Source organism: Sorex fumeus, unplaced genomic scaffold (assembly GCF_029834395.1).
Source record: "Sorex fumeus unplaced genomic scaffold, SorFum_2.1 ptg000001l, whole genome shotgun sequence".
NCBI classification, from domain to species: domain Eukaryota; kingdom Metazoa; phylum Chordata; class Mammalia; order Eulipotyphla; family Soricidae; genus Sorex; species Sorex fumeus.
In genome coordinates, this window is record NW_026606058.1 from 4,872,208 (window position 1) to 5,016,386 (window position 144,179).

Genomic DNA, 144,179 nt, shown 5'->3' on the forward strand with positions numbered 1-144,179 from the left:
ACAAAAATCTGGGGGCAAAGCTATAATAGATTTTAGAAAGAATTTCATAATCTTAAATTTCTATATTTCACAATAAGAACTTTAGTATACATTAAAAAAAAGTTCATAGAAGAAATGAGAACCTAAAGATAGGATTAAAATTAAGCAAACCAAGTGCCAAACAGGTAGTACAGTGGGAAAGGCACTTGCCTTGCATGTGACCAGTCCAGGTTTGATCCCTTTGTTTGAACCTTTGTTAAATTATTATAGAAAGCTTTTCAGTATGTAAGCCTTGGTTTAAGCATTGCAAAGCCTGCTGGGCAAAGAGTGGGCATAAGACCCAAGAGAGGCCAATCTTAGCCTATTCATTGAAACCTGAATCTTCAAAGGATGCTGAGGACTCCGCACAGAGAGCGGCTAAAATGCAGCCTCTCTAATATTCAGGCCTTGGAGAAACCTTTGTTGAGATCTTAGTTCCTCAATCCTTGGATCTGTGTTGTCCTTTCCAAAATCTGATTAAAAGTCTTCCTTTGGAAAAAAAATCTTCCTTTGTTTCCATTCAATTTACAATATTCATTTCTGCTGCAATTGCCTGAGATGAATAATTTCTGTTGTTTGTGTCACCATTATGCTGAATGGACAGAACTCCCAAAATCAAATGACGCAGTAACTTTGTATTTGTTTAATATCTCATTATCTCTCTCTCTCTCTCTCTCTCTCTCTCTCTCTCTCTCTCTCTGTCTGTCTCTCTCTCTCTTTAAAGTTATTTATTGACTCATCGTGAGAGCAGTTACAAAGCTTTTGGGTTTAAGTCTTGGTAATACAATGATGAAACACCCGTCCCTTCCCAGTGCACATTTACCACCACCAAAACCCCCACTATACCCCCCAGCCCACATCCTCCCCCTACCTGTGTGGCAGATGGTTTCTACATTACTCTCTCTCTCTCTACTTTGATTACATTCAATATTTCGACATCAGACCCACCACTATTATTTGGAATTTTACCCCAACACTCATATCTGCTGAAAAAGCAACATTAGGCAATTTGTTTTCTACTGCTGATCATGAACAACGATTTTGGATTTCTGAAATCTTAACAATTAGATCTGGAGGGATTTCTGCCAAAAGCCGCTGGGTTCCAAGATTTGTTTTTGAGTCTCTGGGATCATGGCAGAAGCAGTTTGTTGAGTAGTCAGAGGGCCCATTTGTGGGCGGTGACTGGGGTCTCTTTGGGCTGTGGGAGGGAAGAGCCAGCCCCACCCCATTCCATCTCATTATCTCTTTATAGCTACTCATGAGCCTTTCTCTTCGCTGTCTCCTATAGAGGTACTATAGAATTTGAGAGAGATGGCTCTGGACTCAAGTTTTTGGGCTCCATTCCTAGTTCTGTCTCCTCTAAACTATGTGAGTTGAGGCACCCCAGCCTCAGTTTCCTCCCCTGCCAGATGGAGAAGAGCAATACCTACATTTTTAAGTCATTATAAAACGCATATGAATTTCCAAAGGTAAACTGCAAGGGCTCTTGGCACACAGTTCAGTCCTGAGAAATGCTTATGGAGATGATGGCAGTGGTAGTGAAGCGAAGTTCTCTGGCTTAGGAGGCCATGATTGCTCTCAAGGATCTTTTCTCTCCTTATCTAAATCCATGGAAAGAGTTCAAGCACCACCATTTCCACAAGATTCACACAGGTCTGCCAAGTGCACATTCAACTAACAGTTGACTTGCAGAAATTATAATCTATAGCAGACCCATAAGTCATGATTATGGGTCTTCCTTCCTTCCTTCCTTCCTTCCTTCCTTCCTTCCTTCCTTCCTTTCTTTCTTTCCTTCTTTCTTTATTGTCCAAAGTGTGTAAACCATCACTACCCCAATGACAAAATCCTTCCTTGAAGGTAAGAATGTAATCGTACATATTGAGAGGTTGGGGGTGGAGAAGCCTCCCAAGCAATGCTCAGGGGACACTCCTGATAATATGAATCAACTGGATAGTACAGTAGACTCGGACTACTGTAATCAACTTGGACTCAGGAATACAGCTCTGTTCACGCCTCGCAGTACTCACAGTCAGCCTTAAAATTTAACACTTTATTTTCTCTCTCTAACCCCTGCCCAAGAGCCAAAGCAATCCTGGGGGTAAAAGAAGGTGGGAGGCATTGTAAAACTTCAAAATGCACAACAAAGCGGCAGCAATTAAAACAGCATGGTACTGGAATAAAGACAGACCCCTAAATCAATGAGATAGGATTGAAAATTCAGAAACAGACCCTTGAGTATATATATATGGTCAGTTAATCTTTGATAAAATGGTGCTGAGAAAACTGGTCAACCACGTATAAAAAAATAAACTCTGACCTCTTTCGAATGTCATGCACAAAAATCAAATCAAAATGGATTAAAGATCTTGATATCAGACTTGACCCTATGAGACAAAGAAAAGGAAACCTAGACAGAAACTCTCCACGACATTGAAGCTAGAGGCAACTTAAAGGAGGAAATACCACTGACCAAGCAAGTGAAACAAAATATAAACAAATGGTGGCACTGTAGCACTGTCCTCCTGTTGTTCATTGATTTGCTGGGGTGAGCACTGGTCTCCATTGTGAGACTTGTTATTACTGTTTTTGGCATATCGAATATGATATGCCGTGCGGGCGGGATACTCTCAGGAGAATGTTGGGCTCTCCGAGAGGGATAGCCACGTGCAAGGCAAACGCCCAACCCACTGTGCTTTTGCAACAAACGTACTATATAAAATTAGTACCTAAAAGTAGCTTCGGCACTTCACAGGAAACAATGACCAGATTAAGAAATTATTTGCCCATCACTCATCTGATAAAAGATTAACATCCAGGACATATAAAGCATTAGCAGTATTCTACAAGAAAAAATGTATCCGATACTATCAAAAAATGAGAAAAAGAAATAAACAGAAGTTCCTCAAAGAAGAAATACATATGGCCAAAATGCATGTTTTAAAAAATACACTACATCATCAATCATCAGGGAAATGCAAATCAAAACAATGAGCTATCACACCTACAGCAGCAAGACTGACACTCAATAAACAAACAAACAAACAAACAAAAAATGTAGTATTGAAGAGGTTGTGGGGAAAAGCAGCCTTCATTCACTGCCGGTGGGAATGTCCATAGGACCAGACTTTTGGGAAGACAATAAAGACATTCCTCAAAAGACTACCAATTGAAGGTTTATATGACTCAGCAATTCCACTCCCTGGAAGACATCCCAAGGGTCCAAAGCACAATGCAAGACAGACATCTGCACCCCTGCGTTCACTGTAGCACTATTCATAATAGCCAAAATCTGAAAACAACCCAAGTGTCCAAGAACAGATGACTGGATAGAGAAGCTGTGGCACATACACAGAACACAACGGAATACTACGCAACCATCAGAAAAAGATGAATCAGGCAATTTGCTAAGTGGATGGATCGGAGTGGTATCATGTTGAGTGATGTTAGTAAGAGGGAGAGGGACAACTCAGAATGGCCTCTCATACGTGGGATATAAAGAAACTTCATAGGAGTAACAAATGCCCAAAGGCAAGAGAAACAAAGAGCAGGAGAAGTGGTCTTCAGCAGGAAGCTTACTGTGGAGCAGGGGTGAGGGGGATAAGTTGGGGAAGGGAACACTAGAATAATGGTGGAGGGGAAAGTGCCTGCCACAGAGGCAGACTGACAAGTGGGAAGGACACTGGGGACTCTGGAGGAGGGACGAAGAACCTGGAGAAGGGACTGGTGTTGGAAATGGAAAATTGTTAACCTGAGACTTAATACTGAATAACTTTGTAACTATAATTCATAGTGATTGAATAAAAAAATAATAATTAACACTTTAAGGGATCACCAATGAGCAAAAAATATTTCCAATCTCAGCTATTTCTCGGATTACACTTTCTGAGGTGTATGTTTTGGAATAAGTGCCGCCACAGTGAGCACATGGCCGGTGCTCTTTATCATGTGCACAAAGGTGCCAGGGATGTGACCCAGTGGCAAAACACTTAGCTGGTATGTGCGTGTCAAGCTCAAGTTGCAGTACGACCAAATTTATATATATATACACACATATATATGTATGTATATATATTATACATAAAAACAAAAAAAAAAAGACTGGCGACAGATGTTTGTCTTTTTCCCCACATACCTGGTATTCAATAAACATCTCTCTCCCCACAAAACACAAACACAAAACAACAACAATCAAAAGAAAACTACCTTGTAGATTTCAAGAGTTGAAAATTCTGTTTTCCTGAGTTTTGGAAATAAGTTTTAAAATACAAACACAAAGTTAAGAGGAAAAAACTAATTCCAGTCATCTTAGGAAATTCCCACTGCATCTGTTACTGTGAAGCACTGACACGACCACGCCAGAGGTCTTGTCTTGTTCAAAAATTAAAAAAAAATGGAGATGAGAAACAGATATTCGGAGATATATTTTTCCCCTTCCAATTAATTTTTCCCCTTCCTAGGAATTGCCGAAGAACAAAGTGGAGACGATCAGTACTATAACCTTTCATTGTCAACCTTGCCGAGAAATGTTCTTTTATGTTGGAAACTGCGTGACAGAAAGCACACCATCATCTTGCTGTGATTTGTCTAACCATGAGAAGAAATACACACAGAGATCAAAACTTGGCCACTGCTGCCCCAGAGCGTATCACGTCCAGGTAAGTGATGGCAGCATCTCACAGCTGCGTAGGCTGTTGTTTGGCCGGGTAGGAACGTCCACTGGGGAAAGGGAAGCCTATCCTCAGTCCCATACGAAACTGTCTATGAAATGGAGACTTACAAACTGACTAACTTGACTCACCTGGGAACAAGCTTCTATTACATCTAAATGATACCGCTGCAAAACCCCGTGCTTTGTGGCTCAGTGTTGGCTAAAGAATATGGTTATTTCAAAGTTACGAAAAAGTGACTTTTTTTTTCCAACATGAAATCCATCAAATTTCTCCAGCAGGCTGATGTTTCATTTCTAGAGGAAAGCTCAGCCTCGGAGAGAAAAAGAAAAGGAACAGTGAGGAGGATGAGGGGAAGATAACTCACTGGGATTGTGCCAGACAGCCTGGTGCGACCACGTTCTGCTTCTCGTCTTCAGCCTGGAGGGCCGTAAGCCCGGCCATGCTGACCATCCCATCACTCGTGTGGCCGGGAAACTGCGGGAGCACTGATAGAATCTTTTCTACCAAGTTGTCTCCATGAGGTCCCACTGCTCCTATTTAAGCAGACAAGAAGACAAAAATTTACAATGACGACCTGGGGGAAGACCCCTTGCACTCTGGGTCAGTAACTGTGATCTGTAGAGAAACAAAACCCGGGATCAGACAATATCAAGTGATAACAAATCTTTGGCTTTCGATTTCTAAAGTAAGAATGGCAAGCAGCAGGGGGAGGGGGTCGTAAGGCAGAAACGGAGCCAAAGTAGAAGTGACAGAAGGACCCAAAGGCACGCAAGGTCAGTGATGGAGTCTTTTTGGCACTTTGGGGGTAGTCAAGGTGCAGTAACCTTGTTCAGAATTAAAAAGCGCAAACACTATGGTAACCACGTTACACAAGTTATCGTTTTTAGAAGAAAAGGAGGAAAAGAAATTTGGCTTCATGTTTATAAAGGTCCTTTAATCTAAACTAACATGCAGGTGGGGATGGAAAGAGCAGGAGTTTAGAAACTTGCCTTGCACATGGGTTCAACCCCAGGACACCATACTAAATTTTTAGGATAGCGATATTTTTCCTTTTTGTGCTAATGACAATAGAAGGTCCAGAAGAGTGTAGAAATCTGATGAGTAGATCTCCCCTCTTCTGGAATCTTCTCTTCACGTGGTAAATATTATTGGGTACACCCTGTACCCAAGAGGTCGACGACACTGAACTTACAGTTACAGACTCCCTGAAGTTCTTCCCCGATGAAAGAATGAATAAATTGAGAAATGGTAACAGTTAACAATAACAGAAGAAGTTAAAGAGTGTGTTCTATGTACTGGTGACTACTGAGATATTTTACATCTATGTATTAACACTTTTACAACAAATGAGGGTCAGAGAGACATTGTATATGTTTCCTCTGCTCAAGCATGAGGTAACTCTGGATTCAATCCCCAGTACTGCAACCCTCTGATTATCACCAGGAGTGAAACCTAAAGTAATGGGCTGGGAGTAGGTCCTGAGCTTCGGAGACTGCCCCAAAAAACACATTAAGAAATAATAAACAAGTTCATTAAATGAACTCAACCCAAAATTCAAGACAAATAACAGTGTTCAGTGCTTTTTAAAGAATGGACCTAAGTTCTCACTCCCAAATTCATCATTGAGGTTTTTTACAATTACTTTTCAGTTATTATTATTATTTTGACTTTTGAGGTCACACCTGGTGCTTTTCAGGAGCTACTCCTGGCTCTGCACTCGGAATTATTCCTGGTGGTGCTCAGGGGACCATAGGAGATGCTGTGGATTGAACTTGGGTTGGCCATGTGCGAGGCAAACACCCTTCCTGCTATACTATTGCTCTAGCCCTAACTTGATCATTGTTTGGAAGATTATCATTCCACCAGTGAACAGAACTACCCACAACACAACTTTCCCTTGGACAATTCAGAAAACAAAACCTGGGAGACTTAGGGGCTGGAGCGATAGTACATCAAGTAGGGCAAATGCTTGCCCGTGGCTCACCCAGGTTTGATCCCTGGCACCCTTGATGGACACCTCAGCTTGTCAGCAGTGAACCCTGAGTGCATAGCCAGTTATGGCCCCAAACAAAAAGCAGACAAAAAAGATGGTGGACTTAGACATTGATAGAAATATTGATACAATTCTGGCCCAGCTGGTCTTCTCCTCAATGCTCATGCTTTCCCCCTTTTCAGTAAGTAAAGAACAACTTCTGAACCTGCAAATCTATTTCCTTCCAAGGATGAATACAATACTCAACTAATATGTTTGGATCTATAAGTTGAAATGATTTTTATTCACAAAGCAGCCCTGCAAATAGGATTAACAAATATCACTATTGCCGTGCTCGATAGCACAGCGGGTAGGGCATTTGCCTTGCACATGGCCAACACGGCCGACATGAGTTCAATTCCTCCGCCCCTCTCGGAAAGCCTGGCAAGCTACTGAGAGTACACACAAGGGCCCGGAGGATTGGTCCATCATTGGGAGCCTGCAACAAGTGCTCTGGGAGAAGGCAGCTGGAATAGAGAAGGGATCACCAAGCCAGTGATGGTTGGAGGATCGCTTGGGATAGGCGATGTGAGCCGAAAGTTGACCAAGGACCAAACATAATGGCCTCTCAGGATTTGTATTGTAAACCATCATATCCCAAAGGAGAGAGAGAAAGTAAGAAGGAAACTACCTGCCATAGAGGCAGGGGTGTAGTGGAGTGGGGGTGGCAGGAGACATATTGGCGACACTGGTGGTGGAAAAGCTACACTGCTGTAGGAATTGGTTTTCGATCATTGTGTGACTGAAGCTCAAACCTTAAAGCTGTCACTATCTCGTGGCGATTTAATACATAAATTAGAAACCTAAAACCTCTCAACAAGTCAGTCATAAAGGAACAGACCTCAGGTTCATCACCTATAAGTAACCCATGTCTAACATTATGTTCAATGACAAATTAAAAAATAATAAAAGTAATCACTTTATTCATCTGAACTCAGAGCCACCACAGAACATAAAAACAATGGCCATGTCATGTCTCCTAATGTGTTGCCTATTGTCATAGAGAGCACTGTGAACTTGGTTGCATACCTACATAACAAACCTACAGGTCGAGTTTTCACTTTTTTTCACTTTTGTCATCTTCCTAACCATTTAAACATTATTGATTTCAATGACATCTCCCATGTGAGAATTTTCTAACTCAGCACCATCATTCCATTACCCTATCCTCCCGCTGATCCCCTTAACAGACAACAATCAGTTGGTATATCTGCTAATAGTTGGAATATCTTTGACTAAATTTGAACACACCTGTTTTCTTTAACATATTTGTTTTAGAGGGTTGGAGTGACAGTACAGTGAGGAGGGCTTTTGGTTTTCACGCAACCGACCCAGGTTCTATCTCTCACCCCATACGGACTCCTGAGCACGCCAGGAGTAATTCCTGAGCACAGAGTTACGAGTAACCCCTGAGCACTGCCAAGTATGACCCCAAACCAAAAAGTAATAAAATAATATATTTGTTCTAGTGTGCCAGAGAGCTGGGATCCCCAACACTAAGATGTAACAGGTGCTCAGTAACTGTGTTAAATATTCAATCCATATCATTCCAATGCAATATATAATAAATTATGTATTCAACCAAATTTTAATCAATATGTAAAACATTTCAGGTTCTATACTGGACAAAAGTACAAAGAAAAATAAAGGTACAAAGAAAAATAAGCCACAGCCTTAGCTTCAAGAGAATCTAAAATAACCAGAGAAATAGTGTAGAGGTTAAGCCAGTCACCTTCAACAATGCTGATCCCTGTTCTTTTCCGAGGTACTTGATTTTCTGAGGTACTTGATTTTCTGAGGTACTATTGTGAATGGGATTGTAATGTCTGCCATGAAGGCCGGGGGAGGGTGCAAAAGGGGAGGTATACCAGGAGTATTGGTGGTGGGGAATATGCACTGGTGGAGGGATGGGTGTTTGATCATCTGTGATTGTAACCCAAACATGAAAGCTTGCATCTATCTCACGGTGTTCAATAAAATTAAAAATAAAGAAATAAATAAAAAATAAACAAAATATAAAATGATCACAATAATGCCCAAAATGAGTGTGTGTGTATGTGTGTGTGTGTGTGTGTGAGAGAGAGAGAGAGAGAGAGAGAGAGAGAGAGGGAGAGAGAGAGAGAGAAAAAGGGAGGGAGAGAGAGGGAGAGAGAAGAAAAGTGCTTGTCATAGGGACAGGCCAGGGGAAGGTGGCGGGGGGGAACCCTGGGACACTGGCAGTGAGAAATATACGATGGTGGAGGCACAGGTGTTGGAAAATTGTATGACTGAAAACCAACCATAAACAGCTTTATGACCCTGTATTGTATGGTGATAAATTTTTTTTAATTAATAAAATGAAATATGAATTTTTTAAATTAAAAAAAGACAAATAATTTAATCTATTCTGGATTCCACCAAAATTTTCCTAAGGATTTTAAGTTGTAAAGGCAATTGCCATTATAACAAGATGACAGTGATATGGAGCTCGAGAGACAGTACAGTGGATAGAGCATTTGCCTTGAAGGTAGCAGACCCAAGTTTGATTTCATATGGTCCCCTGAGCATCACCAGGAGCAATTCCTGACTGAGGCGTCAGGAGTAACTCCTGCGCATCTCTGAGAGTGCCTCTACCCCCAAATGACAATGACAGTAGCTGAATTAACTGCATGGTTCTTGAAATAACTTAAGGAAAAGGTTCTACTGAAGAAATAATTCTAAAGCATTTATGATATATAAGATACAAAGTCTGCTAGATAAAGGATGGCACATTTAATAAGATATTTTACCTTCCCAGTACAGCATATGTCAAATTTGAAAATCAGAAAACACTGACTTCCATTCAACCATCATAACAAAAGCATTATCTGTACTTTATTCATTTCAGAATCTTTCTATTAAGACTCCAAATGTTGTCAGGGAGGTAATACATGAGGGAAGGCATTTGCCTCACATGTAGCCAACCTCAGTTCAAATCCCTAGCACCACATGTGGTCTCTCGACCACCAGATGGAACTCCTAAGCTGAACCAGGAATAGTCTCAGAGCACTGTTGGGTGAGGTTCAAATCTCCACATCACCCCACAAGTAAAGATAATTGGATGGACAAACAAATGACAGCTCATTCATCTGATCCAGTTTACAAAACATAAAACTTAGCTAACACAACTAAAAAACAAAAAGGAATAATTAACAACTTAAAAAAGAAGCTAAAGGGGCTAGAACTTTAGCACAGTGGGTAGGGTGCCCGCCTTGCATGTGGTCAACCTGGGCTCAACCCTAGAGATCCCATATGGATTCCAGAGTAACACCTGAATATCACTGGGTGTCCCCCCACTCCCCAAAACTAAAGGAACATAAGCCATACAGAGTTTAAAAACAAAAGCCTTCTGATTTTTTAAAAATCAATTAAAAACTGAATTAAAAATATTAAAATCCTGGAGCTAAGAAAATAGCTCAAATAAAAGCACATGCCTAACATGTCAGATCCTGTACCATGAATATCACTGAAAGTATCCCCAACACCAGCAGTTACTGGCCTTATTTTAAAATTATTACATATACAAAATACAGAAAAAAACCAAAGCTCAAGATTGGAAGAATGCAAGCTGAAATTTAATAGTTTCTAAATCTAAAAATTTGCAGCACTCATTTTACAAAAATACTTTCAATTCTAGAATTACAAATTACTGATTCCATGCAACTTTTATAATTCAATTCACCATTAGGGAGGAAATCTTTTCCATGGCTAAGTATTTTTTGAGATATAAATAACAAAGTATTTGTTTTAGGTGTTCAACATGACTTGATATACATATACATATATACATATAAACTGCAAAATGCTGATCACAGCAATTTAACATTCATCATCACAGTTTTCATTGTTTCCTTATAAGAATGTTTAAGATGTACAAGTTTTAGCAACTGAAAGTAAAACTTAAATAAGAATGCTTTCATATCATGATATGATAAAAAATGTAAAACCAACAGAATCTACCACTAAAGTCTTAATAATGGCACCCAGTTTTTGATACAGAACTGTTCAAGGAGTAAAGGATGTATTTCAATGGAAGAGTACATGCTTCACATGTATGTGGTCCTGGGATCAATTCCCTGCACCACAAGACTTGAAATTGAAAATTTAAAAACTTACCCATACTGTAGTGCTCCCGTTTTAATGTCTCCGATAGTGACATGAACATCATCCTCATCATCATCACTGTCACGATCATATCCAGTTTCAGTCGCTTTCTATACCAACATAAATAGTAGTAAAATAGATTCAATAATCCACCTTCAATATCTACTAACTGAAAAAGTAACCAATTTGTTTCATCTATGGGTTTAGAGTTATGAAACCAATGTTTCCACTTCTTCTTTGTAACTTTAATGCTTTATAGCCTAAAAAAAAGTGATAGAAATGTGAAAAAAGCTTTCAAAAAGTTTTTGTAAGACTACCTAATGTATCTTTATATGTAAAGCTTTCTCTCTTGCAAAAAGGATCTAAGGGAATGTGCTAAGATATCCAGCAGATAGAACCATAAAAAGTAGGCATTGGAAGAACTTTTGGCAAAAGGAATGTGAAGATAAGAGTGAAAAATTAATTATGGAGCTGGAGCCATAGCATTGCAGGGAGGGCATTTGCCTTGCGCACGGCTGACCCTGGACTCGATTACCAGCATCCCATATGGTCCCTGAGCACTGCCAGGAATAATTCCTGAGTGCAGAGCCAGTGCATCAGCAGGTGTGCCCCGAAAAGAAAAAAAAAATTAATCATACTAGGCACAGTGTTAGGTTGAAAAGCAACAAAATGTTACCAAAGAGCTCACCAGTCATGGCATTCATTTATATCTTAGAAGAGGTCTTGCCACAAAATGACCGGGAATATATTTTATCTGAAAAACGAAAAAACATCAGCATACTTAGGAAATCTCTTAGGAAAGTGTTATTCTGGCTCTAAACAGCTCTTTTGTCCATAGTATCCTTTTGGTTAACTTTAAAAAAAAGGACCATTTAAACCAGTATTTATCAATAAGAGACGGTATGAGACCAGGATGTTCCAAGGGGCAACGGCAGAATTCCCATGGGTGGGAGAAAGCAGGAGACTAGAGGACCATTAGCAGGAGAGGGCAGGCCACCAGGCCACACGTGGAAAAAAAGGCTGGAAGGGGCCAGAGTCTGAAAAAGACGGAAAAACATGAACCTGGGAACAACATTTTTACCAGGACAAGTTTAATCCTGCAGAGTACCAATCTCTTTCTTTCACAGAAATAATTGAATATATTAAAATCTTCAAAAGACCATGGTAAATTAATCCTGCAAAACATCACTTTGAAGGTGAATGAGGTCAGAGACCAACATACAAAATAGCACCTTGCTTAAAAACAAAACCAAAAAAGCCAATTATTTCTTAAAAGAACTGTGATCATCTAACAGGTTCAGAACTCAAATGAAAGCAATAAACCTCTGCACACACTCTATTTCATCTGAACACCTTCCCACTATTTCTTTTCACTGTGCATCAAATAAAAATACCTGACAGCGAGATTGTGCAGGATACTCCAAAGTCTAGCTGAATGTAGACTTTCTTCTTAGCTAGAAATCTACAGATTTTGAATACGGAAGCGACTGAATTCCAAAGCCTTATGTTACCGGTTTAGGAACACCATTTTCAGCAGCTTCCTCCTCAATCCCAGATGGAGGACTGGCACTACAAATAAAAACAAGTACACGTGTCTGTGTTACTTTCGGGCAAGTGCCCGACTGTCGGGCAAGAGGCGCCCTTTTCCGCAGGTGCGTCCACGCGCACTGGCCCCCGGGAAAGGAGCCGTTGGCGGGGCGGGGGCGGCGCCGTCCCCGGGGCGATGGGCGAAGCGCTGAGGACGGGAGGGCGGTGCGGGCAGCTCGGAGGCCGGGGAGGGCGTCCCGGCCGGGGGCCGCGAGGACAGAGCGAGGCGCCGCGGGAGGGGCGCCGGGCAGCACCGGGCGGCAGGCACCGGCGGCGGCAGCGGGGGCGGCGGCGGGGGCGGTGGCAGGCACGTGGTTAGGCGCGCGCGGCGCGGCTTGTGCGCACGCGCAGCGGCGACCCAGCGGTGCGGCGGCGGCGACCTGAGCCTGACTGCGCCTGCGCGCGACCGAGGCCCCGCCCCCAAGAGATACCGCCCCGCCTCGCAGCGAGGCTTTCTCGCCCGCTGAAAAGGAAAGAAAGAAAAGGTCAAAAGGAAGCCCCCATGGGCAAAGCAAGAGGGATTTGCAGAGGGCGGGTGGGGGGGGAGGCGCAGCGGACGCGGGCGAGAAAGCCTCGCTGCGAGGCGGGGCGGGATGTCTTGGGGGCGGGGCCTGGGCCGCGCGCAGGCGCAGTCAGGCTCAGGTCGCCGCCACCGCGCCGCTGGGTCGCCGCTGCGCGTGCGCACAAGCCGCGCCGCGCGCGCCTAACCACGTGCCTGCTGCCGCCCCCGCTGCCGCCCCCGCCGCCGCCCCCGCTGCCGCCGCCGGTACCTGCCGCCCGGTGCTCCCCGGCGCCCCTCCCGCGGCGCCTCGCTCTGTCCTCGCGGCCCCCGGCCGGGACGCCCTCCCCGGCCTCCGAGCTGCCCGCACGCCCTCCCGTCCTCAGCGCTTCGCCCCGCGCCCCGGGGACGGCGCCGCCCCCGCCCCGCCAACGGCTCCTTTCCCGAGGGCCAGTGCGCGTGGACGCACCTGCGGAAAAGGGCGCCTCTTGCCCGACAGTCGGGCACTTGCCCGAAAGTAACACAGACACGTGTACTTGTTTTTATTTGTAGTGCCAGTCCTCCATCTGGGATTGAGGAGGAAGCTGCTGAAAATGGTGTTCCTAAACCAGTAACATAAGGCTTTGGAATTCAGTCGCTTCCGTATTTAAAATCTGTAGATTTCTAGCTAAGAAGAAAGTCTACATTTAGCTAGACTTTGGAGTATCCTGCACAATCTCGCTGTCAGGTATTTTTATTTGATGCACAGTGAAAAGAAATAGTGGGAAGGTGTTCAGATGAAATAGAGTGTGTGCAGAGGTTTATTGCTTTCATTTGAGTTCTGAACCTGTTAGATGATCACAGTTCTTTTAAGAAATATTTGGCTTTTTTGGTTTTGTTTTTAAGCAAGGTGCTATTTTGTATGTTGGTCTCTGACCTCATTCACCTTCAAAGTGATGTTTTGCAGGATTATTTTACCATGGTCTTTTGAAGATTTTAATATATTCAATTATTTCTATGAAAGAAAGAGATTGGTACTCTGCAGGATTAAACTTGTCCTGGTAAAAATGTTTTTCCCAGGTTCATGGTTTTCCGTCTTTTTCAGACTCTGGCCCCTTCCAGCCTTTTTTTCCACATGTGGCCTGGTGGCCTGCCCTCTCCTGCTAATGGTCCTCTAGTCTCCTGCTTTCTCCCACCCATGGGAATTCTGCCGTTGCCCCTTGGAACATCCTGGTCTCATACCGTCTCTTATTGATAAATACTGGTTTAAATGGTCCTTTTTTTTAAAGTTAACCAAAAGGATACTATGGACAAAAGAGCTGTTTAGAGCCAGAATAACACTTTCCTAAGAGATTTCCTAAGTATGCTGATGTTTTTTCGTTTTTCAGATAAAATATATTCCCGGTCATTTTGTGGCAAGACCTCTTCTAAGATATAAATGAATGCCATGACTGGTGAGCTCTTTGGTAACATTTTGTTGCTTTTTAACCTAACACTGTGCCTAGTATGATTAATTTTTTTTTCTTTTCGGGGCACACCTGCTGATGCACTGGCTTTGCACTCAGGAATTATTCCTGGCAGTGCTCTGGGACCATATGGGATGCTGGTAATCGAGTCCAGGGTCAGCCGTGCGCAAGGCAAATGCCCTCCCTGCAATGCTATGGCTCCAGCTCCATAATTAATTTTTCACTCTTATCTTCACATTCCTTTTGCCAAAAGTTCTTCCAATGCCTACTTTTTATGGTTCTATCTGCTGGATATCTTAGCACATTCCCTTAGATCCTTTTTGCAAGAGAGAAAGCTTTAAGCATAAAGATACATTAGTTTGTCATACAAAAACTTCTTGACAGCCTCTTTTCACATTTCTATCACTTTTTTTTAGTTTTTAAAACATTAAATTTACAAAGAAGAAATGGAAACATTGGTTTCATAACTCTAAACCCATAGATGAAACAAATTGGTTACTGTTTCAGTTATTCATGTTGAAGGTGCATTATTGAATCTATTTTATTACTGTTTATGTTGGTACAGAAAGTGACTGAAACTGAATATGATAGTGACAGTGATGATGATGAGGATGATGTTCATGTCACTATCGGAGACATTATAACGGGAGCACCACAATATGGGTAAGTTTTTAAATTTTCAATTTCTAGTCTTATGGTGCAGGGAATTGATCCCAGGACCACATACATGTGAAGCATGTGCTCTCCCACTGAAATACATCCTTTACTTCTTTAACTAGCAGTCCTGTATCAAAAACTGGGTGCCATTATTAAGACGTTAGTGATAGATTCTGTTGGTTTTACATTTTTTATCATATCATGATATGAAAGCATTCTTATTTAAGTCTTACTTTCAGTTACTAAAAGTTGTACATCTTAAACATTCTTATAAGAAGAAAATGAAAACTGTGACGATGAATGTTAAATTGCTGTGATCAGCATTTTGCAGTTTATATACATACATATATGTATATGTATGTATATGTATGTCAAGTCATGTTGAACACCTAAAACAAATTCTTTGTTATTTATGTCTCAAAAAATACTTACCCATGGAAAACATTTCCTTCCTAATGGTGAATTGAATTATAAAAGTTGCATGGAGTCAGTAATTTGTAATTCTAGGACTGAAAGTGTTTTTGTAAAATGAGTGCTACAAATTTTTAGATTTAGAAACTATTAAATTGCAGCTTGTATTCTTCCAATCTTGAGCTTTGTTTTTTTATGTATGTTATATATGTATATATTTTAATATAAGGCCCAAAACTGGTAGTGTTGGGGATACTTTCAGTGGTATTCATGGTACAGGATCTGACATGTTAGGCATGTGCTTTTATTTGAGCTATTTTCTTAGCTCTAGGATTTTAATATTTTTAATTCAGTTTTTTTAATTGATTTTTAAAAAATCAGAAGGCTTTTATTTTTAAACTCTCTATGGCTTGTTTCTTTAGTTTTGGGGAGTAGGAGCACACCCAGAGATATTCAGGTGTTACTCTGGAACCGATCCTTTAAAAAATACATTTTTAGCAGGGGTGAGGGTTGGAGCCACACCCAGCTGTGCTCAGGGCTTGCTCCTATCTCTGTGCTCAAGGATCCTTCCTGTTGGGTTTTAGGGACCATATGGGGTGTCAGGGATCCAACCCTAATCAACTGTGTGCAAGGCAAGTGCCTAACCTGCTGTGCTATCTATCTGGCCCCGAAGTTTTAAAATATTTTAAAATGTATTTTAAAACTATATTTCAGAGTTCGTTCCAGATTTTTCTGTAGCTTTGAATTGCTGTCTGCGTGAGATGCTGAATCCAGAGTAAGCCAACAGCTTCCCTGCTGAAGAAGATAATTTATGAAAATTCACTTAAAAAAAGACTAAATCTCCTATCTTGAATCTCTGCATACAGTGTAACTTGATAGTATATTTTTTTTAAAAAATAATTTAAAATGATTTTTAGGGGCTGGAGAGATAGCACAGCAGTAAGACGTTTGCCTTGCAAGCGGCCAATATGGCCAACCCGAGTTCGATTCCTCCGCCCCTCTCGGAGAGCCCGGCAAGCTACCGAGAGTATCTCGCCCGCACGGCAGAGCCTGGCAAGCTCCCCGTGACGTATTCGATATGCCAGACACAGTAACAACAAAGTCTCCGATGGAGACGCTACTGGGCCCGCTCGAGCAAAGCGATGAATAGCGGGAGGACCGAGGACCGTGACTAAATCCTTAATCCGTGATTTTTAGGGGCTGCAGAGATAACACAGCGGGCAGGGCGTTTGCCTTGCATGGGGCCGACCCAGGTTCGATTCCCAGCATCCCATATGGTCCGCTGAGCACCGCCAGGAGTAACTCCTGAGTGCAGAGCCAGGAGTAACCCCTGTGCCTCGCCGGGTGTGACCCAAAAAGCAAAATAAAAAAAAAACAGATTTTTAGTCATTAGTTACAGACATTTAATATTCCAACACCAGTCCACCACCATTGCACCTTCTCACCACCATTATTTCCAATTTTCCCAACTACCACTTGAACGTGCCCCCATAGCAGACCCACTATCATTTATTTTACATTGCTCGTTTTAAATAATTTGATAAAAGGATGATCAAAAACTGTTTCCTTAGAAGAAAGATTGTGAATTTTTTCTTTGTTTGCTTTTTTGCTCCAGCCCCGGTAGTGAAGATTCTTCTATCTCACCATGGAGCCCTTAAACCTTGTGTAAGAGATTACTAAGACGTTACAGGTAAAGCCTTCTGTGTATAGATTTTGTCAATTGAAATTGGTTGCCTTTCATATTACATACCATCCAGTCCTGTGTGCTACTTCTGGCTTAACAGTGTTACAGAGTTAGAGATGTTGCGTAGCCAGAATTGCATCCACACACTCCAGGGTGTCCAAAAGTGTTGACGGAGTAACAGATGGAGTGAAATTCTTAACTGGTGGCTTTGGGGCATAGGCCTGACGGCTGGGCTTCCAGAAGCACAGAGGGTAGTCTGTGCCCGATCTCCGAAAGCTGATTGTGGAATGTGGAGGTTTTTGGCTGCTGGCACTCTGTTTGGGTGGACGTGGGGATTCACCCGTTCCTCTCTGGGTTGCCTCTGGATGACTCAGCCTTGTGCAGGATCCGAGAGAAATTCTTGATCTCTTTCAAGATTTATTTCTAAGTTTGTTATTCTAATTTATTCTGGATCATGGCCTGTGAGAGAGCTCACATGGCGCTGGAGGTGTTCCTGCCGGGCTTCCAGAAGAACAGGGATACATGGAGGGAGGGAACCCTCCCTGACCTCATGAAAGCTGGAGATTTCAATCACAAAACCTGCATGCTGGAGTTTTTCAAAATTAATTTCTGGATGAGACTTATCCGGATAGTGGAATTCGGCCAGGAGCAAACTGATGATTGTGAAACATCCAAAAAATTTTAAAAAGAATTATCAGGAGGGGATGAGTGAAAATGACCATGAAAAAGAGCTGTGGAGAGACAGTTTTTGTGGATGAAAGTTGCAGAGTTGGGCTGTAGAGGGTGGAGAGGTAAGTGGAAAGTGAGGGAGGGGTCCATTAGCACAGACCTCTCTAGAAGGCTGACTGTGAATCCATGTTATATTCTTTGATCTAAGTTAAAATGGGGGGATAAAGAAGATACTTTTGAGTACTAAACAGAATTATGGGTAACTTGGAGAACTCAATGGCTTCACGGCTTGTCGAGACGTTAATTGAAAATATAACTGATCTGGTCAGTGTGGGAGATTCATGTTAAAATGAAATACTTTCACATACTTGCTTGAAATTCCTTTGGACTCCCAGGTATGTGGGATCTAGCACTTCGTGGCTATCTAAATTACTGTTAAGGAAAATGTATACAGGTCTTAGGCCAAAATCACATAAGTAATATTGGCTAAACCTTGAATGTGAATGGGGTTCTGGCTCCAAATTTTAGCTTTTCCCTCTGTTTTCAGGTATATTTTACTACGTTAAATGAAATTGAGTTCATCTTTACAAGTGTTTCGTTTTCATGTAACTTCCACCCAGATCAGGATATGGAATGGTACTCGCATTCTAGAAACCTGTTCCCTATTGTTTTCTCTCCGTCATTAACCACTTACACCAAGAACCACATTCTGGTTTTGGTTTAGATTGATTTCATTTTATGAATTTATTTTATGGACAAAAGTAGTCCATGTATTTGAAAGACGATCTACTAACAGTATTGAATGCAGTGAGAGCCTAAAGGAGATCACTGGATTATAAAACAAGGACTATTTCTTATTACTTCTTTCTTACAGGATTGCTGACTACTGAATTCAGTAGGAGGCAAGGAAATGAGGACAAGATGTATATATAAATGTGTTACTTACGCTTTAGGGCTGGAGTGACAGCACAGTGGGTAAGGCGTTTGCCTTGCATGTGGCCAACATGGCGACCTGGGTTCGATTCCTCCGCCCGAGAGTATCTCGCCCCCAGGGTAAAGTCTGGCAAGCTACCTGTGATGTATTTAATATGCCAAAAACAGTAAGAACAAGTCTCCCAATTTGTTGTGAGACGTTACTGGTGCCCGCTCGAGCAAATCGATAAACAACGGGAGGACGGTGCTACAGTGCTACTTTCCCTTGACCAGCTTAGTTTCTTGGGAAGTGTGTAACAGTGGGACATGTACTGGCAGGTAGGTTTTTGAAGAAAAAAACATTCAACTTTTAAGACCCCCTTTTGGGGGGGGCATGGGAGAATTGGGGAGTGGGGCGGCTTTCTAAGTGGTGTTCAGTGCTAATGGCCTGGAATGAATTTTTTTAGGGATTGGCCTGCCAGGTGTTGCTCCGGGGCCCCTTTGCCTTTGGGGATTTCCTCCTGTTGATTCTCGGCTGTTTGAGCAGCAGTTCTGTGCTGTGAGGTGCTGGTGCCACCAGGATTGTCGTGACAGTGCTTGGGACCCCTGGATAATAATCTGGCAGTGTGCGAGGGGTCAGATTGTGTTGGGGATGATGCCCAGGTCATGCTCATATTATGTATGTGCCCTAACCCAAACATATAAGATGTAATTGTTTCTTTTGTGGAAGAGTCCTCCCTTTGTTCAGGTGGCCCAGGCCTCACTGCGAGTGATTCTCAGCCCAATGGTAGGTGGTTTAATTTGAGGGCCAATGTATGTGGTCGTATTGTTCCAGTCGTGCTCAGGTGCTTCCAAGGACACATCTGGGGGTACTTTTGAAGGCCTTCAGCACTATCTTTCTTGATCCCAGAATATCTGTTTTTTTTTAAATTTTTTGTTTAATAAGTGACAAAAAATTAAGACTTTTTTCCCCCTAGGGGTCAGAGAAATAGTACAGCGAGTTAAGTCACTTGATTTGCCTGTAACCAGTTTAGTTTGATCCCCAACACCACCTGGTCCCCCGAGCATTGCTGAATTGGCTCTGAAGGTCTCTGAGCACAACTGGGGTACTCTAGATAATCCTTGGTACTGCAGTGCTTGAAGAACATTGCATTCTCAGACCCAGGCATTGAACTGCCGACCACAGTAATGGCAGGAAGGGGCCCTTAGGTCCCCTAATCAGCACTTCGGAACCCTCCCCCACACCCACTTTTTTAAAACATGTTAGTCAATGTCAGTCTATATATGTATAACTTGTATACATGGAGTATATTGCTATTTTTGTTTAGTTCAGGATTATCAGAATAATTTTTGTTGTTCTTAGGAGTTACGGAAAAGCACCAGTGAATCTTAATATCAAGACAGGAGGAAGAGTTCATGGAACTACAGGTAAAATTTGTATTTGCCAGTGCATCAGTAGGAAAGTAATGACTATGCCTGAATAACGTACAGACTATAGTAGCTATCACAGGTGATCTGAAGAGTGCTTCAGTTCAATTCAAGAGAGTCGTTTAAACTTGTGTCTCAAGGATGGGGAAACTTTTCTCTGTGAAAGGCTTTGTAAGAGAATACGTATTTGTAGAGTTTGTGGGTCACGAGGTTTCTTTCCCTCTTTTGATTTTAACTTGTTTGTACAACCCTGTAAGACCTGTTATAGTTCACAGCATATAAAAAGGGATTTAACACCTGGAAGTTATTGGTACATATTGGTACAGGAATTTATTTGAATGCGTTAACAAGTTCCTAATCCGTACACTTTATCTTAGAGTTTCTTCCCTAAAGTTTAAACTTACTGTTATTGATAACGTGCTTATTCCTATAGTATGCCTGACTCTAATGTTCTCATTGAAGCCTTTGTTTTATTGAGAGCTATCACTAGTAAAATGGTGTTTTCTGTTTTTCTCTCAGTATCTTGCTCATGCCATTCTTTCTCTATTTTGTATTTGTTAAAAAAGGAACAAAAGTCAAAGGGGTAGAGCTCGATGCACCTAGAAGTATTAATGGAGTTCCACTCTTGGAGGTAGATTTGGATTCTTTTGAAGATAAACCATGGTGTGAACCTGGTAAGATGATAAATGACTCCATACCCCTCCCTGGGACCAGCCTCAGTGACCCTCAAGGTCCTGGGGCACTCAGTGTGTGTGATGCTCAGTCTTCTGGGATGAACATTGTGGTACCAGGGCGTGTGCTCCAGGCCACTGAGCATGTGCTCTAATACTCGAGCTGTTTCCCCAGCAGAAGAGGACTGGATTTTTCTTGGGAACACCTGATGGTGCTTGAGGTCTGCTGGCAATGACTGGTTACCTTGTGTGCTTGTGATCAAACCTGGGCATCTATATTCAAAGCATTCATTCTAGCTCTTTGACTTATCTCTCTGGATTGCAGATTTTTAAAAGATGTTTCATATTACAGTCATTAGAAAAATATCTAACTTTCAGTATCAATAGTATTCATAGGATTTTTGTAAATGTCATTATAAATGTCCTAAGCATAATTAGCAGTAATGACCTGTGTTGCTAAATTGTAACAGTAGCTTAGCATTATATTAGTCTTGCATAGCATAGTATTTTCTTATAATGCCATTTATAAAGGAAATTTCATTAAAAACATAGTTTTGTGGTGCTAGAGTAATAATCGGAAGAACTAGTAAAATTTGAAGAAGTATTTATACTTATAGAACTTATCATTTACATTTTTATATTTTATTTGCTGCATAAAAATAGGATTGAAATACTTGCATACAAAAGTTGTGTCTTCTTTTTAGGCGCTGACCTTTCTGATTATTTAATTATGGGTTTAACGAAGATACCTGGAACGCTTACTGTGAAAAACAAAAAAGGATACGAATGGGGCTTGAAGTTATAGCAGTTACCTCAATTACAAATATATTTATGGTAATTAGTAAACATTTCAAAATACTCCTGTCTTTTCTATTTTCTATTCACTTTTTTTCCCTAATCACTTTTTCCCCATAAAGGTGATTAAATACTGTGTGATAGTTTAAAATTCCGTTCTTTTTATCGTGTTTTTTCCCCTTCCCTTTCAGAGTTCTATGTTAATGCTTATCTGATATTTAGCTACAAGTTACTGACTAGCCACAGTTAGTTTGTATTTGTATGGCCTATCAATTCAAAATTACATGGCATCTGAATGGGGAATATGTTATTTAACTTATGCCAAAGACTGTACTATGGGAGTTACACCAGGTGCAGAGATCCAAGATGGCAGATTCAATCTTTTTTTTTTTTTTGGTTTTGACTTTTTGGGTCACACCCAGCGATGCACAGGGTTTACTCCTGGCTCTGCACTCAGGAATTACCCATGGCGGTACTCAGGGGACCATCTGGGATGCTGGGAATCGAACCTGGGTCAGCCGCGTGCAAGGCAAATGCCCTACCCGCTGTGCTATCGCTCCAGCCCCAGATTCAGTCTTTTTTTAAGGTGAATTTTAGTAAATTATCCTTGGTTGCTCTCATTTTTTGTTCTTGAGTCTTCTCCTATGCCACTACTCAAGGGACAAGATTAAAGTGGAAATAGCTTCTCTGTTTCCCAAACCTTCAGCTTCCTGGTGACCTACAAGTTTGCTGATTGTTGTTTCATCTCCACTTTTGCAAGCATGTGAATTTGTACCCTATTATACTAACAAATGCAAAGTAAAGTTCTTGCTCTATGTTGTGATTTTATTTTGAGTCATAGTCTATGTTTGTTTGTTAGATATTAAAGTTCTTCCAACAGGTTATGCTGTTATATAGACCATAATATAATCTATCAAAATTGGAGGCTTAAATTTTCCTTGTTGTTTTTTTTAACAATGGTAAGGAAAATGGCAATCTGAATATCTCTATAACTTTGAATGTTGTATGTATTGCAGTTTGGGCATTCTTTAAGAAAAGAGTCTCTTAAAGAATTGTGGATTTACTATTATTTACAATGACTAGAAACATTTTCTGGAAAGTGAATTTTACTTTTACTGGTTCTTTATATTTTCCTTGAATAGAACAAAGAAAGTTCCTTTGTAAACTTCCAGCTTCCATATACTTTTGTCTCTTTGCAGTAAACTTCTAAAAGTAAAGAATATAAAGGAAATGATGGTTTCCATTGAAAGTAGCCTTCATGAATACCTTGTTGATATGTATACTGCTTTACTGCAAAGTTGTTTTGAAGAGTTTTTTTTTTTCTGGTTTGGAGTAGAGGTCATTTTTTCATTTTAATTTTTGATTCTGAATGAATACGGGTTTGAGTTGGATAAGTATAGTCTGTTGGCTCTTTTTGCCTTGATAATGTGCTTAAATATTGCTTGTCTTGTAGAAATACTGATTTGGGAATAGGGTATGTATATTTTGTTTGTTTGTTTCGGGACCACATCTGTTGGTGCCCCCGTCTTGGTGCTCAGCGTGACTTCTTTGGATGATGGGAACTTGGTGGTGATGGGCATTAAACATGGGCCTCCTGCATGCAGAGCATGTGGTTAGCCCATTGAGCAATCTCTCCAGTCATTCAACTTCATTACTGTGTGCAGCTCACGATGATTTTTTTTCATTTTGCTTCCTGTTGTCTGTAGGATCTTTTAGGTAAAGGTAAAGGTAAAGGCCCTCCCGTTGATCGTCGATTTGCTCGAGCGGGCCCAGTAACGTCTCCATTGGAGACTTTGTTGTTACTGTGTCTGGCATATCGAATACTCTCGGTAGCTTGCCTGGCTCTCCGAGAGGGGCGGAGGAATCGAACTCGGGTCGGCCATGTTGGCCGCTTGTAAGGCGAACGCCCTACCCGCTGTGCTATTTAAAATGCTGAAAATGTGAAAATGTGTTTGAGCGCAGTTGATATTTTTAAGCTGCAGTTTAAATTTCTGAAAGTGCCATGTTAAGATTTTCAGAGTTTTGTGGAATATTTTTAAAAAATGATTACTTGATTTTTTACCATGTACCATGTAAATGGTGATTAGTAAAATGTTACAAAGTTCTTATCAGTAATGCAAATACGAAGAGGTACATGTGTGAGGTCCTAAGTGTGAAAAGGCATATTTTAGATAAAAATATTATCGTTTCTAGAGAATTGCAAGAATTAATATGAAATCAGATGTTACTTTGGTATGCAAAATTATTGTGATGCTAAATATAGCTTGTTTCAGTGCTTTCTTATTAAAAATCTTTAACTATGTCAATTTTATTGTGATACCAGGATTTACATTGTCTTAAATCATTGATTTTGTGCATACATCTTTGTTTGCAGTACCACACGTAACACCAGAGACTAATTCCCTTGACTGATGTCCCAAGGACCTTTCCCAATTCTCCACCCTCCCCACACCAACCTTCATGCAACCTCAGATCTACAGATAAAAACTTTCCGTTTAGACTATAGAAGAAAAACAGTATGCAATATTAGAGAAGTGTGTATTACTGTATTGGGTTTGAGGGTATAGAGAAATATTCTAGATGGAGGAAATTCTAGTTCTGTGCGGTGGGTGACCGCGGCGTCCCTGCAACATTCTCTGTCCTCAGCCTTCCCCGCTTCGCCTTCTGAATGCCGTGCGCGTCTTCCCCAACGCTGCTGCCGCCCCATCCACGGTTCTAGGCCATGGTCACGTTGTATTTGCGCGCACCGCCCACTTAGCCCAATGGGCCTGCGAACTGCACCTGCTCTTCCAGTCCTCTCCGCTGAAGATGGGTTGGCGCTTGGCTGGGATCGGGGCCGTGGGAAGCAGTGCTGGGCTGGGGCACCTTACACTGCCATATACCCCCCCCCCCCCACCAGCTTCCCACTGCCTTGCAGTGTCTACCAGTATCCAGGCAACACACGGCGAGTCCCCACAGGCTGTCTTCTGCAGAAACTCTGAGGCTGGTTGCAGTAAGAGACTAGCTGGAAGGGTCAGAGCCCAGTTCCCAGCCTCCACTGGGCTTTGAGGGGGTCCAATGTGCGCTTGACAGTTCTGCTGCCTGGAGGGACTCGCGGCCAGCATCATCGCTCTGTCTTCCGCCCACTGTTCCCGATGCCCACCCTGAGTTCCCAGTTCCCACTGAAAACTTTCTTCCCTTTGGGTGCTCCCGAGGCTCCGCCGTCTCCAGCTCCTGAATTCCATGTCACTTAGGCCTCAGTTTAGTCCCATTCATTTGTCTGGCCCATTTCCATTCTTCTGTGGTTCGGTTCAGTTTTGGTGGAGCAGGGTTGGGTGTGGAGGGGATGGGGGTAGAACCAGGGGGTCCCCCGCTCCGCTGTTTTCCCGTGCAGACCCCCACCCCCTCCCATACCTCTGAATATATGAATGAGAATTATGGTTTCCAAGCCTTTCACATGATAATTCTAAGCCTCCTCTGATTGGCTCCCTGAAGTGGCTTCTCTTGTGGTCATTCTCACTCCCCGTCCTTTTGTCCTTGCCTGCGACTTGATCAGACATGAGAACACCCCTCCGTGTGACCACAGACTCTTCTGCTCCTCTGCAGACCCAACACCTGCTTCAGCCCCTACTCCAACCCCTAGGAGTGAAATCAAGGTCTCATGGACCTTATTTGCTTTGCAGACAGTAAGGTGCAGCTAAACTCTGGCCATCTCACGGTCATATTACAGCTGGATTTGAAAACGTTTTTGGCCATAGCAATTGGAAAGCTGGAGCGATAGCACAGCAGTAGGGCATTTGCCTTGCACGCAGCCAACATGGCCGACCCGAGTTAAATTCCTCCGCCCCTCTCGGAGAGCCCGGCAAGCTACCGAGAGTATCTCGCCCGCACAGTAGAGCCTGGCAAGCTATCTGTGATGTATTCGATATGCCAAACACAGTAACAACAAGTCTCAAAATGGAGACGTTACTGGACCTGCTCCAGCAAATCGATGGACAACGGGAGGACAGTGATAGTAGAGAGGGGGAAAGCTCTTGGCTTCCACTTGCTAACACTGGTTGGATCCCTGGCATCCGGTAAGGTCTCCTAAGACCTACCAGGAGTGATTCTTGAGTGCAGAGCCAGGATGAAGCCTGGGCATTGCCAGGTGTGGCCCCAAACCCCAAAATAAATAAATACACTTATATCCATTTTGGGCTGGAGCAATAGCACAGCGGGTAGAGCGTTTGCTTTACAAGCTACCGAAAGCTACCGAAAGTATCTCGCTCCCACTGCCAAGCCTGGCTAACTACCCATGACGTATTCGATATGCCAAAAACAGTAATAGAATCTCACAATTTGTTGTGAAACGTTACTGGTGCCCACTCGAGCAAATCTATGGACAATTGAGGACAGTGCTACAGTGCTATATCCATTGTAATTGATGAGTGGTACTCCTCCCACCCCTTTCTCTCATTGGCTATTAAGACCATTTCGTAGGAACAGGGATGTGACTCAGTGGCAGAGCATAGACCTTGCATGAGTGAGGGCACCCCAGGAGGAAGGCGAGTTTCATAAATATGGTGTTGAGATTTTTATAGCATAAGATTCATTACCAGTATAGTGATAATGGCAACATTCTGTAAATCAGTATGTAGTTGTGAAGGTGGTACTCTAGTTTGATCTTCTCATGCACAGGCTGGGATTACTACCTTATCTCTGAAAATTATCCATTTCCATGAGAGGTTCTTTTATAACTTGGAGAGCACCCATAGTTCTTGTCTATCTTTGGCCTCCTATAAGTACAGAAAAGTAAAGGGGATCTTAATGTAAAATGAAGGAAAGACTCAAGTCATCAGAGAATTTCTTCATAGTTACCAGCAAAAAAATGAATAAAAAAAAACTGTTACAAAATTAAGGTAACTCCTCTCCAGGGTCTCAGAACCCTTCTGAAGCTTCCTAAATTGACAAAACTGCAGTCACTACAGGTCCAGGCCAGTCTGTGGTGTAAGCATTCAAAGATCAGTCTTCATTGCTCCCTCTCCTCAGGCAGCTTTAGGTTGGGGAAACTAATTTTGTTCTTTTTTCTCATTCCTTGATTTATTCTCTCAACCAACAAACTATCAAACCTTTGTGAGTAACAAACTTTTCTTGCTTCAGAGAATGAGGAAAGGATACAATATGGATTCTTTGAGCACTCAAGGTGCTTATAAACTGGTTATAGTGATAGGCACATGAAACAAATCAATAATTAGTATTGCTCTGCTTTTATTTGTGTTTGAATAGTTTTTCTTTTATTTTTTCCAATGCTCAAGGCTTTCTTCTGACTCTGCACTCAGGGATCACTCCTAGTAGGCTTGGGGGGCACCACATGGGGTACTGGGGGTCATATCCAGATTGGCCACATGCAATGCAAAAATGCCTTGCCCATTGGACTATCTCTCCACCCTTGCATTTGAATTTTTATTAATAAGTTCATATAGTACATATTGGCTGAAAGTTAAAATTGTCATTTAAGAACTAATGATATAAGAAGTCCACAGTAATGTATTTAGTGAAGTTAGAATACAGGTATTTTGTATTTTATAAAGAATCTCTTATGCAGATGATCTTGATCACTTGGTCACTTGATGTCCCGTTATTCATTGATTCGCTCGAGCGGGCGCCAGCAATGTCTCCATTCATCCCTATCGCGTGCTATTGTAGCCCAATGGCATCTGCTCATTCTAGGAACACGAAGAGCCTCAAATCGATCATTCAGGGTCTTGATAAAGAAGTCTGATCATCTCATAAGTGGACGGACACATGATCTTTTGATGTCCCGTGGAATCCAGTCCGTAATGGCTCTAGTCCAGCAGTCATCTCCAAATTTCATTACGTGTCCAGCCCATCTGATTTTCGACGCCTTGGCAAATGAGACAGCATCCCTGATTCTTGACCGTTGAAGAAGGTGGAAACTTCGGATTCTTTTCTCTCATTTGACTGAAGCATGATACTCAAGCATAGCTCTTTGGATTCCTCTTTGGGAGACTCGAATAGCGTTCTCATCATGTTTGTGTAGGGCCCAGGTCTCTGAGGCATATGATAATGCAGGAAGAACAGTGGAATCGAAGAGATGTGCCCGGAGCCAGAGGTTCTTTGTCCTCTTAGCTATTTCTTCAACATTCTTGAAGGCGTTCCAAGCCACTCTCTTTCTCCTGCGCAAGTCAGGTGCCAGGTCATTCGTCATGTTGACTTGTCGACCTAGGTACACATAACTGTTGCATTCGGAGATATTCATCCCATTGAGAGTGAATGGAACGTCAGGAACGAGACCATTTCTCGAGAAATGCAGGTGATCGTTGCTTATAAAATGGTATAACAAAAAATAAACGAAACTATAGTCTCTTCTAGCAAGGCTAATAATTTCGAGAGAGGAGTGCTGTAGATGAGGTCTTGCTTTGGTGGCAGGTCTATCTTATCTATCTTTCAGGTTATAGTTACAGGCAAGAGCTTCTAGATAGAATCACTGAAGCAATTTACTTCTTTTGCTTATCTACAATCTTGCAGATCTTAGAGCTTATAGTTTCACTTGCCACCAGAAGTCAGGGACACGCTCAGATTAATCAGAGATTTTGTAAATAATGCAGAAAAGTATCACGGCTTGAGAATAATACGTATTAGTGCTTCCTATGAACTTAATGCCTAAACTGTTTAAGGACCAAAGAAATAGGCCAGGAGTTAATGGGCTGACCTTGCTTGCTGCCAACCTGGTTCTATCCCCAGCCGCACATGATTCCCCCAACCACCACCTGGAGTGATCTCGGAGCACAGAGCTAGGAGTAACTGATTACTGCTGAGTATGGCTCTGAAACTACAGCAACCAGCAAAGTTATTTGATTTGCTCTTCACGGCCACTTTATGAAACTTGTACTGAGAAGTCTTGGGTGGGCTGAATTAGATCTCTGTGGGAAGTCGTTCCTAGTCTCGAGTATCTCTCTTATGTGTTTAGGTTCGTCTCAGCAGACATAAAGCAGTTCGACATTCTACACTTGCCCTAAACAGCTCCCAGTGCCAGGAACTGGCAAACTAATATTTTGGTTTCAATGGATGGTCTAAAAGGATTGTCAAGGTAGGAAGCGGAGAGAGAGTTCAAGTGCGGAACTTGTGCCCACCGTGTTCAAGGCCCTGGGTTTTCTCCTGAGTATTGCACGACTCCCAGCTGTGTGGGGTGTTACCCCAGCGGGCTCAGAGAACCTACAGACCAGATAGATGAGAGTCGTCTAAGTGAAAGTGTTGGACCACCGGTCACACCCCAGAATCAATAAGGTCTCAGTGAGTTGACGGTGGTGTCCATATTCTACAAGTCTTGTGTGCTCTGTATGTTCATGGCTGGGAAGTTTTGTTTAATGTTGAAGTCACAGGTTACTTCAACGGTTGGCAAGGATTGCTGGAGTTTCGTTTTTATTTCTAATTAAACTTTTTTTTCCAGAAATATGTTTTTGTTTTTTAGAATTTTATAGTGAAACACCATGAGGTACATTTGTAGATTTACAAATATTTGTGCTTGGGTTTCAGTTATACAATGATCGAATACCTATCCCTCCCACCCCCCCATCCTCCCCATCCCACCCTGCCTCTGTGGCAGGGCATTTCCCTTAGTTCACTCTCTCCTTTTGGGTGCTGTGGTTTGCGAAAGAGGCATTGAGTGGCATCTATTTAAACATTTTAAAATCTACATTGAGATGTTCAGAAGGACCTTCAATCTGAACTCTTAACAGCTTCAGGATCTTTCTGAACTTGAAGAAAGGGAAAATGAAGATATTGTGGCACCACTTCAGAAGCAAAGCGTGAAGATCTTCTGTGCTTTAGAGGTGGTTTTGTCGTCCTTTGGCAAGAGCCCTGGAGTTGGCAGAGCCGAGGAGACTTTGGATAAACTGGAAGGTCTCTGTGGGGACTGGAATGGGGGTGTGGGTAAGAATTCATTCTCTCTCTCCCTCTCTCTCTGTCTCTCTCTCTCTTTCTCTCTCTCTCTCTCATCATATTTTCAGATACATCACAAACTGCCCTCTCCTTGCTAAGTAAGCTGCTAAAGACATGGGCCGATGCTTTTAATAATACTTGTTTAAATCTTAGGTAGTAACCAACAGAACCTTTTCTTTTTGGTGGGGGGAAGGACCTGGGAACCCTTCACAATTTTAGAGCTGTCTGCTTACCAAGAACCTTAGGGGTATAGGGATGGGAATAGTGTTTCTCCTATTTGGGGGTAACAGTCTTCTTTGTTACAAAGTAATTTTTCAAATACAGATCATGTGTAATTGTCTGTTATCCCAGCGAAATCTTCATTTTGACAATGAAATACCCAAATAAAAATGTTTTTCCCCCCAGAATCTGTGGCATTTAGGCTTAGGGTATTAAATTAAAGGCAGCACTGTTAGTGAAAGAACTGGAACAGACTCTGGTAGGTGAATCTTAGGGAGAGACCAGCTCATCCTTTCCACTACCAAATCTTCCTCAAGCTCCTGAAGTTGATAGGTGATAGGGCAGATGTTTGAATGGGTTGTCACACCCCGTGGGGGGTAGGGGCGTGCCATCTGCCCCAGGTTATCTAGTCACCATCACCAAAGCCGCCTGCACTTCCCCATGGCCGGAACCAAGGGGAGGCTGACCAGATTGGTTTTTAATCTGAGAAGTGCACTCATCCCCTGGGAATGGGCTCAGCGCCCATCGGGATATATTAGCTCTAGAATTACCAGTTATCCAATTCCGTTATTCCTAGCTGCGGTATCCAGGTGACTCGGGTCTGCTTTGAACACTATAATATTTTTTTTTTTTTGCTCTTTGGGTCACACCCAGTGAAGCACAGGGGTTACTGCTGGTTCTGCACTCAGGAATTACTCCTGGCGGTGCTCAGGGGATCATAAGGGATGCTGGGAATCGAACCTGGGTCAGCCGCCTGCAAGGCAAATGCCGTATCCGCTGTGCTATTGCTCAAGCCCAGAACACTATAATTTTTGCAAAGTAATCGACTCCATGCCAGGCTGTTTTCCTCGAGGCACTCCAGAGAGGGGCAGGTGAGAGTCCTTCCTGTCCCACTACCCAACTGCCGCCACGCTCCAGGCCAGGGCGCTTTCACATTAGAAGACACTTCCTACTCATTTTCCATAATTGCCACACCATATTTGATGGAGTTCAGACAGTAGGCAACAAGTCATAGAGAGAAATATATAAATATTTGCCTCTTGGAGAGCCCATCAAGCTACTGAGAGTATCCTACCCACACGGGCAGAGGCTGGGGACTCCCTGTGACATATTCGATATACCGAAAACAGTAATACCAACAAGTCTCATTCCCCTTATCCTGAAAGTGCTCCAATCATTGGAAGAAGCTGCTAAAATCTCATCACTGGAAGGAATAGAGATGTTACTGGCCCCCACTCGAGTAAATTGATAAACAACGGGATGACAGTGATACAGTGATTATTATAAAGTAACTTATTATTATAAGGTAAAAGGTAAAGGCCCTCCCATTGATCGTTGATTTGCTCGAGCGGGCCCAGTAACGTCTCCATTGGAGACTTTGTTGTTACTGTGTCTGGCATATCGAATACTCTCGGTAGCTTGCCGGGCTCTCCGAGAGGGGCGGAGGAATCGAACTCGGGTCGGCCATGTTGGCCGCTTGTAAGGCGAACGCCCTACCTCTGTGCTAAAATCAAAATATTTGATTACATTTAATATTCAAACGCCAATCCCACCACCAGTACACCTTCTTACCACCATATTTTGTATGTTTCCATCTCGAACCTGAACCCCTGCCCCAAAGCAGAACCGAAAGAATTTATTTTGTATTGTGTTCTGAATCAACTACTGAAAATACTCCAAAAAAGTTTCCTTAGAGGAAAGTATGTGAAGATTGTTCTATTTCCCCCAGGGACCATTAAGCCCTTCAATAAGAGGTTACTGACATGTTGTTAAAGGTTGAGCCTTGTTTGTTTGTGTGTGTGTTTGTGTGTGTATATATACACTCCTATATATACACACATCTGTAAAAATATATGTCCCTGTATGACTGGTAGCCTTCTACTTTAAATCCCATCAAATGTTTAGTGATACTCTTGGATTATTAGTGGTGTGAGGTATGTCAAGTTCCTAGTGTATAGTAGAGGAGTCTATAGGTGTCTAGCTTCAATTTGCCCATTTGAAATACATAATCAGTATGAGATTTGTGCCATGGTCTTGACTAATTCCCTTCGAGTTTACCTGTTTACGAATGTCCAGAATAGATCAGACAGCAAAAATGTATGGTAATAGCCCTGACAGAATATACCTACCAGAGAACCTTTGAGACATAGCCTTGCGTGGTACCTTCCCTTACTCATTAAGATCGTGATGTAGTTCTCTTTTTTATTTTTTTATTTTTGTTTTTATTTTTATAACCTTTTTATCTTCTCGGTTACTCCCAGCGATGTTCAGGGGTTACTCCTTGTTCTACCTCAGAAATTACTTCTGGCAGTGCTGGGAGGTCCACATGAGATGCGGGGGTTCGAACCCAGGTCAGCTGCATGCAAGGCAAACGCCCTACCTGCTGTACTAGAGCTCCAGCCCCAGTTCCCCTTTCAGAGGTCATAAAAATCAATTCTAGAGGTTGGCATAGTAAATCCATTTGTTTTGGTTGGATTTAGGATCATTATCATTCCTTACGAAAAGGAAGACCACTCAGAAGTTTGCTATTCAAAAGACTGTGTCAGATGCATTTCAGAAACTGCTCATTGTGGTTTAGGTAAGACTTTTGTAGGTTGTCTTGAAGTCCTGCAGTTTTCTTACTTGAAGAGCAAATAAATTGATTTTGAGAAGTCAATTATATTGAAAATAATGGAAATATAAGTACTTCCTATTCCTCTATTTTCTAGATGCTTTACAGAGTAGTCACAAATTTGTTCTTTGTGAAATCTGTGAAAAATAATTACAGCAAATATTACCCCCAATGTATAAACGTAGAATAGTTTAGACTGTAGAGAGAATATTTGATCCAATTCTTCTTTCTCAATTGTTTGTCAATAAAGCAGAAGAGAATAGTGGTTTTAAACTTCAGAATCCTCTGTTTAAGTACTAGTTCTGTCCATTTTTTTCTTTTCTTTTCTTGGTTTTTGGGCCACACCTGCTGACGCTTAGGGCTTACTCCTAGCTATGTGCTCAGGTACCACTTCTAGCAGGACTCGGGAAACCACATGGGGTGCCAGGGACTGAACCTGCGTTGTATGCATGCAGGGCAAATGTTCTACCCATAGTAATAGAACTCTGGCCCCTCTACTTTTTAAAATGCAGCTGTAGGTCTCTAAACATATATGTGAAGGTATTTCTAAGCCGCAATTTTCTTTTCTTTTCTTTTTTCTTTGCTTTCTTGGGCCACACACAGTGATGCTCAGGGGTTAGTCCTGGCTCTGCACTCAGGAATTATCCCTGGCGGTGCTCAGGGGACCATATGGGATGCTGGGAATCGAACCCAGGTCAGCCATGTGCAAGGCAAACGCCCTCCCTGCCTCACTAAGCTACAATTTTCTGAAAAAATATACTTTTAGTTTTGCTTACCTTATATTGTAAAAGTAAATAACACTTACCTAGAACTGCACTCATTTGTGGAATATAAAGTAACAGAATTGGAGACTAACACCCAAGGATAGTAGAGATCGGGACCAGGAGGATTGCTCCACAGCTCGAAAGCAGGCCTCACATGCTGGGGGAAAAGGCAGCTCAGATAGAGAAGGGACCACCAAGTAAAGGATGCTTGGAGGGCACATTTGGGATGAGAGATGTGTGCTGCAGGTAGACTACAGACTGGACATGATGGCCACTTAATGCCTATATTGCAAGCCACAACATCCAAAGGAAGAGAGAGATTGAAAGGGAATAGGGAGATTTAAAGGGAATAGGCCTGCCATGAGGCGTTGGGGGGGAAGGGGGAGTCGTGGGAGGGATACTGGGAACATTGGTGGTGGAGAATGGGCACTGGTGGAGGGATGGGAACTCAATAATTGTATGACTGAAATGTAAGCACAAAAGTTTGTAACTCTGTAACTGTACCTCACAGTGATTCATTGAAAAAGAAGAAGAAACATACTGAGTAATAAAAATAAATATTTGTAAAGACTTACCTAGAATTCAGTAAAGGACGAAATATTCTAATTATTGCTACTGTTTTCTACTGAAGAGGAAACTTAACTGGAATGAGTTCAGGGTTGGTTTTCAGCACTGACATATTGAGTGGTTGTGATTCTATGTAGCAACCAAGTATGTGTTGTGCACCTTCACAATGATTCTGCTGGGGCCAGGAAGAAAGCTGAGAGCCTGGTGCACATGCTATGCATGTGGAAGGCCAGGGTTGGATTCCTGGCACAACATGAGCGTCCAGGAGCAACCCCCAAGTACTTCGGTCAGGAGAAGACTTAACACTGCTGGGTGTGGCCCCCAACAAAAACAAATAGTGGTCATACTATTTAAGATTTTTAAATGTTCTCCTCTTATGGAATTTTCTAGTGCTATGGATATTTCCAGCTGTGCCCAAAGGAAAGTGAATAATCCGTAGAGAGTCCACAAACAGAATTGCTTTCCTTGCTTTATAGCCCTGCAGTCTTAGAGAAAGGAATTTTCAGTTGTCAGAGACCTTATTTATTACACGAGTAGCTCCTGGGTTGACTTCAGCCTTGCAGTCTGGGCAATTTTCTAGCAAAAGAGACTTCTGTGGTCATCTGGTAAAATTTCTATCAACTATAATAACTTTTAAGAACCAATGGGGGGTTAGGAAGATGGTACCAGAGCCTTGCATATCCCTGGCACGGCATATGGTCCCCTCTAGTACCATCAGGGAGCACAGAGCCAGGAACAGTCGCTGAGTACCAGAGGGTAGGATCTGCAAACCCCAAATAAAAAGAAATGAAAGAAGCAGTGGGTTGGAGAGATAGCTCAACAGGCTGAGCACATTCTTGGCATGCAGGAAGCAGGTTTCAGTTCCAGCTCAGCACTGCATTGCCAGGAATGACTCCAAGTACTAAGTGGGTATAATCCCTGAGCACCTTTGAGAATGGCCTCAAAACAGAGAAGCAAAAGGAACCAAACTTAATGTCTGCATTGACAAGGAAAATGGTCTTATTTTATGCTTTAGAAATAAAATTATTGGATGTATAAAGGAAATACACACCCGCTATTACTGTGTACTACCTTCATAGAGAGAACATTTTAGCCAATGTTTGAATTGATCCTTGTTAACTTTATTTCAGAAAGTGGTAACGTAGCTGTGGAATATCGGCCTTTTGAGGAGCTCACTGATGCCAGAACCGAAGAGCTTCATGATTTAGTTCAAGTACGTGAAAGAAAAACTCAAGGATGACATATACACAATGGTAGCAATTCAAAATAATGAGCAGATTTTAGAAGTGTTTAGCATGTGTAGGCAATTCTACCATCCCCAGAAAAATATTAAACTCTCAAACTTTAGTTCAGAGAATTTCTGAAGTTTCCCTGAAGTCCTAGCCATTGGTTCTAAAGCCTTCTTTGAAATTTGGAGAGTTCTGAGTGCCCTCTGAGTTCTGTCAGAGAAATACCTTTTTGAACTCCTCTTAAACAGGATCTAGGGATTTGGGACCTTAAGTACGATTATGTCACAGCATTTGAAAAGTTACATTTTTTTTCAAGTATGATGTCATATCTAGAGCTCAGCATCTCATATATATCTTGTATGAAATATTTATATGAAATATGAAATATCTTTCTGTTAAGCCGATTGGTTAGGTTTGGTTTTTTTGGTGTTCCTTGAACAGGTCTCGGTAAAATTTATTCTACCATTTCCAAAGCCTCCTGTTTTCATCTTGCTCTCTATAAGGCATGAATATATTGGTTTCTCATCACCCTGCTGGTGTTTGCATGTAGTGTTTGCTGATTTTTCTCTTTTTTTGATGGTTACCTTGTTCTTAAGAACCAAGAGATAAATTGATTATTTTTAAGATTTGCGGAGCAGAATGAAAACATGAATAATACTTTTAAGTTCCACAAACCATAAAAACTTGGGTTTGTTTCCTGTTCCCATTGATTTTGTTTTTTCCTACCATGATCCTTGTAATGAAATGGAGTGTGCCTTTTCTTGTTAAAAAAGAAAAGCTCATTTGAGTATGTTTTGTGTAATTTCTGAGTTGATAAATTGGACCTTCTTCAAAAAAGATCCTTAAAGTCAATGTCTTGCTATATCTGAAGAAGAAATATAAACTCTGTTTTCAAATTATTATGGGTGATAAATCCAAGACAGGCCCTTTTATAAATCATATGTAAAATTTTAAAATGAGGTTTATAAAAATGGGCCACATTATAAACTTTTCCTGTTTTGGATCTCAGTGACAATATTTTGCACTTAAATACCTCTTATCTGAATTTTACAGGTTAAAAGGTAAGTAGCAGGAAGATAGTGTTTGGGAAGCATTCAGAAGTAAGCTTTTCTCTCCATTGTTCTGCATTTCTGGATTTTGATGCAATGCAGTATGAATTGTTTGCTTTCTTCAAGCTACATCCCTGCTCGACTACAGAATGGTGCTAACGAGTTAAATGAATGAATCAACTTGAAGGCTGATATGTGGATCCACAGTTCTGATTGGAATGTGGTTTAAACAGAAATTGTGTTGTTTTGTTCACACATTATTTACTTCTGCTTACCATTAGGTCTGCCACTAAAATCCATGGCTTAGATTTGAGTTCGTTGGTTTGATCTGAAGATGTATTGGTATGAAACTTTGTAAGTGCTAACCTCAGTTCTAGTAGTTTGTCTGGAGGAGCCCTTCCACCTCCATGGATGTAGTTCCCTTACTTTGGAAGTATAAAATTTGATATAAGCTGGTTTCCTAAGCCTGGGACTGGGGGAATGGCATTGCTGGTTCAGCACCTGGGAAGGATCTGACTCAGCATCAAAAACAAGGTTGGAGAAAGAGAGTACAGGGCGGAAGGTGCTGCTAAGGTGCTTGCCTTGCATACAACCGATCCTGGTTTGATTCCTGGCACCACACATATACCCCCTAGCGCTCCCAACAGTGATTCCTGAGCACTGATGTATATAACCAGAACCTTCCCCCTATAGTAAATAATAAGCATCAAAAACCCAATTTGAGTGGCATTTCTGACCTTTCGCTTTGAGTTTTTCCATCCAAACAAATGATCTTATCCTGTTAGTCCCTAAAATTCTGTTCCTGGGCTGGAGCGATAGCACAGCGGTAAGGCGTTTGCCTTGCATGCAGCCAACATGGCAACCCGAGTTCGATTCCTCCGCCCCTCTCGGAGAGCCCGGCAAGCTACCGAGAGTATCTCGCCCGCACGGCAGAGCCTGGCAAGCTACCCATGACGTATTCAATATGCCAAACACAGTAACAACAAAAGTCTCCAATGGAGACGTTACTGGGCCCGCTCGAGCAAATCGATGAACAACAGGAGGACAGTGATCAGTGATCAGTGATGAAATATTTTATGAAAGAACCTTTCTGTTCAACAATTGCATAGTATTCCAAATTAGGAATTAACTTGTTAATTTCCAGGAGAACATATGAATACACTATGTGTGTATTCTAGGGATGCTGGGGGGTGGCAAAATGTGTTTAATATCATTGGGAACAAATTTGGAGTTGGATATATGTAATTAACATGGCTCAAAGTCAGAAAATTTATTTCCAAAGTTAGGGAGTTAGGGGAAGATAAAAAGAGAAAAGGTGATTCTGTTCCTCTTGTTGAAAATCTGTTTTTTTCCTTTGTAAAATAAATTTTATTTGTGGGTAAGGTAGCGGGATTCACACTTGGTGGCGCTCAGGAATTACCCAGCCTGGCTCGTTGTTATAATCACTTGTGGAAGTGCTCGAGGGACCAGGTGATGGTAGGGATCAAATTCAAACCTTTCTTGTGCAAAGCATGTGCTCAATCTTTTGAACTATTGATCTAGTCCTGCAAAGAAATTTTTTAAATAGTTTAAATCAAACCCACCAAGAAAACTTCCAACACCTACAATTGGGTCTTAAAAGACTTAGCTTAGGAGCCTGAGACATAGTTCATCAGGCTGGAACATGGACTGTGATGAGGGAGACCTGGGTTTGATACCTGCCACTGCATGGCCTCCTGAGCACTGTCAGGTACAGCGTCAAACACCTCCAGGTGTGGCCCCCAAAGAGACAACAATGTCCACCTTACTAAGAAAGGTGAGAAGACATTTCGTACTAATGCCAAAGAATTCAGAAAACGAACATCCATCCCTAAATGAGGCTACTCTTGGAACCAACTCCATTCGGGGCTCTCTACTCAACTAGAGAGTGGGAAGAAGCCCCTTCTCATGGAATTTATATTCTGGAAGTGTGAGATAATAAGAACTGATATGGATGAGAAGAAGGACTGTGAAAAAAGTAAAATTGGTGCTAGTTACAGTATTGCAAGAGAGCCTTGTCACTTTCTGACGTGAACATCTTAAGTGTTCCCTCCGAGTGCTAGAAGGGCAGCCCTCTAGAAAGGAGCTTGCTCCTTTTTCTCCATGAATTTATGTTGAGTTCCATGCAAGAAAGGGGGATTTCCCCAGGCCGGTGTAAAGGAGCGCATATGGCTGTTCATTCAGTTTAAGAACGGTCTCCCAGAATCACCTGTTTCTGGCCCCAGAGCCCTGCTTGAGAAAAGGTTGTGTCCCTGATTCCGTGCTATCCCCTCTCTAGGAGAGTGATAAATAATCAGAGAGACTGAGAGCTTAAAGGAAATGACAACATTTGTGAACCCCCACCCATGCGAAGTAGTGCTCCTTTTGCAGGTCAACTGCCTTTCTTGGAAGCAGGATGGCCAAGGGGAGGAAGAATGTCTCTTGGATTTCAGTAGTGAGGAGGAAGCACCAAGACCACCACAGCTGGATTAGTGCTGTTGAATTCACCAGTGTTCCCTGTCTGGGGACAAGCTGTTCCTCCCCTACCCTCGGGGCTCCGCCCAGTCCCAGTCCTGTTGGGTGGCAAGAGTGGGAGGGGAGGCAAGGGGGGTGGGGTAGAGGACCTGATTGGATGTGTTTGGTGCCTTGGGGGAAGAAGGAAAGCCTGGGTCTTGCTGGCTTTAGATCCAATAAAGGTTGCTTAAAGGCTCATAAAGGTGCTGAGGGGGTGGGGCCCCCGGTTGTCAAGGGCCTGTGGTTGTCAAGGGCGTGGTTGATAAGGGCATGCAGGGGCAGTGCCCAGCTGCCTTAATCCTCAGGCTCAGGAAGACTACACTTCCTTAGCCATGAATGTGGCATTAAACATATTTATAATTCTTTACCTCTCCACCCATCTGCAGGGCGCTCCTCTCCGGGGGAGAGTCCTACCCCCAGTCCCCCTGGCCCCCAGCCCCCCAGGGCTCCCCAATCCCTGGCTTTCATCTTCCCCTGATCCTGCCGCTGAATCACCCCCTACCCTTCAGCCCCGGATTTCAAAACTCCCCGCCTTCCTTTTGGATCAAATTGGCGGGCACCATGTTGCTGAAATTGTTCCAACTCGCAGGAAATCTAGGAGACCTCGTCGTCGACCACAACCAATGCAGGAGGATTACTTCGATTCCAGTATGGATACCTTTTATCCTGAGGGGAGTCAACCTTTGGTGGGAGATTCAGAGAAACATCCACAGATTCGTCACGAGACTGGATCCTTTTCACCCCAGCCTCAGCATCCAGAAACCTTTGAAGAGCTAGAACAGCTTCCCTTTAAGGCCCTGGAAGCTGAACTTTCAGCAAGCACACAACAGAGCCCAGCTGCACTTCTCGGATCTCCCGAGGAATCAAAACCTCTGGTAGTTTCAGACTCAGATTTGCTGTCAAGTACCCCTGAAAAGGGTGATACTGCTTCAGTCCTGCCAGAAACCCTAGTTCAGCCTACATTGGCTTCCGAGGAGAGAGGATCTTCAGTGCCTCAGGAGGTGGAAGCTCAGCCTTTAGAGTCAGGTCAGAGTTTGAAGAAAGTTGAGCCCGTATCATCTTTGGTCCATGAGGTGTCAACGTGGCCTCGAGAGCCATGGCCTCGAGAGCTTGTAGGTAAACCATCAGACCATCCTGAATATGTGTCATCACCAAGTAAGAATGAGGCTCAACCCTTCAATGTTCCAAGTGCGAGGGAAACACTTGCAGACATGACAATTGACATGTTTGCAGAGGTCAGTAATGAGCGTCAGCCTTCTCCCGAGCAGCAGGAGGTCTCAGCTCAGACTCCAAATGAAGCAACTCCACAACCAGAAACATCGACAACATATCATTCTTCTCTGACACACTCTTCTGCCCTTCCTGCTGTACGACATGCTTCAGAAAAGGCACACGTAGATTTCCCTGAGCAACTGGAACAGAATGTCTCCATGACCTTTAACATATGTGAGCTCTGTACCTGCACAGATAAGACCCTCTCCTGCTCCGGTCTCAGTCCAGAGAAGAGGCTCCATAGAGTGCCTGTGCCAGGGCCCAACACCAACACCTTCACCGTCCTGTAAGAATCCCCTTTCCTCTGTTCTCTGCATTCTGCCTATTGACATAGCAAGCCTTTTCTTCAATGTCTCCCTGTGTCTGCCTCATCCCCCTGCCCACGTTAAATGATTTCCATTTTTTATCTTTTGTTAGTCAAAAGATATCCTCGTTCTCCTTATCTGTTGCTGCTGCTTCTCTAGTCTTTTGGATATAAACGTCCGTACCCTTTTTCCTTCTCTATTTTTATCTCACCATCAACCTATCCTTCATCCCATCATCCACTCATTTAATTCCTTAACCTTTGTTTTCTTTGTGCTACAGCCTTTTTTTAAAAAAAAATAGTTTGTCCTCCTTATCTTTTATTGCTGGTGCCACAATCTTGTGCTTATGGACATGAATTCTGGAGCCAGATTGCCCGAGTTTGCATTTGTTAGCTTTGTTACCTTGGACAAGTTATTTAGCTCTGTGACTCAGTTCCCTTTTCTTGAGGTGGGGGTAATGGTAAGTTATCACCTCCTAATATTGTTGTGATACTTGTTGATTTTGATACTTATGAAGTTAGTACCTTGAAACAAGTTTAACATGAATCCCTATAGAGATGAGGCCAAGGTGGTGGAGAAGGGTTGACTGTGAGATCTAACCAGCTCCAATTGCAACAAAAGTAATACTATGAAATCTATGTAAATACTTTGGGCCAGAGTGATAGTACAGTAGGTAGGGCATTTGCCTTGCACGTGTTCCACCTAGTTCTGATCCCCGGCATCCCATATGGTCCCCTGAGCACCATTATCGGTGATTCCTGAGTGCGGAGCCTGGAGTCACACCTGAGTATTGCCGGGTGTGGCCTCCCCGTGAAACTATATACTTACATCAGGCAACTAGCGTACACATGAATGCTGTCTGTATTCATTAATCTCTCATTTCAGAATTACATTTGTTTACATCGACTTTCTATATAAAGCACCCATTTCCCTCAACTTAGCCACAAGAATATGTCATCGGCTCTTAAACATGATGGCATTGGGGAGAAAGGGAATACACAAAAAGGAAAGGCAGCGTGTCACCAAGCACCAACAGAGGCACAGAAATGTACAGAATCTGGTCAGTTGGGGAAAGCTGCAGAGAGCTGACACAGAGCAACTTTAGCTGGGAATTAGAGGTTGATTTTTTTGGATCAAAAATTATTTATGTGCTGGGCATATAAAAAGCTGTGCACGTTTGGTATGATTTTTGTGTTTGGAGATATGTAATATGCTTGTAATATGAAACATTTACGAATCTGTGCCTCCTTAAACATATCCCTCAACTTGTGGCTTAGACATCATAAAGCATCCAGAAGTCTTGAGTGGAAATGTTCACTAGGTTGGTGGGATAGGTTTCTGTTTCAACATTTTCACCCTGAAAACTGTGTATGTAAACTGATTAGGTTTATATTTGGATTATGTACACATTTGCAGCTTATATACACATGTTGCTGAGGAAAGTTGACAAAACTAGATTCAAAGTGATCCACAGAGTTAGTGTTTAAAACTGAACTCAGGGAGCCAGAGTCCTAGGACAGTGGGTAGGGCTCTTGCCTTGCATGTGGCCAACCCAGGTTCAATCCCGGACACCTCATAGGGTCCCCCTCCATCACTGCCAGCCAGCAGTTCAATTAAAAATTATTGACCCTGAGCGCAGAGCCAGGGGCAAGTCCTGAGCACCATCCCCCCCTCCACCAACTTCATGCGTCTATACATGTGTAAATTCATGAACATATTCTCTTTGTTACAATAGGTCAGTAAAGTAAACAGGATAAGGTGCAAAAATCCCACTTTCCCACTCTACCAGCTATATGACTGCCGCATGGTAACTTCTGTTACCATCTTGGGTTTCCTTCTACTCTCTTTCCTGTGCATTCCTCGCCACTCCCAATGAAGGTAGTTCTTTGTGATTTGTTCTTTTCCTGAGGCACGTTGAATATATCTCTCCTCACTAGTCCCCCCTCACTTTCTAATTTCCCTAGTCTCTATCTAGAAATTTCTACTATCTTGAAATTTCAACAGAGAGCATTGACTTAAACCTTTGGTGTTCCCTGGCAATGCTTTAAAATATTTATTTGCTGATAATTTTGTTCATTTTTCTTTATATGATAATTATGAAATTATAATTTTCTCCATTGATTTGCAGTAGGAGTTACAATAGATGTGAGTTTAGAAAAATGGCTTACAGGCTAATTAGCTGGCAGTATTTATCTACTCCAGGAATTAGGAAATTCAGATTGTGAGATATTTCATTGTTTGACCAGTCACCCCACATCATGTCTTTAGTTGGGCATAATGGGAAACTCATAGCTATGGAGATAAGCTGGAGTATTCTGTGTTTCCATGATTCTTTTACTTATTCTGTTCATTCTTTTCCTACCTGTTCAAATCTGTGAACTGTGTTTCTTCACAGAGATTTCCAAGGAAACTCTATTTCTTCCATTGATGGAAATACATGGAAGGCATACCCATGGGTTGAGAAACTGTGAGTATATTCTCTCCAAATATGAATATTAAAAAATAATTGTACCATAAAATCCTCCCTAGTATACAATTTTAAGATCAACACCACATAGAAGCTATTTCGCCCTCATGTCCCAAAACAACCTCTCTTAGTTATAATAGTTTACTTCTTTAAAAAATTTTGGTTTACCAAGCTCTTACGTTAAAAGTCTTTTTGTTTTCCATTCCATAACTGGTAGAGTTAATTGTATACACACACGCACATATACATATAGGTATATATTTTGGTGATGTAGATGGTTTTTATTGAACTTATTTTAGAAAGATGTGAGAGGAGAAATAGAGAAGTTCTAGAGAGAGCACACAGAGATGAGCAAACAGGAAATGTGTTCACAGGAGAACCTTGGCTTGAGTAGCAAGCCAACATGATTACTTTCTTTCTTTCTTTCTTTCTTTCTTTCTTTCTTTTTTATGTAGGAGTACTGCTATTTATTTAGCCACTGATTAGAACTCCATCTTACTTTTTTTTCATTTTTTATAATTTTATTTATTGAATCACCATGAGAGCAGTTACAAAGCTTTCAGGTCTAAGTCTCTGTCATACAATGAAACACACTTGTACCTTCACCAGTGCCCATTCTCCATCACAAAAAAACCCCAGTATACCCCCCTCCCATACCCTCCCCCTACCTGTGGGGCAGATGATTTCCACATTACTCTCTCTCTACTTTGATCACATTCAATATTTCAACACCAGACCCACCATTATTATTTGAGATTTTACCCCAACACTCAGATCTGTTGAAAAGGCAACAGTAGACAATTTGTGTTCTATTGCTGGTTATGAATAACATATGATGTTGCGTGGCTGTAGTAGGGTCATGTGATTTTGAAATTTCAAAATTTTAACACTTAAATCTGGAGGGATTTCTGCCAAAAGCCACCGGGTTTTGAGATTTGCTCCTGAGTCTCTGGGATCATGGCCGTTGAGCAGCTTGATCAGGAGCCAGAGAGGCCGTTCTTGGGTGATGACTTGGGGTCTCATTGGGACGGGGAGACTAGGACCCGCTCCACCCCCATCCTGTGAGGCCCAACAAGTTTTGTCGCTGCAGGCCCAGACCTGACTGTCTAATGGCCTCTGGAGGATGATGGCCACTGAGCTGCCAAGGGGGCGCAGGCGGAGGGACAACACCCTTTCCCCCCTGGGGTGGCCCGGCGACAGTAACCTACTGCGGAGTCTGGACGCATTTCTGCCAAAAGCCACTGAGTTTTGAGATTTGTTTCTGAGTCTCTGGGATCAAGGCTGTTAAGCAGCTTGATCAGGAGCCAGAGAGGCCGTTCGTGGGCGATGACTTGGGGTCTCGTTGGGGTGGGGAGGACAGACCGGCTCCACCCCCATTCTGTGAGGCCCTGCATGTCTCGTCACTGCGGGCCCAAACCTGACTGTCCAGTGGCCTCTGAACGATGGTTGCCACTGGGCCAACAGGGGGAACAGGCCAAGGCACGAAACCTATTCCCACCTGGGTTAGCCCAGCGCTGGTAACCTACTGCAGGGACCAGACGCATTTCTGCCAAAAGCTGCTGGGTTTCAAGATTTGCTTCTGAATCTCTGGGATCATGGCCATTAAGCAGTTCAATCAGAAACCAGAGAGGCCGTGCCTCCAATTATATAGCTGAGTCGGAGGTGGTTTGTAGGTATGTGGGAAACATACCTAACTTTTGGCAGTTTACTTTCTTGGTAAACTTTGCCCCAAGTTTTTGGGGTCTGGCCAAAGGCACAGCAGCAATTTTGGGGTATCTGGAAGTCTGAAGGTGCCATCAGGCTGCTGATGCTCTCGACTCACAGGTACATGATTACATTCTTCATTAAAAATTTTTAAATGATCCATAATGCGAAAGTAAATCTTCTGATTTGTTTTTTCTATAAATATAACAGCTACCACTTGATACTTTCACTTTATTTTGCTTTAGACTTCTTTCCTGTATGGTGCATAGAGGTTTACCCCATCTATTTAAAATCCTGTTTCATAATAATTCTATTGAAAGATGCTTTGATTTTTTTTGGTCACATGTATTACCGCAGCACAGGGCCTTGTGAATATGGGCAGATAGGTCTGTTAAGTAGATATTTAGAGATGGATTTGTTGGGCTGAAGAGTATATAGTTATAAAAATTTAATTGACCTCAAAATCGTTGTGCCAGTTCATGAAAGTATTGTTTCTCCATGCCCATCCACCTCTGGGCATTCTTTATTTTGGGGCTGCCCTGATGAATCAATAAAAGGGATCCCATCCATATTTTAATTTTATGGTTAGTACAACGGGTAGGGCGTTTGCCTTGCATGGGGCCAACCTGGTCAACCGAGTTTGATTCCTCCGCCCCTCTCAGAGAGCCTGGCAAGCTACGGTGAGTATCTCGCCCACACGGCAAAACCTTGCAAGCTACCCGTGATGTATTCGGTATGCCAAACACAGTAACAAATCTCACAATGTTACTGGTCCTGCTTGAGCAAATCGATGAACAGTGGGAGGACAGTGACAGTGCTATTAAATAACACATATTGACATACCTAATAGCCACCTGTATGTCTAACAACTAACTTCAAATTTGTGATGAAGAACCAAAAGATTGAGATGTCTATAACAAACGCGATGTGAAAAATATCTGTGGTTTGTATTAGAGGCCAAATGAACAATTTGCTAATCTGTCATTGTCAGTTGACATTCCTAATATGAGAAATGACCGTTTTAGGGCCAGAGCGGTAGTACTGTGGGTAGGGTTTTTGCTTTGCATATGGCCTACCAGGATTCAATCCCCACCACCCCATAGGGCCCTCCAGCCCTGCCAGGAGTGATCCCTGAGCACAGAGCCAGGAATAAGCCATGAGCACAGCCAGGCGTGATCTAAAACCAAAACCAAAGGCTGTTTCAGTGCGTTGGAAATAATTGTATTTTCATCCAGGCTATGACCTCAGACCTAGAGAGAAAGTCTACAAATGGAAATCGCTTGCATACTTTTCTAAACATTAAAAAAAGTAGAATTTTTTTTTAAATAATTTTGCTCTGGTGCCACACAGTGGTGCGCAGGGGTTATCCTTAGTTCTGAAAGGTGAAATTTTTCTAAACAAAAGGGGACATTGGAGCAGGGAATCTAAACCATAATTGGCAGCAATTATCGGTTTCCAACATGGGTGTCCTCAACAGACTATACAAACTTTCCAGTTCTGGGGCCTGGGCTGGGGGCAAACCGTGTGGAGACTCCCTTTTACATTTGATCCTTATAAGGTAAAGGAGGGAAGAGAAGCCGAATTTCAAGTCTTTGTTTGAAAATCTTGGATAGATTTCCTGCCCTCTGGTCCTGCCTTCCAAGGCAACCCAATTCCATGGACCAGTATCAAATTCTCTGCCTCTGGAAAGGCTTTAAGCTTTGCAGACTGCTGACCTGAGTTTGAGCACCCCATATGGTCCCTTGAGCACCACCAGGAATGATCCCTGAGCGAAGAGCCAGGAGTAACCACTGAGCACTTCTGGGTGTGGCCCCACAACAAAACAAAGCACCGAAGAAACCCCCCAAATAATGTTCGTTCAAGTCAGGGGTGTGTGTCAGAGGAGGGTGTGATTGGTAGGGGCACGCTTGGGGCCTCTGGGAAGCTGGGTTCCTTGTCAGGAACGTGTCTTGGGGCCTTCGCTTTATTGGCCTGCTCTTTTTTGTTGGGGGGGGGGGGGTGCACAGCTACTGGTTATGGGCTGACTCCTGGCAGACGTGGGGGATCTATGGGGTGCCGGGTCCGACCCAGGTAAGCCACGTGCAAGGCAAAAACCCTCCCCACTGTACTATTGCTCTGGGCCCAAATGTCATGTGCACTTTGTGCACGTTTTCCTTCCCAGAACAAAACAATTTAATGGTGTTAAGTTTCTTAGGGCTTCCTTTCCAGACTTAATTTCATTCTTCATGGGGGACTCAGAGTAATGTTTGGGAAGAGAGCAGGGAGTGGCAGCCCTGTGTTTCTGGTGTCACACAGAATTTGGATCTGACAGATTTTGTGACCTAGAGAATATGCTTTATATAGGTTACTTGGTGAGAAGAGTCAATAGCTGTGTTCGTGTTCATGATGCATCTAGGTGAGGACAAAATAAAGAGTTTAAACAGAGGCCACTATCCCTAAGTTAAATAAGAATTGGGATATTTAGATAGCACCATTATTATGTGTAAGAATAGTCCTGTGCACAGCTGCACACGCTAGGGGAAAAGGCAGCTCAGCTAGAGAAGGGAGCACCAAATAAAGGGCGTCGGGTGGTTCTTCTCAGGATGGGAAATGCATGATGAGAGTAGACTATAGACCGAACAAGATTGCCACTCAATGTCTCTTTTGCAAACCACAGCACTCAAAAGGAGAGAGATAAGAAAAGGGATGCCCTGCCACAGAGGTAGGGTGGGATGGGAGGATGGGGGGTGGGAGGGATACTGGGACTGGTTGTGGTGGAGAATGGGCACTGGTGGAGGGATGGGTATTCAATCATTGTATAACTGAAACCCAAGCACAGAAATTTGTAAGTCTACAGCTGTACCTCATGGTGTTTCACTAATAAAAATTTAAGAAAAAAAATAGTCCTATGTAATAAATAGTCATAGTTATTTTGCATTTTAGACCAGAAATAATTTTTCCATTTTTCAGAATACTCAGTGACAATTCTTTGGCAGAATTACGTAAGGATTCATTTGAAGCCCTTCCAAACCTCAAGTACTTGTAAGTTAATCATTTATTTATGAATTTTTAGCTCTGTTTTTAAAACAAGGGGGTGTGCAAGTTAATCTTCATCCTTTTTTCCAGCAATAAAATTTTGTAGTTTTGTAAGTATGGCATTAAAAACCTCTCATGTCATTTCTGACACTAAATTACATTTGCATATATATATATATGATGTCGGTGGGCCCCACGGATGACTTATGTGAAGCGGGGTCTCGCAGAAAGGAATTTCAGGAGTAGACAAGCAGTGAGTGAAGTTAATGGATTTTATTTGTAGGATTTTTAGGTGCGGAGGGGGAGAGAGAGAGAGAGAAAGCGAGAGAGAGAGTAAAGTTAGACACGAAAGAATGAAAGTACACATCTGAAGAGGGGAGATGCGGGCCACACATGTGCTCAGACACCACATGTGCTCGGCCACGTGGGCGCAAGCAGCACATGGGCTCAGGCAGCATATGTGCGCCCTTCCTTTGTTCAAGGTGGCCTTTATAGGGTTTCTCCAGCCTGTCCCCACGTGAGGCCTCTTTCCAGGTAAAAGTCCGTTGCTAAGGAGGTTACCAGGGAGGTCCAAAAAGAGGAATTCCGTGGGGAGGCCTATATCCTGAGGGTCTGGTCTTATCAGGCCTTTGTTTTCTGTGTCCGCAAGGTGGGTCATTCCTAGAATTCTTCTTCCATGAAACTTTGTTTCATTGCAAAGGGCCTTTCCCTATCTACCTGCCTACATCATATATATATATGGACATATATGAAAAAAAAACCTTTAGGCTTACTCTTCAAGCCCATGTTCTCCCTGGATCATGTAATTTGCTTACTTGTCCTCATGTCTCTTTGTCTGCTTTTTCTGCTCTGAGAAGCCGTGTTATCTCATGAACACATTCTTTCTCTTTCCCACCCCCCCACATCTTTCTAAGAAAGTTTCTTTCGATGTAAACTATCTTGCTTCACAAAAGTGTTTTTCAAACTTTACTAATAGATGAAAAGTACTTATATCTGCTCCACCCATAGAAACCTAAGTGCTAATATACCATCTCCTCCGTGTTCATATAGAGTTCCTTTATGGATCAAATCCAATGCATGGTCCAGTTTTACCTGGCCCATTAATTTAAGAATTGTTTTTGTCAGCTGAGGAGATTGCACAAATGATGAGTGTGATGCTTTGCAACAGGAGGCCCGGGTTGGATTTCCAGCAGGACACAGTTCTGGGCTCCCCAGTCCCTGACTCCCAGTAATATCCCTGAAGTAGACCCTGAGCACTACTAAATAAAAACAAAAATCTATGCAAATATGTTCGTTTTTATTTTTTAATATTTATTTATTATTTATTGCTTTTTGGATCACACTCAGCGATACTCAGGGGATACTCCTGGCTCTGCACTCAGGAATTACTCCTGGCAATGTTGGGGCGACCATATGAGATGCTGGGGATCAAACCCGGGTCAGCTGCGTGCAGTGCAAGGCCAACGCCCCACTATCTCTCCTGCCCATGTTTTATTTATTTTTTAATTTTGTGTATGAAGCAAGGTAGTTTTTATTTAAACTTATTTAGAAAGATGTGAGGGAGAGAAAGTAAGAAGTCTGTGTTCAAGAGAGAACACAGGCTCTCCAGAGTGGAAAAAAGCAAGCAAAGAAACAGACAGAAACAAGTGAGATATTTAGGGCATGAAGAGCAAGCCAGGTGCTTTTATTCAATCCTTCCAAAAGGGTTGTTTTTTCCTGGAATTTTGCATACTAAAACTTCATCTGGGTGTTTTCACAGGAATGCCTTACACTGTTGATATTCTCTTTGTTATCTCATGGATTCTTGTGTAACTTCTTCTCTGAGGGGACCAGCCTTTTCTGGGTGGGGCCTTGGAATTTTGCATCCTGCTGATATCTCAGTTTCTCTTCAAAGAGCTCAGAATTTGTATGTCAAATGATGTGATTGTCGAGCTCTTGGGATGCATGCAAGGCAAAGGCCCCACCAGCTGTACTATTGCTTCAGCCCATGGTTTTATTGATTTTGTTTTTTAATTTTGTGTGTGAAGCAAGATAGCTTTTATTAAAACTTACTTAGAAAGATGTGAGGATTTGTATTTCAAATGATGTGATGGACAAGCTCTTGGGCTACTTTGGGGCTAGAGAATTTCTTCTTTAGTTTTATTATTCCCCCAAAGAACTTTCCAGGGCCCCTCACCCTGCCAGCTTGCACCAGCAGGAACGGGAAAGCAGTCCCAGCCTCATCACAGGCAATGTGGGTTCACCGCCTGTCCCTTGCAGGAAAGAATTTAAAGAGGTGCAACAGTGAAGCAGCATAGATTTATTGGATGTAAGGTGCTTAGGAAGATGTGGGAGGAGAGAAAGGAGGGTGATGTTGGAGAGGGAGCACCAGCTTTTCCAGCGTGAAAGTGAAAAAGCAAAGGAACATAGAGACTAGCAAGTGAGATACATGGGAGAGCACAGCTTGAAGAGCAAAAGAAAACTATGTGTTTGTAAAATCTACATTTGTGTTTTTCTGTAAAAAAAAGAAAAATTAAAATATGCTCTGCAAAATCTAGAATATTATTATTTTTAAATTTCTGGCCTTTCTACAAAACTTTTAAAAGCTGGTTTAATAAAAAATTATTTAAAAAATAAAATAAAAATAAACCTGAATTATAAGGAAAATAAAGAACTTGAATGCCATTAGCCCAGAATTTAAAAAAAAAAATTATTTTTCTCATTGTGATTTGCAATACAACATTCTAACACCCTATGTCAACATATTTTCGAATTACCTATGACTTAAACGAACATTTATATGGGAAATACGAGGCTAATACAGATGGATTCTATAGCAGTAGTATTAAGAGCAGAGGAGGTTATCACGAGGAGAGTTCTGGTGATAAAAATTCCAGTGTAGGAAATGTTGGGCGATTGTCAGACAGACATCTTGGACAGAATCTCGTAAAAAGAGAGCAGGAGAGAGGTAAAACACAGGAAAAACACCTCAGTGCTCTCAGAAGACCAAGAGAAAGAGGAGGGACCTAGACCCAGGTGTTGTAAGCCAGGGCTAGCATGCCGAGCTTGCTCGTGCCCACCTGCGCTGGGGCACTCAGGCCTGTAGCAGATCACTGGGCAGGTCTGTGAAATCCCCCACCACAGTTCCTGCTTTAGTTGATTTGGAGTAGTGAGGCTGGTACTTGAGAACTATTAGGAAGGTTAATACATGACGGTGTGCATTGTGTGTTGGAAAAGGAAAGACTGGGCCTTGCTTCTGCACATGGGTGACCCAGGTTTGATCTGTAGCACCATGCAAGATCCCTTGAGCACCCACAGAGTGATCTGTGTGCAGTCAGGAGTAAGCCCTGAGAACTGCCAAGGAAGGAAGGAGACCAAGAAGGGAGGGAGGCAAGAGAAGAAGAGGGATGAGCTAGCAGATAGGTATACCCATCTTGGTCATGTGTGAAAGAACTTAAGTAGAATTCAAAGATACAGAACAGTCACTTGTAGTCAAATCAAAGTTCAGTACTCTGATTTTCTTTGTTCCACCACTGTACAATTAAAGCATTGAAATTCATGGAATATTCAGAAAATGTAGAACCAAAAATTGAATTTCTATGATCATAGAAAAGTTTAATTCTAAATTAGTTCAAAGTTCTGTCTAAAGGGATTTTCATATTATATGAAAAAGGCTAATTTTTTCTAGGCTAGTTTTTATTAGCCTAGAAAACAGCTACACAGGAAGGTATATAAACATGAGACTGTTCATTTGAATATTGAAATAACTATATTAAATATAGTAATTTTACATGAAGATAAAAAACTCAACCCCATCTAGAACATAAAATCACCTCATCAATTCTCTGCTCCGAGAAAAGTTTAACTCCAATATTAGAACCAAGTAGTCGTACATTTTATTCATGAAGATGTGTGGTTGAGAAAAAGGAAAGCCAGGTTAGGGATTCTGGAACATTCAGATCTACTCATTCAATATTTATTTTGACTTCTACTAGTTATTCCTAAAATTAGATATTTGTTAGTTAATTGAAGCAATATTTTCCCTTTTCTTTCCCTAGAGATTTATCCTGCAATAAAATACAGTTTATTGAAAGGCGGACATTTGAAGCAGTACCGTATTTGCAATCTGTGTAAGTTCAAAATATGCTTCATTATTTTTGGATTTTTTTTTTTTTTTGCTTTTTGGGTAATACCTGGTGATGCACAGGGGTTACTCCTGGCTCATGCACTCAGGAATTACTCCTGGTGGTGCTCAGGGGACCATATGGGATGCTGAGAATCGAACCCGAGTTGGCCACGTGCAAGGCAAACGCCCTACCCGCTGTACTATCACTCCAGCCCCTATTTTTGGAATTTTTGTAACACTTAATTGTCAGCCTCTATTATTCAATTTAATATTATTAGAACATTAAAAGTGGCTACTAGAACTGTACAGCAAATCCTTTTTTGCCTGTAAGTAACGATTACAATGGCCCTCAACCAGGATGATTTTGTACTCATATGACCCTTGATAGTGTCTCCAGATAGTTTTTTTATTGTTTTGATTGCCAGATCTGTAATGATGCTGTTGGTGTCTAGTAAGCAGAGGCCTCCAGATACACTGCTGAATATCGACAATGTACTGGACAGCGCCCCCACCCCCCCAGTTATCCAGCCCCCATGTGGTAGTAGTGCTGAAGTCATGAATCCCTGTCCTAGAGAACTTAATTACTTAAGTATTTGTTAAAATACTTAATACAAAATTTGCTATTTTGCGTCTAATGCCCCCACAGCATCATAAACATCAAAGAATAAACCTTAAGCTTAGGTCGTCCACAGTGATGTTTAGCACATGAAATGTGTTTATGTGAATTAGAAGTTATGCTGGGTGTGACCCAAAAACCAAAAAACAAAAAAATTCGTCCTTCTTCTTCCTTCTTCTTTCTTCCTTCTTCCTTCTTCTTTCTTCTGCTGCTGCCACTGCTTTTATCTTTTTTTTTTCTTTTTTTTCTTTGGTAGGAATCTTAGTTGCAATTTAATCACCGAACTGAGCTTTGGAACGTTTCAGTCCTGGCATGAAATGCAGTTTTTACACAAAATGTAAGTGAAAAAGCAGATAAATATATATATAATAAAACTGCATAACCTCATCGTACAGTTATTATTAGCTAAGTGGCATAAGGCCAGTGTGAACTCTAACAAGTGTGTCTTGAGATCAGTCCCTTTTTTCAAATGAGGAAACTAAGGAACGAAGAGGCCAAGAGATTTGCATGGCGCATGGCATGCTTTGCTTTTTCCTGTTACTGATGATTGGCATGAGCACTAACAGAAAGGCATCCGTTAGCATTGTCTTGTGATTCCCACTGGTGCAGCGCTGACCTGTGAATGAGGCTTTAAATTCCCAGTTTAATTCCAGCTTTGGTTCCTGTTCATGTGCAAAGTTCCTAACCACTTAAATGTATGCAACAAAGAGCTGGGAAGAACTAGATATAGCAGTTTTTACTGGGAGTTGGCAGGGAAGGAAAGTTATGGATTCGTTCATAGCTGGTAGCTTCTTTCACATGGTGAAGCAGAAGAGTATCTGAACGTCTGTCTTAGCATATTTCCCTCCTAAGAATCTCGAACATTATTTTGAAGAAAAAAATGATATATATACAAATTGAATTCACTGTGCTCAGTATAAACCTTTGAGCTAGGGCAAAAGGTAGAAAAAGCTATGGTAAAGACGTTCAATAGGCTTCACACCTGGCAGTGCTGGGGAGGGACCAGGATCACTCCTGGCAAAGCTGGCTTCACACTGGCCAGCTGACCTAGAAGGAGGCCATGTATGGCACCTGGAGTTCTGTGGTGCGGTGGAATCAAACTCTGGGCCTTATACATGGCAGACATGTGCTCTATCTCAAACTATCTCTCTGACCCCAGAAGCGTTTGTGTTACGTCAGACTGAGTGAAAAGTATTCATCAAAAATACGTTGCTGTTGTCTAATTTCATTATACTTACTTTTCTGATTACTCGTCTGTAAGAAGTCTGTGGTTTTATACCCTTTGGGTGAAAAGTTCTCTCTGATTTCTCTGATTTGATGTGACACAAGCAGATCAAAGTTCAGAGACATAAAGGAAATTCTGTACTCAAGCGGAAGATCCTCCTTTGAAAACGAGTCTTCACCTGCTTGTGTTTCAGAAATCCAGTTTTACACAGTTTCCTGCAGATTCGATGAAGGTAGGGCAGGAAGGCAGCTCGGTGATTCTTCATGGGTATAGACCTGAGTTGACTCCCCGGAAGACCAGTTTAGTAAGGAGCAGGCTTAGAGATAATAGTTACCTCATTGTTTTAATGCCGCATTTTTACTAAGCATTTTATTATACCAGGCATCATAAGAACCTCAGTTTCGGTATAGTTTTATAGGAGACGGTGGGGGTTGGGGGCGGGGAAACGCATCATAGTTCATAAAAGTTAAGACATTCAAGAACATTCACAGAGTGACATTTCTTCTGAGCGTCAGGCCTGTCTATACAGAAGAAAGCAGGGTGTTTGTCACCAAGAACCTTAAACACTGAAGGAAAGAAGACAGATGCTGGTGGGAAAGCATGAGAGCCCCACTGCTAGTCCAGACGGCAGGGTAACAAGATAGCGGGATGACACTGGAGATAACGGTGGGTGGTATACTAAGAAAGACTCATGATGAATGAGGTTGAGGAGACAGCTCAAAGAGCTGGAGCACACGCTTTGCACTTCCGGGAGTGACCCCCATTCACACCTCAGAATGTGGCCCCCCAAAATGAGAAGAAAACCCAACAAATTGAAAATGGAGAAGGTGATGATTGATTTGCATTGCAGCACAGCGGTAGGGCGTTTGCCTTGTGCGCAGCCGGCCCAGCCGAGCCAGGTTCGATTCCTCTGCCCCTCTCGGAAAGCCCGGCAAGCTACCGAGAGTATCTCGCCGGCACAGCAAAGCCTGTCAAGCTACCCGTGACGTATTCAATATTCAATTCAGTAACAACAAGTCTCAAAATGGAGACGTTACTGGGCCCGCTCAAGCAAATCCATGAACAACGGGAGGACAGAAATACGGAGATACTGAAATTTTACTCTGAAATGAGAGATAAAGGTAATGAAAGAATCAGAGATACCTGGAAAGAAATGATCATCCCTGTCATGTGATTTAAATAGAACTAGCTCCTACGACCAATTCGGTCAGCTCAACAGATTGTCACGGAGTCTGGGGAGATAGTGCACGCTTTAGTGCTGGAGACCGAGGGTCAAGCCCCTGCACGACATGGTTCACCAGCACTGCACCAAGTGACCCCCAAACACCAGTGATGGCACTACCCACCCCAGCACCGAATGTGTTGGGGCCCGAATGTTTTGGGGGGTGGGCTCCTTTCTTTGGGTCCTAATTTTTCTAAATGACCAAGCTCATTCCTTTCAGGTACAATTTGCCTGTGTGATCAAAACTCTGTGACTGGAGCACAATTACCGTGGATGCGCGGCTTGCGTTGCACATGGATGACCTGGGTTTAAGCCTCAGCACCCCACAGGGTCTCCCTGAGCTTAGCCAGGAGTAAGGCCTGAGCACCCTGCCATGTGTGGCCCAAAAACAACAAGGGGAAAAAAGCTGTTACATCTCTTTCCAAAGGCCAGGGATGCTAGTCCTTCAGTTACGTCACTTTATGGCCTATCTGACAAATGACTGGGTTGATTAGAAGCTGGGTTGATCATGATTTACTCCCTGCATTAAATATACCTGGGAAGAGCTCGAGATGAGCGCCAGAGAGAGAGCTCAGTGGGCTGAGGACCCGTCAGATGTAATCAACCTAAGCACAAAAGAAAACAGGCCCAGCTGAGGTGAATTGATGAGGAAGCTGAACTCCAAACCTTACTTGCAAGATCTCGGGGAAGATCCCAGCAATTTTTATATTCATAATTTTGCATTTCATTTATTTTGTTAAGCAGGGTTTTAGTAAACTATATAAAATTCAGGGCCCACAAAGCCTTGCTTCTTCGTGGATTCTGGGTAATTATCACTCAGTGAGTTTCTTGAATGAAGCATCTATAATATTAATAAACACTGAGAGGGGAACACATTATCAGTTGAATGAGTAACAGGTCACCTACAATATGCCATAATAATTTGCAACTAAATTAATAAATTTTCCATAAATTGCCAGAATATTTATAAGATGCCATTTTTTAAAAAAACTTTTATTAGTGAAACACCATGAGGTACAGTTGTAGACTTACAGATTTCTGTGCTTGGGTTTCAGGTATACAATGATCGAGTACCCATCCCTCCACCAGTGCCCATTTTCCACCACCACGGATCCCAGTATCCCTCCCACCCTCTATGTCCCCCATCCCACCCTGCCTCTGTGACAGGGCATTCCCCTTTGTTCTCTCTCTCCTTTTGGGTGCTGTGGTTTGCAAAAGAGGCATTGAGTGGCAATCATGTTCGGTCTATAGTCCACTTTCAGCATGCATCTTCCATCCTGGGAGGATCCTCCCAAAATCCTTTATTTGGTGCTCCCTTCTCTATCTGAGCTAACTTTTCCCCTAGCATGTGTGGCTGGCCTCCAAGCCATGGAGTGAACCTCCTGGTACTTACCTCAGCTATTCCTGGGTGTTAGTCTCCTATTTTGTTTGTTACTTTATGTTCCCCCGATGAATGCAGTCCTTCTCTGTCTGTCCCTCTCTTTCTGACTCATTTCACTTAGCATGATACTTTCCATATAGTACCACTTGTATGTAAATTTCATAACTTCATCTTTTCTAACAGCTGCATAGTACTCTATTGTGTAGATGTACCAAAGTTTCTTTAACCAGTCATCTGTTCTCGGGCACTCAGGTTTTATCCAGATTCTGGCTATTGTAAAGAGTGCTGCAATGAACAAGCAAGTGCAGATGTCACTACGGCTATGCTTGTTTGCCTCTCTGGGATATATTCCCGGGAGTGGTATTGCTGGGTCAAATGGGAGCTAAATTTCTAAATTTTGGGGAATTGACCATTGTTTTTGAAAGGGTCGTAATCATATCTCTTACAGATGAAATCAGGAATGAAGTATGTTATGGGAATCCAACAGTGTTTGCTAATCCTAAATGTTCAGTTTTGTTTTTTTTCCTTTTGCTTATGTTTATGGGCCAAACCACCATGCTCAGGGGTTGTTCCTGGCTCTCCTCTCCGCGATTACTCCTGGTGGTGCCTGGGGGACCATATGGGATACCAGGGATCAAACCCAGGTCAGCTGTGTGCAAGGCAAACGTCCTACCTGCTGTACGATTGCTCTGGTCCCAAGTAACTTTTTTTTCTCCTTCTGACTTTCAAGTGTTTCTTCATTCACCTACACAGGTCTAGACTGCTGGCTCGTTTAAACAATTCTTTTAGTCATTTCGTCGGTTCGAACGATACAAGTTCCATGATGGTAGCAACTGAAGACTTGACAAAGTACAAAGGTGCTGCCGTACTCAGACAGAGCATGTGGACACTCTGGCTTGTTTGTGGAACTTCAGTATTTTGCCAAGACATAAGAACTAAGATAGAACAGAGGAAACCCAAAACTTGTTCCCACTGACCACGTGACCCCACTGTGGAGATGATCAGTGAGGTGGGAGCTGCACTGTGAAGGCAGACGGAGCTGTGGTCAGGGCGAAGCCCTCACTCTCTCCACGCCACAAGGCATAATGACCTGTCTTTAGATAAGTGTCCACACAAGAGCTTACTCGAAGGCATTGTTATCATTTGTGGTTATGTTCTGAACTCCTGGCAGCAGCTTCTCCTAGTTCAGAAGCTTCTACCTTAAAGATGAAGGCCGCTCAGGACCTTGGAATGGTTTAGGGGTGACTGGTTGGAAAGTTGAGGAGTTCATCACATTCAGCAACTACTCTGGTCTCCCAAGTGCATCTTTTCCTCCCATCTTTGCAAGGAGACATCTTCTGTTTAAACTTAGTACTGCTGCCAGAGCACTGCCAGGGGTCATTCCCGAGCACCACCCAGATGTGGTCCAGCCACACCCTGTAGTCTCCCAACAACCCCCAACCCCCGCCAACATGTTTAGCTTTCCTCCTCTTTATTGTTGCGAAATGTCTGAGGGTCATACACAGCCCTGGCTGTGATGCTCCCATATTCAAATCCCACATCAGGGCCAGGCGCTTGGCCCCTTGCCAGGCGCTTTGCTGAAGGCCTCTGTCCTTTTGGGGGGCAGGAGACTCGCACACACGACCACCAGGGGTCGCTCTTCTACTTGTGTGTAAGAACGTCCTAGGAGCGGAGCTCACACCTGTGCTTGTCAGGGGTGCCACTTCTCAGCGTGGTTCTTGCGCACCGTTTCTCTTTTATATCAAAGAGCAGCAAAGACCTTCGTTGCCTGAATTTCAGGTGGATTCATGTGCCTTTTGGGGTCTTGCTTTTCCTGAGACTGAACTCCACCTCATGCGCACATGCAGAGAGCCATCTGCTCAGCCACAGTGGCCTGGGCTGGAAGCCACTAGAGATTCTGTGGTCCCTAGCAAGAGGACAGTGAGGTCTATCCCAAACTAAGTATCCATATTTGTTCAGGTAACCTGCGTGGTTGGGGGACAGATATGAAGTTCACTGTGTGCACATCTCTTTTTAAAAAAGTATTTAAAGAACCACAATTTACAAAGTTATTGAGAGTTGTTTTTTGAATTGAATCACCGTGATCTACAGTTACAAAGCTTTCATCTTTGAGTTTCAGTCATACAATGATCGAACACCCATCCCTCCACCAGTGCACACTTTCTACCATCAGTGTCCCCAGTATCTCCCCCTTCCACAATCCCAACCCTCCCCCTGCCTCTATAGCAGACAATTTTCCCCATACTCTTTCTCTACTTTGGGGCATTATGACTTGCAATATAGATACTGAGAGACCATCACGTTTGATTTTTTGTGTACTTTCAGTACACATCTCCTATCACGAACGATTCCTCCAACCATCATTGACTTAGTGATCCCTTCTCTATTCCAGCTGCCTTTTTCCCCAGCTCATGAGATAGGCTACCAACTATGAAGCAATCTTTCTGGCCCTTGTCTCTACTGTCCTTGGGTGTCAGTCTCATTTTATATTCCACAAATGAGTGCAGCCATTCTATGTCTGTCCCTCTCTTTCTGACTCATTTCACTTAGCATGATACTCTCCATGACCTTCCACTTACAAGCAAATTTTATGACTTCATCTTTCCTAACAGCTGCATAGTATTACATTGTGCAGGTGTACCAAAGTTTCTTTAACCAGTCATCTATTCTCGGGCACATAGGTTGTTTCCAGATTCTGGCTATTGTGAACAATGCTGCAATGAACATATAGGTGCAGATGTCATTTCTACTGTGCTTTATTGTACCCTTGGAATATATTTCCAGAAGTGGTATTTTGGGGTCATATGGAAGCTCAATTTCTAGTTTATTTAGGAATGCCCATATTGGGCAGCCAATCGTTGTCTTTTTTTTTTTTTTTTTTGCTTTTTGGGTCAGACCTGGCAATGCACAGGGGTTACTCCTGGCTCTGCACTAAGGAGTAGTTACTCCTGGCAGTGCTCAGGGGACCATATGGGATGCTGGGAATCAAACCCGGGTCAGCCGCGTGCAAGGCAAATGCCCAACCCGCTGTGCTATCTCTTCAGCCTCCCAGGCATTCTCGTGACATCCCGTGGAATCCAGTCGGTAGCGGCTCTGGTCCAGCAGTCATCTTCAAATCGCATTATGTGTCCTGCCCATCTGATTTTTGACGCCTTGGCAAATGAGACAGTGTCCCTGATTCTCGATCATTGACGGAAGTCGGATCTCCAGATTCCTTCTCTCACTTGAGTGAAGCGTGATACTCCAAGCATAGCTCTTTTGATTCCTCTTTGGGAGACCCAAATAGCGTTCTCATCCTGTTTTCGTAGGTCCCAGGTCTCTGAGGTGTATGTTAGTGTAGGAAGAACGGTGGAGTCGAAGAAATGTCCATGGAGCCAGATGTTCTTAGTCCTCTTAGCTATTTCTTCAACGTTCTTGAAGGTGTCCACACCGCTCTATTCCTCCTGTGCAGCTCAGGTGCCAGGTTGTTCGTCTTGTTATGTTCTCGACCTAGGTATACATAACTGCCAGGAACTAGTCCATTTTTCATGAACATTGTCTTGTGAGGTTCAGCTGCAGTCTGACCTTTTCATGCTCACGGTCAAAGTCGTCCAGCAGTTGTGATGCTTGGTTAATGTTTGCTGTTATTAGAACGATGTCATCAGCGAAGCAGAGGTGGTGCAGTTGCTGACTGTATATCTTTACTCCCATTCCTTCCTATTCCAGTCATCACATGACGTTCTTGAGGGTGGCACTGAAGAGTGTCAGTGAAATGGTATCGCTCTGCCAAACCCCTCTCTTAACATCGATGATCACTTTCTTGTAGAATGGTGAGATCCTAGTGGTGAATCCGTAATACAGCCACAGAGGATCCTGATGTACTGAGTTTGACTGCCCTGTTGGGCTAGGGCTTCGATGACCACGTCAGTCTCAACCGAATAAAAGGCCTTTTTTAAATCGATGAACGTTAGGCAGAGTGGCATCTTTGGCATCTTAAACTCTTGCAAAATCTCAGTGAGCGTAGTGTGGATATGGTCGATCATGCTGAATCTCTTTCGGAACTCGGCTTGCACGCATGGTTGTCCATCATCTAGTGTTCTGCCAATCCTATTCAGGATGACAGCTTGTAGATGGCGGACAATAGGCAGATCAGGCGATAGTTGCCAATGTCGTAGATGTCTCCCTTCTTGTACAACGGAATGGTCCTGCTGGTTTTCCATTGGGAAGGAACCTTGCATCCAGATAGGTAGAGTGTGAAGAGCCAAGCCAGTGTATTGACCAGTACTGGTGTCAGATTCTTCAGGTGTTTGGGTCTGACCTTGTCTGGGCCAGGTTCTGTACACTTCTTTACCAACGAAATGGCGTGTCGGATTTCGGAAAGGAGGACATTGGGAACGACATATCCATCCTGTGGAATTTGGTATGTGGGCACTTGGACATGGCTATCGAAGAGATCCAAGTAGAAGTCGTGAACAATCTTCTCCATTTCCCTTCTGGAAGATGTGATAGATCAATCAGGACATCGGAGGGCAGTCATCTTGGTCTTACTTATAGTTGGCGAAGGACAGGCAGGTGTTGCGAATATTTTTCCCAGCTTCTACCGCATCAGCCAACACTATTGCTCTTCTCTCTTTGAGGTCTTCCTTTATCGCTTTTCTGCACAGCTTTGCGAGCTCGGACATTAGCTTGTGATTGCCAGAGGCTTGCTGCAAACCACGTTGGCAAATGAGCTCAAGAGTTTCCTAAGACAGGCATCTGTTTGTGACTTTCCCACTCTTGGCATTCCTTGAGCAGTCATGGAGGTGCTGAACCAGTCAATTGGATTCCTCGTTGATGTCAGCGACGGCATCTTCCTACGTTGCCTCAATAGTGCCAAAGTGCTCCCGTTTGGTGGTCATTCTGGAAGTTCTCTTCTTAAACTTTGCAGTCCTTTCTCCTTGCTCCATAAAGTAGAATTTTGCATGAAGGAGATGGTTGTCCGATCCATTTTGGAATTTTGGGACAATAGCATCATCAGTCAGGCAAAACAGTCCATTGAAAATGATGTGGTCAATTTCACTGTGGAACTGTCCACCAGGAGACTCCCATGTCCAATGTTTAGATTTGGCCTTCTGGAACTGTGAGTTACCATGTATGGTCTTGGTCAACATGATGAACTCAGACCGTCTCTCACCCTGTTCGTTCCATTCTAGGCCATTGGTCCCGATGTGGAGTTCTTTGGGCAACCTTCTCAGTCCTATCTTGGCATTGAAATAACCTACAATGATCTTGTAGGAGGTGTGGTCTTCTTTATAGAACTTCTTCAGCTCCATGTAGAACTTCTCAATACCTTCTTCATCGTAGTTGGATGCTGGTGCATAGACGACGAAGATGGAAACTGCCAGCAGTGAGCCACATCTATTCAAGCGTAATCGTCTGATTTGGGTTGTTAGGCATTCATATGAATCAGTGCTCATGGCCAAGTTCATGTTGACCAGGACACCAACACCACCGATGCCTCTATTGTCACATGTTCCGAGGAACAGTTCTTCTCCAGTGTTGTAAATGGCATGATGTGATCGATGCCTTCTCATCTCGGTCAGACCAATGATGTCATACTTAATCTGCGATTGCACCATCAGGTCCTTGATGGGTGCTTCGGATGCTAGCGTACGTTCGTTGAAAGTAAAGTCATTTTAGTCCTTCGTTTTGGCAGCCTAGTTCGGCCCTGAGATTTTATCAGCCTCTCTTTGTTTATCCTTATTAACACTGCCGTATTGGGGGCTCTTTCAGGTCAGGGCAATGAGGCCCATTGTTTTTACTGTTTTTGGCATATCAAATATGCCACGGGTACGTGCCTGGAGTCCAAGGTCACAAAGTCCCACCTCACCTGCTTCTGTGAGGCTACACTCATGTGCGAGGTCGGCAGGAGCTTGCCAGGCTCTGCCGTGTGGGCGGGATACTCTCTGTAGCTTGCCAGGCTCTCTGAGAGGGATGGAGGCTTTTAGGGAGGCCTCTAATCACCGTTACAGGCATTCCCATAGTTCACACCATATTTGAACCCCATCAAATGTGGTGCAGTAATTTTGGAAAATGGGTATTAAGTGTCTTATGCTGTGTTGCATGCCGCTTTGTGGCCACACTGTCCAGAAAGCGGCCTGCAGCATGGGGGCAGCTGCGTAGTGGAGGTCAGCAGATGAGGTATTTATCTGGCACCTGCAGGGTGGATATTATGGGCATGATCCCTGGGTCTCCAGAGATTGGGGGAAGCAGGCAGAGGATCTCTGTTTCCGGGCCCCATTGAGTCTGGAGTCCAAGGTCACAAAGTCCCACCTCACCTGGTTCTGTGGGGCTACACTCATGCGTGAGGCTTGGCCTGAGCATCTGGAAAGCAGCCTGGAGCGTGGCGTATATATATATATATATATATATATATATATATATATATATATCTGTATCTATATCTATCTATCTATGTATCTATCTATCTATCTATCCTGCAAGGGTATGCCAATGTTTCTTGAATAGAGTTTACTGAAAATTTCTTTCCGTTTTTTTTTCCGTCCTGTGTATTTCTTTGCTTGTTTTAAAGAGTTTGCATGTTTTTAAAAGAAGAAAATTCATTCTAGCATTTTAGAACAAAATCTTTTGTCAAAAATGAACTGCTTCTGGTACTGGAGTGATAATATAGCAGGAAAGGTGCGTGCTTTGCAGGCGGCTGACCAAGGTTCGATGCCTGGCATTCCATATGGTCCCCTAAGCACCACCAGGAGTAATCCCTGAGCATTCCTGGGTGTGACCCACAAACCAAAGAAAGAAAGAAAAGAGAGAGGAACTGAGGGAGGGAGGGCAGGAACTGGTTCATTTGACCAATATATCCATAATGTTATTTCTGAAGTATCTAGTAAATACCCGATATTGTCAGACCAGTGACAGTCAGGTGACCCTGGCATTCAAGAAGCTGAAAGTCCAGGAGACTGACAGGTGAGTCCGTGATCACATACAGCGTGACAAAGGTCTGGGCACAAAGATCTCTGTGGGAATGACTGGTAAGAAGACAGCTTCCAACAGCTCCTCTTCCATTGACCATGTCTTCTTTGTCCAAAACCAAGGATTGACCCTATTTTAATCTTTAGCTGGGTGTGTTGTCATGAAGTAGTTTGAATTTCTCAGGGTGTAAGAAACATTTTGAATTGTAGAGGCATCCATTAGAAATAATATTTGCTGCAGAGCAAGGACTTCTGCAGACATCATCACTCCTAGGGTTTTATTTCTTCTTTGGGGTTGATGGGGAGACATGCCCAGTGGTGCCCAGCGCTTACTCCTGACGCTGTGTTCAGGGATCACTCCTGGTGTGTTCCAGGGTCTGTGTAAGGTTCCAGGAATGAAACACAAGTGGGCTGCATGCAAGGCAAGTGCCCCACTTGCTGTTCTATTTGGCCCCTATTCCTAGAGTTTTCAACTTGGAAAAATTTGTCAGCATATTTTTTCTTTGCTCTACATTTATTTTCTCCCCCCCCCCCCCCCCCGGTTCCCCTTCACTTTGTCATCTAGAGACTTGGGTGTTTCTCAAAGGGAGAATTCTTGGGGCTGGGGCAATACCACAGCGGGTAGGGTGTTTGCCTTGCACGCAGCTGACACAGGTTAAATTCCCAGCATTCCATATGTTCCCCCCGAACACCAGCAGGGGTAATTCCTAAGCGCATGAGCCACGAGTAACCCCTGTGCATCGCCAGGTGTGACCCAAAAAGAAAAAAAAAAGAATGCTTTATGGATTCTAAGCGTGATTATAGATAATCACAGAAAATAATGTTTTTTCACCTTCAAATTTCATGCCAATGGCTGGAGCGATAGCACAGTAGTAGGGTGTTCTCCTTACAAGCGGCCAACATGGCCGACCCGAGTTCGATTCCTCTGCCCCTCTCGGAGAGCCCGGCAAGCTACCGAGAGTATTCGATATGCAAAACACAGTAACAACAAAGTCTCCAATGGAGACGTTACTGGGCCCGCTCGAGCAAATCGACGATCAACGGGAGGGCCTTTACCTTTACCTTTACCTTTTCATGCCAATAAATTAAATATAAATGTTAATGCTACATACTGATTATGCATATAATTTTAATTCTTTTTTTAGAATTCTCAGCCATAATCCCCTAACAACTATTGAAGATTTTTATCTTTTTAAATTGCCAGCATTAAAATATCTGTAAGTATTGTAATAAGTTTGTAGCTTATATGGTTTCTGCTATGATTTGCTGTCTTTATTTTTCTCCACTTTTGTCAAAGATAAAGTGTTTTGCATTGAATTTAAAAGTTATAATTTTAATTTTAACACTGGATTATTGAAATGACAGTTATTCTCAAAGGAAAAGATTAAGAAAGAATGACATGGGCAACAGCCAACAGGGGAAAAGAGCTATGTTGAGTACATATAGATAAGAAACATACAGATGCGTGTAGAAGTATTATTTATTCAGAAAGTAACAAGTAATAATGGACACATTATTGAAAAAAGAAAGTAAAGAAAAGAGGACCAGATAGGTGAGTGGTTGGAGCCCATGCACTGCTTGCTTGGAGGCCTGGATTCAACCTCAGGCCCCTTATGTGTTCCCCAGAACTCTACTCAGAGTAACCCACAAGTACAGTGCCCAACATATCCCCCATGTACTATCAGATGTGGCCAAAATCCAAGGCCACCCGCAGCTCACATGAAAAAGAATCATTGAAAGGAGTAGATGCAATTTAGAAGTCGGACAAGGAAGGAAGGAAGAAAGGAAGGAAGGAAGGAAGGAAGGGAAGGAAGGAAGGAGAGAAGGAGGGAGGGAAGGAGAGGAGAGAGGGAGGGAAAAAGGAAGGAGGGAGGGAGGGAGAAGGAAGGAAATTTTTTTATTCTCCAAAGTGTCATTAATTTGATGATAGAAAAGGCTTTTATCAGCAAGAGTTCTCTGGAATTATAGTCTACAGCAAACAGTTGACCTGGATTTACAGCAAAGCCAGAATCAAAGTTATCACTTCATTTATCTCATCTATTTAACTCTAGAGCTTCTGTATTTGGATTCACATCATGCTTGTGCTTTCTCCCTCAGAGACATGGGAGCAACACAAGTGTCACTTGCAGCAGTTCAAAACATCCTCATGATGAATCTTAAATTAGAAAAGCTGTAAGTTGATTTTCTGACATTTATTTCACTTAATTTTTTAAGGCTTGTTTATTTCTTTCTCTCTCTCTCTCTCTCTCTCTCTCTCAGTCTCTCTCTCTCCCTCTTTTTGTAGGGGTACTGGTATTTATTCAGCCATTGATTCAGCTAATTGAATTTGGCATGAACTCCACATTACTTTATTTTCAGAATGGTAATTTTATTTATTATTTTTTTAAATCATTGAATCCGTGAGATACAGTTACAAAGCTTCCCTGTTTGAGTTTCAGTCATACAATGATAGGACACCCAACCCTCCACCAGTGCACATCTTCCACCACCAATGTCCCCAGTATACCCGCCCCCGTCCCACCCTCCCCCTGCCTCTATGGCAGACAATTTCCCTCATACTCTCTTTTGTATTGCTTGTTATGAATAGTACAATGCCATTCGGCCACAAAAGTGGCTGTGTGTTCCTGGAATTCTAAAGTTTTAGATAATTAGGATGGGGAGAAGGCAGAGAGCTGCTCAGTTCAGAAATTCTTTTGTGTATCTCTGGATCATGACCATTAAGGAGCTTAAGTAGCAGCCAGAGGCAGTTTGTGGGCATGAACTCCAGGGTCCCACCTGCCCCCTAAAAATCCCAGGGGCCACCAACATCCAGAACCCAATGAGAAGTGCAGGTATGCAGTTTCAGTGACAGCAAACTCCAGGCCTCCAGGGATAGGGGATGGGCCTGTCTCTCTCATCCCCCCCCCCCCCCCCACTCCTGTGGGACCCAGCCCGGCAGTCGACCTCCACAACCCAACCACCACCATGCTCCTGGCCACTCCCCTCTCACTCGGGCTGAGTCTCACGCATGAGTGAAGTCCCAAGGAACCCAGGTAATGTGGAACTTTGTGAGCTTGGATTCTGGGCTCAACAGGACCCGGAAGCAGAGATCCTCTGCCTGTTTCCCCCAGTCTTCAGTGACACAGGGGTCACTCCCAGAAGCCACCTCCTGTCAGCGCTAGATAATCTCGTCATCAGCCAGCATCCAGATCACAGGGCTACTTCTCCCAGAAGGGAACATAACATGAGGATCCCATAGCCGTGCCACCAGACTTGGTGCCAGGCTGATGGTAGAGACCTAATCAAACTCGAAGAAGAAGGCACAAATTTTCCTGAATATGTTATCAGGGTGGAAGGGATGCCTATCTGCACTAGCAACGGGAGTCATTGCTTAAAAACACACACGCAATACTGAATGGCTGAATATCACAATTCTACTGAATCTGATAAAAAGCCATTGCTTAAAAAAAAAAGCCATTGTTATTGCTCGCAGCAAATGGATTTCTGGATACTGGAAGTGAAAGTTGTGATACTCTACCATCTCTGCCTCCTATGTGAACTCCCTAAAGTTATTGAATTAGAAAACTGGATATATTGGAAACGATGTAAAGGAGAAAAAGCTAGAATCTATATTGATTCCTCTTATGGAAAAACTATTGATTGGAGTCCAGTAGGCTCAGCCTGGGCAAAAGGAGCTAAAGAAAATTCTGAATTGGGGAGCAATACAAGGCTCCGAAGTGTCCCAAATTATAATTAACTCTAATATTAGCATAAGCCATAAGCCACACCCTGCCAGCGCCAGATAACCTCGTCATAGGCCACCCTCCAGACCTCATAGCTGTTCCTCCAGAAGGGAGCATAAAATGAGGCCCCCATAACCATGCCACTGGACTCCGTGCCAGGCTGTTTTCACTTGGGGCACCCCAAAGGACCCAGCCCCAGCAGTGACCTCCACCACCCAACTGCTGCCATGCTCAGGCCACTTTCCATATGCTCGGGCTGAGCCTCACGGATGAGTGAAGTCCTACAGAACCCAGGTAATGCAGAACTTTATGACCTTGGACTCCGGGCTTAAACGGTAGCCAGGAGCAGAGATCCTCTGCCTGCTTCCTCCAGTCTCCGGTGACCCACGGGTCACACCGATAAGCCACACCCTGCTTGTGCCAGATAATCTTCTCATCGGCCACCCTCCAGAAGGGAGCATAAAATGAGGACCCCATAACCATGACACCAGACTCTGCACCAGGCTTTTTTCATGCAGGATGCCCCAGAGGGGGAAGAGTGAGAGCCCTCCCCGCCCCAAGGGACCCAGCCCCAGCAACTGACCTCCACAACCCAACCGCAGCCACGCTCCAGGCCGCTCCCTACTTGCTTGGGCCGAGCCTCACATGAGTGAACATATTCCTGGACCGCACGGCTGCGACATATCACAAGACACTTCCTACCAATTCTCCGTAATTGCCACACCAGATTTGATGGGGTTCAGACAGAAAGCAACAAATTACCTATCTAGATAGATAGATAGATAGATAGATAAGATAGATACCTCTTGGAGAGCACAGCAAGCTACCAAGAGTCCACCTGTATCAGAGCCTGGCAAGCAAGCCATGACATATTCGATATGCCAAAAGTGTAGCAATAAAGGGTCTCATTCCCCTGACCCAGAAAGAGCCTCCAATATGTTGGGAAAGATGAGTAAGGAGAGGCTGCTAAAATCTCAGGGCTGGGACGAATGGAGACGTTACTGTTGCCCGCTTGAGTAAACCGATGAACAAGGGGATGACAGTGATACAGTGAATATTGGCATAATGTGATGTGGAGGTAGCTTTCCGCCTCCTACACCCTTCCTTCCTGGGCATAAGAAACAAAATCATCTATGGAAAATAGGGAATTCTTTTGGATACATGACAGCCCGGACAGTTTTATCCAACATAACAATGTCGGAACAAAACGTACTTTACATTTTGATAGAAATCTTACCCGCTATATACAGGCTTGTGTTCCACTGCCATATGCCATGCTGAAAGGGAGAATTAGCTGGGACAAAGTAGCAGAGGTAATATCTTGCAGTGACTGCTCTATGTTCACTTGTATTAATAACACTATGAGTCTCACAGCAGAAGAAAGCATCTATCTTCTTAGAGCTTCCATGGGGGTCTAGATGCCTGTGTGGCTTAACCGCTTGTGGGAAGACAGTCCAGCTACCAACATTCTTCGCCGGCTGGTCACTCCCCTGGCGCCACACACAAAGAGTTTTGTAGGACTCGTAATTGCGATTATCATGGGACTCGTTGCCATCACTGCTACAGCAGCAATGGCTCATATTGCATTGAGGCAAGGATCTCAGACTGCTGAGTTTGTTAAGAAATGGCACGAGGGGGCTGGAGCGATAGCACAGCAGGTAGGGCGTTTTCCTTGCATGTGGCTGACCCTGGTTCGATTCCCAGCATCCCATATGTTCCCCTGAGCACTGCCAGGAGTAATTTCTGAGTGCAGAGCCAGGAGTAACCCCTGTGCATCTCCAGGTGTGACCCAAAAAGCAAAATGAAGAAGAAAGAAAGAAAGAAAGAAAGAAAGAAAGAAAGAAAGGAAAGAAATGGCATCAGGACTCTCAGAAACTGTGGACAACCCAGTGACAAGTTGATGCAGGATTACAAGAGGAATTGTCCGATGTTACACGAACTGTTACCCTACTCGGTGACCAGCTACCGAGTTTAAGAAGACAACACACTCTAAAATGTGATTGGAATACTTCTGCATTTGTATAACTCCTGTACCTTATTATGAGTCTGAATCTCCATGGGAAAAGGTTAAAAAGCATTTGTTAAACCATCAAAAATATAACCGACAAAATTATAGAGTTGCAAACTAACATTCACTGTGTATTTCAGGCCCACTTGCAAGTCTGGGGACCTGATACCATTGGGGGTGGATTGTTGGATGGGATCACTCAACTAAATCCTAAGAAGTATATTCTAGTCCTTATGATGGGCTTTATTAGTATGTCTGTACTTATTGTTCTGTTGTTTCTTTTTTACATAGCCTGCCAAAAATTCAGAAAACAAAACAGAATAGCCCAATAACAACACGCTGTACATGTCGTCATGAAGGCTAAGCTGGCTGCAAAACAAAAAGGGGGAGATGTTGGAGCCCGACCAGAGTCATGAGGAAGTTCCTACAGACACTGCCTTGCTTTCAGTGTCATGCTGGAAGCAGCTTGGAACTCTGATTGAACTGGGCAGGGGTCAGCGTGTCATGATGCAGCTACTTCTTGACACTGATTGATTATGCTATGCTTTGTTTAGGCAAAGTTAGAGGGGACATCCTGTCTAGACGGAAATGTAGATGATTGAAATATGGGGATGGGAGGTTAATCATCGACAGAGCAAGATCAATAGCCTTTTGTCCACATGGATTTGGTGATGCATCCCCTAGTGTACTGTATTACAATAAAAGAAGGTTGCTGGGTTTGATTAATGCCATTTGTCTGAGAGAACTCTTGGCCCTCCACGCTACCTCATTCCATGAATGTTGCTTATCTCTGCGCCCCCGACTGATCACTCCATAGAGAAATAACACCCCAGGTTGTAACTGATGTTTTTTATTGTTATCTGGGAGCTAGAGAGATAGGATAGTGAGTTAAGTATTTGATTTGCAAGTGGCTAACCCATATTCAGCCTTTCGCACTGCCTATGGTTTCCCGAGGCCTGCAAGGAATGATCCCTGAGCCAAGAGCCCAGAGCAACCCCTGAGCACCACCAGATATGACCAAAAAACAAAACTCAGTTTTCTGAGGGCTGGAGCAATAGTACACGCTTTGCATGCATCACCTCCCAGTTGGGTTCCCACCACCACAGAGTTCGAGCAACACCTCATCCATGTTTCTCAGGAACTTTTTGAATAGCTGCTCAGTGGCCTTGACTGCCTCTTCTACCTATTTAAAGTAAACTCTTGACTCTGCACTTAATTCTCTGTGTTTCCATTCATAGGATCTTACCTAGCCGCCTAACCTGCTGCCTCTGTCAATTTAAAAATAATATTGACGTCGTCTACAAGACAGTCAAACTACGTTGTGACAGTGAATGTCTTACCAGTAGTACACACTGCGGTGAGTTGGATTGCCTGCTGATAGGTTTTTAATTTATGTTTCATTTTTATTTTAATCACTGATGGTACATTTGAAGCTGATTATGGAGTGCATTATTTTTATTCAGAGTTCAACTCCCTATATTTCCATGAGCTATTTCCCTTGGTAAAAGTCAGAATCTCAGCCACATCATTACCTTCGCAGTATATGAATGACCTGAAGGTTTAAGAGGAGTGGAAGAAAGGGATGGAAGTGGGGAAGGGAGCTATCATTCATGGTCACAACTGAGTGCCACTCTCTGGGCAAGGTGTTGGTCCTCCAGATGAGAGCTCAGCCACACAATGCAGTTTGCAAACAGATTTTATACACAAGAAATATCAGTTGCCCTTTTCTTTATAGGACTGGTGTAGCTACCTTATTGCATGTGTTTTTATAATTTTATAGGCAAGTACAAGTCATACTATCTTATGAACGTTTTGCTTAGAGCCTGAGAAATTCTGGTTTTCTAAGCATAGGCTGCCACTCAGTCCTTCTAATGATGGATTCTTAGAGCATCCCCACCTCCAAACCTACTTTGAATTTTAACCCTTCAAATCCACAAAGCACTCAGGTGCCCTTATATATTTCGACATAGTAAGTTTACTTGATAACTTCCGCAATGTCCTTTCAGGGACCCAGGAAAATAGATCAATAGGTTGCAACACATGCTTTTCATGTGGGAGGTGTGGGTTCAATCCCCCCATAAAATAATTTTCGAAGAACTGCTGGGAGTATCCCTTGGGCACTGCTGTATGGCGAATGCACGAGCACATGTGCACACACAGTGCACACACACACAACACACACACACACACACACACACACACATACACCACCCATAAAAAGTATTTTCATGCCGGGATATTATGAATCTGCTTCGCTATCAGCAGTTCGGCACATCAGATTACATTGCTCCTTACACAAAGATGTTATTTTTAAAATCAACTTTTAACACGTCTATTACTCTGTTCTCAGAGATGGGCATAACAAGATTTACGAATCACCTTTCATAAGATGAACATCAAACCTGGGGATTTGTTGGGGGGGGGGGCGGGGAAAAGAGTCAGATTAGAGGGGATGTACGAACTGTGGTGTCTCAGCACTTCGGCGGTGGTCCAGGTAAAGTTCACTTTGTACATGGAAACCAATAGCATTCGTATTTTGTAATCATGTTACTTCAACTTTAATAATGTTATTTAAAGAATAACTGATCACTGATCACTGTCCTGCCGCTGTTCATCAATTTGCTCGAGTGGACCCAGTAACATTATGAAACTTGTCACTGTGTTTGGCATATCGAATATGTCACGGGTAGCTTGCCAGGCTTTGCTGTGTGGGCGAAATACTCTTGGTAGCTTGCCTGGCTCTCCGAGAGGGGCGGAGGAATCCAACTCAGGTCGGCCATGTTGGCTGCGTGCAAGGCAAACGTCCTACCCGCTGAGCTATTGCTCCAGCCACAAAGAATAACTAAACCAAATAATCTAAATTCAGAATAAAAATACTAATAGCATTTTTAAGTGAATAATAGAAAAATAAAAAGTGTTAAATGTGCCTAATGCCTAGATCTTGTGTTCCCAGTCTGGGACTCCCTGCAAGTCCATGCTTCTTCCTCACATCCCTTAACTCCCCCTCTAAATTTCACCACCACCAAAAGAACTTTTAATTCTCAGTAAAGTTTGGTTGGAAAGATAGTCTAGCAGTTGGGCACTTGCCTTGCATATGGCAGACGTGGGTTGGATCCCTAGCATCTCAGATGATCCCAAATTACTACCAGGAGTGATCCCTGAGCACAGAGACCGGAGTAACCCCTGAGCATTGCTGGGTTTGGCCCCACCGCCCCCCACACCAAAAGAAACCCAACTGCACAATTTTACACTTGACCTTCAAGAAGTCAGAAACTTTGTATGGTTCCCTAGGTAGAGCTGGAAGTATTAGGAAGTAAGTGAAGGCAAATACACATCTAATAAGAGTTGTTTTCCCCAATTTTGGGATCTCCAATGTTATTTCAGGGGCCAGAGAGATAGGACAGCGGGTAGGGAGATAGTATCGTGGGTAGGGGACTTGCCTTGCACACAAATGACCTGAGTTCCATTGACGACATACTATAAAGTTTCCCAAGCACCAACAGGAGTGATTTTTTGAGCAGTGAACCAGGAGTAACCCCTGAGCATCACCACGTGTTGCCCCCACACAAAACAAAACAAAGATTTTCTCAACACTGCACATTGACATATACTCTGGCTAATCCATTAACCTATACTTAGACATCTGTCCAGATTCAACAATATGAAACTGAGGGCTAATAAACAAAAGTATTAGTTGGTAAAAGTATTAGTTGGCACGCATGAAGGTACCGGGCAGAGGAACAAAGGCATGCGGGTCCCGGGGCTGAGATCTCCAAGTCTGCTCGGATAGGGGCTGAGCATCCTCCACCCATATCCTCCATATTCCAGTAGGCAGGGGTCACACCCACCAACTGGCCCCCTGGCGCCGTGTAATCCCAGCAGCGGCCAAGACCCAGAGACTATAAAACCCAGATCCCGGAAGAGAACAGCGCAGAGTCTCCTGCCCCCGCGCCTGGCTGTCCTCGCCAGGGCCCCTGGAGGGGAGTGGGTTGAGTTTCCCTCCCCGTCCCGACCAGGGCTCTGGCAGCCAAAGACCTCCAGAACCAGCCACCACCATGCTGAGACCGCTCTCCGCACGCATGAAGGTACCAGCAGAGGAACAAAGGCATACGGGTCCCGGGGCTGAGATCTCCAAGCCTGCTCGATCGGGGCTGAGCATCCTCCACCCAGATCCTCCATATTCCAGTAGGCAGGGGTCACACCCACCAACTGGCCCCCTGGCGCCATGTAATCCCATCAGCAGCCAAGACCCAGAGACTATAAAACCTAGATCCCAGAAGTGCGCAGCCACATTTGCGGCTGCACAACACCTTATTATCTCATTCTAACTTTGGACAAAATGGTAGGCTACCAGATGTAACCTGCCCACAGGGCAGAGTCTGGCAAACTCCCCGTGGTGTACCCAATATGCCCAATACCACTAACAATGATGGGGCTCATTCTCCTAACCCTGAAAGAGCCTTTAATATGGCACTTTTAAAAAATCTCAGGGCTAGGATGAAGGAGACGTTACTGGAGCCTGCTCAAGGCAATCGATGAACAACAGGATGGTTGTGATCGTGATTAGTTGGTAGGTGGAGGATGGGTGCATTCAGAAGAGGATCTGATTTCTGGAGGAATTTCTTCGTTGTCTGTGACAGTAACCTATGACAGTAACAAGATTAGCACACCAAAGAGTTAAAGAGAAACAGCACTTTCCAACCCCCAGCTACTGTTTCTGGCTCCCCTGGTCCCAGCTGAACCAGCGAACCAGGTAACCAGCATGCAGCCTGGTCCTGGACGTGTGGCCTCTGAGCCAGGGAGCCTGGTCTTTGAGCTAGGGGGCATGGATAGGGGGAATGGCCTACTCTGAGGGCAGCAGTTATTTTCCCCTTTCCTAGCAATTTGGACTCATATCTTGACCTCCATCACGTCATTCGGGGGAGAATGTCTTGGCCATCTCAAGTACGTTAGGCCAATAATCCACTAGCTCATCCCAGTTGTACCACAATACCCGTAGACATGTACAAGTCCAATGTAAAGGACTACATCCCCCGAAGCTCCACCAGAGGCCACAGAGGAGAACATGAGAGGAAGCCACAACTCCTGAAGGGGAAAAAGGCGACCACTAGACCGATCTCACCCAGAATCACTAAATTAACCAAGAGGGAAAACTCATAGTGAACTGTGGTTCCCACCTTCATACTACCACCACAACATGAAAAAACAGCACAGATCCCCACCACGCCACGAGGGGAAGATGAAGAAAAAGGTCCGGAGGCCCCCAACAGGGTCTACTCACAAAAACAGTCTCTCCAATAAGGAATTCAGAATCAAAATGTTGAAGATGTTCAATGAACTCAAAGAAACAGTGGAACAGACATCCAGGAAATTAAAAGAGGACTTGAATTAAACAGTGGAACGGGCAGTCAACAAAATACCAGAAGAAATAAGAGCAGAAATAGAAAAGCTGCAAACAAATGTCATGAATAAAGGATTTGATAGATGAAATAAAAAACTCAGTGAGTGCCCTCACCAGTAGAATGGCTACAGCCGAGGACAGAATCAGTAAGCTTGAAGATGAGCACCAGAAAGCTTACAGACAACAACAGACCATGGGAAAAGACCTCAAAATAGCCCTGGGGTGAATCAGAGTCCTAGGGGATGAATCCAAGAGGAGCAAGTAAGAATCATCAGAGTACCAGAAGGACAGTGAGGCAACCCCAATGGAAAAGCCACAGTTAAACATATCATTGCCGAAAAGTTCCCAGAGCTGGAGAATGCAGGCATCCGGATCCAAGGAGCCCAAAAGGTGCCAAGTAAAAGAGACCCTAATAAAAAGACTCCAAGACACATCAGAGTCAGAATGATGGATGATATGGATAGAGACACGATCCTGCAAGCAGCAAGGTTGAAGAAGGAAGTCACATACAAAGGAGCACCCTGTACATTTACAGCAGACCTATCAGAGGAAACCCTCCAACCCCAAAGGCAATGGGGGGGATATAGTGAAAAAACTCAATGAAATGAACGCCTCACCAAGAGTACTCTATTCAGCTAAACTCTCATTCAACCTCAGAAAGAACCATACACTATTTCATGGATAAACAACAGCTCAGAAACTTCATAGACAAAGCCAAACATGAAAGAACCAATAAGAGGGCTTCTATAAGACAAGAAAACACCCTACAAGCACAACAAGTCCCTACAGAAAGATGGCACAAAACCCTCTAACAATAGTCTCTCTCAATGTCAATGGTCTAAATGCACCAATCAAGAGACACAGTGGCAAACTGAATGCGGAAACTGAACCCAACATTCTGCTGCGTAGAAGAAAGTCATCTGAATGGTCAGAGCAAACACAGACTCAAAGTTAAAGGATGGAAAACAATCTTGCAAGCAAACACCTCCCTCAAAAAGTCTGGGGTAGCCACACTAATATACGACAACATAAATTTCAGGTTGAAAAAGACTAGAAGGAACAGCAAAGGTCATTTTCTGTTTATCAAGGGATATGTGTAACAGGAAGAAATCACACTCTTAAATGCATACACACCTAATGAGGGATCAGCTAAATAGTTAAAACAACTGCTAACAGATTTCAAGGAGGACATTGCTAGCAACACAATAGTAGTCAGAGACTTCAACATTGCCTTATCATCTCTGGATAGATCAACAAGAACAAAACTCAGCATGCTAGACATTGACTTTGAAGGAAGAAATAGTAGAGAGAGGGCTAATAGACCTATACAGGGCTTTACACCCCAAAAAGAAAGAATACACATTCTTTTCCAGTGCACACATAACATTGTCCAAAATAGAAAGGCCACATGTAAGGTCACAAAACCGACCTCAATAGAATCCGGAAGATAGAAATAGTATCAACAATCTTTTCAGACCACGATGTGTTGAAGATAGGAACGAAGCATACGCAGACACGGAGAGACAAATCAAACACCTGGAAATTAAACAACTCAAAGTTGAACAACGAGTGTGTCAGGAAGGAAGTCAAAGACGAAATCAAAAGATACCTGGAAACAAATGTGAATGAAGACACGAGCTATCAGAACCTATGGAATGCAGCTAAAGCTGTGTTAAGAGGAAAAATGTATAGCTTTGCAAGCATTCCTAAGGAAGGAAGAAAGGGCCTCTTAGATAACCTGACCTCACAGCTCACGATCTTAGAAAATAACCAAAAAAAGGAACTCAAGCCCCGCTGAAGGAAAGAAATAATAAAACTTAGAGCAGAAATCAGACATGGAAACCCAAAAAACAATCCAAAAGGTTAGTGAAACCAAGAGCTGGTTCTTTGAGAAAATAAACAAGATTGATAAGCCACTAGCAAGACTCACAATGAAAGAGAGAGAGCCCCAATAAACCGAATCAGAAATGAAAAAGGGGACATTGCAACAGAAACCAATGTAATTCAAAAGATTGTCAGCGGCTGCTTTGAGAGTCTGTATGTCATGAAACAAGATAACCTAGAGAAATGGATATGTTCCTGGATTCCTATAATCTCCCAAGACTGAACCAAGAAGACTTGGATTGCCTGAAAAGACCCATTCATATCAAGGAAATCAAACCGAAATCAAGTCTTCCCAAAAACAAAAGCGCAGGCCCAGATGGATTCACTAGCGAATTCTTCCCAATATTTAAAGAAGACCTTTTGCCAGTTCTCCGCAAGCTTTTCCATGAAATTGAAAAAAAAAACAGGAACTCTCACAAACAGCTTCTATGAGGCACTTATCTCCCCAATACCAAAAGCAAACAAGGACACCACTAACAAAGAAAATTACAGGCTAATATCTCTGATGAACATGGATGTGAAGATCCTCAAGAAAATATTAACAAATAGAATCCAACAACTCATCAAAAAGATCATACACCACGACCAAGTGGCATACATCCCGGGGATGCAAGGATGGTTTAGCATTTGGACGTCAATCAACATAATCCATTATTTCAACAAAAGTAAAGATAAAAACCATATGATCATATCAATAGAAACATACCAATATTTCACCAGGAATACCACTCCTGGAATATATCCCGGAGAGGCAAAAAATTACAGTCCAAATGACATCTGCACTTCTATATTCATTGCTGCACTGTTCACAGTAGCCAAGCACTGTAGCACTGTAATGCTGTCCTCCCATTGTTCATCAGTTTGCTCGAGCAGGCCCAGTAACGTCTCAGTTGTAAGACTTGTTTTTACTGTGTTTGGCATATGAATACATCAAAGGTAGCTTGCCAGGCTTTGCTCTGCAGCCGAGATATTCTCAGTAGCTTGCCAGGCTCTCCAAGAGGGGCAGAGGAATTGAACCCAGGTCAGCCTGGTGGGCCGCGTGCAAGGCAAACACCCTACCCACTATGCTATTGCTCCAGCCCACAGTAGCCAAAATCTAGAAAAAACCCGAGTGCCCGAGAACAGATGACTGGTTAAAGAAACTTTGGTACATCTACACAATGGAGTACTATGCAGCTGTTAGAAAAGATGAAGTCATGAAATTTACATATAAGTGGTACTACATCGAAAATATCATGCTAAGTTAAATCAGTCAGAAAGAGCGGGACATAGAAAGATTGCATTCGTCTGTGAAATATAAAGTAACAAAATGGGAGACCGTCACCCAAGAATAGTTGAGATAAGTACCAGGAGGTTTGCTCCATGGCTTGGAGGCCAGCCACATATGCTAGGGGAAAAGGCAGCCCAGATAGAGAAGGGAGCAGCAAGTCAAGAGTGTTGGGAGGATCCTCCCAGGATGGGAGATGCATGCTGAAAGTAGACTATAGACCGAACATGATTGCCACTCAGTTCCTCTTTTGCAAACCACAGCACCCAAAAGAGAGAGAGAGAACCAAACGGAATGCCCTGCCACAGAGGCGGGGTGGGATGGGAGGAGGGGAGGGGGGTTGGGAGGTATACTGGGATCATTGGTGGTGGAGAATGGGCACTGGTTGAGGGATGGGTACTCAATCATTGTATAACTGAAACCCAAGCACAAAAATTTGTAAATCTAAAACGGTACCTCATGGTGTTTGACTAATAAAAATTAAAAAAAAGAAAAGAAATCATAGTTGATCTGTAAAGAATCTAACTGAGCAGCAAATATTTGTCCTGAAGACTGGGTACTTGGTCCTTGGGGACCAGTGGAATAATCGTATGATTATCGTTTGTGTGTTTGCTTGTTTGGCAGCATCCTCAGAAGTGCTCAAAGTTTACTCCTAACTTTGTGTTCTGGGGTCAGAACTGGTAAGGCTTGAGGGAGCGTATGGGGTGCTGGGGATAAGACCCAGGTTGGCTGCCTACAAGACGAGGCCTTTATCTGCTCTACTGTCACTCTGCCCCCCAGTTGAATAATCCTAAATACATGTACTGAACTCCATGCCCTATTTATTCTGAATAAATAGCGATCATCACTTTGTTTCTCCTTCTGTTTTTGCCAGTCACAGATGTAAATTTAGGGTTTCCTGTGCCTCTCCCCCCCACCATACGGCACTTGTTCACTGATTACTAGTTTACTTAGCTGGAACTTATGTCTGTAGATGCTCCCAAAATTATCCCCAGTTATCTTTCATGATCAAAAGCATGCTCTTCCTTTTTGACAGATGAAGAAGAATACATCAGTAATATGGATGGGGAGTTCATGAAGGCTTTACTGGCCCGAAAGAAGAGTACCAGCACCGAGCTGACGATTGAACCAGAGAAGGCCTCATCCGAGAGAAACAGCCTGTCCCTTTTCCAGCACGAGCACCTAGACAACAGTCATCAGCGTGATATGCTTACTAGACTAGAATCCATAATGTCTTTGTTACAGGTTGGGGACATAGATGCAGAATCAACATTGTTATCCTTCATTAAGTTTCTTTTTAAAGATGTGCAAGATGGAGGAAATCCTCTGGCTCCTTCGAAAACCAGCACGGCTTGGATTTCTATACAGCCCGAATCCAACAGTGAAATCTACAATAAGGTGAAAAAAATCCATGTTCTGCAAAGTCTAATCAACACAGAAATTCAAGAAAAAGTCCACAAAGTTAGAAAGAAGGAGAAAACTGCCACGCAGGTCCGTTCCAGTCTTTTCGGGCCCAAATTTAAACACCAACTTTTCCCGAAGAGATTGGAAACTGTTGGGCCACCAAAGAAAAAACACTTAGGAAATGTTCAGGAGTGGGAGACGCAACCACTGCAAGGGAGCAGCATGTTCAAGGATCCCGGGGGCCTGCAGAAGAGTTACTTCAAAGAAGAGGGCACTCCCCTCAGCCAGAGGCGAGGGAAGGCTTGGTCCATGGCGGGGAACATTGCCCAAGAAAGACGGCAGGGGCAGCTGGCCCCGGAAAGACCGAAAGACTTTATCTTGGCAGGGAGGCCCAGGAAATTGGTGGAAAGCTCCTTCAACGAGGAGTCATCCTTCATCCAGGAGCACAGGGCGCCAGCCTCCGTGCCCCTGGAACAGCACTCCATGGGCAGCCCGTCTGCCGCCGCTGCTTTCCAAGTGCCACCGGAGGACGAAATCCCATCCAAAGACCTGAAAAGAACTCTACGCGTCTTAGAGGATGCGGGCGCTCGAGTTCGGAACATGAAGGTTCCCAGCCCCGTGTCACACACCGGGAAGAACTACCAGTTTCGTAAACTTGACTCTCAGCTGGGCCGCAGAATACCCCAGGCCAGAGTGAACACAGCGACAAAAGAAGCAGCACCGCAGAGGCCGGTGCTGGCCAGGAGGCCTCCTTTCGGTGCAGTGAAGCGCCTCGTCAACTCCCCGCCGAGGGGGGGGTCTCTGTCCTGGAGACACCAGGACAAACCTATCATGGAGCAATTCCTTTCATTGCGCTCCAGCCGGGAAAAGAAGACCGCGGAGAGCACGCGTGCTCCAAACGGGGGGGATGCCAGAAGCATCGTGCCGCCAGAGAAAACTGCCGGTATCCAAAGCACTGCCCCTGAGGAGGAAGAGGGGACGGAGGACAGCCTCATGCCTGCTGTCAGACAGCCCAACGAGATGCAGTGGGAATATCAGAAGGTGGCCACCGACATCGACTCCCCCCCACAGAAACCCGACCCCAGAGACGAACTTGAGATGCAGCTCATCCAGAAGTTGCGGCCCCTTATCCCCAACAGTAATGTGAGGAAGTTCATTGCCCAAGTAATTCGGACTCTGAAAATGGACTGCTCCGATCCCCGGGTGCAACTGGAGTGTGCCAAGGTGGTCCACAAAACCGGGCTCCTGATGAAGCTTCTTAGTGAGCGGCAGGACGTAAAGGTGTCCAGTGAAAAATGGGATACGGACCAGTGGGAGGCTGAGAACTACATCAGTGAGAATACCGAAGGCCAGGGTGATCAGAAACAGCCGGAGGCAAGTGAGGTGAGGACAGACTTTTGTTTTTTTAACGGAGTCTCATGCAGAGTGAAATAAGCCAGAAGGACAGACATAGAATGATTGCACTCATTTATGGGACGTAAAAATCATTAAAACTTACTATGAGATTAACACCCAAGGACAGTTAGAAACAATGGCCAGGATGAATGGTCCACGGTTGGAAGCCTGCCTCAAGGGCTGTCAGAGAAGGCAGCTGGGATAGAGAAGGGATCACTGCAACAATGATAGTTGGAAGGGATAGCTCTGGGTGGGAGATGTGTGCTGAAGTGGGTCAAGGATCAAACATGATGACCTCAGTATCTGCACTGCAAACCATAACGCCCAAAAGGGGGGCATGGAGTGAGCGGAGAGAGTAAGGGGGGGGGAGGGAAGAAAGGGGAAAAGAGGGGGGTGGGAAGAGAAAGGGAGGGAGAGAGAGAGAGAGAGAGAGAGAGAGAGAGAGAGAGAGAGAGAGAAGAAAAGTTCCTGCCATAAAGGCAGAGGTAGGCTGGGGGCGGGGAGGAGGTGGCAGGAGGAATGCGGGGATTTTGTTGGTGGGTAATGTACACTGGTGGAGGGATGGGTGTTGGAGCATTGTCTGACTGAACCTGGATCACGATCAGGAAAGCTTTGTAACTGAATCTCACGGTGACCAGGCTCAGGGGCTTCCGGGCTCTCAGGCCATGCCATGAAAGAACACAAGCAAGAAGACCAGGGTGTCTTGGCTCTCCCTCTCCTGCTGGCTCGCTCTCTTTTTTGTGGCCACACAACTTTGACTACAAGAATGATTGTCCCTGTGCTCGTTTGTAGAAAGGTAGCACTGTTCCTAGGAGAGGTAAGAAGAGGACCTAACACACCAGATAAATAAATTGTAGAAGGAAAGGCTACAGACAAGATGGCATAATAGATCTGGTGTGCTCTTTAAGAACATATTGGGGCCTAGTTCATGCCCAATTTAATCAGCTAATCAGTGACTGAATAAATAGCAGTACTCCTACATTTGAAAAAAAAGAAAAAAAGAACATATTGGGGCCAAGGAGATAGTTCAAAAAGAGTCCCCCTGAGTACTGAGCGAGAAGTAGCTCTGAGGACCCCGGATATGGGCTGATAAACAAACCACCCCAAAATAAAACCACATACGAAATAAAAACCTATAGTCCACTCCTTTCAGAGGATGGGGTTTTAGACTAGTAGAAGGATAACCATTCTTTAGAACGGGCTTAAGAATCCTTCCCATCTTTCTGTCTAATTGTTCCTGGGTATTGAAGCGATAGTACAGTGGGTAAAGCACTTACTTTGCATGCCACCAACCCGAATTCTATGCCCAGCGTCCATTTTGGTCCGCCAGGAGTGATTTCCGAGTGCAGAGCCAGAGTAACCCCTCATCATCACTGAATGTGGCCCCTCCAAAAGTAATGCATGAAAATAATTTTTATTTTTCAGCTCATAAAAGTTCCAGGATATGTTGTGTACCACAATCAAAAAGCAGTCGTTGCGATAAATGTGGCTGTCGTCGTGATAATATTGGTTTTAATTTTATGTCTCATTGAGGTAAGAACAGTTCATTCAGATTTCCAGGATTTAATGTCATGATAATAGATTCAGGGGGTTCAAATGGAAAATAAAAGCCCCTTTTCCTCCTACTGATGCTTGATTTTCCTCTTCAGTCTTGAGTAATGAGGTGTGGTTGCTTCTCATATTGCAAAGATAATCCCAGGGTTTGTTGAAGGGAACTGACTCCCAAGAGGTCCCTGTGGAAATGAACCCAAATAACAAGCTTTCGAAAATTTTGAAAAGTTAAGAAGGCTAGAGATGAAACAAAAAGTAGTCTTCCTGTGCGCTGTTTGGGGACTACATCCTGTTTGTTCAGGGCCTGCCCCCACCTCAGTGCAGAGGGGAGAGGGGGTGTCACTTCTGGTGGTGCTCAGGGGACCTTGCAGAACTAGGGATCCAGCCTGGCCCTTCTGCATGCAAAGCATGCACTCTGACCATTCAGCTCTCTCTCTGGTCACCATATAGACTTTTTTCCCCCCTTTTTAAATCAAAAGGATGTCAGTGGTTTAACTTAACACTCACTGACATTCTTCTACTGATTACTTTCCTTGTTGACTGGAAGGATCAAAAGTGTAGAATCTCCACCCTCCTGGGACCTGATCCAGTGCAGTAGCTCTCATTAGGTTTAAGCACCATCTCCCTGGATGAAGTTAAAACACTGCAGCTAAGACTGGGGAGAGAACTCCGAGGGCTACTTTTCACGCTTTGTGTGAGGGAGACCTGGGTTCCATCCTCGGCAATGCATGCCCTCCCCGCCCCCCCAAGAGCCACCAGGAGCTACCCCTAAACAGCAAATCAAGTTGTTCCTGCCTATTACTGGGTGGCTCCCAAACCAAACACACCCGCACTGCAGCCTGAGCCCGAGCTGGGCTACTCTCAAGCCTGGCAGTGTGCGGTAGTTACTCCAGGAGCTTGCCTATATCTGTCTTCTGTTCAATGACACACCACTGACTTTTCCCAGCAGGAACATTAAAAAAGTGATTTAAGGGCCAGGGAGATAAGTCCAAAGACTCAAACTTCAATTCACTTTGCACATGGGAACCCCAGGTGCTAGCCATAGTGCTCCATGGTCCCTGAGCACCACCCCAGAAGTAGGCCCCGCAAGCACCAGCTGGCAGGAAGAGCCTCAAAAAATGAACAACAGCAACATGGGATGGAAGGGGTTCAGGATATAGGTTAGTGGTGTTGCACTTGTCTTGCAGGTGTGAGGCCCTGGGTTCAATCCCTGGTAGAACCACAACCACCAGCAAAGAATTAGAATAAATTAGAAGCCATGGTGCTGACTGAGGAAGAGCTCTCTCAGTCTTTGGTATGTTTAAGCCGCTCCTTTGTGACATCATCAGCAAACACAGCTCTGATTTATGCCAACCACAGTACAAGGAATTTCCTGTATGTTGTCTGGTTTAATCCTCGCAATCCTCTAAGGACGGCATTAGCATCCCTCCAATTTCGCTCTTCTTGTCGTGCTGGGTACCGACCCCACGTCTCCTGCATGCAAGGCAGGCATTCTCCCACTGAGCTACCTCCCCAGCCCTATCATCCCGCTTTCAAACATGGGGGTCACCTGCAGAGCAGCCCGTGCTCCTTATTGCACTGTTCTGTTTTATCTCCTTAAGGACAAAAGCACGGAAATGCTTCAGGTATTGAAATTTCAGTCTAAGTCGCTCAAAGAGTTGACATATCGATTTAGTTATTTATTTGGGGCAACAGCCATCTGTGCTCAGGGCTTATTCCTGGCTCTGCTCTCAGGCATCACTCCAGGTGGGGCTCAGGGAACCATCTGGAGTCCTGGGATCGAATCTGCGTCAGCCACAGTCAATGCAAGTGCCCCACCCACCGTATGATATCTATAGCCCAAGGAATAACATATCTCATAGGACCTTTATTGTTTTGGGTTTATTTGGGGAAGAATCATTGCAGATGCAACCAAGTTTTGTCTCCTGTAAGACTCGACTCTGCTTGCTGCATTGATGAGGACTCCTCACTGGGGATGCAGAGTGGTGATGGGAGGACTCCTCACTGGGGATGCAGAGTGGTGATGGGAAAGGCATCAGACTGGTTCTTGACATTGTTTAGAAAACGTTGTGAAAAAGGATGTTTCTGTGTTTGGGTTTTGGCAGATACTTTTAATTTCCTACCTCATAGTTTTTAATTTGGATTAATGTGCTGAATTTCTCTGAAACAGTCACTAAACTGTATTCCTAATGTGCCCCTTCAGTCATGTGCTGTAGGAGAGTCCAGGGACTATTAAACAGGAGAGAATTCCTGTTCTCAAAAAGTGATATCAGTGGGTAGATACAGCAAAGTCAATGGAATTAATAAGGTTTTAGAGAGATCGGTCACCGAGATAATCATGATCATATTTTTTTTTCCAAAACAGATTTATTCTTGTAGAGCAAGACAGAGTAAAGATGGAAGATCCAGGTAAATATTAGTCTGACAATCTTTCACTTGCACTGGAGTGTCCTCCCCCTGGTTCTTGGGGACCCTGGAGTCCTTCTGTGTGCTTCTTGGCCCGTGACCTGGGCCTCCTGAGTTCAGTGTTAGTGTCTTAGGGCTCTGCAAGGCCGGGCTGCTCAGTCCCTCCTGTGGGGTGCTGTTACCTATGCCAGCCCACCTGTGCTCAGGGAGGACATACGGAGCCAGAGGCCAGAGTTGGAGCCTCATGTCCAAAAGGCCCTTTTAACTATTTGTCCAGTAGCTCAGGACCACTCCAGCCTCAGTGCTCAGTGTGGTGCCAGGAATTGAACCCAGGGCCTCACACATGCAAGCCAAATACTTTACCACTGAGCCACATCCCCCAACCTCTGTCTCTGTCTCTTATTAAAAGGAATAGAGGGAGAATGGAAACTACCTTGCCCTTGGGAACACACTGCTGGTGATTGGGAAAGAGCATGGTCCCTGTCCCTTGGGACCTCTCCATTGACTTGGGAGCTGCGTTTCTTGCCTCCACTCAGCACCCACGGGCTCTGTACACATGATAACACTGCCCGTAAAGCGCAAGACTGCTCTCTCCTCTGTTCACACTCAAAACCCATCTCTGTGCCTTGGTGCGGTTCCTGCCTTTGATGCTGATACCTGTGGCTTCTTTGCTCACGGGCGATTGTCTGCAGCATGAAAACTAGTGGGCTAAAGGATTTGGCTAATTGCACACAGACATTTACTCTGGTTCAGCATCTGGGATAAAGCAGCTAGGACGATAGAATCATCTCCCCCAGCCCCAACTCTCGGTAAAGGGTGCCTGAGGGACTAAATCCAGAGGCGACCAGTGGAAAAGCTTCTGGACAGACTCTAATGCTTTCGGTGTGGTGGGTAGTTTGTTCATTGCACAGGGCATTTGCTGGGGCAATGGTGGTAACCAGAACTAAATATCCTGCCTGTTTTCCAAGCCAGGTACCTATAAAGGTCTCTCAAGAGTCTACGGGGTCCCTTTGAATGGACCCGACAAATTTCTAAAAATCGCCACAGGCATGCATGGAAACTTTGTCAAGGGGTCAGGTCCTAGTGGTTTGACTCGTCATGGCTCCAGACCAAGGTAGTTTCCAAACAAGACCAGAGACCTCCATCCTAGGAAGGATGGGAAATGGGGTGGGTTACGAATCATGTGCGTCCGTATTTTCCTCCAAGGACCTTCTTTGGATTATTGCTGCATAGAAGTTCAGTGGAACATGAGAGTCAGGTAACCACTGGGGGGAGGCGGCACTTAGGCAGGACAAGAGTGGGCCGGGGTGCAGGCTTACGAGCTCCCCTTGCCTTTTCCAGAAGGGCTTTTTCTGGCGAAGACGGCCCCTGTGGCTGAGAGACATGTGTCAGCCACTCAAGGCTACATGTAAGAAAAACATGGCACAGAAGCTCCATGACAAGGATTCCTCTGACGAGGATGAGATTTTCAATAAAGACGCAGGGTAAACCATGGCAACAGCTCCAATACCTTCCTGAAGTCAGGAAGTGATGAAGACGGGGCACGTCCCTTTCAAGAGCTGACTGTATTCTTCTTGTTCCAGGGAGCCCAGGGAAGTCATGAAGAGAGCAGCACGGACTCCTGAGGAGAAAGCAGCCAAGGAGACCAAGACAGCCAAGACTCCCAAGACCCAGGGAGCACAGGGGACACAGGCACCACAGCGCCCCCCACCACCAATTGTCCCCCTGGCACGACAGACCAGCGAGCCTCCACATGGCTCCCTAGAACCACAGAACGCAGAGTCACCACACTCCATCGGGTCTTCACAGTCCGTCGCAGCACAACAGTCCGTCAGGGCTCCACAGTCCCCTGATGCACAGCAGTCCTTCAGATCCCAGGAGATCCCGTCATCCCTGGAGATTTCAGTTCAAACGGATGAGTAAAAAAGGAGTCATCACAGGCAGCCGTGGTGTTAGAGGCCCTACAGTGAACACCTCCTGCTTCATACCACCTGGATATTGTCTGAAGAGCCTCTTGGCAGCTGCTGTAAAATTCTTCTTTTTCGTATGTTAAATACATACATGCATAAGAGCAGTGATGGGCTTTGAAATTAACGCCGAGAGTTCATCGATCATGTAACCAATTAAGGCTGTTGGCAGGAAATGCATGACTAGAATCCCTCCCAGAGGTGGGGATGAGGTCCCCGAGGAATGGATGGGATGGGAGGAAGGGAGGCTCCCCGTGTGGTCCCCTGCCAAGCGCCCTCGCCGCCCCCAGCAGCCAAATGTAGACGCGGGTGCGTAGCCCGGCACTTTGGGCGCTCGGTGGTCAGTAGCTTGGGGGACATGGCACTTAAGGGGGGTGTCTGGACTGCCTCCCCCGGGGGGGCTTCAGTGGTGAGCTAGCGTGGGGGGCCGCCCCTGCTGCGTGGCCAGGGTTTCTCCTCGCCTTCTCTTCCCCTGGGAGGTCCTGGGGTTTGTATGTCTGGCACTGGCGTTGGATTCCCTGGGCTGGCGACCTGCCTGGTAGGCATCAGCCAAGTCCCTGAAGGTGAGTGCTGGTTCCTCAGTCACTCCCTCCACTGCAGGGGTGGGAACCAGCCCTTCCTTCCTGGTGCTGGCCTGGGAAAGTGGACAGTGCCACCGCGTGGTCGCAGAACGCTGTGTGAGTTGTCCTGGCACATGTTAAGGCCTGTCACTCTGTGCTCCGCCAGCTAGGACTGTTTGCTGGTCAGCCCCAACAACCACCCACTCGGGAGCACTTGGCGATGAGTCTTGTAGGTAGGGGAGTGGGTAAGTGGGTCCTGGGAGGCTACTGCCAGGGTGGGCACAGGAGCCATTGAATTTGTTTCTTCTTTCTGCGGGTGCCCGATCACTGAATTTTGAACATTTGGGACACTCCTGGACCCAAGGAACTGTGACATCAGAGCAGCACACACACATGTCCCATGCGTGGTAGGTGCACATTCCCTCCACATTCTCTTGACCAGACAGCAGAGATTTGGTTATTTCACAGCTGTGGATACGGACCCCAAGGAGAACCCATCATCTCTGTGCCGCTTCTTTGAGTCTCATTCCTTTGAGCCTCCTTAAGGTGCCTCCAGGATCGCCCTCCTTGAGACTGGACTCCTCAGAGATGCCAGGAAGTCCTGAGGTGCCAGGACTGGTTTTCTCCTTCTGCAGCTGTGTGTACTGGGAGGAGCTCTCTGGAGGCTCCTCTGATGATGTGTGTCTTCACTTCCCTTTCTCGCCAACTGGAGACACCTGCCCTGTCCCTCTCTGGATTTGTGTGGTGCTGGGGATCAAACCCAGCCAGCGCGTGAGTCACTGGTGACAGGAGAGACAGTCATGGCAGGGAAGGGGCCGGGCCTGGCCATCCGCAGCTCACATTGAACATGTAGGGCCCAAATGCTCAGGATCTCTTGAACAAACAATGCTGTGCTCACCAGAGGCCCCCAAGCCAAAGATCAGAGCTGGACCCCTTAAGACACATGCACGAGTGAGCTCAGAGTGTGAAGTGGCATGACAAAACTGAGGTGACAGGACTGCAGCAACAGTATAATGAGTAGTAATGCCGCTTGCACTTGCCTTGTGTCCAACTGACCCGGGTTCAATCCCCAACACAACATATGATGCCTCGCGTCCTGCCAAGAGTGATCCCTGAGCTCAGAGCCAGGAGTAAGCCCTGAACTCCACTGACTGTGGCCCAGATCCACGATAAATTCAGCTTTGAAAGTTCCTAAAGAACAGAGTCAGTTTCGCAGTTGCTGAGGACAGTGGCACAGAGACCAAAACCAGGCTAGTTCAGGTGGTCATCCTCAAAAGGAAAACGTCAGTTCCTAAGGTGCCATCAGGAAAGTAAAAACACGGCCCAAGGCATACAAAGTTTGGCCAGAGCTGTAGCATAGCGGGTCGGTGTTGCCTTGCAGCACCCAACCAGGTTGGATCCTCAGCACCCCGCATCTTTGAGTAACTTCTGAGCATATCCAGATGTCGCAGAGGAAGAAAAGAAAATTTCTGTACAAGCTCAGTACAGACGCACCCATCACCATCACGGTGGCCTAGTGGTGTAGTGTTTCCCACTGGTCGGTGGTGGGCCTGGGGGCAGAGGGTCAGCTGGAGCCACAGGAGTCCAAGCAGGTCTGGAGAAACGGCCCCTGTGCACAGCTGCCGGGGATGGGAAAGGGTGCAGAGTTCCTCAAAAAGATACAGAAGGCCGGGAGGAGGAGGAGCCACAGTGGGTCAGGAGCTTGCTTGGCATGCAGCTGACTCGGGTTTTGATCTTCTTCCGCCCCTCCCCCTTCCTGGCATCCTTTGTGGTCCCCTGAGCCCAGCAGGAGTAATTCCTAAGTGCAGAACCAGCCAGATGGAACCCAAAAACCCTAGAGTCTGTAGGGCAAGGGGGGGGGGGCAACATTTTTATTGAGCAACTCTTGGCCCATTCCTGTCATGGGAGAAAACTGTTTGCAAATGTGGAAGCAGCCGAATGGGGCAAGAGCAAAGGCCACAGATGAGGGCAGTTGAAAGGGAGCATGGGAAGGGCCACAGGAGGCCAGAGCAAAGAGCCACAAAGGAGACCCAGGGAGTGGCCCCGGGGGCTCACAGAGCACTGGGTCAGGGTGGATGAAGCCAGAACCAGTGTCTTGTCTCCTTAGGGTGAGGTGGAAGCTGCACTGTGAGGGCCGACCACTCTTTCCCTGCTTCACAGGCTGTCACCTGGAATGAGGCAGGGGCGGGGCGGGGGAGGGGGGAAGCCGACCTACTGTGGAATTTTCCAGAACTTGTCTCTCTCCTCACTTGGGGATTCTCCCCTTTGTCCTTTGCTTTCATCCTGTGTCACTTTCTTCCCTTGCCCTTCAGAAACCAAATGGAACCAGAGCCTCGGGACTAAAGGGTTTCCAAGGGCTGCCTCCTCGTTCCCATGCAATTCCAGGCCCCTAGCTCCTGACTGTCATTCGTAAAACCAAGGGGACCCCGATGACGTTTCTATATTTGGGGGCTTATTAAAGTGCTCCTTGTACGGAGAAAGTGATCACATTTTCCTGATCGAATTTGAGTGCCTACTGCAAGCGGAGCACTCAGGGTACTAGAAGGAAGATAAAACCTGTTGTCCGCAACATGTTCATCGTGAAGTGGAGACCGTGTGAACAGTTTCACAGGGAATGGGAGAGGCAATGGACGCTGTAGTTACTGGCCTGAAACAATATCAGCCTCCAGTAACTTATCCAAAGCCAGTTGTGTTTTGTGGAGAGAGAAAGCTTGGGTGCAGCTTAATGATCTGGTACGGTGGCATAGAAAATAGGGGTGGGCGGAGGAAGCGTGTCAGAATGCCAGTGATTTCAGGCTGCTTGGAAGAATGGACTAGAGTTCAGATCATCTTTCAAAAGTCCTGGATAGAATCTATGTCTTTCTCTTGTTTCGGGGAGAGGTCTTTGGGATGCCAATATGGAATAAAACCTGTTTAAGGACAATCCAGGGCAATTTTCCGAAAAGGGACAGATGAACGCATGTCCTGCGTGTAACACGCATCAGTCCTGATAAAACTGGGGTGCGCCTTGAATCCCTCATGTTCCTACTTCGAGTTTTAACTACAGCAGTCATAAAATGAGAAATGATGATGTGGTAGTTTCTAGACTTGTAGATTTCCAGAACAGACAAAAACAACAACAATACAATTAAGACCATGATCAAAGATTTTCCACTTTTAAAACAAGTTTAATACTGAAGGGGGATAAATAAAAATATCTTCCTTTTCATAAAACAATTATTAGCGTTGTAGAAAGGTCACACTTGATTAATGGAACCAATTTTTTTCTTAGAAAAGAAGAACTTCGGTTATATTATCCTTTATTTTTTGGGGTGTGTGGTGGTAATGCCCAGGGGTTTCTCCTGCCTCTGCACTCAGGAATTACTCCTGGTGGTCCTCAGTGGAGCATATGGGATGCTAGGGATTGAACCTGGTCAACTGTATGCAAGGCAAATACTCTACCTGTTGTCCTATCGCTCTGACCCCTGAATATTTTATTCTTTTTTCAATGACCAGGCAAAATATCACAGATGGGATTTGGTGCTGTCCTGACTCTGCTGACCTGAGTTCAATTCCCAGATGCATAAATGGTCCCCCAGCCCCTTCCAGGGGTTCAGTGATGCCTGAGCATAAAGCCAGGGGTCAGTTTGAGCATCACCGGGTGTGGCCCCAAAAGAACACAATTCCATTTGACACTAACACTTTTTTCCCCCTTTTGAGTCACAGGGGTTATTCCTGGCTCTGCACTCAGGAATTACTCCTGATGGTGCTTGGGGGACCCTATGGGGTGCTGGGAATCTAACCCGGGTCGGCCACATACAAGGCAAATGCTCTGCCCACCGTACTGTTGCTCTAGTCCCTGACACTAACATTACAGATGGGTAGGACCTGCTTGCCTCCCAGGCCGTTGCTCCACCAAATAGCTACAGGGAAGCTAAGAACAGCCTCTTGGGCACCACGAGCTCCCATGTTGGAGCCACTACTTGAATCAACTCGATTCCCCAGTTTCTGCCCTGACCTCAGCTCCGACATCATCCCGGCCCCACAAACTCACCTTCATAATAGTCCAGTATCCTGTGGGGTCGGGATTGGGGTGGGGAGGAAGGAAATTGTTTTTTTTTTTTAATTAGTGTGACACCATGAGGTACAGTTGTAGACTTACAAATTTTGTGCTTGGGTTTCAATTATACAATGATCAAATGATCAAATACCCGTTCAGATGTACCATTCTATAGAGATAAAACAACAACAACAACAAAGCTAGAGGATTTGGAATGAAAAATGTGTGTGTATGTGTGTGTGTGTGTGCTTGTGTGTACTTAGGAATATCAGTGGCCTAGAGGTATATTCCAGTGACCTATGGTTCCTATGTTTTTATTGGGTTTTGCTTGAGATGTCCTGCCCACTATCCCAACAGCTGAACTAGTTTCCTTTTAAAGTGCTCATGACTCTCTCTGAGCTCCTTTTCCCCTAGCATGTGTGACTGACCTCCAAGCCATGGAGCAAACCTCCTGCTATTAATCTCAGCCACTCTTGGGTGTTGGTCTCCTATTTTGTTACTTTATGTTTCCCAGATGAATGCAATCTTTCTATGTCTATCCCTCTCTTTCTGACTCATTTTCCTTAGCATGATACTTTCCATGTAGTACCACTTGTATGTAAATTTCATGACTTCATCTTTTCTAACAGCTACATAGTACTCCACTGTGTAAATGTACCAAAGTTTCTTTAACCAGTCATCTGTTCTTGGGCACTCAGGTTTCTTCCAGTTTCTGGCTATTGTAAAGAGTGCTGCAATGAACAAACAAATGCAGATGTCACTTCGACTATAGCTCAGATAGAGAAGGGAGCACCAAATAAAGGGTGTTTGGAGGATCCTCCCAGGATGGGAGAAGCATGCTGAAAGTAGACTACAGACCAGACACAATTGCCACTCAATGCCTCTTCTGCAAACCACAACACCCAAAAGGAGAGAGAGAACAGAGGGGAATGCCCTGCCACAGAGGCAGGGTGGGATGGGTGGGATGGGGGATGGGAGGGATACTGGGATTAGTGATGGTGGAGAATTGGCCCTGGTGAAGGGATGGGTATTCGATCATTGTATAATTGAAACCCAAGCACAAAAATTTGTAAGTCTACAACTGTACCTCATGGTGTTTCTCTACTAAAATAAATAAATAAAAGTGCCTATGACTAAGTGGCCACCAAAGTGTCCCTCTTAGAGACCCTCTGCATGATGCCCTGCTCTGGTGCTTTCCTGCTGTGTCCTAAGGTCCTAAGGTGACCCTAAAGTCAGGGCTCCAGATATTGCCAGCACCCTGGGGCGGCTTCCCATCTGGACTCTGAGCCTCATTTGAATAACCAAAAGTCCATGGACTAACCCCCCACCTTGTACTTCTCCTCCCTCAACCCCTTTCCATCCCTTGATGAGTGTCACCTAGACACACTAGAGCTGTGTCTCAGAGGCTGCCTTGGCACAGCACCAATGAGACTGGCTTGAAACAAGCTTCCCTTTTGTTTGAATGTCATTCTCTGAACCGGGTGTTTGATGCTATAGATATCTTGAAAGTTCCTTGGTCCTGTATTTCACCGATAGACACTTGAACTCTATTTACTAAATCCTATTCCTTTTCTGTGGGCTGGAGCCATAGCACAGCAGCGGTAGGGCGTTTGCCTTGCATGCAGCTGCCCCGGCCAAGCTGGGTTTGATTCCTCCACCCCTCTTCAAGAGCCCAGCAAGCTACCGAGAGTATCTCACCCACATGACAAAGCCTGGCAAGCTACCCATGACGTATTCAATATGCCAAACACAGTAACAAGTCTCACAAGGGAGACGTTAGTGGGCCTGCTCGAGCAAATTGATGAACAACGGGAGGACAGTGCTACAGTGCTATTCCTTTTCTATAAATAAATTCCTGGATTTTTAACTGTGGTGGAATAAGAGAAAAATCCATTTAGAAAACAAAGTGGAATTTTGCAGTTTTAAATTAATATGTATGTGTTGTTTTTATTCATTTTATTTAATTATTGTTTATTTATTTTTGTTTTCGAGTCACATCTGGCAGTGTTCAGGACTTACTCCCGGCTCTGTGCGTAAAGGCCACTCCTAGTAGAGACTAAGGACCATATGGTTTGCCAGGATTTTAACCTGAGTCAGCTCCATGCAAGACGAGCACTTCACTCACTGTGCTGTCTCTGGCCTTTGTATGCTTTGCTTTCAACAAACCTAAAATGTAGGGCCAAGGAGATAGCATAGGGGTCAGGGACATGTGCACGGACCTTGGTTCAATCCACAGCACCACATGCCCCTCCTGCCCTCTGAAGTGTCACCAGGAGTACTCCAGTGATCCCTGGGAACCACCAGCCAGTTTAAAGCAATACCACATCTGCAGACCTTAGAATTGAGCCATCAAACCCCATCGGCAGAATATCACTGTCAGTGGCCGTTGAGACCCTTGAGCACTGCTTAGAAGGCCAAACCCTTCTCTTCCCCGCAAAATGTGCACATATTATTAAAACAAGTACATGAGGAATATACCAATATTTCAGGGAGAACCTTACTACAAAACTAGTTTCCAAATATTTCTTTAAATGATAATATTGAGTGGCCTCTTAAGCAGTGTTCAGAGGTTCAGAGACACACCTAATCCAAGCTGGCAATATAGTTTAATTTGGGGGCCCTGCAATTCTGGAGACCATTTGGGCCACACCTGGAGATGCCTGGACACCTCGTGGCTTACTAGTGGTTGGAACTGAGAGGGCCATATGATGCTAGGGTGGAGCTAGGATCCTGCACATACAAAGCATTTACCCCCATATTTCCTGCCTCCTATATATTCACCTTCAGATGATTATGACATAAAATGACATCTTATGTAAAAAGTACATGAATTCAGACATTATTTAATGCTCAGGCATTTCCTGAGCTTCGCCTGGCAATTCTTGAGGGATCCTATGGTGCTGGACATCGAACTAAGATCTCAAATCATAGAGGGAAATATATATATATATATATATATATATAGAGAGAGAGAGAGAGAGAGAGAGAGCACTGTAGCACTGTCCTCCCATTGTTCATCGATTTGTTTGGGGGGGGCCCAATAACATCCCCATTGTGAGACTTATTGTTACTGAGTTTGGCATATTGAATACGTCACAGGTAGCTTGCCAGGCTCTACCGTGAGGGCAAGATACTCTCGGTAGCTTGCCGGACTCTTTAAAAGAGACGGAGGAATTGAACCTGGGTTGGCCATGTGCAAGGCAAACGACCTACCGCTGTGCTATCCATATATATATATATATATATATATGTATATATATATAAATTTATATATATATTTATATATATATATATATATCTGAGAGCCCGGCAAGCTACCAAGAGTATCCCGCCCTCACGGCAGAGCCTGGCAAGCTACCCGTGGCATATTTGATATGCCAAAAACAGTAACAATAATGGGTCTCATTCTCCTGACCCTGAAAGAGCCTCCAATACGGCAGTGTTGGGAAAGATCAGTAAGGAGAGGCTGCTAAAATCTCAGGGCTGGGATGAATGAAGACATTACTGGTGCTCACTTGAGTAAATCATCAACGATGGGATGACAGTGAGTGATACAGTGATACAGTGATTATATATGTGCTTATAAACACATAAATATGTATGCATATCTATTTACATGTGTGTAAATGATTCTATAATATTTACATATAGTTTGGTGTGTCTATCTAGGTATGTGTACCTGTATCTAGAACCAATCTGTTGTTTTATTTTAAATTTTTATTAGTGAAACACCATGAGGTACAGTTGTAGACTTACACATTTTTGTGCTTGGGTTTCAATTATACAATGATCGAATACCCATCCCTCCACCAGTCCCCATTCTCCACCACCACTGATCCCAGTATCCCTCCCATCCCCCACCCCTCCATCCCACCCTGCCTCTGTGGCATGACGTTCCCTTTTGTTCTCTCTCTCCTTTTGGGTGATATGGTTTGCAAAATAGGCTTTGAGTGGCAATCATGTTCGGTTTATAGACTACTCTCTGCATCCATCTCCCATCCTGGGAGGATCCTCCCAACACCCTTTATTTGGTGCTCTATTCTCTATCTGAGCTGTCTTTTCCCCTAGTGTGCGGCTGGCCTCCAAGCCAAGGAGTAAACCTACTGGTACTTATCTCTGCTATTCTTGGGTGTTAGTCTCCTATATTGTTACTTTATGTTCCCCAGATGAATGCAATCTTTCTACGTCTGTCCCTCTCTTTCTGACTCATTTTGCTTAGCATGATACTTTCCATGTAGTACCACTTGTATATAAATTTTATGACTTCATCTTTTCTAACAGTTACATAGTACTCCATTGTGTACATGTACCAAAGTTTCTTTAACCAGTCATCTGTTCTCAGGCACTCAGTTTTTTTCAAGATTCTGGCTATTGTAAACAGTCCTGCATGAACACACAAGTGCAGACGTCACTTCGACTATACTTTTTTTTTTCCTCTCTGGGATATATTCCCGGGAGTGGTATTGCTGAGTCAAATGGGAGCTCAATTTCTAATTTTTTGAGAATCGTTCATACTGTTTTCCAAAAGGGCTGAACCAGTTGGCATTCCCACCAGCAATGAAGGAGGGTCTCTTTCTCGTCACATCCGCGCCAACACCAGTTGCTTTTGTTCTTTTGGATGTGGACCAGTCTCTGTGGTGTAAGATGATATCTCATTGTGGTTTTGATCTGCATCTCCCTGATGATTAGTGCTGTCAAGCATTTTCTCATGTGCCTTTTTCCATCCGGATTTCTTCTTTGAGAAAGTTTCTGTTCATTTCACCGCCCCATTGGAGTTGGAAGTTTTCTTCTTGTTTAGTTCAACCAGTACTTTGTATATCCTTGATATCGATGCCTTGTCAGATGTGTGTTGGGAGAATATCCTTGACCATTCTGTAGACTGTCTTTGTATTTTGGTCACTGTCCTTTTGAGGTGCAGAAGCTTCTTAGGTTAAGATAGTCCCATTTGTCTATCTCTGTTTTCACTTGCTTGGCCAATGGTGTGACATCTTTGAAGATACCATTAGCTTCAATGTCATGGAGAGTTTTGCCGTATTCAATGTACCTTATGGATTCTGGTCTGATGTTGTGGTCTTTAATTCATTTTGATCTTACTCTTTATTTTATGTAGGAGTACTGCTATTTATGCAGCCACTAATTAGCTGATTGAATTATGCATGAACTCCACCTTACTTTTTTTCATTTTTTATAATTTTATTTATTGAATCACCGTGAGAGCAGTTACAAAGCTTTCGGGTCTAAGTCTTGGTCATACAATGAAACACCCATACCTTCACCAGTGTCCATTCTCCACCCCCAACAACCCCAGTGTAACCCATCTCACACCCTCCCCCTATCTGTGGGGCAGATGATTTCCACATTACTCTCTCTCTACTTTGATCACATTCAATATTTTGACACCAGACCCACCAATATTTTTTTTTTTCTTTTTTTATTAGTGAAAAACCATGAGGCACAGTTATAGGCCCACAAATTTTGTGCTTGGGTTTCAGTTATACAATGATCAAGTGCCCATCCCTCCACCAGTGCCCGTCATCCATCACCATGGGTCCCAGCACCCCCCCATCCCCCCCCCGTCCCATCCTGCCTCTGTGGTAGGGTATTCCCCCTTGTTCTCTCTCTCTTCTTTTGGGTACTGTGTTTTGCAAGAGAGGCATTGAGTGGCAATCATGTTTGGTCTGTAGATTACTTTCAGCGTGATTCTCCCACCCTGGGAGGGTCCTCACAACACCCTTTATTTGGTGCTCTCTTCTCTATCTGAGCTTCCTTTTCACCTAGAGCCTGTGGCTGGCCTTCCATTCATGGAGCAAAATTCCTGGTACTAATCTCAGCCATTCCTGGGTGTTACTCTCCCTTTTTGTTGCTTTATGTTCCCCAGATGAATGCAATCTTTCTGTGTCTATCCCGCTCTTTCTCACTCATTTCGCTTAACATGATACTTTCCATGTAGTACCACTTGTATGTAAATTTCATAACTTCATCTTTTCTAACAGCTACATAGTACTCCATTGTGTAAATGTACCAAAGTTTCTTTAACCAGTCATCTGTTCTTGGGCACTCAGGTTTTTTCCAGATTCTGGCTATTGTAAAGAGTGCTGCAATGAACAAACAATTGCAGATGTCACTTCGACTATACCTTTTTGCCTCTCTGGGATATATTCCCAGGAGTGCTATAGCTGGGTCAAATGGCAGATCAAATTCTAATTTTTTGAGAGTCGTCCATACTGTTTTCCAAAACCCACCAATATTATTTGATACTTTACCCCAACACTCAGATCTGCTGAAAAGGCAACAGTAGACAATTTGTGTTCTATTGCTGGTTATGAATAACATATGATGTCGCAAGGCTGCAGTCGTGGCCACGCGATTTTGAAATTCCGAAATTTTAACACTTAAATCTGGAGGGATTTCTGCCAAAACCTGCTGGGTTCCGAGATTTGTTCCTGAGTCTCTGGGATAGTGGCTGCTGAGCAGCTTGACCAGGAGCCAGACAGGCCGTTCGTGGGCGATGACTTGGGGTCTCGTTGGGACGGGGAGACCAGGACCAGCTCCACCCCCATCCTGTGAGGCCCAACAAGTTTCATCACTACAGGCCCAAGCCTGATTGTCCAATGGCCTCTGGAGGATGGCATCCACCGTGCCACCATTGGGGAGCAGACAGAGGGACAACACCCTTTCCCCCTTGGGGTTGCCCGGTGACAGTAATCTACTGTGTGGTCTAGACGCTTTTCTGCCAAAAGCCGCTTGGTTTTGAGATTTGTTTCTGAGTCTCTGGGATCATGGCCGTTAAGCAGCTTGATCAGGAGCCAGAGAGGCCATTCGTGGGCAATGACTTGGGGTCTTGTTGGGATGGGTAGGAAAGGACTGGCTCCACCCCCATCCTGTGAGGCCCAACATGTCTTGTCAATGCGGGCCCAAGCCTGACTGTCCAATGGCCTCTGGAGGATGGCGCCCACCGAGCCACCATGGGGGAGCAGGCAGAGGGACAGCACCCTTTCCACTCGGGGGTGGCCCGGGGATAGTAACCTACTGCGGGGTCTGGATGCATTTCTGCCAAAAGCCACTGGGTTTCGAGATTTGCTCCTGAGTCTCTAGGATCAAGGCCATTAAGCAGCTTGATCAGGAGCCAGAGAGACCATTCGTGGGTGATGACTTGGGGTCTCGTTGGGGTGGGGAGGACAGGACCGGCTCCACCCCATCCAGTGAGGCCCTGCATGTTCGTCACTGCAGGCCCAAACCTGACTGTCCAGTGGCCTCTGGAGGATGGTGGCCACGAGGGGGAACAGGTCAAGTGTAAATATTATATTGTAAAGGTGCTTCATGGTTTATATTTTACATGTGTATCTGTATGTATAACTAGGGTAAAGCCCCGACATCATGGAAGAACCAGGGCGAGGGGTAGTGGACAAACAGCAGAGGAGGTGACACTGTCAGTGTGGACACTGGATTCTCATGAGGGGTCTTTCTGTTAGTGACAGTTGAACTGACTGCCTGGACCCTGGGTTCTATGGCAAAGCAGGACACAGCTGTGGGGCAGAGGGGCAGTGATTGGGGCCCAGCAGCGACACTAGTGATGTCCCTCTCCGGGTCAGCCTGGCAGATAGACCAGGTGTGCGGGAGTTGTCAGGTTGGGAAATCTGAGCTGTCCAGGCACCATGACATGTCACTGGACTCTTTCAAGAACAGGACCCATGGCCTGGCCTAGTTCACTCCATGTTCCTCACCTTGGCCCACAGAGAGACCCTCCAGGTCTGCAAAGCAGGCTACACACTGCTCTTCCTCTGGGGTGTGACTCTCTGTGGCCCTTGAGGCAATTTGATCCAACTCAGAAGTACATTTCCTTTAATCCGCTTTGATCTGACTTTTGTGCCAGGCATTACACAGAGGTCAGAGTTGATTTTTCTGCAGGTAGCTATTCAGTGTTCCCAGCACCACTTGTTAAACAGGCTTTCCTTGTTCCACTTTACATTTCTTGCTCCTTTGTCAAAGATTAAGTGGTCATATATTTGGGGGTCTGTGACAGAATATTCAACTCTGTCCCATTGGTCTGCAAATATGTTTCTAGTCAGTACCGTGCTGTCTTAATTACTACTGCTTTGTAGTACAGTTTGAAGTTGGGGAGGGTGATGCCACCCATCTACTTTTTCCCAAGGATTGCTTTAGCTGTTCGTGGGGGTTTATTGTTCCATATGCATTTCAGAAGTGTTTTGTCTATTTCTTTGAAAAATGTCATGGGTATCCTGATAGGGACCACATTGAATTTGTATAGTGCTTTGGGCAGTATTGCCATCTGATAAGGGATTAGTATCCAGAATATACAAGACCCTAGTAGAATTGTACAAGAAAAAAACCTCCAACCCCATCAAAGAATGGGGAGAAGTAATGAACAGAAATTTCCTCCAAATGGCCAAAGGGCTCGTGAAAAAATGCTCACATTGCTAGCCATCAGGGAGATGCAAATCAAAACAACAATGAGATATCTCACACCAGAGGCACTGGCACACATTGCAAAAAACAAAAGCAACCAGTGCTGGTGTGGATGTGGGGGTTAAGGGACGCTCTTCACTGTTGGTGGGAATGCCCACTAGTCCCGCCTTTCTGGAAAACAATATGGACAGTCCTTCAAAAATTAGAAATTCAGCTTCCATATGACCCGGCAATATCACTTATGGGAATATATCCCGAGGATACAAAAAAGCACAGTCGAAATGACATCTGTACCTATACATTCATCACAGCATTGTTCACAATTGCCAACATCTGGAAACAACCAGAGTGCCCTAGAACAGATGACTGGTTAAAGAAACTTCGATACATCTACACAATGGAATACTATGCAGCTGTTAGGAGAGATGAAGGCATGAACTTTGCTTATAAATGGATAGACATGGAGAGTATCATGCTAAGTGAAATGAGTCAGAAAGAGAGACAGACATAGAAGGACTGCACTCATTTGTGGAGTATAAAACAACAAACATGAAGCTGACACCTAAGGATAGTAGATACATGGGACAGATAGATTGCTCCAGAGCTGGAAGCCGGCCTCATGAGCAAAGGGGAGAAGGCAGCTGAAATAGAGAAGGGATCACTAAGAAAAAGAGGGCTGGAGAAATTGTTAGGGATGGGAGATGTATGCAGAAAGCAGATAAAGGACCAGGCATGATAAACTCTCAGGGTCTGTATTGAAAACCATAATGCCCAAACGTAGAGAGAGATTATGGAGAATCATGTCTGCCAGGCAGGGGGAGGGTGGAAAAGGGGGGGGGGGCTATACCAGGGATATTGGTGGTGCTCTGGTGCACTGTGCACTGGTGGATGGATGGGTGTTTGATCATCGTGTGATTGGAACCCAAACATGAAAGCTTGTAACTATCTCACGGTGATCCAATAAAATTAAAAAAGAAGAAGAAGAAGAAGAAGTACATTTCCCTGGTCATATTCAGAAGGGCTGCAGAAAGGCCCTGCAGGGACAGGTGTCAGCACTCTGGGGGTGCAAGATTAGGGAAGGGGTAGGAGTTTGCATACAGAGGACCCTTCTTCCATCAGGCTCACGCAGCCTCCCCCGTTCTGACACGGTCCAGCAGCCGCTCCACCAGAACGTTCTTCATGTACCTCCTGCTCCATGTCCCATGGAGCAATTCCACTCCTCTGTCCATTCTCACTGGTCAGGGCACCTTCTACTCCCTCTCTGGCAGAGAGTCACAGCTGCTCCCCTTTGCCTCCTTCTCCTGCTTTATCTCCTTTCCATGGAAGCAAACAACTGAGTGCTTGAGAAAGGGTCCCTGGGCCTCACAGCTCCACTGCCCAGCCCTGCCTGACTGCACTACCGCCCGCAGCCACAGGGGGCGCCACACAGAGAGCAGGGGGACCCTGGGCCAGGATCTGAGCTCCAGGTATAGGGTCATGGGGTGTTAAGAGACTTAAGCCCATCGCCCTGTGGACTGGGGTCTCATTGCATGTGTCTCTGAGGTGGATCCTGGAGACCCTCTGCCTCCGGGGCTCTGAGTGAGAGAGAGCCTGAGGGGTCCTCCAGAGCATTTCTGCATCGGGGGCTCTGCTGTTTCCTGGGACCTGGGCACTCTCTGTTGCTTCTCTCTCAGGTGTGTATGAACCACAGGACTCAGGGGCATCGCACGAGTCCTTTCAGATTGGCGATGACCTCTCACTGAGATGCAGGCTTGAGTGTGAGGCTCCAGGCGCCCGGCCTTCCCTTGCTCAGCTGCCCAGTCCCCAGGTCAGAGGCCACGAATCCTCCATTTCCGAGTGTAGTCTCTCGCTCTGTGAGGATCAGGGTTCAGATGGGACCAGCCCTTTGGCCTGTGGGGCATATAAGGATGGTGACTGACTGTCAGGGACCCCAGGGCACTCCAGGAACCCTACTCCCCAGGCCCCTGTTTCCCCAGGATTCCAGGAGGAGCAGAACCAGCCCAGTGCCCCACACGCTCACCCTCCCCCCAATACAGCTGCATCCTGCCTAGGGGCGACTCTCAGGGTTCCCATGGGGCTCCCTTTTCACACGCACCCCGAGGCCAGCTCTGTTCCAGCCTGCTCACTTCCTGTGAGAGAGTCGTACCAGGCAGGACCCCCCTCAGTGTGCCTGCGCCGCTCCCGTCCTCCCGGCCTTCCTGGTGGTCACTGGAGCTCATCGTCCTCGCAGACCATCCTGAACCCACACTCTCCCTTCCCATTGATCTTCCCACCTCAAACCCAGGGATCAGCAGCCAGGCCGCCCACATCTCCCTGAAAGCACCCTCCCAATGCCTCTCTGGGGTCTGATGGCACTGCCCTCCCCTCTTGTGACCATCCCCACTTACCTGCCTTGCACATGCTGAGAAGACAGGAGAGTCCCCCAGAAACTCCGTGAGACCCAGTGCCCAGACCCCTCCCTTTCAGCCTCTCCCCGCAGGCCTCCCACCTCCCTGCCTCCACAAGAAAGCGGCTGCTCTGCCCAGTGCTACTGACATAGCATGGTGCTGGCTAGTGTGAAGCTGGGACCCAGAGGCCAGCGTGTGCTTGGACGAGGGACAGAGCTGTCACAGCCAGGATCCCACCTGCGGCACTCAGCCAGCAATTGCGGGCAGGACCCTGCGGAGTTCCCTGGAAACAGTCAGCGCTGGACTGTTCTTCTCCCTCCCCTCCATGCGCCTCCCACCTCTGCAGCTGCTGGCGCCCCGCCCCCAATGCTCCAAGACCCTTCTGCTCTGGACTCTAGGTCATGAGAGCGACAGACCTGGAAGTCGGGGCTTTGCTGCTCATGCCGATCTCCCGACCTGGCTCCCTGGGCTGGGGGCATTGGGGGCAGCTGTCAGCAGCTGTGCTCTAGAGCCAGAAGGTGCTCTCCAGAGGGTTGGACAGGGGCTGGTCGAGGGAGAGGCAGGCAGGGAAGTTTGGGTGAGACAGGGGCTGCCCCCTCCCAGCCTACTCTGGTTCCTGGACTCTCTGAACCCTCCCCAGCTCTCTGTGATTCAGGGACCCTGGAATGGGGGCCCTGCATTCAGAGAAATGATGTGTGAGCTTCCAATTTCATCTGGCCCCTCAACATATCCCCGTGTGTCCAATCTATCGGTGGGGACAGGAGGCGGTGAGGACACAAGGGCCCCTTCGAGATTCAGAGACACAAGTGTCCCTACACTCACTCAACCAGACATAGCAGCAGGATGAGATTCCAGCCTCAGGGGTCTCCTCAGCCCAGAACCTCTGAACAGGGGACCCAACAGGAAACCACCTTCTCTGAACATCTCTTCCAGCGACCTTCATGGTTTCCTTCTTGAGATTGAGAGTGCCTGGTCATCAGAGTCTGATGTCTGTTGGTTTCTGTCACCTGGGAACTGAAGTAGCCAGAGGATTCTGCGGGATGTGTGTGTGTGTGTGTGTGTGTGTGTGTGTGTGTGTGTGTGTGTGTGTGCGCTTTGGGTCACACCCACACTTGCTCAGGGATAACTCCTTGATGGTGCTCATATGAGGTGCCAAGAATTAAATATGGTTGGACTTTGTGCAAGGTCAGTGTGCTATCTCTCAGCCCACCCCCTTTTCATCATTGAACTCTTAGCCTTCCCTGTTGTATTGGTCATTTAAGATCCAAATAAGCCAACAGGGCCCTCACCAAGCTCACTGGAACTGTTATCTCAGAAGTAGCTCTAAGGAAAGCATGTATTAGATATCTATTTTCTCACTGCTTTGTGTCCCAAATCACTTACTGTGACTCTCAGGGGCCCCGTTCTCTTCCCTGTCCAGTGGCCGTGAGGCTAGACCCCGGGACTTATGCTCCCCATCTGCTCACAGGGATGGTTCAGGTAAGACAGATGGGCAAGTAACGTGCATCTGAGACACAGGCTGAGTCACAGGAGAAAGAGAAGAAGGTCCTAGTCAGCAGAGTCAGCTTCTGAGAAGACAGCAACTTAGTCCCTCCCGCTGGGGCCTCGGGTCCATCAAGGCCAGGAGGGCTTTGAAATTCATGACCATTCAGACTCTGCCATCCTGGGAAGCAATTATATCTGCCATTCACTCCAGCATCAAATGGTATATCTCCCAAGGCATCATGTTGGCACGAAAGAAGCAGCTTCCAAACTGATCCCAGGGACCCCATAAGGGCAGACACATCTCAGTTTTCACTGAGTGGCTGTGACTGGGATATGACCAAGAGTCACGGGGCTGGGGCAGGTTTTTCTGGAAAACCTCTAATCTCCTTTTGCATCCCCATCCCAAAGCTTGCTGGTTTGTTTGGTTGGTTTTTCCCCTATTTTTTTAGGATTCCATTTCTGTTTGTCTGCGGGTGTCTAGCTCTCTCAGGGAGGCCTGAGATGAGGGATAATGTATTTAGTGCCATGGCTTGTAAGTCACATGGGAAACAAAGGCAGAGTCCAGAAGTACAAACAGAAGAAACTCAGCCCTGGTCCTCTGGGGAGCTTGGGGCAGAGAATTGCCGTGACTGAGGCTGAGGCCACAAGCCCCGTCTGATGCTCACCCTGACCCGAGGTTTGGTCCGTGTGTGCAGGATTCACAAGCACACGCGTGGGAGCTCGTCCATGCAGAGGCTGGGGCATGTCCCTCTGCAGCAGGCGCCATCTCTGCACACTGCCCGGCCTCCCTGCCCCTCCTCTCTCCTCCCGGCTCCCCACCGCCACCCTGAAGCCCTTTCTCACCTCAGGCCTGCACTCAAAGCCCCTCTCCTAGACAAGTGGCTCCCGAATGCTGCCTACTCCTAGGTCACCCTTAGAGACCCAGCTCCTGAGAGCCCAGGACCCTTTTTCTCCCCCCCGAACCAAGGGTAACAGACCCCCTGCTTGCCCTCATTTGGTTTCTGGGAGCGCAGGTGGCCTTCTTCTGTGCTGGATTCAGGAATGTATCTGACCTTTCATTTGCTCCTTGATGGCAGGACCCCTGGGTCAATTTTTGTAACATCAATGACACCAACACCCATAACACAGTCACAGAATGCACTCAAGGGTGGAATCGAACCCTCCTCACTTTACCGCAGCTGAGTTGCAGAGATGCCCTCGCTCCTGAAGCTGAAACACAGCCATAGTGGGCTCTGCGTGTACGTTTCCCACCTTAATTTTACCAGAATCTCAGGCATGGCCTGCCCTGTGATGGTCAGTGTGAAAGTCCTCCAGGCTAGAACCCAAGTCATCCTGACAAAAGAGTGCATGACATTCCAGGCTGTCCCAGGAAGTGGAGCCAGGGCCCTCCTCAGATCAGGCCTCTCCCTCCCACCTCTTCTCCTCTGTGACCAGCTCCAGGGCCTTGAACCAGGTGAGAAACTGCTCCTGGGGCTGCAGGCAGTAGTTCTCCGTGGCCTCCTGGAGCAAAGCACTCTCCTGCAGGATCTTCTTTTCCTGGGACATGGCGAAGGAAGGAAGGGAAAGGCCTGAGTGGGATGCGGCGCTGTCCAGGGCTGCCCAAAGGCAGACTAGAAGGAAATTTCCACAGGGATCCCCCTTCACTCTGCCCATCAGCATCTCCACTTTCCTGAGGTCAGATAACGCCCCTCCACCAGGAAGTTCTCCTTGAGGGATGCTGCCACCCACCCAAACGTGTGTCTTCCGTTGTTTCATTCTCCTACTACTAGGAGTGTCAGGCCCGAGGGACAGAGACAAGGAGGATCTGACAGGGCACCATGGGACAGGAAGTTGGGTCCACTCCTCTGTTTCCCTGGATTCCCAGGTGCTCACCTTTGCGAATTCCTCCTCATTGACCTCCTCCCCTGGAAGCAATCAGCCAATGCATGAGAAAGGGCCCCAGGGGACCCTGCCAGGCCTTTCACCTTTTCCATTTTCTGCCTTTTCATTCACCATCACGCTGCCCTCCAGATAAAGGCTATTCATCATGTCCTTTCAACTAGTCATGAAAATTCCCTTTTCCTCCCAGATTTTCCCAGCATGGAATATGATAAACATAGATTTTCATCTCTGAAGAAGGGGTAGGGCATGAGGTCTCACTACATTTCAAATATCTTGGGTTCTGGGCCATTTTGCACACATGCTCATATGAATTTTTTGTTATTTATTAAGAAATGAGTTATTTGTTCCTATCCTTAGCTCTTAAAATGGATGAGTGGGATGCAGAGATAGTCCAATGTTTAAGGCACTTGCCTTGCACTTGACCAACCTCAGTTCGATACCTGGCACCACATAGGGTCCCCCATGCACTGCAAGGAGTGATTTCTGAGCACAGAGCCCAGAGAAAGCCCTGCGGATTGCAGGGTGTGGCCTACAAACCAAAAAAGTAAAAATAAAAATGAACATGTCCACCTGATTTTCATTTATTTAAGGGAATAAAATGACTAATGTATCAACACTCATAGTCTGTTATGCCCCATATAGGATGGAATTATTTCTCCTATCTATCTCCTATATCTCCACTACACTTTTTAAGTGTATGTCATTTTTGGAAATAGCCAGTAGGACCGTTTTATATGGTCTGAAATAAGGATATTTGGAAGAGGAAACAAAGATGACCACCACGGATCCTGGTGGCCAGGACACCGGCTGGTCAGAGGGCTGAGACAGGAACTGGGCGTTCTGGGAGGAAGGAGAGAGAGGTGAACTCAATTAGGTCTCTCCGAAGGAGCTGGGTGACAGGCGTGTGACCCAGATGCACAAAGACCTTGGGGTTCCCACGGAAAAGACGGGCAGCCCGGATGCTGAATTCCAGGGGCTGCACCCTCAGGGATGGTCTCTCCCTCCGTGGTCTTCAAGGAGCCCTCAGAGATGGATCCCAGCTTCAACCAGCAGCGTCCTTGGGCCTGAGGTCTGAGACCAGGTTGGGAGCAGCCGTGGCCATTATTCCCACAGTCCTGGTGAAGCCCTGAAGAGTGACGGGGAAGAGAGGAGAGCCTGGAAGTGATAGTCCATTCCCTGACACAAGCTCTCTCCCTGAGCCCCCTCTCTGCCCTGCCCCCACACTCCGAAGAGCACCTCCTTCACACACACACATACACACACATTCCCTAGAGCACCTCCTTCACACACACACTCACACACACACACATACACTCCCTTAAGCATCTCCTTCACACACACACAAACACACACACACACACACCTTCACACACATTCGCTAGACAATCTCCTTCACACACATACACTCCTTAGAGCACGTCCTTCACACATGTACACACACTCCCTAGAGCACCTCCTTCACACACGCACACACACACAATCCCTAGAGAATCTCCTTCACAAGCAGACACACACATGCTCCTTCACACACACTCTTTAGAGCACCTCCTATACACACACACACCCCCTAGAGCACTTGCTATACACACACTCACTCCATAGAGCACCTCCTACCCACACAGACACACTCACACACACTCCCTAGAGCACCACTGACACACACTCTCACACACACAAATTCCCTAGAGCACCTCCTACATACACATACACTCACACACACTTGTTAGAGCACCTCCTACACACAAAGAGACACACACTCCTTACAGAAACTCCTACACACACTCACACACACAAAAAACTCCCTACAACACCTCCTACACACACACTCCCTAGAGCACCTCCTTCATACACACTCTCCCCAGACACTTCCTCACATACACACACACATACAATACCTAGAGTACCTCCTTCAGACACACACACACACACACACACACTCCTTAGAGTCCTCATTCACACATAGACACACTCACTAGAGCACCTCTTTCACACAAACACACACTCCCTAGAGCATCTCCTTCACACACAGAGACACACACACGCCTTAGAGTACCTCCTTCTCCTTAGAGTACCTCCTTCACACAAACACACAAACACACTCCCTAGAGCATCTCCTTCACACACATACACTCCTTAGAGAATCTCTTCACACACATATGCACACTCCTTAGAGCACCTCCTACACACTTCTTGGAGTACCTCCAACTCTCACTCACACACACACACTCCTTATAACACCACCAACACATGCACTCACATTTCCTAGAGCAGTTTCTTCACACACAGACACACACTCCTTAAAGCACCTCCTTCACACAGACATACACACTCCATAGAACACCTCACACACACACTCCTAGAGCACCTCCTTCGCACACACACACACACACACGCTTAGAGCACCTCCATCATATACACACTCCTCACACACACAGACAAACATACACTACCTAGAGCACCTCCACACACACACACACACACATGCTCTGTAGAGCACCTCCTTCACACATGCACACACACACACTCCCTAGAGCGTCTTCTTCACACACAGACACACGCACACTCCTCAGAGCACCTCGACACACACACACATACACTACCTAGAGGCCCTCCTTCACACACACACTCCTTAGAGTGCCTCCTTCACACACAGACACACACACTCCTTACTGCACCTCCTCTACACACACACACCCTAGAGCATCTCCTTCACACACAGACACACACCCACTCCTCATAGCACCTCCTTCACACACAGACACACGCTCCTTAGAGCACCTCCTACACACACTCTCTTACACACACACTCCTTATAACATCACCTTCACGTACATGCATCTCCCTAGAGCATCTTCTCACACACAGACACACACACACCTTAGAGCACCTCCTTCACACAGACACACACACACTCTTCATAGAACACCTCACACACACTCCTTAGAGCATCTCCTTCACACACGCACAAACGCACCTTAGAGCACCTTCACACACACTCTTTAGAGAATCTCCTACACACACACATACTTCCTAGAGTACCTCCTACACACACTCACTCCCTAGAGCACCTCCTACACACTCACACACACACTCCCTAAAGCACCAACTACACACCCACAAACTCGCTAGAGCACCTTCTACACACATACACTCACACACACTGTTAGAACACCTCCTTCACACAGACACACACACGCTACTTAGAGCACCTTAACACACTCTTTAGAGAACCTTCTACATACACACACTTCCTACACACACAGTCCTCCCTAGAGAACCCCCTATACACATATTCACATGCACACACTCCCTTGAGCACCTCCTTCATACATACACACTTCTCAGAGCACCTTCTCTCACACACACACATACCACCTAGAGCACTTCTTTCACACATACACACACTCCTTATAGCACATACTTCACACACACACACACACACACTCCTTAGAGCACCTCCTACACACACAGACACACACTCCTTGGAGCATCTCCTTCACACACATTTCCTAGAGCACCTCCTAAACCCACAATCACACACACACACACACACACACACACACACACACTCCCTAGAGCACACAGGCCTCTGTCCTCAGTTTGCTAGAAGGGCAGGCTTCGGTCCGAACAACCCCTAACAATTAGTTCTCTTCAGAGCATCAAGCTAGCTGCCTTGAAACAATTCACTCCACACAATGTTGCTTAAAATTGGGCTTCTGGGATTTGAGAGCCAGGACCAGAGTCAAGGCTCTTGTCTTGCATATGACTGACCACAGTTTCACTCCGACACATCACATGCACGCGACTGACCACTGTTTGGCCCCGACACCTTTCATGCCCCATGCTCTGCCAGTAGTGACTCGTGAGAACAGTGGGATAAGCCTTGAATAGTGCTGGGTGTGGCACAAAACAATTTTTATTTCTTTACTTTTTATGGTTTTTTTGTGTTTTTCATCACTCCTGGCCAGGGAAGCCAGATATTTCCTGCTAAAAAACTCCAGGAGAGGACGAGGCTGCAGAGATTGCATCTTCCCCGCTCGAGGATCTACCAGAAGGTATCCCGCAGATATTCCCAAAAAGTGCAAGAGCTTCCCCAACAATGAGACAAGCCCTGGTGTGCAGGGGACACACACAGAAGAAGCAGAGCCTTTCCCGACAGTGGGGTCCACCTAAGACTCCTGTGTCGAAAGAAAGTTTCAGAAAAGCAAGGAGTTTATTATGGAGAGCACTGTAGCATTGTCCTCCCATTGTTCTTCGATTTGCTCCAGCACGTGCCAGTAATGTCTCCTTTGAAAACTTGTTCTTACTGGTTTGGGCATATTGAATACGCCAGGGGGAGCTTGCCAGGCTCTGCAGTGCGGGCGAGATACTCTCGGTAGCTTGCTGGGCTTTGCAAGAGGGACACACATATCGAACCTGGGTCGGCCACATGCAAGGCAAACGCCCTATCCACTGTGCTATCGCCCCACCCCAAATGAATCCAGAAGGACTGGATAAGAATCTCCACACCCCAGGCCGCAGGACCATAAACAGCTGCTGCTGGTGTGGGTGCCGAGTGTGTGGGGAAGGCCAGGGAGAAAAATTGTGACACTAAGAAATTGCAATAGGACACATTCTTTCTGTCAATTGTTTTAATTCTAAACTAAGTTAGTGTTAATAGGAAATATCAGGGTTGAGGTTCTTTAAGAACAAAAAGAAAGTGAAGGGGATGTCAAGTCCACTGTAGACGTTGGCTTCTTCTGAAGCTCGTTCCCGGCGGTGCCGTAGGTTGGATGGCTGAGTCGGGGGCTCCCGCTCGAAGGACAGGACGCGGCTGGGGACAGAGAGGCAGTGCTTGGCGACCAAAGCCACACTAACACGGTCTCTGCCAGGCTCAGGAGACCAGAAGGGTCCAGGCAGCAAATCACGTCCATGGACACGACGCAGACTATCCCAGAACTGGAGCCCAGACCCTCCCCCGATCAGGCCTGTCCCTCCCACCTTTCCTCCTCTGTGATCAGCTCCAGGTCCTCGAACCAGGTGAGAAACTGCTCGTGGGGCTGCAGGTTGTAGTTCTCCACGGCCTCCTGGAGCAGAACAATCTCCAGGAGGATCTTATTTTCCTGGGACACAGCGAAGAAAGGAAGGTAAAGGCCTGAGTGGGTTGCGGCCGCGTCCAGGGCTGGCCAAGGCTGACTAGAAGGAAATTTCCACAGGGATCCCCCCCTCACTCTGCCCATCACCATGTCCACTTATCTGAGGTCAGATAACACCCCTCCACCAGAAGGTTCTCCTTGAAGGATCTCTGACCCCACACGCACATATGGGTCTTCCATTGTTTCATTCTCATACTACGAGTGTCAGGGCAGAGGGACAGAGACAAGCAGGTCTCGACAGGGCTCCCCGGGACAGGAAAATGGGGTCCACTCCTCCATTCCCAGCTGCTCACCTTCACAAATTTCTCCTTGTTGAGCTTCTCCCCCTGGAAGCAAACAGCCAATGCATGAGAAAGGGCCCCAGGGGACCCTGGGCCAGGGTCTGATCTCCAAGAATGGACCTGGGTGTCAGGTACTCAGACCCACCGCCCTGTGACACACTGTGGGTATCACTGTGGGGACAAGTACCTTGTCTGTGAGGTGGATCCTGAGGTTCCGCTGCCCCATGCCTCCTGCTGAGGGAGGGGCTTAGGGATGCCCCTGACCTCAGGTGGTTCTGCACCAGGGGCTCTGCTGACTCCAGGGAACTGGAGTCTCCCTCAGAAGGGCTGCCCAAGGCTGAGATGCAGAGGGTGGTTGAATCCAGGCTCCCCCAGACCCAGCCCACTCACCACAAAATCCGCCATCTCTCTGTCCAGTTTCTCCAGCTCCTGGAGGTAGGGCCCCAGGAAGAGGATCATGCCCTGTGCCAAAGGGGCCGTTAGAAAGGGGCCCTGCGCCTGGGGTCTTCAGAACACCCCCAGGCTTCAGCCTCCCACACCTGGCTCCAGGTGAGCAGGAGCCCCTCCATGACCCCCCCCCCAAGGTCCTCTTCCCTACGCGGCTGATAGCCTCCATGGCTTCCGGGGTCCCAGCACTCTCCCTGGGGCGCCCCCACCACACTCCACGCACCAGCTCTGCAGCCTCCTTCTCCATCCTGGGGGTTGGGATGAGGTCAGCAGGAGGCAGGGTGGGTACGGACCTCCTTCGTGAGGGAAGACCTCAGTGGGGGCCACCCCTGTCCCTGGGTCCCGCACACACCCCTCACCTGCCCCAGGGGTCTCTGCTGGCCTCTCTTGAGGTTCTTCAGTCAGGACACAAATCTGCATCCCTGCTCCTCCTGGGAACGAGCACCCATCCCTGAGCCTCTGTGCCCATACGCCCAACCCCTCTCCTCCCTCAGGCCCAGACTGAGGAAAACAGCGACAGCGGATCCTGCACCCCCCACCCAGAGCAGCAGCCCCATGCAGATGCCCCCAGGGCCTGCTGACCCAAATCCCCCAACAGACCCTGAACCCACCCACAGGCCTGCCCTGCCCATGCAGAGAAGACTGGAAAGTCACAGAAACCACATGCAAGTCCAGCATCCGGCCTTCCCTCCCTGCCTCCTTCATGCAGGCCTCCAGCCTGCATACTACCTTTGGGGGCTTGCAGCGTTTATGTCGCTGGGCCTGTCTGCACAGGGCCCTCAACTTCCGCTGGCTGCACCTAGAAAGGGCACACGTTTGTCCCTAGGGAGTGTCCCTTCATCCCCTGGGACCCAGATAGGACACTAGTGGCAGCAACTGCCTGTGCAGTGTCCTGGGCACGTTCCGCAGCACGAGCTCAGGGCCAGTAGGGGGCGACTGAAGGCCCTCGCCTCTACCCCACTGTGCACAGCTCAGTTTGCGCAGTGCTGAGGCCTAGACACGGGGGTCGGTGACCAGGAACACACTAAAAGACTGTGATTCAGGGGAAACTAGAGCCTTCGACATGCCCTGCATGCCTGAGTCTTGTCTGAGACCATGCAGCATAACCCACCCCATCTCCCAGTCACTCACTGTCCCCTGGGACCAGCATCACTGGGGTGGAGAACCCAGACCTTGGCACCCACGGAGGCCCCGTAGCCTGGGGGGGGAGGTTCACAGACAGTTCAGCACTGGGAGTCCCAATTTCATGTATGCTGTTTCTGGCGCTCCCTGTCCCCAACACTTAAGGAAACTGGAGACACAACCAGAGCTCAGGTGAAAACGCTGAGTCCCATTCCCTGCCCAGCTCCTGCCCCCCCCCCCCCCCCCCGCCGCCGGGCTGCTGTTCCCAGGGGTCTCAGCTCACTGAGGGGCACTGCAGAGAGAGCTCAGAGGTTGCAGCCTTGGGGGCACCCACCGGGATACGCGGCACCAGGTCTGGCAGAGTCTGCGGATGGCGGGGGTCTGCAGAGCACAGAGGATGGCATTGGTGGACGCCCAGTTCTGGAGACGCTGGCACTCCTGGGAGGAGAGAGCGGGGGACAGGGCAGCTGGAGTCTGAGCACCCGCAGGCCACAGTGCAGAGCCCGAACACTGGGGACACTGAGAGTCTGGGGTCTACAGGGGACACAGGGATTCTCAAGGAAACCCCGGGAAACAGTGTGCACGGCTTGAGGAAGGAGCAGGCAGGATGATGGCCCTCACTGGGATGGCCACCAGGACCCAGTACCCCAACTCCACAGGGGCTCCCGCCCCCAACATACTTGGGCCACCAGGATCCAGTACTCCAGCATCTGTGCTCACGCGGACAGGCTCAGGTCCCTGAGGCAGGTGGTAAGGACACAGGTGGCCACAGTGATGAACTGGCTTTTGGTTGCTCTCACAGTGGGGCATGCACGCTCATAGCTCCGCATCTTCCTCTTAGACCAGACGGCCCCCCGGCAGTGGTAGGGCACCAGCTCCAGAAACAGCTCCTGGGAAGAGGAACAGGCTCACCCACAGCCACTCCTAGGGACACAGGACACAGGACATAGCCAGTCCCACCTAGGCCATTGGTCAGTGCTGGGCACTGAGGGCTCAGGACCCCGGAGCCCAGACTGACTGCGGGGTGCGGGCACAGGGCCCCTCAGACTGCTCTGGTGCCCTACAGGTTCAGGGCCCTCCCTGCTCCCCTCTCTGTGGCCCTCAGAGGCACATTCCCCGTGGCAAATGCCAGGGCATTGGTTCCTGCATCCCCCGTGAAGGGAACCACCCTGAGGAGCCTCATGGAGGAGTCCCGGCTGCTTAACCAGTCTCTACGCTACTAGGGCCGGGACCCCTTACCGCTCTCTGCTGAACTCACAGACATGGTGAGTGTGGGCAGGGAGGGCTGTTGATGGCAGAGGTGCCAGGAAGGCAGGGGTGGGCGGGCACTGCCTCTTACCGCATCCATGAAGGTCAGTTGCTCGGCCATCAGCCGGGCAGGAAACATGCTGATGGAGACCTGTTAGCACCCCAGCTCCTCCCAGAAGCTCTCAGCTGGATCGCTGGCCCTGTTGGCCACTGCCCACGAGCTGGCACCATGTGTGTCTCCAGGGCCGGCATCCTCCAGCTCTGCCCATGTTGCGGTGGCCGCCGCTGAGGCTTTGACAGATTCCTGAACTGAGGCAGCCCGCAGAGGCAGGCCCAGGTCCTCAGGTGAGTTTGGGACAACTGCTGGTGCTGAAGCAACCTCTGAGGAGAAGGAGCGCAACTCAGGGTCCTACCAAGAAACAGCCAGAAACAGAGGAGCCCTGTCCCCCAGAGCACGACGTGCAGGAGCCCGGCCTCCCCAGAGGGCAGGGCCTTTACCCTGGGCCCTGGTCAGAGCAGTCAGGAGAAGCTCCTTCTTCACGTGCACTTGGAAGCCAGAGCCAGACAGATGTGCCTGGATGCAGCCCAACATGCATGGCACGGGGACACAGCACAGCAACTCAGCATCGCACTCAGGCCAGGGCCCGTACACAGGACTCAGGGCGCTGGGGAGAGTGTGGGGAGCTGTCAGGACCCTGGAATGAGCCTCCCCTGATCCCAGAAAAGGTGCCCTCACCTGGAGCCCCGCTGAGCCATCATGTCACTGAGAAGACCTAATAGGAAACCTGTAAGTGGGTCCCCAGCCCTCTGCCCCCAACATCGTGAGAATGACGCTCCCATCTGGGCCTGTTCTGGGCTGCCATGAATTCTAGAACACCAGCTCAGCACATCTGCTGCTGCAGGCCCAGGATGCTGAGCAGGAGGGTTGACAGGAGGCCAGACAGAAGGCAGTGGAGCAGGGAGTATGGGTCACTCAGGGAGACCCAGCCCAGTCTGCTCTGTTTCCTAAGCCCTGGGACCCCTCTTCAGCCCCCCTGTGACTCAGAGACTCTGTTAGGGAGGTTTCCATGGTGTGGAAATGATGCCTGATCTCCGGCTTCTACCCACACATGGCACCCAACACTGCCTCGTATGTCCACTCTGGATGGGGGACAGGCGGGCCCAGTCTGGGTCGTGGACCACTCACTGCTTCAGTACATCTTCGGAGTTTAGAACTTGTTCCAAGTACGGGAGGAGGCATCCAGACCTAGAGGAAGCAGGACAGTGTCCCATGCAGTGTCTAGACACATGGCAGGATTCTGAGCTCAGACCAGGACTGAGTTCCAGGGAGTCACTCTGCTCTCTTGTGACAATGTTTTGTGGAGAAATGCTGCACAACTAGATGCTGCTTTGACATTAAAAAGACCAAACCATCAAAAACCTTTTTCTGTCCCAGGATGCTGGGTCACCTGTGTGTCCCCCAGAGATGTCTAATCGCCCATAGCAATGCTGAAAGGAAGAGCAGGGCATGGAGGAACAGAAGTGCTTTCGAGTGAGGAAGGGGGTTTTCATCCATGTACTTTGGGGGTCCCAAGCGACAGGCTTCGAGTGCTGAGGCTGCAATTCCGCAGAGGGGCGGGAATAAGAATGAACAAGAAGCTCAATGTCAGGAGCCCAGGCAGCAGCCCAGCACCTGTCCTGGTGCATCCCATGTCCTCCTCAAGGACCTCGCATGATTCTCCCTCCATCACTGTGTTCAGAACCAGCAGATACTCAGAGCAGCCTGGCTCCTTCTGAGAACCCAGGCTGGAGGCAGACACGGCCCAGGGCTGGCGGGGTGGCTCTCACCAGTGCAGCATCTGCTGCAGAATCCACGGTGGAATGGGGAACTCCAGGCTGGTAGGAAGGACGGTGATGACAGTGGAGAACTTCTGCTCGGGGGAGGCTGGCACCTGGGAGACCAGCAGGTCCGAAGTTGCCGCACTGAGGGTCAGCATAGTGCAGGCCTCATCCAGAGATCGCGGGCATACAGGCTTCTCCTGCTTGAGTTAGTGGCACAGGGACCAGCATACAATGACTGCACCATGCTGAGGGGGCCCCACGGGGCCCCATGCTGAGGGATTGGAACCCCGAACTGTGAGAAACCAGCTCCTCGGGGCGGAAACAGGAGCCCCCACATCTGCGAGGAATCGGGCTGATGGACTTTAGCTGACCTTGTGCTGGAGAGCATTGGGGATTGGATCACTCTGAGATGGGCGTGGAAACCTCGTGGAACACCCCATGTGGACACCATGGAAGAGTCGCAGGTATCTTGGGCTGGGATCTGGGCGCTGCACCCACCTCCCAATCTCAGACCCTGAGTGTGGGAACCCCTGTCGCCTGCACACCTGTTCCGGGCACTGGGTATCATTGCAGGTGCTTGGCCCTTGGCCCGTGTCCTGGGAGGTAGAACAGCTGCTTCCCACCAGCGTCTCCACAGGGATGTCCTGAGCTGAGCTCTGCAACACAGTGGCTGTCACCCTCAGGAGGGACCTGACACGGGGGACCCCTTGAAGAATTGGTTTGGCCCAACAGTGAAATATCATCTCTCACCACAGAGACTGTACACCGCAAAAGGAATAAGAACAACCAGTGCTGGCACAGATGCGGGAGAGAGGGACTCTCAGTCATTGTTGGGGGGAAGACCAACTGGCCCAGCATGTTGGGACAACAATATAGCCATTCCCCCCAAAACTAGAAATTGAGTTTCCATGGGACCCAACAATGTCACTTTGGGGAAATAACCCCAGACTTAAAATCACACAGCTGAAATGTCAATGTTATTTCTATGTGTGTTGCAGGACTGTTCACAATAGCCTAAATCTAGAAACAGCCTCAGTGTCGGAAATAGAGGACTGAAATAAGAAAATTATACATCTATACAACAGAATACTACACAGCCATCAGGAGAAAGAGGTCATGAAATCTGCTCAGAAATAGATGAATATGAAGAGTTTGGCACTGAGTGAATTGAGTTAGTGGCACAGGGACCAGCATACAATGACTGCACCCATATATATATATATATATATATATATATATATATATATGAAAAAATGGGTCGGAGCGATAGCACAGTTGGTAGGGTGTTTGCCTTGCAGGCAGCCAACATGGCCAACCCAACCTGAATTCGATTCCTCCGCCCCTCTTGGAGAGCCTGATAAGCTACCAAGAGTATCTTGCCCGCCCAGCAAAGCCTGGCAAGCTCCCCATGACGTATTTGATATGCCAAACACAGTAACAAGAAGTCTCACAATGGAGACATTACTGGGCCCACTCAAACAATTCGATGAACAATGGGAGTACCGTGACCGTGATGAAAAAACATAATATGTAAGGAAGTTTCCAAGTACAGTAGAAACAAGGCCAAGGATGACTGGTTCACAAGACTGGGGGGTAGAAAGGGAGGGCAGTTAGGACCGATCAAGGACCACTGTGACAAAGTATTTGGAAATGATGACTGTGAGTAAGAACTGCGTGCTGAAAGTAGGGAAAGGAATTAACATGGTAACCTGTATTGCAAACTATAATGGTCGAAAAGAGACAGGAGATAGGAGAGAGAAAGGGAGATAGACAGAGAAATAGATAGACAGAGATAGAGAGGGAGAGAGAGATAGAGACAGAGAGGGAAGAGAGAGAGAGAGAGGGAGAGAGAGAGACGAAAATTGTGTGGCATAGAGGTAGGTGTGACGTAAGGGTGGTAGGTGGGAAGCTAAGAACATTGGAGATGGAATATATACACAGGTGAAGGAACGGGTGTTGGAATGTGTATGACTGAAACTCAGTCAAGAACAACTTTGAAACTGAGTATCTCACTGGGATCCAATACTTTAAAAACTGTTTGTCAAGAAGAGTTCATGACACAAACCAGCCTTCCATCACAAGGCAGCTGCTCCTTTCCATAAGAACACAACTTCACTCTCCTCAAACTCCCTTGGCCCATAGCCCACAGCCCACATACTCACACAATCAGATTTAACTCACAGACACACAGAGATGCACAAACATAGACACACACACACACACACACGTGTGTGCACGCGTGCAGGAACAGGGTTGTGAGTCCACTGAGGTGCATCACAACTGTGAGCTAATGACCCTGCTGGCCCGGATTACCTTTGAGTGCCTCCAAACCTGAGAAAGGGATTACTGGTGTGGTGGAGCCCTCCTCCTCACTCTGCAGGGACAGCGATGATTCTCAGTCTGGGCTCGCCTCAGCCCAGAGCCCCTGAACACAGGAAGACAACATGAAAACATGTCGATAACTTCTCAATACAAGTGAACTAGATGGTCACTTTCTCGAGAATGAACCCACTAGGGAACCAGGGTTCTAAGGCAGTTGGGGATGGTCACTAGGGAAGTGAGGTCAATTTCCAGGGTTCTACGAGCTCATGAATTTCTTCCATCTGACCAAATGCCCTCCCCTGTTATGGCACCCACTGACTGAACCAGGGAGTTAAGAGCTTTCCCCGACTATCTGGAAAGAGAACGTGGGTCCCAACTCTGAGGATTCAGTTGAACTAGATTTTCCATGTCTCTATTATCTGGGATGACCAGACCCCAGGTCCTAACTCCAGAGAAGCGTCCTCCCTCCCACAGGCCCGGGAAACCTCTCCCCTTTCTGGTTCCCTTGCCTGTCCTCTGCAAAAGCAAATGTCAATGAGGTTTGGGGCAGGCTTTCAGGCTCAGGGAGTCAGAGTCTGTGTGTGAGACAAGGGCTACTGGTGTCTCCCATAGCCCCCAAAACTCAGCCCCCTGTCAGGTCACAATTTCCTCCCTCTCTTCAGCCTGCTGACTCTGTGTGTCAGAGTATCCAGGACCCCAGTGTCCTCCTCATCTCTCCTTATTCTGCTCTAGATGTTTCCCACTAATTCCCATAGCACATGGGAACTGACCTTTCCCCAAAATAAGACCATGATACCTGAGGAACTAGGTCCAATTTGTGACTATGACTGGGTATCACTTGAGGGACTCCATTCCCAGATGGGCTACAGGCACAAGGGTCTCCAGATGCCCCCACAGAGGGTGGGATCCGAGGTCTGGCTGTCCACTATTGGGATATGAATTGGCCATTCCCTCCTTCAGGGACACCAACCTCTCCTGCCCTCAAGCACCCTCCGTCCCTGCATCTTGCCTGATCAGGAGCTTCTTCTTAGGCTGAGACTCCCTGGGCCAACAGAGCAGTCCACGTGAGACCGCCTGTGGGGAAGCTACTGTGGAATCATGGGTGAGGGGCGGGTGCCCAATGGGAGACTGCGACTCTCGCTTGCTAAATAAATACCAAATGGGAGCCATGTTCAATGCCATTGTAATAACGTCTGTGACAAGAATCTTGATCTGGAAGTAACTATTGGCTAGTGCCCAAGTCGATGTGAAGCTGAGGTACGTACAATGTCATATCTGTCAGCTCATAAAGAAAGAAGACTATCTACCTATCTCTAACTCTAACCCAAATCACACCCCTCCCCTACTTTACCCTATGTATAATCCTATCTGAACCCTACACGAAACCTAAACCTAGACTAACCCTATCTGAATGCAATTCCTCAACTCTATCCCTAATGTCCTAACCCGAACCTAACTCCACCCCAAACTCAACACTAACCCCAAATTTTAACCAAAACCACAACACTATCCTAACCTTAACCCTTAACCCCATACGCATTTCCAACCCTAACCTAACCAAGCCATAACCCTAACCAAGCCCAACTCTAACCCAACCCTAACCTTAAACTGAAACCTAACCCTAGCCCTAAATCTACACCTAATTGGAACCAGAGCCCTCCTCTTCTCCCTTAGGCCTAACCTTATACTAAGCCCTACCCCACTCCGACACTGACCACATCCCTACTAATACTCCTGGACCAACCCTAACCCACCCCAAACTAACCCTAACCCCAGCCAATCCTAGCCCTACCCTTATGTCTACCCCTTCCCCTCACCCTAAGACCTTAAACTAAACCAAATCTAACCCTGATCAACCATAACACAACCAAACCACAACCCAACTCTTATCCTACCCTAAACAAACCCTATCCCCAGCCCTAACCCTAACCCTAACCCTAAGCACTAACCCTAACCCTAACCCTAACCAACTCTCACCTTTTTAATTTATTTTTATTTTTTTTATTTTATTGAATCACCGTGAGATAGTTTGGGGTTTCTTTTTTGTTTCTTTGTTTGTTTGGGTTACAATCACACAATAATCAAACACCTGTCCCTCCACCAGTACACACTCCCCAGTACCAATATCCCCAGTATTCCATCTTACCCCCACTTTCCCAACCTCCCTGCCTCCATGGCAGACAATATTCCCCATACTCTCTCTCTCTCTCTCTCTCTCTCTCTCTCTCTCTCTCTCTCTCTCTCGACTTTTTAGCATTATGGTTTACAATACAGACCCTGACAGGTTATCATGTTTGGTCCTTTATCTACTTTCAGCACACCTCTCCCATCCTGAGAAGTTCTTCAAGCCATCATTTTCTTAATGATCCCTTCTCTAATCCAGCTGCTTTCTCCCCTTTGCTCATGAGGCAGGCTTCCAGGTATGGAACAATTGATCTGTCCCATGTACCTACTATCCTGAGGTGTCAGCCTCATGTTACGTTCTTTTGTACTCCACAAATGAGTGCAGACCTTCTATGTCTGTCCCTCTCTTTTCACTTAGCATGATACTCTCCACGTCTATCCATTTACAAGCAAATTTCATGACTTCATCTCTCCTAACAGCTGTATTTATTTATGTCATTGTGTTTATGTATTTATAAATACACTGTATGTATTTATAAATACACTGTATTTATGTCATTGTGTAGATGTACCAAAGTTTCATTACCTAGTCATCTGTGCTAGAGCACTTGGGTTTTTTCCAGATTTTGGCTTTTGCGAACACTGCTGCAGTGAACATATAGGTACAGATGTCATTTCTACTCTGTTTTTTTGCATCCTCGGGATATATTTTGCATCCTCGGGATATATTCCAAGAAGTGGTATTGCAGTGTCATATGGTTTTTGAAGGACTATCCATATTGTTTTCCAGAAAGGCTGGACTAGTGGGCATTCACACCAACAGTGAAAGAGCATCCCTTTCCCCCCACATCCATGCCAGCACAGGTTGCTTTTGTTCTTTTGAATTTGTGCCATTCTCTGTGGCGTGAGATGATATCTTGTTATTGTTTTGATTTACATCTCCCTGATGGCTAGCGATGTGGAGCGTTTTTTCATATGCCATTTCACCATTTGTATTCCTTTTTGCAGGAATCTTCTGTTCATTTCTTCTCCCCCCCCCCCTTTTTTATGGTATTGGAGGTTTTTTTTTCTTGTACAATTCTACTAGTGTCTTGTATATCCTGGATATTAATCACTTATCAGCTGGGTATTGGGTAAATATTCTTCCCCATTCTGTGAGCTCTTTCTGTACTTTGGTCACTGTTTCTTTTGGAGTGCAGAAGCTTCTTAGTTTTATGTAGTCTCATTTGTTTATGATTGCTTCCACTTGCATGGTCAGTGCTGTTTTATCCTTAGTAAGGTAAAGGTAAGGTAAAGGCCCTCCCGTTGATCGTCGATTTGCTCGAGCGGGCCCAGTAACGTCTCCATTGGAGACTTTGTTGTTACTGTGTTTGGCATATCTAATACTCTCGGTAGCTTGCCGGGTTTTATCCTTAAGGATGCTTTTGGCTTCAATGTCGTGGAGAGTTCTACCTACAGTTCCCTCTACGCACCTTATGGATTCATGCCTGATATTGAGGTCTTTAATCCACTTTAACCTGAGTTTTGTGCCTGCATTAGACAGAGGTCAGAGTTCATAATTTTGCAGGTAGCTATCCAGTTTTCCCAGCACCACTTGTTGAAGAGGCTTTCCTTGTGCCACTTGACATTTCTTGGTCCTTTGTCAAAGATTAAGTGGTCATATATTTGAGGGTCTGTGACAGAATATTCAACTCTGTTCCATTGGTCTGCAGATCTGTTTCTAGCCCAGTACCGTGCTATCTTCATTACTGCTGCTCTGTAGTACGGTTTGAAGTTGGGGAGGGTGATGCCACCCATCTTCTTTTTCCCAAGGATTGCTTTAACTATTCGTGGGTGTTTATTGTTCCATATCATTTTCAGGAGTAATTTGTTTATTTCTTTGAAAAATGTCACGGGTATCCTGATAGGGACCGCATTAAATTTGTATAGTGCTTTGGGCAGTATTGCCAGTTTGATCATGTTAATCCACCCTATCCATGAGCAGGGGATGTGTCTCCACTTCCTAGTGACCTCTTTTATTTCTTGAGGTAGTGTGTTGTAATTTTCCTTGAATAAGTCCTTCACCTCTTTGGTTAAGCTGATTCCAAGGTACTTGATGTTTTGAAGTACTGTTGTGAACGGGAATGTTTTTTTGAATGTCTCTTTCTTCTCTTTCATTATTTGTATATAAGAAAGCCATGGACTTTTGGGTATTGATTTTGTAGCCTGCCAGTTTACTAAACCAACCTTTTGTTTCTAGGAGCTTTTCTGCAGAGGCTTTAGGGTTTTCTAAGTATAGTATCATATCGTCTACAAATCGTGATATTTTGACCTCTTCCTTTCCTATCTGTATGCCTTTCATACCTTTCTCTTGCCTAACTGGATTGGCCAGAACTTTCAGTACTATATTGAATAGGAGTGGCGAAAGTGGGCAACCTTGTCTTGTGCCCGATCTTACAGGGAAGGCTTTTATTTTTTCACCATTGAGAATGATACTTGCCGTGGGCTTGTGGTAGACGGCTTTGACTATACTCAGGAAAGTTCCTTCAATGCCTATTTTGCTGACAGTTTACATCATAAACGGGTGCTGGATCCTTTCAAATGCTTTCTCTGCTTCTATTGATATGATCATACGGTTTTTATCTTTTCTTTTAGTGATAGGATGGATTATGTAGATCGATTTCCGAATGTTAACCCATCCTTGTATCCCTGGTATGAATCCTTCTTGGTCATGGTGTAGGACCTTTTTGATGAGTTGTTGGATTCTATTTGCTAAGAGTTTGTTGAGAATCGTTGCGTCCGTGTTCATCAGGGATATCAGCCTGTAATTCTCTTTCTTTATAATATCTCTGTGTGCTTTTGGTATCAGGGTGATTTTTGCTTTATAGAAACTGTTCAGCAGTGTTTTTGATACTTCAATTTCGTGGAAAAGCTTTAAGAGGATTGGGAGTAAGTCCTCTTTCAAGATTTGGAAGAATTCACTAGTGAATCCATCTGGGCCAGGACTTTTGTGCTTGAGGAGACTTTTTCTTACTGTTTCCATTTCCTTGATGGTGATAGGTCTGTTCAGGTTCTTCGCTTCTTCTTGGTTCAACCTTGGGAGGCTCTAGGAATCCAGGAATTTATCCATTTCCTCAAGGTTTTTGTGTTTCGTGGCATAAGGCTTCTCAAAGTACTCTCTGAGGATCCTTTGAATTTCTGTAGTCTCTGCTGTGATGTCCCCCTTTTCATTTCTGATTCAGTTTATTAGGGTTTTCTCTCTCCCTTTTTTTGTGAGTACCAACTCTAACCTTCACCCTGATCTTGACCCGGACACTGACCCCTACCCCATTCTCTTACCCTACTGTCTTACCCTGACCCTGACCTTCACCCTGACTCTAATCCCTCACCCTAACCCAATACAACCCTAACCCTAACCTTACCTTAATCTTAACTCTACCTCTACTTGACCATCATACAATTGCAAAGTAAGCCAATTAATGAAAAATATTGCTAAGAGGGACTGTTTTGTTTCATTTCTTTGTGACACACCAGGCAGCACTCAGGGATTACTCCTGGTTCAAGGCTCAGGAACCACTATTGAATGCCTTATGGGACCTTGTGGTGAGCCAGGGATCAAAATTATTATGGACTTGTGAAAGGAAAGTGTCTTTTGTAGTTGCTATAAGCTTGCTCTAGGCCTTGATCAAATGTTACTATTTACTGAAGTAATAGTAAATGAAATTAATATTGCACTGGACTCTGTAGAGAAACCTGGCAGGCAAAAAGAACAAAAGGATACATAAAGCAACAAGTGTGCAAAGTAATGAAAATGGCCAAGGGCTAGGTCAGGTCATGATCATTCAAGTGAGGTGTGTGACACTAAGTGGGAATACAAAACGGATTCTAAAAACATGGGCATGGTTTCAGTAGCTTCTAATTTCAAGCAAGTGAAGTGAGTGCAGCACCTGACCAGTGAGGAGATCCAAAGAAATCTGCAGGGAATGATTAAAGATGTGCAGACCTTTCTAGAACAGGAACCGAAAAGACCCAGTGCTGAACACCAATGCACGTGCACAATTCCTGCTAACTACAAACACCACATACTCTCCTCCCTGTCCTACTCCCCCCCAAGCCATCCTGCACCACAACTAAGGGGTCCTTGAATAACAAATGAGCTTCTGAATCTAGTATTTCATATGTATTCCATCATATAAAAACTGTGACTTAATTTATGAATCATGCAGTTACCCATTGTGAAAACTGAAAAGATTAAACACAGTTGAATGCTAGGAAACCTTTTCCAAACATTGTTTATAAATGTGCATATGACATGACACACTTCTGAATACCAATGTATATGCACACTTCCTACTAAGTCCAAACAGCATGTACTCCCCTCCCCAGGCCCCTGTGTGTGATCAGCCATGACTCACCTCTGCACAGCACCTCCATCTCAGGCCCCAGCATCTCAGCTGGAAGTGAACCGTGTTGTGGCAGGAGTAGGAGCAGCCACGGTGTTCTCTTTGGGAACACGGTGAGCACCAACTCAGGGTGCTTGTCAGGGTTCTGGAGGTTGACAGAAAACCCTAGAAAACAGGCATATAATGCGTGTAATGGTTGCCAAAGCCCCACGGACAAGGTCAGGGACATGTCCCTAGGCCACACCCTAAGGGTCACACAAGTGAGGCCACACCCCAGGCATTACACAGGCCAGGCCACACCTCAGGTGTCACACAGGGTAGGCCACAACCCAGGGGTCACACAAGTGAGGCCACACCCCAATTTAAACACAGGGGATGCCACAGCCCAGGCCTCACACAGGTGAGGCCACACTCCCAGGTGTTACACAGGGTTTATAATTATGATTCATTAGGGTTATGATTTATGATTGAATCATAAATCAGATTGGCCTACTTCGTCATTCTACCAGTATGGTGCCAAACCTTACGGGAGGGGCTGGAGAGATGGGATAGCAAGTAGGAAGCTTGCCTTGCAAGGATTGGACCCTGGCTCCACCTAGGATCCCTTATGTCCTGCCATGAATGTCCTTGAGCACAGAGCACGGAATAGCCAGATGCTCGGTGTGTGCCATCAGCAGCAGGGCCTCTCTGTGGGGCGGCCCCTCATCCACATGATGAACAAGATGGTGCAGGTGTGCACACGGCACAAGTCAGCAAGGCAGACGGAGTCCGCACACTTGCTGGGCACCTGGGCCCAAACTGCATACCACACGGCCAGAGCCTCTGACCCTCATGCACACAGGCCTGCAGAGGGACAGCGGTGGGTGGTCCCTGCCTTCCTGAGGAGCCCATCCAAAGGCAGACCCGCCCCTGCTCCATGTGGGGTCTGGACCCACACCCAAATAATGACTCCCCGAATAACAGTCCCAGCACGCACATTCCACCTGGCAGCTCACAGCAGCCTCTCCCCACACTCGTCCCCTCTTCGGACTGGGCAATGGGCTCTCCCTCGGCCATCAGCTCTGCTGCCCCTGGGTTGGAGCCCGAGCCAGGGTTATTTAAAGGGGCCAAGTGGAGCTGGAGGTGGCTGGCACGCAGGGCTCAGGGCTGGAGACATTCTGGCTGCCCGTCGCGGGGGGCCGCCTCGGCCCCCCTGGCTGGGGACCAGGCTGGCCCGTTGGGGGTCGGTAGCCTCAGGGGCACCGCGCCCCACCCTCCAGACCCAAGAAAGTCCCCACGGGCCAGGAGCTCTCCAGGAGCCGCCTGGTCCCCACGCTCTAGCCCAGGCTCTGGCCACCTCGCACCCGAGCCTGGCCGCGCTGCCCTGCCCAGCCGGCCCCTGAGTGCAACCCAGGCCGCGCCCACCGCTCTCTGCCCCGGACCCGCTGACCATTGGGCGCTGCTGGACATCAGCGAGCGTAGGGAGGAGGAGGGAAGCGAGGCGGTGGCGGGCAGGCGGGGCATCCACCCGGCCCATGCCAAGGGTCCATCCCCGGCGCTCTCCGGCCAGGCGGTGGCCGCTGCTCCAGGGAGAGCCCAAGGGACAGCCCCTCGCCGCGGGTCTGGAGGGACGCCAGGGACTGCGGCTGGGGGAAGTTTCTGGGCCTAAGAAGGGCAGGCGGGAGGCAGGTGCAGGACTGGGACCCCTGGGGGAGGGCAAGAGGGGACTTAGAGCCCATTCGGGCTCAGCTTGGGTAGCGGAACCCCGCGGGGGCTATCCCAGAACTGGAGGGGGGGAGGCCCTGGCGGGATCTGGACTTTCAGAGCTCTGCAGACCCCTGAGGCGAAGGGATGGCAGGTGCTTGGCAGCATGGGGCAGCGGATTGGGAAGTTGGGGGCGAGGGAGCTCATGCATCTGCCAGGACAGGGACCAGCCTTGCAGAGGCTGCACCAGTAGTGCCCGTGGGCCTGGGTCCATCACTGGTCCTGCTCCGTCTCCTCGCAGGCACAAGCCTGAAGACGCTTATGTCCAGGGGATTCTGCACTGCACCCACCCATCTGCGGCCGTGCGAACAATGTCCCCTGTGGGGACAATATTGTGGGACAAAAGTGGGCACTTTGGGCTTCTTTCTCCTCTGCAGAACCTCTGCCTGTGTTTGCTCATATCCGTTTTTGTGCAACGGGTTACCCAAAGGGAATCAAGGGAGATGCTTTGGGTGGGAACATATGGTGCTTGGAGGGCCCTCAGCTGTGGAAGCAGGGCCAGTCTTGCCCATGCGGGTCTGGCAGCTGCCACACCTGAACCCAGGCACAGCAGGGGTTGCAGACCTTTTGGTAGCAAAAGAAGTAAGTTGGAAGCTGGTACAGGGCGGCCACCGACCTTGCTTCACTAGCCAAGGGAGGCAGAAAAAGTTGGGGTTGGCTGTGACTCCCTGAGAGGCGCTGCCTTGCTACTGATATCCTCTGGCAGCGAGGCCGAAGGATTGATTTTTGTAAAAATGGATTTGTTTGAGAAGGACAATGGCCAGGAAGACCCGGTTTCTAGAGTCAGAAGTGTGACATGAGAGGAAATAGGGCAGCCACCGTCCGAAGTGGGGACAGTATCCTGTGCTCCTGGCTGGGACACAACTGTGGGGACAAAAGTGAGGTCACAGAAGGGTGATGGAGCCTCATCTCACCTTTGTGCATTCTACACACAGCTGACAGGTACACACACACACACACACACACACACACACACACACACACACCACCTGCCACTCCACCTGCCTTCACCAAATTGCCCAGCTCCTGCCCCAGTAGCTGGAGGCAGAAAGGGAGCTTCTGGGTCCCAGCTAGGTCTGGGGCTTCTGTTCAGGAAGCAGGAGCCTTGCCTCTCCCACGCGGGTGTTGAGAGGGCACTTCCCTCGAGAGACAGAGCAGACTGCCCAAGGCCAGCACCGAGCCCCTTAGGGTCAGAGGGAGAAGAGTGGGGCCAAACTCAGAGCTGCCTTGTGTGTGGCTCCCAGGTCCATGCTGTGCATGAGGGGATGCTCAGACCTGTGCTTAGTTCCCCCGAGATCAGCTCCTGAGCTGTTCTGAACAGCCCCCCTTGGGGACACTGCAATGAATCCCCATAGCTTGCCAGCCTCATATCCTCACAAAGACTGTCTCCACCCCTCTCAAACTGGTGCACAGGTATGTGTACAACTCAGAGCCACACACACAAACACAGGCCAGCTATGTAATTATCTTAACTGCCAAACACAAACACTCGCCAGGTATGTGTACACTGTGCAGCCACACACACACACACACACACACACACACACACACAAACACACACAGATATATGTATACTTCACAACCAACACACATACCAGGTATGTGCATACCTAACAGCAACACACACTACGTATATGCACACCTTAAAACCACACAGACACAGACATATACTCACATACACACACACACAAATAACCCTGCAATCTTTTCACCAGAAATTGCCTCACAAGTCAAGTCTTGGTTTGCCTCTCAATTCCCAAGATATTCTTTTGGGCCACACCATGGGAGACCAACGCTGGTAGCCGGAACTGAGGCTCGGCTTGCAAGGCAGCTGGTCTACCTGCTGTGCTATTGCTCCAGCCCCCTCCCCAGACCGTCTTCCTTGCCCACTGGGTCAAAATGCATCTGGGTTCTTGAAATAGTTCTCCTGTCCTGTCAGGGTAATGTCAGTTGTGGCCACTAGAGGGCAGTGGAGAAGCTGTGCTGAAGAAGGAGGCCCCCTCAAAGAAGAAATCCGAATGGCAAAAAAGCACATGAAAAAATGCTCTACATCATTAATCATCAGGGAGATGCAGATCAAAACCACAATGAGATACCATCTCACACCTCAGAGACTGGCCCACATTCAAAAGAACAAAAGCAACCGATGCTGGCGCAGATGTGGCGAGAAAGGGACACTCCTTCACTGTTGGTGGGAATGCCAACTGGTTCAGCCCTTCTGGAAAACAGTATGGACGATTCTCAAAAAATTAGAAATTGAGCTCCCATTTGACCCAGCGATACCACTCCTGGGAATATACCCCAGAGAGGCAAAAATGTGTAGTAGAAGTGACATCTGCACTTGTTTGTTCATTGCAGCACTCTTTACAATAGCCAGAAACTGGAAGAAACCTGAATGCCCAAGAACAGATGACTGGTTAAAGAAACTTTGGTACATCTACACAATGGAGTACTATGTAGCTCTTAGAAAAGATGAACTAATGAAATTTACATACAAGTGGTACAATATGGAAAGTATCATGCTAAGCGAAATGAGTCAGAAAGAGAGGGATAGACATAGAAAGATTGCATTCATCTGGGGAACATAAAGCAACAAAATATGAGATTAATACCCAAGAATAGCTGAGATCAACACCAGGAGGATTACTCCATAGCTTAGAGGCCAGCCGGGTATTCTAGGGGAAAGGGCAGTTCAGATAGAGAAGGGAGCAACAAATAAAGGGTGTTTGGAGGATCCTCCCAGGAGGGGAAATGCATGTTGAAAGTAGACTATGGACTGAACATGTTTGCCACTCAATGCCTCTTTTGCAGACCACAACACCCAAAAGGAGAGAGAGAACAAAGGGGAATGCCCTGCCACAGAGCCAGGGTGGGACGGGGGGTGGGGGGGGATATTATCCATGGTGGTAGAAAATGGGCACTGGTGGAGGGATGGGTATTTGATCATTGTATGACCGAAACCCAAGCACAAAGATTTGTAAATCTACAACTGTACCTCATGGTGCTTCACTAATAAAATTTAAAAAAAAAAAAAAGGAGGCTCCTTCCTGGTGCTCCTGGCTGTGTGGGGCTGGTGCAGGACTGAGGTCTCTCTGCTAGGTAGCAGGGACTGCTCCGCTGACACGTCTTGTGTCTGTGGCTTTTCCAGGAGCCCTAGAGGGGAGTCGGGTCGTGCTCAGAAGACTTGGCGGTGTCTCCTGGCCATACTTGGTGGATGCAGAGAGGCCGCATCCTGCTGGGTTCTGCAGAACCAGGAAGCAGCAGGCCCAGCCTGGCGGCGCTCAGGGGTCCCCAGGGCTACATACTGCTGTGCTTTGGAGCCAAGTGTTTCTGGGGATGGAGACCGGCCAGGTGTGTGCCATCTCCCTGCCTCAAGTCTTGCTCCTTGACCTGTGGGTCACCAACAGTCAGAGTTCCCCAAGGCGCCACCACAGTGCCTTCACATCAGACCACAAAGATGAGGCGATGCCCACGTTCTTGGCGGACTCCCACGGGCTGCGTCCATCTCTCCTGGAAAGAGCAGTGCCCGGGAAGGGCTAAGTGCTCGGGCACATCCCAGCCAGCCCGCCCGCCCGCAACACGGCAGCTCTGACCCCCCCAGGCCACAGCTGCATGCCCCCAGCATGGCGGCCACAGCTCAGCCTGGACAGTCTTCCTCGGTGCCCTTCCAGCTCAGTTTTCTCTGCATCGGTTTATACCTGCTAGGCCTGTCCTTTTCCGGATCATTTATGTGTGTGACTTGCTTATTCGTGTTTTCTGTTTCACATTTACTTTTTAAAAAAAATTTTTTTTCATAGGCGTCATTCTTTAGACACTTAGGAGGGGTACCTTTTTAAAGATACCTGGGTCCCCTTAAGCTCTCTGTGGATCTGAGAGCTCAGTGGCCAGGCCTGGCATTGGGAGCCACCTCTGCTGGCTACATCCTGTGATACTGAGGACCAAACGCAGAACACAGGTGCTGTGCATTTGCTCTAGAACTTGACTGCTCTTCCTGGTCCTGTTTTTATTTTATTGAAGAATTTCATTTATATGTAAAAAGGTAAAAGGTAAAGGCCCTCCCGTTGATCGTCGATTTGCTCGAGCGGGCCCAGTAACGTCTCCATTGGAGACTTTGTTGTTACTGTGTCTGGCATATCGAATACTCTCGGCAGCTTGCCGGGCTCTCCGAGAGGGGCGGAGGAATCGAACTCGGGTCGGCCATGTTGGCTGCGTGCAAGGCAGACGCCCTACCCGCTGTGCTATCGCTCCTTTATAAATATATATATATACACACAAATTGACCATAAGAGAGCGAAAATGTGCATTGATAACTACACACCAAAATAGAATTCTAAATTCTTAAAATCAAGCAAAATGTTTTTTATTCCATGGGTCAGAGAGAAATTTTATTTAAAAAGTCATATATTCTTGGGGGTATGGTGCCACCAGCAGGTCAATCTGTACCTGTGAGGTGAGTGCATCAGCAGCCTGATGGCGTCTTCAGACTTCCAGATACCCCAAAATTGTCGCTGTGCCTTTGGCCAGACCCCAAAAACTTCGGGCAAAGTTTACCAAGAAAGTAAACGGCCAAAAGTTAGGTATGTGGGAAACACACCCACAAACCACCTCCGGCTCAGCTATATAATTGGAGGCATGGCCTCTCTGGTTCCTGATCGAACTGATTAATGGCCATGATCCCAGAGACTCAGAAACAAATCTTGAAACCCAGCGGCTTTTGGCAGAAATGCGTCTGGTCCCTGCAGTAGGTTACTGATGCTGGGCCAACCCAGGCAGGAATAGGTTTCCTGGCTTGGACTGTTCCCCCTGGCAGCCCGGTGGCCGCCCTACTCCAGAGGCCACTGGATAGTCAGGTTTGGGCCTGCAGTGACGGGACACACAGGGCCTCACAGGATGGAGGTGGAGCCGGTCCTGTCCTCCCCACCCCAACGAGATCCCAAGTCATCGCCCACAAATGGCCTCTCTGGCTCCTGATCAAGCTGCTTAATGGCCATGATCTCAGAGACTCAGAAACAAGTCTCGAAACCCAGTGGCTTTTGGCAGAAATGTGTCTGGACCCCACAGTAGGTTACTGTTGCTGGGCCACCCCAAGGGGGAAAGGGTGCTGTCCCTCCACCTGCTTCCCCCAGGTGGCTCAGTGGCCATCATCCTCCAGAGGCCATTGGACAGTCAGGCTTGGGCCCGCAGTGACGAAACTTGTTGGGCCTCATGGGATGGGGGTGGAGCCGGTTCTGTCCTCCCCATCCCAACAAGACCCCAAGTCATCACCCATGAATGGCCTCTCTGACTCCTGATCAAGCTGCTCAACGGCCATGATTCCAGAGACTCAGAAGCAAATCTCGAAACTCAGTGGCTTTTGGCAGAAATTCCTCCAGATCTAAGTGTTAAAATTTCGGAATTTCAAAATCACACGGTCCTACTGTAGCCACGTGACATCATATGTTATTCATAACCAGCAATAGAACACAAATTGTCTACTGTTGCCTTTTCAGCAGATCTGAGTGTTGGGGTAAAATATCAAATAATAATGGTGGATCTGGTGTCAAAATATTGAATGTGATCAAAGTAGAGAGAGAGTAATGTGGAAATCATCTGCCCCACAGATAGGGGGAGGGTGTGGGATGGGGGTATACTGGGGTTTTTGGTGGTGGAGAATGGGCAGTGATGAAGGTACGGGTGTTTCATTGCATGACCCAGACTTAGACCCGAAAGCTTTGTAACTGCTCTCACGGTGATTCAATAAATAAAATTATAAAAAATGAAAAAAAAAAGTTAAGAAGGGGCTGGAGCAATAGCACAGTGGGTAGGGCGTTTGCCTTGCATATGGACGACCCAGATTCGATTCCCAGCATTCCATTTGGTCCCCCAAGCACCACCAGGAGTAATTCCTGAGTGCAGAGCCAGGAGTAACCCCTTTGCATCGCCGGGTGTGACTCAAAAAGCAAAACAAACAAAAAAAAAAGTTAAGAGCCCAGACAGGCAGCCGGATTGATAGTGCTGCGGGCAGGGTGTTGACCTTGCATGCGGCCAACCTGTGTTTGATCCCCGACATCCCATAGGATCCCCTGAACACCACCAGGGGTGATCCCTGAGTGCAGAGCCAGGAATCAGCCCTCAGCACCGCTGCCGGATGTGGCCCCCAAACCAACCAACAAATGAACCAGAAGACACTAACGATATCCAACATCTCTCCCCAGTCATCAGCAATGCACCCTCCGCCACCCCAGCCTCACCCTGTGCCCCCCCCCCACACACACACACCCTGCCGCCAGGACTCATTTGCTGGAATTCATTGTGTACCCAGAGGGGCACTCAGGGATGCATCTGTCCTCGTGGATGACGTATTGGTGGCAACCGGGCCGGCGCGGTTAGTTGCATTAGTTGCATTTGTTGTGCAGGACCTGGCAGAAGTTGAAGTCCACGCAGCGCCAGTCCTGGAAGTGGAGGTAGGGGCGGGAACACGTGTCCACGCAGCAGCCATCCAGGTAGAAGTTCTGGCAGGCACTTGCTGGGGTCATTGGGCTCTAGGCAGTTGCCCAGATACTCACTGTGGCAGCAGAGACCTTCCACCGTGCAGCCTGAAGACTTATAGCTGGTCGGGCAGATGAGAAAGAGAGAGAGAGAGAGAGAGAGAGAGAGAGAGAGAGAGAGAGAGAGAGAGAATAGGGGGAATATTGTTGGACAGGGAGGGGGAGGATGTGTGCATGGTGGGGGACGGGGGGGTATAATACCCGGGATATTGGTGGTGGGGAATGATGTGCACTGGTGGAGGAGGGATGGGTGTTTGATCATTGTGTGACTGTCCCCCAAACATGAAAGCTTGTAAAGATCTCACAGGTGAGATCTTTTTTTTAATCTTTTTAATAAATTTTTTTTAAAAAAAGTGCCTTGGTTTCCCCCCTCTCCGGGGGAATTTTATTGAGGATTCGTGTTTTCTGTTCACAGTACTTTCAAGTTACTGCATCTTCACCAAAGTTCCTTCACCACCACCATCGTCCTCCACCCCCCTCCCAGGCTTTGTGTCGTTTGATCAGGAGAGGAAGGTGGAAGGGAGGGCATGGGGTGGGGGGGGGGTCTTTACATCGAGGAAGCCAGGGCCGCAGGGTAGAGGAGGACCGATTTGGGAGGACTGATTTGGCCTCCAGGAAGGCTGTTTCTTGAAGCACCCAGGAAGGAGCGAGTTTTCTCCCGAGCCGGGTCTTCCCTTTCTCTTGCTCCCCTTCCTCCCGCTTCCCTCCTCCGCCCTCCAGCGACCAGCAGAAAGCAGGTCGCCCACCCCACCACCTCCCCCTCCAGCCCCACCTCTGCCTCTGCGGTGCGGGGTCCAAAGCCTCCACCCACCCCAGGGCGCTTAGCACATCTGTCTCCAAGCCAGACGCCCACAGGGAGCGGCGCCTCTTCCTCTTCCCCTGCCCTCACCTGCCTCCTGGGGGGCTGGACGGTAGGGGGGTGGGGGTGGGTGGGGGACAGAGCGGGGTGGGAGCCCGGGAGCCCTGGGCGGCGATTGTCCTGCAAAACGAGGAGGCCGGGCCCGCCGGCTGGGAGTCAGGTTCCCTCTGGGCTCTGAGGACACTGGTCTTTGTGATTGATTGATTGATTGATTGACTGATTGATTGATTGATTGATTGGAAGGAAAATGGAACCAAAACCTCGGTTCACGGACCGCAACTCCCGGGAAGCTCCGGGGCCGTGAAGGCCACGGGCACCGCCCACCGAGAAGGCTCCCGCCGCCTCCCCCTGCCCTGCCCTGCCCTGCCCTGCCCTGCCCTGCCCTGCCCTGCCCTGCCCTGCCCTCCTCACGCCTCCCCTCCCCTCGCCTCCCCGCCGTGTCCGTCCTCGTTCTCCTTCTCTCACCCACCGACACCCCCACCCGGAAAGCCCCCCACCCTCCGGCTGGAGAATTCGGGCGGGGGTTTCCTAGGAAAGTCCTGCAAGCATCTCGGGTAGGTTTGAAAGAGAGGCTTCAGCTTGATCGCCGGCTCTGGCTTCATTCCCCCACCCCGCCCCAGCCCCCCAACACACACTTTTCGCAAAAACAAGCCCAAGGAAGCAAAAGCCTGCACCCTTGATTCCAAGACTTAGAGCATGAGTGTGACTGACTTTCGCTTTCTATGAGTCCTTTGGCATGTCCTTAGAAAAAATAAAATGAGAAGATAAAATAAAATAATTCAACAATGGAAAAGGAAAGAAAAGAAAAGAAAAGAAAAGAAAAGAAAAGGAAAGGAAAGAAAAGAAAAAGAAAAAGAAAACCAGGTAGGTCCTGGAGCGGTAGTACAGCGGGTAGAGAGTATGATTTACCTTGCGTGGCCGTGGACCCAGGTTCGGTCCCTGGCACTCCAAGAGGGTCATGGAAATAACTCATTCAGCAAGAAATAAGTAAGTATTTAAATAAATAATGAATACATTAAAAAAATTAAAAAGTGAGTTAATAAGTAAACAAGTAAGCTAGCTACTCAACAAGCAAGCAACAAGCAAGCGAGAGACAGAGTCGAGTCCACCCTGACCACCAACAGAACAAAATAGAGAAGCAGGGCCTGGATAGGGGTAGTGGAGTGTGGGCACAGGTGGAGGGATGGGTACTCGATGACGGTATGTCGACAATCATGGTAGGACAGACCCGTGAGCACGAAAGTTTGTCAGTCTGTCCCCATACCTCACAGTGCCCCGTGAAAAAATTTATTTAAAAAAAAAATATATATATATATAGGAAAGCCAGCCAGCCAGCCGGCCAGCCAGCAAAAGAGTACATCCTGAGCACCGACAGGACAAAATAGAAAAGTAGGGCCTGGATCTTGCTGGTGGAGCACGGGCACGGGTGGAGGGATGGGTACTCACTCATGGGTCATGGTCGGATGGACCTGTGAGCATGAAAGTTTGTCAGTCTGTCCCTGTACCTCATGGAGATTCATGAAAAAAATATAAATATACATATAAAAAGTGAAGCAAGCAAGCCAGCAAGCAACAGAGTACCCCTTAGGCACCCTCAGAACAAAACAGAAAAGCAGGGTCTGGATAATGGTAGTGGAGAATGGGCACTGGTGGAGGGATGGGTACTCGATCATGGTATGATGGACACATGAGCACGAAAGTTTTTCAGTCTGTCCCTGTACCTCAAGGTGATTCATTGAAAAATTTGTAAAAAAAAAAATATGTATATATATGGCTCAAGATTTGATCCCAGATCTAATTCTAGATCAATTCTAAATCGATATACCAGTCATAGTAACCTGAATATTTTAGGCATTCAGTATTTACTGGATAGATAATAACTGAATCCCTGCCCTTATGAAATCTGTGCTCTTATAAGAAATGGGGCATCTGAGTCTTTCATTTTATTTTCCTGACACTGTGCAAAGGTAACTCCTATCTAAGGTGTAAGAGAGTTTTCACAAAGGGAAGACAAACTTAGAGATTAAATTTTTTTTTAATGAACTAGTACTTACATGTCATGATATGCAGGGTTTTATGCAGAGGTAAGAGATGTGATTTGGAAAGATAAAGAAGGAAACAGTAAAACAATTTTGCTCAGAGAAATCATGGTGGCACTGGGTCTAAAGGGTGAAATAGTGGGTTGAAAAGGTCCCTGAGGCCAGCTCAAGCTATTTTAATTTGATCCTCTAGGAATATTTGGGGAGCCACTGAAAACCGTCAACAGGCTCTGATTACATTTTTTTGTTTGTTTCTTGGGTCACACTCAGCAATGCTCAGGGGTTACTCCTGGCTCTGCACTCAGTAATTACTCCTGGCAGTGCTTGGGGGACCATATGGGATGCCGGGGATCGAACCCGGGTCGGCCGCGTGCAAGGCAAACGCCCTACCCGCTGTGCTATCGCTCCAGCCCCCTCTGATTGCATTTTAGCAACTGGCAGGGAGAAGAAGCGAAACCAGGTTGGAAAATGTATGGGTTTTTATGCATCTCGCAAGGGAACATTGAGGCCCTCACTCGTGACCCTAACAGGTAGATAGGTTCATCAAATGTTTTAGGAAGAACTGACAGGATTTTATAATGGATGTGGGGTGCAAAGGCCACCAAGGGGTCTGCATGCCTATTGGTGTGTGTAATAATTATGGACAACACCCGTGAGAAAGATAACGATGATTTCAGCTTAAGCCTCGAGTGTGACTCTCCCGTGGCTCACCACCAGCAGCTGGATGGTCAGGAGCTGAGAGTGGAGGAAATGAATTTGCTGTGGCAAGTCCATTGATGGGGGAGGGAGACAGCAGTGGGAGGAGTGAGAAGTCGTCCGCAGGACCCAGGAAAGGCCACCACGGCAGGGAAGGCAGGAGAAAGGTTTCCTCTCAGAAGCAACTTCTAAAAGGATGAGAGACATTCCTGGGGAGAGGGAGCAGAGACAGAAAGAATTCCTTGCAGTGTGGACAATGGCTGCTGAACCAGAACCAACAAAGGACCAAGTCTGAGGAAGAGCTGAGCCATGGCCGAGGTTGTGAGCTAGGGTGTGTGGGAGGAACCCCAGGCAGCGGCTGTGAGTCAGGGTCACCAGTAGAATAGCTAGAGGAGGGTGATTAGAGGTGTGAAGAGGTGAGGGGAGGGGGTGGGTGGTGGAGCTTGGAACTAAGAGAGAAGCATGAGGCAGTTCCTCTTTCCCTGACTCACTTTCCTTGTGGAGGGAACCCGAGGCTGGGCCAGGCACTCCCATGCTGTTGGAGTCCCTGTTGGCACTGGCCCTGAACCTTCTGGTTGGTGCATCCTGTGGAATAATTCTTCAGGGATTCTCCTTGAGGCGAAAGGGCTTCGGAGACATGGCTCCAGAGAGCTTATGTTAGTTGAATTACACACATAACAGTGCTCCCAGGAAACACCCATTTCTACCCAATTCTCCATGCTTATGTTTAATTTCTTCTTTTATGTTTAACTTCTCTTCTTTGCATTCTACTTCCTTTAACTGTTAATCCCGGTTCCCCTACCTTCCACAGAACTGTTTCCTCTTTCCTTTATATTGCCCTGTTTGATTTTAATAGGTTGACGTTGTGACCACTCACTACTTTTGGACTAGCCATGGCCGACCCGAGTTCGATTCCTCCGCCCCTCTCGGAGAGCCTGGCAAGCTACCGAGAGTATCTCGCCTGCATGGCAGAGCCTGGCAAGCTCCCCGTGACGTATTCGATATGCCAAACACAGTAACAACAAAGTCTCCAATGGAGACGTTACTGGGCCCACTCGAGCAAATCGACGAACAACGGGAGGACTGTGACCGTGATTTTAATAAAGATGTTGCCCACTATCAGCCCGTGACCTATTTTTCCATCCATCAGCCAGGAGAATGGCTATAGGTCTTGAAAGCACCAGGGCACCCAGTCACACGGAATGACGGTTACAAAACGTGTGACTAGGCACACTCTGGGGTCACACAAGGTGAAGGGAGGGTGTGACAGGAAACTCCTGGACTCTGTGGACTGAGTGAGCAAGGACAGAGTGGGAGTGAGATCCCAGAGGATGTTTCCAGCCCCATGCCCCCCGTCTCCCTCTCTTGGAGGGCCTACTGGGAGTCAACCTCCTTTTTAACAATAACAACAATAACAAAAAACCCAAAAAACATCAGTGGGGCTGAAGACATAATAAAGTGTGTTTGCCATGCATGCAGCCAACCCGGATTTGACTCCTGACACCCCATATGGGCCCCTAAGCATTGCCAGGTGTGATCCTTGAGCACAGAGCCAGGAGTAAGCCCTGTGCACAATCAGTGTGGCCACAAAACAAATCAGAGCTGACTTTGTGCTCAATTTTGGTGTTGCCCTTCCCAAAGGCATCTTTGAAAACAGCAAGTGCACAGCGGCATCTGTAGTTCTATCTGTTGGGATGTTGCTCCCGTTTCCTCATCACCAACTCCCCCACCCCCACCCCACCACCACCACCACCACCATCACTCCATGCCCAGGTTCAACCCTTGAATCCCTTGAGGTCCCTCGAAGATCCCTTGAAGGCCTCTGTTCCCACCACTGTCCTCTGAGAGAGCTGACCGAGATTACTGGGTCCAGCCCAGGGGGTCGCTGCTTGGTCTATAGGTATTTGCCTTGAGAGAAGCACTATCAACCTGTCAATGGAAGACTAAGCCCGGGGCTCCGACATCCTGGAGTCACCACCACCAATATGCTCAACAATGCAAGAGCTTTGGTCAGGACAGGGCAACAACAGTTGCCTACTGACTTTCAGATTACTGCTCATTGGTCACTCAGCTCCCTCCTTTCTGCCTTCTGTCAATCACCGATGGCCAGTTCAGTGGGACCATGGACACAAACTAAGACAGGGAGGTAGGTTTAGCTTGCAGCCATTCTCTGACCATGCCCTCTTGGCCGTGTTCATGGAATTGTATGAATCCCCATTTCTGCCTGGTAACATGGAATTAGTAAATACCTATCATGTAGTGGTGTGGCTTATTCCATAGAAACAGTTATGAGGAAATAAATGCATAGCACAAAGTCTAACACATGAAAGGTACCATTTAACCATTTCTTGAACCTGGATGACTTGGAGACCACAATTTCTATGATTTCATGGACTTAAATACTTGAGCATTTCAAACCAGAAGAAAAATATTTTTCTTTCATTAATCTTCCAGGAACTGGAACAGAATCTTTTTTTTCTTTCACTTTTTGGGTCACACCCGATATTGCACAGGGGTTATTCCTGGCTCATGCACTCAGGAATTACTCCTGATGGAGCTCAGGGGACCATATGGGATGCTGGGAATCGAACCCGGATCGGCCATGTGCGAGGCAAATGCCCTATCTGCTGTGCTATCGCTCCAGCCCCACTGAATCTTTTTTTTAGTATATTTCTGTGTTGGGCTGGAGCTATAGCACAGCGGGTAGGGCATTTGCCTTGCAAGTGGCCAACATGGCTGACCCGAGTTCGATTCCTCTGCCCCTCTCTGAGAGCCCGGCAAGCTACCGGGAGTATCTTGCCCACACAACAAAGCCTGGCAAGCTACCCATGACGTATTTGATATGCCAAACACAGTAACAATTGTCACCTTGGAGACATTACTGGGCCCGCTCGAGCAAATCGATGAACAACGGGAAGACAGTGACAGTGATTTCTGTGTTGCTTTATCCAGTCTGAGTCCCCATCATTTGAATCAGGAATATTGGTCTTTTCTCTCTCTTTTAAAAACATGTCTTTCAACTCATACAATTGCAATGCAGTTATTCCCAAGGTAATAGAATAAGTGTCTCTCCCTGACTCTATGTTTTTCTTTCCTCTTATTTTTCCCCTTGAAAACAGAAAGCTGCTTTCTCCTCCCACTCCCTTTTAGAGAAGAAGCGCCATTAACCTGTCAATATTCAACACTGGCAGAAATGGAGACACTGAAGTATAAAAGGATTGGGTGTTGGAGGGTGGGATTGGAGGAATTGGTAACAGGCAGAAATCCAAATTTGCATAGTAATAACTCATTTGCATTTTATTGGCCATGACTGTCCCTGTGATCAGCACTACCGGTCAAATAATTCTCTTTTTAGAGCATGTGACAAATTGATTGCATCAACGTGTGGTTGTTTTTTGTAGCTGTTGTTGTTTTGAGGAGGGCTCACTTTTGTTGGTTCTCAGCTGTGCGGCGGGCTCTGTACTCAGGTCAGGGAAGCAGTGTTGCTCCCCCTTCATGGTGCTCAGGGCTCACCCAGTCATGCCCGGGGGAGATGGGCTGCCGAGCAGAGAGCTCAGGGTCACACAGCTGTGAAGCACTGAGCTCTCCCCAAGTCAGCACTTCTTCTTTCCTGCTATTTCCCCTTCCCCACTACCCTTTTTTGTTTGGAGTCTTTGTTTTGTTTTGTTCTTAGGTCACACCTCGCAGTGTTCAAAGCTCTGTACTCAGTAGACATGGTACCAGGAACTGAATCCAGCTCAGCTGCTTGTGAAGCAAGTGTCCTACCCTCTGTCCTGTCTCTCCTACCCCTTACCTTCTGATTTGCCTCCAGAACAGTTATGTCTATATTTTGCAGTTCCCCTAACTGAAAAGACAATCTTTTGACCCATTAGTTGCACTTGGATTTTGTATGTTGGGTGTTGGCAGTCATCACGAATCACGAATCACGACCATCCTGTTATTCGTCGATTGCCTCGAGCAGGCCCCAGTAACGTCTCCTTCATCCTAGCCCTGAGAATTTTAAGAAAGTGCTATATTCAAGGCTCTTTAGGGGAATGAGACCCAGCATTGTTACTGGTATTTGGCATATTGGGTACGCCACAGGGAGTTTGCCAAACTCTGCCGTTTGGACAGGTTACATTCGGTAGCCTGCCAGTTTGTCCAAAGTAGGAGTGAGATAATAAGATGTCATAAAAAGATGTCTTGGCCGTTGATGGGATTACACAGCACCAGGGGACCAGTTGGTGGGTGTGACTCCCGCCTACTGGAATTTGGAGGATCTGGGTGGAGGATGCTCAGCCCCGATCCGAGCAGGCTTGGAGATCTCAGCCCCGGGACCCACTTGCCTTTGTTCCTCTGCCAGTACCTTCAGGTGTGCGGAGAGTGGTCTCAGCATGGTGGTGGCTGGTCCTGGAGGTCTTCAGCTGCCGGAGCCCTGGTCGGGGCGGGGAGGAAAGCTCAACCCGCTCTCCTCCAAGGGGCCCCGGCAAGGACAGCCAGGCACGGGGGCAGTCATGCATGATACAAACAAAAACTTGAGCTGAGAGAGAGAGAGAGAGAGAGAGAGAGAGAGAGAGAGAGAGAGAGAATGGGGGTCAAGACACTTGCCTTGCACATAGCTGAGTCCAGTTTGATCCCAGCTCTACTATGATTCACCGAAGACAAGCAGGAATAGACTCTGAGCACCACCAGCTATGACCTAACCCCAACTGCACATTTTCCCAAAATAAGAAGCTTTTTAAAAGCGCTGGTGTAAGAGGTAGAAGAAATAGCTCAAAGAGCTAAGCTTATGCTTGGCATGTGGGAGGCCCAGGTTTGATCCTTGGCACTGTATGGTCCCAGAGCAGCACTGGGTGTGACTTCCCCAACCAAACAAAATATACACTGCCGGTGTATTTCCATAGATCACTTCACTAAGAAAAAGAGCTTTATTGGGGGGTGGGGGACACACAGGGAGGCATCTGAACTGGGGACACCAAAGGAATCAGCAAATCCACTCACATGAACAGAACCACCTAACATATCAAAGGTTTGTGAACAGAAACAAATGGTGATTTGATTTGGGATTGTTCTTTTTTTTTCTTTTTTGTGATGATCTTGGGATAAAACCCAAGGTCTCACTCATGTGTGCAGAGAGCACTATCTCTGAGTTATATTTCAGCCCCAACAGAAGTAAGTGTTTACTGCCATAAGCCAGCAGAGCTCTGTGACTGCTTGCTACATGCCATAACTAATAAAATGCATTTGCCTAAAATGTTGATACCTGAGGATGACCCATATGGTACTAACTGAAATAGTAAACAAAGTTCTATACTTGAAACCCTGCCCATGTTATAGGGAGCAGCCCCAGACAGGTGATTGAAGTTTTCTCTCTAGGTAGATTTAAACTACTGTAAATTTTAAATTTAAATTTAAAATTGAAACTACTGTAACTTGCTCCTTAAATACCAGCTGCACGATCTTGCCTGCTACATAAAATTTAGTTATGTGCATTCTTTCTATAAGAGTGCCCAGCCCTCACTGGTGAAGGTACGGGTGTTTCATTGTATGACCGAGACTTAAACCCGAAAGCTTTGTAACTGCTCTCACGGTGATTCAATAAATAAAGTTATAAAAAAAAATATAAAAAGAAGTAAGGTGGAGTTCATGCCCAATTCAATCAGCCTAATCAGTGGCTGAATAAATACCAGTACTCCTACACAAAAAAGTAATAATAAAAAATAAAAAAATAAAAAGAGTGCCCAGCCCTGTCCTCTCTGCCAATCTGGACAACATCAGTCCCACAAGGTCTGGTATTTAAAACCAACCCTTTCTTTTTTCCTTTTTTTTTTTCTTTTTTGCTCGAGCGGGCCCAGTAACGTCTCCATTGTGAGACTTCTTGTTACTGTGTTTGGTATATTGAACACTCTTGGTAGCTTGCCAGGCTCTCCAAGAGGGGCGGAGGAATCGAACCTGGCTCGCCCTGGCTGGCTACGCGCAAGGCAAATGCCCTACCGCTGTGCTATATATATATAAAAAAAAACTGTATTGGGGCTGGAGCAATAACACAGTGGGTAGGGCATTTGCCTTGCACGCGGCCAACCCGGGTTTGATTCCCAGCATCCCATATGGTCCCCTGAGCACCGCCAGGGGTAATTCCTGAGCGCAGAGCCAGGAGTAACCCCTGTGCATTGCCGGGTGTGACCCAAAAACCAAAAAAAAAAAACTGTATTAGTGAATCACCGTGGGGTACAGTTACAGACTTACAAATTTTCGTGCTTTCGTTTCAGTCACACAATCCCTTTCTGAATGACTCGGCTTCCTCCCATTTATTTGCAGGATCCTCTCTGGCCTATTAACAAGTAGGTTGTTTCTTGCCTGAACCAAAGCTGAATACGTAACACTTGCTGCCTATACAGCTGTTGGCGCATAGCCACACTTTGCGTTATCTTTAATTTAATTAGTTCCACGAAGCAGACCCCAGTTTTCACTTAAAAAATTCTTCAAGCTTTGCAAAATGGAGCAGAGGAGTTTCACAGAAGACGTTCCCATTTAGAAGTTGAACACTGAGGGGGAAAAGAACTCATAGTTATGCACGACGGTTAATGAAATAAACCAAAGAGGAAGTTCAGAATTTCAAGATCCCAGACCAGAATTTGTGGAATGTAACCCTATTCTATAACTCCTATTAAATAAAATAAGTCCTTTCTTAAAATGCCTTTTTCTGGGAAAATATTCCTGGTTTCCCATCTCCTCAAACAACGTACGTTCTCACCCTTTTTCAAATAAATATCCATTGGGCAAAACATGCTTTTACCCTCCTTCAAATAAATGTTCACTGAGGTTTCCTAAGAGTAATAGTACAAGAAGGAGGCGCTTTTCTTGAACACACCCCTGTTCAAGTTCTCAACACCACAGATGGTCTCCAGAGCCCCACCAGGAGTGATCACAGAGTACAGAGCCAGGAGTGAGCCCTGACCCCCAAACTAACAAGACAACCAATGTCCACCTCACTTTAATTGTATTTCTCCCAATGAATCATACCACATTTACCTTGTGTGATAGACAGTCATGTTCTAATTTCTTCTCACCTTTCTCCAGCACCACAAGCAGAAGTTCCTCAGAGCAGAGGCCACTCTAGTTCCAGATGTATCCACCGGCAGGTGCCCTGTGAGTATTCTGTGGCTTCCTCTCACCTTCCTCGGTCCCTGGGAAAGGCTCTAATGCAGGCCGTCATCAAGGCTCCCCCAGAAAATTGCAAAAACTCTGGGGTCTGGCCTTGTGGTTTCTCTTTCTTCCTCATCTTTCAGTCAGCAAAACACAATGTGGAACCCAGTTCTGAAAGGAAACCTAACCAGGCTGTTTTCTTGCTAAAAAAGGAAAACAAATGTCCGTATTTTACTAGTTCCCCTTTGCTTCAAGTAAAAGTCAAGGTCTTTGGCATACTGTGTGGGGCCCACGAGGGTCTAGCCTAACCTGCCGACCTTGCTCCCTTCACACCATCAGGTGTTACTTACTCCAACTGGTGGGCTGGGTTATCACGTACCCCATCAGGCTGCTTTGCTCTGACTGTACCAGGTGTTTTCCTTCCTGCTTGTCTCATATGGTCCATCCTGACCCAGTCACACACCAATACGCAGTGAAAAGTAAGGACTGGAAGGACCCAGATCTGCTTTAATTGTGGCCCAGGGTACTGCCATTGTTACTGGCTCATCTCAGCTTGACATAGGAAACTGAAGTCCTCGGGAAGCTCCCCCCATCCTGATCTTGTGGGATTAGAGTAGGATGATATTAACCTGGAGCGATAGCACAGCAGCAGATAGGGGGTTTGCCTTGCAAAAGGCCAACCCGGGTTCGATTCTCCCTCTCGGAGAGCCTCGCAGGCTACTGAGAGTATCCCACCTGCACGGCAGAGGCTGGCAAGCTACCCGTGGCGTATTCAATATGCCGAAAACAGAAACAAAAAAATCTCACAGTGGAGACGTTACTGGTGCCACTCGAGCAATCGATGAACAAAGGGAGGACAGTGCTACAGTGCTACAGATGTTAACCTGGGTTTAGGGTCAGTATTCATGGAGGCACTCCTGCCATCCTTTATGCCCAAGCCCTCCCTGGTCCCATGAAGACTCGCTAGATGCCTGCTGTTCGAGTCCACAGAGCCTGGTTTCACTGAGCACGTATTACGTACTAGATACTGTTCTCAGTCTTCAAGTGAAGTAATCTGTTTGACTCTCCCAGCACTCTTATATCCCTATTTTATATGTGAGAGTTAGAAAACGTTGATTAACTTTTCAGAGATCATGCAGATCTATTAAAACTGTTAAAAATAGAATCTGCCTGCTGGTCCATGCAACCCAAAACCTGTCACTGTCACCCCTCCTCCTCTGTCTTCCCTAGATTCCTATTTTCCAGGAGTCCTTTTCTCATTGCTTAAACTTTCCTTTCTCAAGATCAGAGGAAAAGTAAAGCCTAAAAAGAGAATGTTTCCACTTGTGTTTTCTTTTTTTTTTTTTACATGTCTAATTTTAACTCCACCCCAGTGATACCTGGATGGCCCTCACTACTGCTGATCCTTCTCTCTGTGTCCGTTTACTTATCCCTGAAAACAACTTTTTAACACCCGCATTTGAGAGTGTAGCAAAGAACCATGTACTGCAGCCAGGTTTGCTTCTTGCAAGTCATATCTGTTTCTCAGCCAGCTGGAAACCACACAATTGCTTCCTCTTCATCTTTGTAGTGAGAGCACAGCATTTGTCACTTTGTGCCTGACGAACCCTGGGGATATCACAGAGGAGCTTGTGCTGGTCCAGATGGCACGCATCCCATACATGGCATCCTTCTTTCTCTTTCTGAGTAAGTGGTATAATTCTGTGTGTTTCTCGTGTCACAAGGGCTAGTCGACTAGAAGCTACTGGGTGATGGAGCAGGACAAATGGGTCTCTACCGGCACAATCTTACCACA

At 46.3% G+C, this 144,179-nt stretch overlaps 2 protein-coding genes, 1 long non-coding RNA gene and 1 pseudogene across 3 annotated transcripts in view; 3 read left to right on the top strand and 1 right to left on the bottom strand.

Annotated features, from left to right (window-relative positions):
• Positions 1–5,120: 5,120 nt before the first annotated feature.
• Positions 5,121–12,311, bottom strand: LOC130035120 (uncharacterized). The gene is made up of 3 exons (XR_008794217.1): positions 12,237–12,311; positions 10,855–10,952; positions 5,121–5,221 (listed from the first exon to the last, which is right to left on the bottom strand). It is a non-coding gene; the product is annotated as an uncharacterized LOC130035120 (long non-coding RNA).
• Positions 12,312–13,416: 1,105 nt separating this feature from the next.
• Positions 13,417–38,449, top strand: LOC130032579 (RAD52 motif-containing protein 1-like; annotated as a pseudogene).
• Positions 38,450–39,093: 644 nt separating this feature from the next.
• On the top strand, positions 39,094–85,835 carry LOC130024259 (leucine-rich repeat-containing protein 37B-like). The gene is made up of 12 exons (XM_056114986.1): positions 39,094–40,028; positions 42,443–42,514; positions 47,168–47,239; positions 51,271–51,342; positions 52,211–52,291; positions 63,875–63,946; positions 64,827–64,901; positions 69,698–69,816; positions 78,048–79,798; positions 81,236–81,343; positions 83,727–83,770; positions 85,351–85,835. Exons 1-12 carry the CDS (start codon positions 39,094–39,096, stop codon positions 85,688–85,690), a joined length of 3,741 nt encoding a protein of 1,246 aa, XP_055970961.1. The 3' UTR covers positions 85,691–85,835.
• A 58,192-nt stretch (positions 85,836–144,027) lies between these two features.
• The window catches only part of CD101 (CD101 molecule), a 20,589-nt gene continuing 20,437 nt past the window's right edge, over positions 144,028–144,179 (top strand). Inside the window, exon 1 of the mRNA XM_056115099.1 lies at positions 144,028–144,070. Within this exon, the coding sequence (XP_055971074.1) occupies positions 144,028–144,070 (43 nt within the window). The remainder of the gene's footprint in view (positions 144,071–144,179) is intronic.

Excerpts from the sequence above, each read along its gene's own strand:
- LOC130024259 (XM_056114986.1), top strand. The coding sequence starts at position 39,094 with ATGCAGGAGGATTACTTCGATTCCAGTATGGATACCTTTTATCCTGAG. Across the intron at positions 40,029-42,442 it reads ACCAACACCTTCACCGTCCT|AGATTTCCAAGGAAACTCTA; the intron begins GTAAGAATCCCC and ends GTTTCTTCACAG. Across the intron at positions 52,292-63,874 it reads ATGCAGTTTTTACACAAAAT|AATTCTCAGCCATAATCCCC; the intron begins GTAAGTGAAAAA and ends TTCTTTTTTTAG.